The following is a 144,179-nucleotide window of genomic DNA, read 5'->3' on the forward strand; positions in this document are numbered from 1 at the left end:
GGTGTAATATCCATAGATGACATAGGGCGCACATGCAGAAACATACACCATGCACAAAAGATAAAAGCTTTTTACATTTGGATTCTAATTGCACCCTACATCTCAACTGCCTTTGCCAACGTGCATGGGCTGCATTTGTCCTTCAAAGCCTGAGACAGATGAGAGATGCTGGACATATTTTGTGAGAATCTGACAAGCTGGATGCCCATTTCTGAGTTTACAGCACTATGTGCTGCAGCTATCATGATAGATAGTAGACCTACAATTCTTCCTTGCAACATGATTTGAGCTTTCATTCAGAGAAGTCTTTTAAGGAAACAGCTGACAGTATTTATTAGCTGCAGAGTTTATTAACAGAAAGTTCATCACTGCCTATTTTTTTTCTTGGGTTCTGTGTTTGATTTTAATTGGAACATTTATTTCAATTTTTCTATAATTTTTGTGTGTGACAGCTTTAAATGGTGATAGCCTGAATGGGCATGGAATGAGGAAAATGCCTGCGGGTACCAAACTATCACTTTATATTGTGTAACAGTAGAAAAGAATTATATGTTGGAGTGATTGACATATGGGTTGCAGACCTGGACCATCTCTGAGATGAATCTTTTGACCTGTGGAGCTGTGGGAGGGAATGTAAAACAAGACGGTAAAAGTTTAAGAGAGTCATATATACACATTATTAATTTCACTTAGTTTGCTCTTTTTCAGATGGCTTCTGTGAAAAACAGAGTAAATAACAAGCAGTTGAAAAATAAAATAAGTGGTTTGTAACCCAACACCAGTCAAAATTGATCACTTTGGCAATACAGCTCTGTCTGCTGGAAACCTAGGCAAAATAAGTGTGTTCATGTAAATGAAATCTGTTAATGCAGAAAAGCCTTTTCTCCCCAGCTCATCACTGGCTATCAGGGGAGAACTCATTCAGATCTTGTTATAAAGTAATTGAGAAAGATGTCTTAGAAGAACCTAAGTAAAGATTGAGATATGCTTTGAGTTACATGCAACAAACTCTTACCATGGGCCAACTTCTGCCCTTGGGATGTGTGCAAAATTGCACATGAATCCCATGGACTGCAGTGAGAACTTTGTGCCATCTCAGGGCAGGATTGGGTCTACAGAGTAGAATTCTGATGTCCTGCAAGCAGCTATAATAATCACACAACTCTTCTTTATTCTGGCTTCTAGTAGTATGTGCTTTAGCAAATGCCAAAGCTTTCAGTTTGATCTCTCTCTCTCTCTCTCTCTCTCTCTCTCTCTCTCTCTCTCTGTTCTCAAATGCTATTCTTCCTTTTCTACTCTGTTCCATTAGCACTTCAAGCAGATATGCTTCTGGTCTGAGTGGTGATTTGGTTCAGTTGCTGTAGGTATTGATTCATTGTGGCAGGAAAGAGGGGATGGTTTCATGATGTATTCAGGAGAAGTGCAAATAGAAATTATTGACTTCTAATTAATTGGTCGGTGTAAACAAATTATTAACACATTGTCAACTCTGAGTTGTTTGCAGGACTGAACAGACCACCATGGCAAACTGTAAAAAGTGAGAAACTAAGGGTATGTCTCTATGTACAGTGTTGCAGCGGAGCAGTTGTACTGCTACAACTGTGCTGCGGCAGCACATCTGGTGAAGACGCTCCACACCAGTGGGAGAGAGCTCTCCTGCCAACATAGCACTGTGCACACGAACGCTTATGTCTGTGTAACTTATGTCGCTTGAGGGGAGTGGAATATTCACACCCCTGACTGACATAAATTTTCCCTACATATTCTGTAGTGTAGACATAGCCTAAGCAACTCAGCCATTCAGCACCTCATGTACACTTCCCACAAAAGTTCCTCTTCTCTGTCTCAACAACTTCCCTTCCACCAATGCAGCCCATATATCTTCTATCTGAACAACCAATGTACAGACTCACTTTGGATGGAGTTTAAGAATAAAGATTAGGGATACCTCATAGCATCTAGCCCCAAATCACAAATAAGGGGTGCTTCCTGTTATGATATCTGCCCCCACCCCATCCACCAGGCTCTCTCATGTCAGCAGCAGGGGAAAACCCAGCAATGGTCAGTGTGGGTGGAGTGGCAATGCCAGCTGGCAAAGACTAAGAGGAAAGGAAAACAGGGAGAGCTGTAGCCACAGTGAATAGCTGCCATATTTCATGCTGCTCTACATGTGACATTTAATGTAAAAATGTTAATGAGTACATTTGCATACTTGCAACTAATTTGCATACAACTGTAAACTCCAGCTTTAAAATAAAAATTATGTGGAATGGCTGCAATGCTCACAAAGCCCTGGTGAATGAAGCTCTCCTCTTTACCTACAGAGCACACTGCCCTGCCAGCATCTGGGGCAAAACTTCCTCTATTGGTAATGGGGTAGAGCAATCTCCGTGGCCCATGAACTTCTTGGCCTCTTTGCTGAGCCTGTCATTTAGTGCAAAGTAAGTTGGTGAGTATTTAATGATATTGGAGCTGGGACTCACCAAACCTGTTTCATATAGGAGCCAGCAAACATTTGTTAGATTGAAATGACTTTATTCCCTATTAAACTGGACTGTACTCTTAATGAAGACCTAGAACCAAAAGGTTCTAAAGCTTATTGGCAGTGTCCTGAGGCATTCATTCCCTAATAAGTGCTAATAGTAGGGAATGAAGCTGCTTTCTGGAGAGATACATTTATTAAATCAAGTCCTGCTTTTTGGAGTTTTCACAGGCAGGTTTTCCACTCTCTGTACACAGACAAAAATCTCCTATACACTGTTCTCCCTCTTCTTCAAACAAACTATAGTATGGGTTATAAACTGTAATACAAATATAAACACAACATCCAAGTTCACCTCTACATATGTTTTGCTAGATAAAATCATTTCAACAATTATTTCATGTTCCTTCACTAACTTGCAGATGTTTCTCACCGTCCTGGGTCAACAGCAGGTTTCAATCCTCAAATGCACAGACCCATCTTATATCAGTTCTCCTATCAGAACAACTGGTGTAGGAAGGAATGCTGTTATCCTCTATGAGGGAAACTCAACACATACATTAGGAATGGGTTATACATCTCTTTGAGAACTAACATTAGAATGTTGTAAGTCAGGACACAGGATTCCTGCTTCCGGGAGGAGAGTAGGTCTAATGCATAATGTTACGCCTGTTTGGAACTTCTGCAGTGACTGAATCTGGGGACTCTAGAGCTAAAAGCATGAGCTTCTTCCATTTGACCTAAAAGGAGAATAAACTTCTACATGGGGTTGGTCTGTGGTCTGGTCACTAGAGAAGGACAGACACACTCTATTAGTGTGAGTTAAACAAGCACATAATTTATGATCATAGAATCATAGAATCATAGAATATCAGGGTTGGAAGGGACCTCAGGAGGTCATCTAGTCCAACCCCCTGCTCAAAGCAGGACCAATTCCCAACTAAATCATCCCAGCCAGGGCTTTGTCAAGCCGGGCCTTAAAAACCTCCAAAGAAGGAGACTCCACCACCTCCCTAGGTAACGCATTCCAGTGCTTCACCACCCTCCTAGTGAAAAAGTTTTTCCTAATATCCAACCTAGACCTCCCCCACTGCAACTTGAGACCATTGCTCCTTGTTCTGTCATCTGCCACCACTGAGAACAGCCGAGCTCCATCCTCTTTGGAACCCCCCCTCAGGTAGTTGAAAGCAGCTATCAAATCCCCCCTCATTCTTCTCTTCTGGAGACTAAACAATCCCAGTTCCCTCAGCCTCTCCTCATAAGTCATGTGCTCCAGACCCCTAATCATTTTTGTTGCCCTCCGCTGGACTCTTTCCAATATTTCCACATCCTTCTTGTAGTGTGGGGCCCAAAACTGGACACAGTATTCGAGATGAGGCCTCACCAATGTCGAATAAAGGGGAACGATCACGTTCCTCGATCTGCTGGCAATGCCCCTACTTATACAGCCCAAAATGCCGTTAGCCTTCTTGGCAACAAGAGCACACTGTTGACTCATATCCAGCTTCTCGTCCACTGTGACCCCTAGGTCCTTTTCTGCAGAACTGCTACCCAGCCATTCGGTCCATAGTCTGTAGCAGTGCATGGGATTCTTCCGTCCTAAGTGCAGGACTCTGCACTTGTCCTTGTTGAACTTCATCAGGTTTTTTTTGGCCCAATCCTCTAATTTGTTTAGGTCCCTCTGTATCCGATCCCTACCCTCTAGTGTATCTACCATACCTCCCAGTTTCGTGTCATCTGCAAACCTGCTGAGAGTGCAGTCCACACCATCCTCCAGATCATTAATAAAGATATTAAACAAAAGCGGCCCCAGGACCGACCCTTGGGGCACTCCGCTTGAAACCGGCTGCCAACTAGACATGGAGCCATTGATCACTACCCGTTGAGCCCGACGATCTAGCCAGCTTTCTATCCACCTTACAGTCCATTCATCCAGCCCATACTTCTTTAACTTGGCGGCAAGAATACTGTGGGAGACCGTATCAAAAGCTTTGCTAAAGTCAAGGAATAACACATCCACTGCTTTCCCCTCATCCACAGAGCCAGTTATCTCATCATAGAAGGCAATTAGGTTAGTCAGGCACGACTTGCCCTTGGTGAATCCATTCTGACTGTCCCTGATCACTTTCCTCTCCTCTAAGTGTTTCAGAATTGATTCCTTGAGGACCTGCTCCATGATTTTTCCAGGGACTGAGGTGAGGCTGACTGGCCTGTAGTTCCCCGGATCCTCCTTCTTCCCTTTTTTAAAGATGGGCACTACATTAGCCTTTTTCCAGCCATCCAGGACCTCCCCCGATTGCCATGAGTTTTCAAAAATAATGGCTAATGGCTCTGCAATCTCATCCGCCAACTCCTTTAGCACCCTCGGATGCAGCGCATCCAGCCCCATGGACTTGTGCTCGTCCAGTTTTTCTAAATAGTCCCGAACCACTTCTTTCTCCACAGAGGGCTGGTCACCTTCTCCCCATACTGTGCTGCTCAGTGCAGTAGTCTGGGAACTGACCTTGTTCGTGAAGACAGAGGCAAAAAAATCATTGAGTACATTAGCTTTTTCCACATCCTCGGTCACTAGGTTGCCTCCCTCATTCAGTAAGGGGCCCACACTTTCCTTGACTTTCTTCTTGTTGCTGACATACCTGAAGAAACCCTTCTTGTTACTCTTAACATCTCTTGCGAGCTGCAACTCCAAGTGTGATTTGGCCTTCCTGATTTCACTCCTGCATGCCTGAGCAATATTTTTATACTCCTTCCTGGTCATTTGTCCAATCTTCCACTTCTTGTAAGCTTCTTTTTTGCGTTTAAGATCAGCAAGGATTTCACTGTTTAGCCAAGCTGGCCGCCTGCCATATTTACTATTCTTTCTACACATCGGGATGGTTTGTTCCTGCAACCAAAATAAGGATTCTTTAAAATACAGCCAGCTCTCCTGGACACCTTTGCCCTTCATGTTATTCTCCCAGGGGATCCTGTCCATCTGTTCCCTGAGGGAGTCAAAGTCTGCTTTTCTGAAGTCCAGGGTCCGTATTCTACTGCTCTCCTTTCTTCCTTGTGTCAGGATCCTGAACTCGACCATCTCATGGTCACTGCCTCCCAGGTTCCCATCCACTTTTGCTTCCCCTACTAATTCTTCCCTGTTTGTGAGCAGCAGGTCAAGAAAAGCTCTACCCCTAGTTGGTTCCTCCAGCACTTGCACCAGGAAATTGTCCCCTACACTTTCCAAAAACTTCCTGGATTGTCTGTGCATCGCTGTATTGCTCTCCCAGCAGATATCAGGGTGATTAAAGTCTCCCATGAGAACCAGGGCCTGCGATCTAGCAACTTCTGCTAGTTGCCAGAAGAAAGCCTCGTCCACCTCATCCCCCTGGTCTGGTGGTCTATAGCAGACTCCGACCACGACATCACCCTTGTTGCTCACACTTCTCAACTTTATCCAGAGATTCTCAGGTTTTTCTGCAGTTTTATACCTGAGCTCTGAGCAGTCATACTCCTCTCTTACATAAAATGCAACTCCCCCACCTTTTCTGCCCTGCCTGTCCTTCCTGAACAGTTTATATCCATCCATGACAGTACTCCAGTCATGTGAGTTATCCCACCAAGTCTCTGTTATTCCAATCGCATCATAGTTCCCTGATTGTGCCAGGACTTCCAGTTCTCCCTGCTTGTTTCCCAGGCTTCTTGCATTTGTGTATAGGCACTTAAGATAACTCATCGATCGTCCCTCTTTCTCAGTATGAGACAGGAGTCCTCCCCTCTTGCTCTCTCCTGCTTGTGCTTCCTCCCAGGATCCCATTTCCCCACTTACCTCAGGGCTTTGGTCTCCTTCCCCTGGTGAACCTAGTTTAAAGCCCTCCTCACTAGGTTAGCCAGCCTGCTGGTGAAGATGCTCTTCCCTCTCTTCGTTAGGTGGAGCCCGTCTCTGCCTAGCACTCCTCCTCTTTGGAACACCATCCCATGGTCGAAGAATCCAAAGCCTTCTCTCCGACACCACCTGTGTAGCCATTCGTTGACTTCCACGATTCGACGGTCTCTACCCAGGCCTTTTCCTTGCACAGGGAGGATGGACGAGAACACCACTTGCGTCTCAAACTCCTTGATCCTGTAACTGAAAGGCAGTATGGAAAAGGGGCTAAGCATTAGGCCTGTTCTGGTAAGGATCTGTGTTCTGTTCCTAGCTTTGCTTACAGTAACCTTCTTCAACCTCCAGGTTATTTTATCTGTATAATGGGTGAATGGTACAGCTGGGAGTATGAAGCCTTGGTCAATGAGGGTTGTGGAGTACACAGAAATATTAAGGACACAGTCAGCAGAAGACCTGGGTTTAGAATTCATCGGCTCTTGGCTATGGATGTGATCTTTTTCAAGCAGGTTGACCCTGTCATTTCTTTACTGTAGTGGGTTGGCAGTTTGAACTACTGCAGGTGAGTGGGGAGTGAAGAAGTGGATCTGTGGGCTCTGTGTGCTAATTCTGTTTCCTTTCTTGGAGAGGGAGAATAAACACCCTGATGTCTTAACAGCACCCTTCCCATCACCATTGAACCTGTCCCTTGGTCTCTAACCACTAAACTACATTCCCTTAATTCTGTATTTTTTTTCTGAGTAGGCTCCCAATAGAACATCAAGACCTGCCTGGCAAAACTGCAAAGTGCTCGCTGGCAGACATCCCTGATGTATCCACCATCATATTAATATGTCAAAATAGAGGGAAAGAAAATCGGTGCAATCAAAACTTTAAAGCCAGAGCATATTGTACATTGCTATTTGTGAAATAATTCACTCAATTTACAACAATTTATGATGAGTCCAGGTATGAAAAATAATCTTTTTGAGTAAGAAGGCCACTAAATTAAAGCACAGTCACAGAGCTAGGAGGGAGTGGGTGAGTGAAATGCATTCAGATTTCATAATGGCATGAGAACCACTGGAGCCTGGTTCTGAAGTAAAAAGACAGAGAATCACAATGGCCTCATGACTTCCGCAGGACATTTTTCAATGATGTATAAAAAAACTAGGATTCAGGAAATAGGATCCTTGCTATTTTATTGTCTTTAAGAAGGAGTTGGGGTTTTCATGTATCCTACTTTTTGTACCACTTGTGAATTAACATTAAACCTGAACAATCAACTGGAAGAGTTGATGTATTAAGGGAACAATGTAAAGCTCACTCTTCCTTCCAGTTGCTATATTTACTGTGAAGAAGCTGCACTACCTCCCTTAAATCTTACCTGAACTGAGTCACACAGAGAATTTGATTGATAAAGTGTAGGAGAATTGAACTTTATGACTGAACACCAGACCTCTATCAACTGTGGGAGGGGATGTGTATCACAAACAGAGCTGTCACCGGCACAGCCCAACTATTAAATCTTTACAACCAGCAAATTAAGGGCCCCATGGATGGGGCACAGGCTGATCCATATATACAGACTGATTATGGAACGAAAACAATTTGAAACTGGAGTGAGTTGTTGGCCAGAGAGTTAAGCTCTGCTGAACAACTTCCTCTTAACTTCCTTGGGAAATGCTGGTGATCTTGTTGCCCTTCATTGGTTAAATGGCAGGCTGAAAGGCAAGCTAAAACGTCCAGCATGGATGTATTAAACTCAGCCTTTTTTTATATTCAGAGCATGAGGCCATGAGAACAAAGAGAGCAGACTTGAGCGTCCTCTTTTGTGCCACAAACCATACAAAGGAGAAACACACACACACACACACACACAGTATAGGAAAGAAAAGTCCTCAATCTGCATTCCACAGGCTATATACAGAAGCTAGAGTAGAAACCTTCTGCTGCCCAGTCAAAGTGGCAGTGGACCAAGGGGAGTAGCTGGTGGAGGGTAATGCTGCAAAAATTCAGGGTTGATTCTGCATAAAGTAAGACTAATGTGTTGCACAGGACACGGGCTTAGCACATCATAGGTCTGATCTGGCTCAGAATACACTATGATTTTTTTCTGAACATTTCTGTATAGATTTCAGTTAGGCTCATTGCCCCCCGCCCCAAGCCTAGAGTGCATGGGGGCACGGAGAAAGAGAGAGAGATTTGCTTATCCAATTTTTTTCAAGTACATGCCAGGTAAAAATCTAAAACCAAATTAAGTTGTAATATGGTGTGGCAATAGCAACATGGCCCGTTGCAGCTTCCAGAAGTGTCCTTCTTTATATATAGATTTTTTAAAGGAACAATGGAACATATACTGTAATTAACATAGCAGTATAATAACATAAACGTAAACACAACACTATCTAGAAAACCAGGCAAACCAGGCAGAAGATTTAGGCTCTTTGCTAAGCTGCTGGCTGCTCAGAGTCTGCTGGTAGGCTTATTTGTCCAGCTATTGTTTGCCATGTATCACTGTGTGCAGAGGAGCGTGGATTACAGGCATCACTGCGGGTCTGGATCCAATACCATGGGAGAAATATCACAAAGTGTTCTCCAAACTGAGTGTATCATAAAGTGGAGTATTGCTGATTAAAAGCACTCTGAAACATTTTACAATGATATTTTAGATCATTGCTTCAGGCTAAGCTGTTTGAATATAGGTGCCTAAAATAAGATACCTGATTCCATATTTAGGCACTTATATAAATTGCCTGATTTTCAGACAGGCTGAAGTCAGCAGTTATAGCTGCTCAGTACTTCAGAAATCATGCCTAAGTATGAACCATATTTTAGATACCTCAATTTGAAAATATTTACTAAATTGCCAATTGAGGTACCTAAAATATGGTTCGTACTTAGGCACTTAGGCTTGATTTCTGAAGTACTGAGCAGCCATAACTGCTGACTTCAGCCTGTCTGAAAATCAGGCAATGTCATATGCAGGTGACAACTTCTATATCTGACCATAAATATTTTTACTTCAAATTTTCACATTATATATGACTCCAGCTACAAGAAGTTCTTTTCATTTGAGTGCTTCAACAGCAAAACACACAAATACAAACTCTCAGATGATATGTAAGGTGACCTTACACTTAGATTCTCTTAGCTACAATTAGGATCCTGTTGTGTTGTTTTCTCTTTACACTCTTCTTATGTGGCATCTCCATTACTGGAGGTTTGCTTCTGCATAATTGTCTGCTGAATAATCTTTTTGATCCACTCAGGATACAATATTGTCCATCCAAGGTCTTTTTTGTTCTGCCTCATGTTCTTTTGCCATCAACTTGCCCTTCCAGTGCCCGTAAACATACATTACCTGCTGAAGCTCTTAAAATGCACGCTAAAAATCAAATCTTTTTTTTCATAAGATCTCTGACTAGCGTTTGCTAAGTTCCCATAAATCTCCAGCATTTTTTCATTGGTTATTTGGTCTATCCATAATGTTTTGTGCTTTACATAACGAATGCAATATCAAGGACCCACAGGGGCACAGTGAGGTCAAAATAGCCATGTTTACTAATTATACACAACATGCATGGCCTAGCTACATATATACGCTGCTGCTGTGGTAAAGGACAGAGAGAGCACCACTAGAGTTCCCCCAAGCTATTTAATGGGATACTATTTAATTCCTATAAACTACAGATCAATTTAACTATCTGTGAATAATGGGGGGAGAGGGGTGAGGGCTTAGCAAATGTTACTTGCATACTAGGAAGTTGGATAAGGCATAAAGTTACTTTAATTTACACATTCATATATTAGTCATTTTAAAGTTTACTTTAATCTACACATTGATATATTAATGATTTTTCTTGCCATACGCCTCTCTTCTGTCTCTCTTGGTTATGAATTATGCTGCTGTAGACTCCTTAATGGCTTGGCTACCGGGGAGATATTCTGGAAGAGCTATTCCTAATTAACTATTTATGATTAATTCCATGTGTGCATGGTTTTATTCCAGGATAAGAGTGCTTTATTCTGAATTAGTTTAATCCAAAACAGTTTAACATGCAGCTAACCAGGAATAGTTAATTCCCTTTAAATTCACACTCTACCTTACTCTGATTTTACTTTCACAAGCCTTTAAACAGTTACAGGCTCAGATAAGGGCCAAATTGAGAGGTTATATTTATCCCCAAAGGGGGCCTATAAATGATATGTTGGTAAGTAAGTGAGAGTCTAAGTCAGTCAATGTAAGGGAAATTAAGGGTGTCTAAACAGGTGTTTCTTAGCTGTGAGAAGAGAGACTGGAAGTAAATGTAAGATGTAAATACCATTATTTGTAAGAAAGTGTAAGCTACAAATTAGACTGCTTTACACTGAGCCACTGTGACCCACCCTATGCTCACTGATGCTGGTGTTAATCCTGAGTTAATGGGTGATACTTTTATATGTGTATGAGGGAAGAAAATGGCCAAATTAGATTCTCTTAGACTCATTTGGATGCACTTCTGAATTTGAATTTGTCTGAGTGAAAAACTGAAATCAGATTCTGGCAGTGGTGTGCACAAATAAAAATTTGTCTGCTTTTGAAGGGGCACTTTTGTGCCCCTCATGGCCCGAGGAGCTGGCTCCCTTTCCCTTCCTTCCCCCCGTGCATCCCCAGGACCAAAGGAGCTGGCAAGTTAGCTCTCCCCCACGTGGCCATAGGAGCTGGCTCTTCCCCCCGCAGTCCCCGGGCCACAGGAACTGGATCTTCCCCCACAGCTCCCGTGGCCCAGAAGAGTTGGCTCTCCTCTCCTCCCCCCGCAACCCAGTGGAGCTCGCTCTCCCCTGGCAGCCATAGAAGGTGGAACTCCCTCCCCAGCCCAGGGGGCCAGAGAAGCTTGCTCTCCACACCCCGGAGGAGTTCTGGGCCCTGGCCCTGCTGACTGGGAGGGAGGGGGCATGCCCCTGCCCCTGCCCCTGCTTGCCACCCCGTTGTGCACACCATCATCAGATCAGGGATTTGATGTCCCTATTCATCCAATGCATAGGTTGATAAAATAGGAAATTGAGTCTCAGTTGCTTAAATTACCAAAAACTTCAGTAGGGAAAGTGATGAAAAGCATCAAGAACAAAAACAAGAGATTCCTTCTTAAATATGCACAAAGAGGAAGAATAGCAGAAACATAACATTGAATTTATGCTCTCATTTTGGATCTGCGCGTTCCCAACCCATGGAACAAGTAGAGTTTCACTTCATCTCCCAGGTGCAGAGGAAGTACTGGTGCTCTAGGGCTTTTTCTAGAGACAATGAAATTGGTAAAAAAAAAAAAAAAATGTTGTACATGAGTTTTGTTATGGTGGCAGCCTGAATAACTGATACCTAGGAAATATATTCTTACCATACTACAGCAGTCGTTAATTTATGGTGCTAATCTGGCTTCTTTGTTGGCTCATTATTTAAAGTAACATATAGGCTCCTTTTCTTTTGGTGGATATTTATTGTGATGTTACATTTAACTAATGGTGCATTACAAAGGGATTCTTATTGGAGGCAGCAAATGAGAGTTACATGAATACCAAATTAATTCATCATCATCTGCGCTAATAAAAAAACTAGCAAATGAATTCATAATGGGACCACTTCTTGTGCAACCTTTTTTTCGTAATTGTCTTTAAGAGGTAAGGGGGAAGAACAATGATTGAAATCAAAGTAATACAGGAAATTTCCAGGCATTAGCACACAAAACCAGACACTCGATATTGCATAGCACCAGTATATGCATATATAGCTTATGAGCCAGATCCTCACCCGATGTGAATTGACATAACCTCATTAACTTCCAAGGAGCTGCACTAATTTAAACCAGTTGAGGATCTGGCCCTACAGCTGATGAGAAGTGGTAGTCAGAGATGTGTGGTGGATGCATTAAAGGGATGCAGACCTTAGACAGAGGGAAGCACCTTGGTGGGCAATGATCAGTGAGGTTTCCTGACTAATCATTGTCTTTGTACCCTTCTGTCACTCTCAGCTTCTTTGGTTTTCGTGTTGTATTTTGATGATTTTCAGACTGTATTTAAGCTCCTGAAGGTGTTTCTGGCTTTATTGATTTTGTTCCGGATGTTCTGGCTTGTTCCACCATGCTGGCTGATGGTGCTGCTCAAATATTTGAATGTTTCTACATTGGTGAGAACATAATCCTCTATCTGTACTGGTGATGGTGAGGCAATATTAAAGGTCATGATATCTGTCTTATTGTGGTTGATTTTCAGTCCAATTTGCTGGCTGAATGTGTTGAGTCGAGTTCTTTTTTCTTGTATATGGTGTTGGGTATGTGATAGGAGAGCGAAGAGGGATGAGAAGAGTGTCCATTTAATTCCTCTTGGCATGTCTTCTGTTGTATACCGCATTACCCAGTAGATGGCAATGTTGAAGAGGATTGCAGACATGACACACCCCTGACGTACTCCTGTTTTGACTTCAAAACTGAGCTCACTGTAATCAACACTGCATGTAAAGTTGAAATAGAAGCTTTTGATGACATTGATTATACAGAAAGGAATTCCATATGCCCGCACAATGCGCCATAGGCTAGTCCTGCGAATGCTATCAAAAGTCTTCTCAAAGAAGGACCAACCCCAACTAAATCATCCCAGCCAGGGCTTTGTCAAGCCAGGCCTTGAAAACCTCTAAGGATAGAGATTCCACCACCTCCTTAGGTAACCCATTCCAGTGCTTCACCACCCTTCTAGTGAAATAGTTTTTCCTAATATCCAATCTACACCTCCCCCACTGCAACTTGAGACCATTGCTTCTTGTTCTGTCATCTGCCACCACTGAGAACAGCCTAGCTCCATCCTCTTTGGAAGCCCCCTTCAGGTAGTTAAAGGCTGCTATCAAATCTCCCCTAACTCTTCTCTTCTGCAGACTAAATAAGCCCAGTTCCCTCAGCAGCTCCTCGTAAGTCATGTATTCCAGCCCCCTAATCATTTTTGTTGCCCTCTGCTGGACTCTCTCCAATTTGTACACATCCTTTCTTGTACATGTTGGTTCGATCAAAACATCTCTATCTATCACACTGTCATCCTGACCTTATCTTAAAGATAAGGTCAACCTGTTCCCAGGAGCGGTGCCAGGGTTTTTGCCGCCCTAGGCGGCAGCGCTCCTCCTCTGAGCATTCGGTGGTGGGGGTTCTTCCGCTCCGTGTCTTCGGAGCACTTTGGCGGCGGGTCCTGGAGCAAGTGAAGGACTCGCCGCCGAATTTCCACCGAAGACCCTGAGCTGAAGGACCCCCCGCCACCGAATTTCCACCGAGGGCGGCAAAATGCTGCCCCCCAAATCCTGCCGCCCTAGGCGACCGCCTAGGGTCGCCTAGTGGAAGCGCCGGCCCTGCCTGTTCCTGTTATCTTTGGGGTATGTGTTGGTATCGGCATGTTCTGTTACCACCCTTCTGGAATGTGTTTGTGCAAGTGTCCTGTTCCTAGCACTTCTCAGGAATGTGTGTGTTTTTGCAATACCAGCTCTGTTCTTGCCAAGTTCTGTGAGCATGCATGCAGGCAGAGCCTGACTCCTGCTCACAACCTGTCTCTTGCTGACTTTGCTTTATATTAGCAAGGCTTGACCAGTACTTTAATTCAGGTCTCAGGTCTCACACCAGGCCTCTGATACAAGAGTTAATGTTTCAGGCTCCTTTTCTGCTACAATGGGTGGCACAGGCATTCTTCAAACTAGCGTTTTAACAAACATTAGTATTTTGCTGTGACACAATATGAGATTTTACAATCACATAATATCTCTAGAAGTATATACACCTCTACCCCTATATAACGCTGTCCTCAGGAGCCAAAAAATCTTACTGCATTATAGGTGAAAACGCGTTATATCGAACTTGCTTTGATCCGCCGGAGTGTTTAGCCCCGCCACACCGGAGCGCTGCTTTACTGCGTTATATCCGAATTCGTGTTATATCGGGGTAGAGGTGTAGTAGATATATACAGACGGGCTTTATTTGCATCTCAGTGCCTAATACAGTCTCTGTTTATTCTTTTGAGCTGCTCATGTAAATATTTTTTTTTTCAGCTTTATTTCTTGATTCTTGAAAAATCTCTCCGTTCCAGCAGCATCAACCTAAATGCACTTTTTTCCATGAAATGTCATCAAATAGCCATAATCTTTTATAACCAAGAAAGGACATAGAGTCTCTGGCAGTAAAACCACTCAGCTCCAGAAGCCACCTCTAATGACAGGACTCAGGAGTGGCTCATTTAATTATTATCTGTCTCATTCTCTCTGGGCTAGACTGTGGCAAATATACCACTGCTCTATGGAGGGGTCAGGGTGAAGCACAATGTCTCCCAGTGCAGATTGCTTTTGTTCCTGGTGTGAACAGGTGGCAGAGTCAAAGTGTTACTATGCCACTGTAATATAATATCACTTCACCTCACACACCTTCCATCACAAAATACAGCCATCTCTAGAGGGTGGAACATGGTGACACTTGTTTTAGCAGTGAAAATCAACACTACACAAATGTTCAGGGCAGGACATGAAGAATACTGCATTTGAGGGAAACTTCAGGAAGACTTTTGGATAGGTACTATGTAATCTGAAGCTAGTTGAAAATGTTTTTTTTTTCTCCACAGAAAATTTCAATTAAGAAAAAAAAGTTTTTAGCTGGACAAAAGCTTTCAGTTTTTAGCTGAATAGATTTTGATGAAAACTCAAAATTTTCCATAGAAAGTAGACACTTTTTGAAAGAAAAAACCCTTTAATCAAAACACCAGTTTTCCATCAAAATCAGTTTTAAATGATTTTTTTGACAGCTCTAATGTTTTGATAGCCTATACTGAAAGTTGGCCATGATCGTTTATTTAACCCCTCTACTTCTGCAAAAATTGTGTTGAGCGTCTCGTTGACCTGAAGTCACCAAAGAGCTTAGTTGTACATCTCATTTAAAAAACAGTGTGCAAAAGATTGAAAAAAAAGCCTATGTGACTTAGGAGCCTAAGTGCCATTGGGACTTAAGTTCCCTCAGTGCCTAAGTCCCGTTTGGAAATGGGAATAATGCTCCTAAATCACTTTGACATGTTTGAAACATTTATTCTGTATCTTGAGCTGCTAAGTGCACCAGAACAGGGAACTGGCTCAGTGTACTGACCCAAAGGTAAGAATGACACATACTGACTTATTCATAGACCTTCCCACGGCACACATGGATTTCCATGAACCCTCTTCAGTCAAGTATTGACCAGAACCAAGTCTTTTTTGATTGTGTAACCTGACAATCAAAACCTGAGGTGATCAGACTGCAGAGAATCTCTTTTTTGGTTACCCACTGATTTTTATTTGGTGGTGTATTCATGTTGGAAACTGAGTATAAATCAGGTCAAATGTTTGTTTTCTGAGTTTTTTTCGAGAAAACTCTAGTTAAATTTGTGGGGGCCAGAGTACATAGCCTATCCTGATAGATAATTATAGTAAATTTTGAGGCCTACATTAATACAAACAAACCAATACTCATCCCTCTTTCTTGTCCCTGATAATCATTTCTTCTTTTCCAATGGTAATCTGTAATATATTACCCAGCAGACTTTTGACACACATCAAAGTTCTGCTGATGAGTTGTTTTCATGCTGATTGTTGTCAGATAAAAACCATTAGCTGGTATACGGTCGATTATTTGCTTGCTGGTCAGTTCTGAGGAGGAGCAGATACATTATCTAGAATGATTTCCAGTACTGTGTATTGCATTTAGTAATAATTTTAGCATATTTCTTTTCTTCTTAAGGGAAGTAATGCTCTTTCTACATTGCTCTTTCTACCTTCTGTCTCAGTTTTTTAGAGGAAAAATAAATAATTCTTTAATAATAAATAAAGATTGATCTGAACAGTTTGCCCATTATATTGTTTATATGCTCAGTAGTGGACAGTTCTGCATTTCTATATGGATGGAGTAGAGAGTGGGGCAAATTCTGTGCACTTTAGGACCAATTAAACTCTATTCCAGCAGTTCTCAAACTGGAGGTCGTGACCCCTCAGGGGTTTGGAAGATTATTAAGGGGGGTGGGGGATGTGAGCTGTCAGCCTCCACCCAAACCCCACCTTGGCTCCAGCATTTATAATAGTGTTAAATATTTTAAAAAGTGTTTTTAATTTATAAGGAGGGGTGGGTCACACTCATAGGTTTGCTGTGTGAAAGGGGTCACCAGTACAAAAGTTTGAGAACCACTGCTCTATTCTAAGAACTAAGATTAATGAAGGATAGTCAAAGATGAAGGATAGTCTTGTGGTCGAGGCACTGACCTAGGAATCAGAAAATCAGGCTTCAATTTCTAGCTTTTCCACAGACTCTATGTGCAACGCTGGGCAAGTCACTTAATCTCTCTTTGCCCCAATAATACTTACTCTGTCCCACTTCTGTGGGGTGGGGACTGTCTCTTTGTGTGTATATGTACTGTGCCTGGCACAACTGGGTCCTGATCTTATATAGTCATAGAATTTAAGGCCAGAAGGGACCACCAAATCATCCAATCTGACCGCCTTTATATCCCAGACCACCAAAACCCCTAGAACCCAACAACCAAAATTAGACCAAAGTGTTTCAGCCCACAGAAGACTAGACTATTGTGTGCCACAGGCAGAGACTAGGAGGGACTGAGATGCCCCCATGCCCCCTGCAATGGAAGGGAAATTATTAAGTGAGAGATACTCAGATAATCCTGGCAAGTGACCCTGCACCCACACGCTGCAAAGGAGGCAAAAAAACCCCAATGTCACTGCCAATTTGACTTTGGGGAAAATTCCTTCGTAACCCAACATAATGGCCATCAATTAGACACTGATCATGTGAGCAAGAACCAGCCAGGCAAGCACCAGAAAGAGACAATGCTCAGTGCCACCATAGAGCACTGGTCCACCTTGCCCAATGTCCCATCTCCAGCTCTGGCCATCCCTGAAGCTTCAGAAGAGGGACATAAAAAACCCACTCCCAAAATACATTTCAAGGGGAAAATCCCTCCTAACCTCTGCTGGTGGCTGACTGAAACCCTAACACATGAGCTTTTAGGAACATAAGACCTGAACCAGAGGTGAGCCCTAGGGCTGTTGAGCCCTGCTCCATAGCATCTCGTTTGAGGTCTCTATTTACCATTGTAATGGAAATAATAATATTAAGCTTTTGGTAGTAAATTAAGTTCAAGATAGATATTTTCCTATCTGGAATCTGTTGCTTAGGGAATAGTAACCATCCAAACATAGCTTAAAAATATTATATTACTTTTTCATTCATGCTAGAAAAGCAAATGAAGTTTATAAAATGATGGTGGGACTTTTGCAAACTGCTCGTGATGGCTAACTTTGCTCCCATTAAACCAAATAACAAAACTCCCATTGACTTCAATGGTAGCAGAGTTAGGTCAACGCTGGATTTGGAAAATGTTTAGAGAATGTCCAGGCTGCTGAACCTTATTTCAATGAATAAAGATATTACTTAATTTTTAAGGTCAGAATTCACACAAAGAAACAAATGTACAACTTTTTACACCTTATTATTCTTTAGTCTGTTTCCTTGGTACGTAGGTCAAAAACTTTAGGAAAAGTTTCATATAGGATTTCCATATGAAGAGCAATTCTTCATTGTTTTTTCTGGAAGAGTAAAAGAGCCCCCCTCAGCCTGGTATTAGCTGTGAAATATCAGCTTTCCTTTCCAAAAAACGATTTTGAAGGAGGTTTCAAATGCCAGGTAAGTGGGATACATCTTTTCATGAGGTTTTTGCAAAGCTAGGTTAAAATTTGTGAGGATATTTATCTGTTGAAAAGTCTGACCTGCAGTGCTTTAGTCATGCCAGAACTCTCTGGAATGCCTTTCTGATGCTTTAATACTTCTGCCAACACTGGCCAACCAGCTCCTTTCCCTCCCTGGCTGCAGAGCATCCTCCGAGTCAGTAGGTGTTGGTGCCAGGTCAGCGTGGAGGGAGCTGGGGACACTGCAGCCAGGACTGGGCAGGGAAGAGCTGGAGCTGGGTGACGTTGGGAGCTGGGTAGTGGAGCCATCCAGATAGTGGAGCCCCCCATGGGAAGCAGGAGCCGGCTACAGATAGGGAGATGGGGACAGGACAGGCCCTGCAGGGAGTCACCCTCAGCTTCCCTGGGCTTCCCCCAGCTTCCCCACTACTCCTATCTTCCTCCCAGCTACCTCTAGAATACCCTAGTTAGACCACTTGTTCCCTCCTGGGGCCTCTCAATGCCCTGCATTCCAGCACTTGTTTTTTTCAAGACTCCAGCACTGCTGTACTGTATATGCATAGGTTCTGATTTTCAGATGCGCTGGATACCTACTACTTACAATGAAGTCAGTGTGAGCTGTGGGTTATCAGTACCTCTGAAAATCAAGTCCATGGAAAAATGCAAAATGCAGGTACAGTATTCCCAAATATGATGGATTTTCAAAAGTACACAGTGCTGGCCTAATTCTGTTCCCACTAAAATCCAATGGAAACAGAGCTGGGACAATTCTGAGCACTTTCGAAAATCGCGCTCTTAGGGCTGGTCTACACTGCCGCGCTAGTTCGGCGGCTGGGGATCGAAGTTCCGAGTTCGATTTATCGCGTCTGGTCTGGACGCGATAAATCGAACCAGGAAGTGATCCCTGTCGACTGCGGTACTCCAGCTCAACGAGAGGAGTACCGCGGAGTCGACGGGGAGCCTGCCTGCCGCGTGTGGACCGCGTCTGAACCACGGTAAGTTCGAAGTAAGGTATGTCAAATTCAGCTACGTTATTCACGTAGCTGAATTTGCGTACCTTACTTCGACTTGGGGGGTAAGTGTAGACCAAGCCTTAGAGTCATATATTTACCGCTAGATTTTCTAGTTACTTTGCATAGGGCTTGATTTTTAGAATTGCTGAACGCCCGTTGCTGAAGTCAACAGAAGCAGGAAGTGCTCAGCACTTATAAAAAAACAGGCCCATTGTGCCTTAGCCACTGCAGTAGGAAGCAGTTTTGTGCCATTAGTTTGAATTGTCAGACACAAATCTGTACTACAAAAACAGAACATTCCGACTGGCATCGATTAGTAGCCTTTTATCCCTGTAGTGGTACTTTTAGATTTTTAAATCACATACTAACACCAAATGATCATTAGTTCTGAGCAAGCATAATCACCATTTAAATGGATACAAGTAGAGTGAATAAACAAAGGATATGAAGTTCATTATTTCACTTTACAAATCAGTAACTCTGGGGAAATTTCCATTTTAATATGCTGTTTATTTTAACATAATGACTAAAGGTTAAGATTACATATATCCTGTGGATAATGTAAACACACATTTCTTTCATTATCTAAACAGGAGCTCATACACAGCAGGTTATATTTATTTATTTACTTTGCACAGAACTCCATTATTCATTGCTCTACTTCCCATATTTTTACCATCCATATTGTTAACCGTTAGTGAAATACTCTGTAATAATGGTAGAGTGCTTTAACAGGATGGTTTCTAAATCACAGAACAGAGACGGTAGAATCTGACCCTATTCTAGAGCCCAGTATTTTATAGAAGTCTATATTTTCTGTGGTCATGTGTTATTTATTAGGTTATTATGTTTACATCAAAAGTTCAGAGATCATGACCAGGTATTATGAAGTAAATAACCAGGAGTGCTTTATGGGGAGAGAGATAGCTCAGTGGTTTGAGCATAGGCCTGCTAAACTCAGGGTTGTAAGTTCAATGCTTGAGGGGGCCACTTAGGGATCAGGGGCAAAATCAGTACTTAGTCCTGCTAGTGAAGGCAGCTGGCTGGACTCCATGACCTTGGGTCCCTTCCAGTTCTAGGAGATGGGATATCTCCATTGGTTATTTTATTATTATATAGTGCAAGATTCTATTTTAGCTTAATAGTATAATATGTTATCTTGCCAATGGCTATCACAGTGCTATTGAAGTGTGCTCTCTCTCTCTCGCTATAGTTTTACAATTATAAACCATTAGCTGTACGGCTGGTTTTTGTTTTGTGTGTGTGTGCACTGAATGGTAAAGCTAGAGTTACTTAACAGTTACAGGTACTTGGTGGGGGAAAGGTGTTTGTACGGGTTCAAAAGATTGTGCACTGTAGCAAAAAAGAAGCTTCCTAGCAATGGCAAATTGATTTAGCAAGGGAATAGGGATCAAAGATTTCTACTCCTCCTAATGGCCTTCATTAAGGAATTAGAACATCCTGCTGAGAAAGACTGACATGCTCTGGCTCAGTCGGAGTGTCGGTCTGCACTACAAACATGTTAGAGTCTGGATTGTGAATTGCTTGCCACATAGATAAATGTTCGTCACAGTCGCTGGGAGACAGTTGTCACAGCCTAGCGAAAGCCTGCTTATCATTCATGTGGTCACTTCCATTACCTCTGCTCAGACTGTGCTGACCTGCTATTAGTGACTCTAATTTAATTTCCCCCACCAGTGTCATGGGTTATTTCTTCCATTACTTGAGAGATTTAATTTACAGGGTAAACTCCATCACTTGAGAGAAGGAATTTTTCATGACACAAGGAACAAGTGCCTTTTGAAGATTAACATGTTGGTTATTTATATTGGTCATCTCTAAGACTTGCAGTTTCAACATCACTGAATGGTAATATATTCACATATTGGTGTGATTTCTGACAGCCATTCAGTATTATGTGTTTTCCTATTTCAGCTAAAACACAATTTATAAAGAGGATTCCATACCGTGTTATTAGGAGACCAGTTTTATTGATGTTACAGGTATTTTATTGATATATTCAGGTTGAAGCCTGTACTTTGAAAATACTGACACCTAGATACCACAATGATTGTAATATACATAGTCAGAAAAACACCCCTATTCCCTAGCAGATTAACTTCCCATGTTTTATGCAATCAGAATATCTCAAAAGCAGAAGTGAAGCACCCCTTAAATATCAAAGGCAACTAAATATTAAATTAATGCTACTAATGTAAGAGCATGTGTTTTATAGAAAAAATACCTGGTATGCTATATCCATATTTGATTTTTCTATCTGTCCAAATGCAGCTGCACACACATTTACAACCTGCTTGAATGTAGTCATCCATGATTGCATACTGAAAAATGTGTTTTGATTTTTTATATAACAGGAGGTGCAAACATGAGTATTTTTTTGTAAATTTATGCCGGAATGAAATAGTTCCAACAATTTTCCAGTAGAACGGGTATTTCATTTTGCTTGCACTCTCTCCTATATGTATGCATGGTGCATTCTCCAAAAATTTGCCAGCCCTTCACTCTTGCCTCTTTCAATTCCCCATACAAATGAAGCTCAGCAGAATCATCTGGAATTATATGTATATTTAAAGAATGACTAATACGTGTACATGACTAATCCAACATAGCGGTTATTCTTATTTATGCAACCCATTTTACTTTAATCATCCACCCTCGAATGTTTGCAATTTACCCTCAATTGCAACTTAACCTACGGCAGGAATCGCCAACCTTTGGCCTGCAAGCACCCTGGCGGGCCAGGCTGTTTTGTTTACCTGCAGCATCCACAGGTTTGACCGATCGCAGCTCCCACTGGCTGCAGTTCGCTGTTCCAGGCCAATGGGGGCTGCGGGAAGCGGCGCAGGCCGAGGGATGCGCTGGCCACCCCGACGGGACATGTGCCAAAAGTTGCCGATCCCTGACCTAGACTGTAAGCTCTTTGGAGCAGGACTTGTCTTTTATTTGTTTTGTAAGGCACAAAGCAGACTTTTTACACTTAAGAAATATAATAAATAATGAACTTGGGAAGGAATAGTAATGGAGAATAGATCGCATCGGTGTGTTGGAACAGCCCCACCATTGACAACCCTTATGTTCAGCCCTACCCACCACTTTGGTTCTTTTGGAAAGGAGCCCTGTGAAGCTATAAAGAAGGGCTCTGGGTTTGTCCCTTATTGCCACACTCATGATAATGAAAACCTGGGAAATCACTCATAATACATGCATCTTTAAAAATTTCCCTCTTTTTCTTTTTGCAAATTTTTAGTAAGCAGATTTCAATTTTCTCTGATTCATTCATTATGTGAAATTATGCAAATAATTCTTGTTCTGCCTGTCATTTGTGGGGAATTCATTGAAATATTTGTTATTCAGACTGCTTTGACTGGCCATGTAGGACAGGTCACATTGAATATTTCTGTTCACTGACTGTGTGTGTGTGCAAAGCTTTCAATCCGGTTTCCTGTGTCAATGCTTGTGATTATTAATTCAAAATTGACTTTTTTCAACTAGTCTGCAATATTCGCTTAGAATTAGCCTTTTCAGGAAATATTTCTACCCATAAACCTGTTTGCTAGAACATTTTAGTAGGGAGAGTTGCATGAAGACAAGTGGCCTGACTTATTTATGCCCTGCTTCTTATATAATCAGTTACAGCCATGGAAAATTAATGAAAATTAGATGATGTTCCAAAGAAACAAATATCCAGTTTTCATGGAAATCTACTTAGTCATATAAAGCAAGGTAAGGACAAAACAGTAAATTTATGGAGGCAGATTCTCTTCTGCATCATCACTCTGCTAAGAGAGGTAAAAGTGGGGGTCTCAGGGAGATATTTCTGGCATCCAGAATCCAACAGAGAGCCCCAGCACTGATACTATTTATCCCAGAGCTAAGTTCTGCTACTACCACCGGGGCGGCTCTATGTATTTTGCTGCCCCAAGCACGGCAGTCAGGCAGCTTTCGGCGGCGTGCCTGCGGGAGGTCCGCTGCTCACGCAGATTCGGCGGCATGCCTGTGGGAGGTCCACCGGTCCTGCGGCTTCGGCGTACCTGCCGCCGAATTGCCGCCAAAGCCGCAGGACCAGCGGACCTCGCACAGGCATGCCACCGAAGGCTGCCTGACTGCCGCCCTCACAGAGACCGGCAGGCCGCCCCCTGCAGCTTCCTGCCCCAGGCACGCACTTGCTGAGCTGGTGCCTGGAGCCGCCCCTGACTACCACTAAGGACCTTAAGCCTGCAAAGGCCTGGCACAATGGAGTGGGGCTCTCTCTCATCCTGTGACCACCTCCTGACATGCCCCCGGCCTAAAATACAGGGCTGTCAAATGTAGGGCATAGAACTGCCAGTCTTGGGCCATCGAGGAGTTCCCCTATACCATGGGAATTTTCTGGTGATTTGAGGCCAATTTCTGGCAACTGCATGGCAGAGTCTCCACATCTGATTAGAGAATCTGGCCCCTGAAATACAATATAAACAAAACTATCACTTAGCCGGACATTTTTAAAACTTTTCCAGCAGCAGTTCTATCAAGGATTTACGCATTCCCCCTGGGCTGAAAAGGAAGGGCCCAGTCAGAATGTAATGTCAAACTCTTCAGTACAGAGGATGTGCTTGGTTTGATTCGCAGGTAATTTAGCACCGTGAAACTGATGCTACCCTTGATCCTTCCTTCAATAGCTCAGGAAGTGAGACATTACTTCTTGATAATTTTCTCAAAATGCTTCTGAACAACACAAAGCAAATGCCCCCTGTGAAAAGGAGTCACAGAAAAGTGATATATGGGAGGTGATACCACGCCTAGCAAAATTAACACTTCCTTTGTGAATGTGTAGCATGTGAGCATCAAGTTAGTGATTTTGTCAGTGTCCCAGATTTAAAAGGTACCTGAGAGCAGCTTTTCTTCCAGAAAGTGCTGACAGGACAGTTCAAAAGAATGCTGAATGTATCAAGCCTCTGATACTCAGGCATGTAGAAGTTCACTTGATTAGATTAATGTACTAAGCCTGATGTGCACAATGAGTCCTGGTCACAGTAGAGTGCAACCGTAGTGCAGAGGGGCAGAAACAGGAAAGGCAATGGAGACACTTTATTTACAAGTTATCAATCTATTGGTGAGATAATCATTAAAAAACCCCAAACCAATAGAGTTGTGCCAATTTACACCAGCTGAGGATCTGGCACAAATAGGTTGTGGGGTTTTTTGTTTTTGTTTTTTTACTAATTCTCCTGATTTACTAGTCCTAGTTTAAATGGTAATATGAAATGTTCGCGAGAGGGAGGATTAAATGGAAAAAAAGTTCCTGAACTAAATGTGCTACTGGTTCTAAGATTGCCTCAGCGTGATTTAACCACAATATCTAAGCACCTAGTACTGTAGATAGTGCAGTGAGGTTCATAGTGCAGCCTACAGCAACAACAACACTGGACTAGTTTTAGGTTTAAAATAAAATAAAAACTCAGACCACCTTCAAGAAAAGATGTGTTCAAGTTCCTGAAGCTGCTCCGAGTTTCAAATAAATCTGGGACAATTTATGGTTGTCCATTGAATTACAAGCTTGCATGGACAGATGATGAAAAGGTGAAATTGCAATTTTGATAGTGATTAGTATACAAACTTAAAAAAGCCAAGAAAAACACAAAGGGAGCTAATCCCCCATGTTCTGAAAGTAAAGCCAGTGTTCTTATGAATCCCCCCAAAAAGGAAATTTACATATTAATACAACTAATAGTCACACAAAAAGTGGAGAAATTACCAAATCAGCATACAGAGAAAGGGTGTAATCCATGGTGCCAGTCTGTGATATTTATTTGCAGTTTTTGCAGTTTGGGTCACTACGTATTTCTTGGGAGTTTCAGAAAGGCTTTGGTCTCTGGGAACAAAGATGGAAGCCAGGCTGTTTTGTTTGTAGTTTGTTGCTGTCTTCGCTAATAAATGCTTGTTTAAGAAGAACTGTGGCTCTAAATAATTATGACAATCTGAAACTAAAGAAGGAAAGGGTTAGATTAAGGAAGGACATTGGCACTTGGCGCATTCTATCAAAAACAAACTAAAATAGTGAGTATTTGTGACACCACTTGAGTCCTTTCAAAGATATTGATATTCCTTGGTCGATCATTTCAACCTAATACAGCCCAGAATTTCCTTGAAGCAGGAAAAGGAAGCATTGGAAGTACTTATTACACACTACTGCTTCCATTTTTCAGTTCTGAATCAGATAAATACATTTGAATTCTAGAAGGAATTGTGCATGAGGGAGTCAAAATATTTCTTGGAGCTCTTAGTCTGGCAGTAGGAAGAGACCCAGTGCTGCACCTCTTAGGAGTCTGCAGCACGTAATACACTCTGTACACAGAATGTGGTATGGCAGATCCCAGCTCCTTCTGGTTCCTCTTTACCATCTGTAGAGTGCCTAATGCTCTAGTATAGGGGGTTTCGAACTTTTTTTGCTGGGACCACTTTGAAAATATTTCAGACTGTGAAGACCCCCCCCAAAAGTGACCCTCCCCCCCATGCCACCCTTACTTCGATGCTGCCTTCAGAGTTAGGTGGCTGGAGAGCAGAGGCTGCTGGCCAGGCACCCAGCTCTGAAGGTAATACCATGGCCCCCCCTGCAAGATGCTTGCGACCCCTTTTGAGTCAGGATCCCCAGTTTAAAAAATGTTGCTCTAATAGGTGCTGGAGGGAAGGATTACTATTGAACTTGGCCAAGTAAAATCTGACCTTTCGTGTGCGCTATAGCAAATCAGAGACCCAGAACAGTTATGGTGCAATTTGCATCATACAGTAGAATCTCAGTGTTACGAACACCTCGGGAATGGAGGTTCTTCATAACTCTGAAATGTTCGTAACTCTGAACAAAATGTTATGGTTGTTCTTTCAAAAGTTTACAATTGAACATTGACTTAATATAGCTTTGAAACTTTATTGTGCAGAAGACAAATGCTGCTTTTAACCATCTTAATTTAAATGGAACAAGCACAGAAACAGTTTCCTTACCTTGTTAAATCTTTTTAAATTTTTTCCCCTTTTTAGTAGTTTATCTTTCACACAGTATTGTAATATATTTGGTTTTTTTTTTCTTTTTGTCTCTGCTGCTGCTTGATTGTGTACTTCCAGTTCCAAATGAGGTGAGTGGTTCACTGGTCAGTTCATAACTCTGGGGTTCATAACTCTGAGGTTCTGTTGTATGAGCTTGGATGTGAACTTTTAGCATGGAACAAAAACAAAACCATGAAACTCAGTTTCTAAATTGTTATGCCTATCTAGACTTAACAATAAATGCCTCTTTTTGGTTTTGGCAAAAGATTTTCAGGTTCAGAAAGAACTTTCATGAAGCATATCTAGATTTAATTCCTTTTTCAGAACAAGCAGAGTCTCATAAGGCTTCAACTTTGGAAAGAAAGCTTTGGACCCCTTATGACGAGGCCAAACGCATCTGCATTTATGGCCCAGTTTTCTTTTGTAGACGTGATGGTGCTTCCCCCAAAAATGTGTGCATAAGCACACACACACACACATATTATTCCAGTTCTATGCCAATTTTTCCCCTCCTTTGAGGGGCCATAGAAAATGGAAGGAACTGTGGGTGGAGCACTGCTGAAAGGATAACACCTTGGGGGCCACTGCAGGCAGTAACTAGTGAATGCAGCACTGAGACTGCTTTAAAATGCAATGAGAGCTGAACTGGCCCTCAGCCAGCCTCAGGGAGGCTGCTTAGGTAGGATACTTTTGCTTTAGGTGCAAAGGTGTTTACAGAATTGTATGATCACCTCAGGTTTTTCAGTCATGAAAACATTCTGTTCACATGCTATCGATTTATATTTTATGGGGACATGGGAAGATTTTTCTTTCATTCCTGTGCTAGTACTGATAATATGTACAACTTTTATTTTTCCAGAAGTGGCGAGTAAATCAGATGGATAATTTGAATATAGAAAATTTAAAAACAGAAATTGTAATTTTTAGAAAAGATCATTCAAATATAGAAAAACAATTTAATTTGAATGTAAGCTTCAGGGGCAGTTCTTCTTTGGTTTTATTCACGTTTAATCACAAATTTGATACTGCAAGTCAGGATTCAACAATGAACACTATCAGGTGTATAATGATTTTCAATTCAACGTAAACTCAGTTCATCTCTCTAATGTGTTATGCTGTAGTTCCTTATTTTAAAAAATTGCATTTATTTGTATAATAGTGAAATTATAGCATATTTGAACTGGATTTTCAAAGAGCTGCTATATGATTACTTTGTCCTTCTGCTGACCCTTTTCCTTCATGATTGCAATTTTGACAGGTGCTTTTGCTTCAGGGCGCTCAGGCTTTATACTATTAACAACGGTGACATTTTTCTCTTTTGAATTGTTGCAGCAAAAAAGCTGACCAAAAACTGTGAGTTTCCCTTTGTCCCTTATGTATCTCAAGGGGCTATTGTTAGTACAGTAGTCATCAGTGAAGAGTTTTCACAGAGGTGTATTTGAGATACCACCATTATTTCCTATTTTCACAATACATAAGAACAGCCATACTGAGTCAGACCAAAGGTCCATCTAGCCCAGTATCCTGTCTTCCAACAGTAGCCAATGCCAGGTGCCCCAGAGGGAATGAACAGAACAGGTAATCCGCAAGTGATCCATCCCTGTCACCCATTCCCAGCTTTTGGAAAACAGAGGCTCGGGACATCATCCCTGGCAATTGTGGTTAATAGCCTTTGATAGACCTATCCTCCAGGAACTTTTCTAGTTCTATTATAGTTTTGGCCTTCACAACATCTTCTGGCAAAGAGTTCGACAGGTTGACTGTGCATTGTGTGAAGAAATACTTCCTTTTGTTTGTTATTAATTTCATTTGTTGAACCCTAGTTCTTGTGTTGTGAGAAGTAGTAAATAACATTTCCTAATTTACTTTCTCCATACCAGTCATGATTTTATAGACCTCTATCATATCCCCCCTAAATCGTCTCTTTTCCAAGCTGAAAAGTCCCAGTATTATTAATCTCTCCTCATATGGAAGACGTTCCATACCCCTAATCATTATTGTTGCCCTTTTCTGAACCTTTTCCAATTCCAATATATCTTATTTGAGATGGGGCGACCAGATCTGCATGCAGTATTCAAAATAACCCTGCGCGGTAAAAGTGGACAAATGGTGACATTTTAGTGGAAACCATTGTACCCAAAATAATTGTCATTGTTTGGTATACAGGCCTTCTATTATATTAACACCAAATACAGGAGTTAACTTGTCTTCCTTGGTAGACAATTAGTCCAAGAAGTTTCATTTCCTTTCTCTGGCAGTCTGTTCTTGATATTGGACTGGCCCATGCAAACCCTGCATGACAGACGTAGCCAATTCTGTAACTGTGTACTTGGGAAAAAAGAGGACAGGTTCTGCTGTGATACCTGTGGTAAACAGATTAATCCTGGAAGTCATTACTAGATCAGGATTTGGTCAAGGTCAAATCCAAAATCTGTGGATGTCAATGGGGGTCTTTTCATGGGCTTACATGGGCTTTAGATGAGGGCCTTGAACTGGGATTTTCTAAGGTGCCTAAAGGAGTTAGGTGCCCATCTGCCATTGAGTTCCCTAGCCTGAAAATACTAGCGTGAATTAATTGTGTTCATAAAATATCTGGCCTTTTATTAAATCACCATGTCATTTGTCTCAGTGATTTCCTGAGACAATGAATTCCGCAGGTTAATTCTATATTACATAATGAATCATTCCCTTATTTTTAAAAACATGTACTGCCCATCATTTTTATTGAGCATCTCCTTTTATTAGCTGAAACTCTTTACAGTACATGGAATTTCTATCAACTGGAACAACAGTCTGGGCCACATTTTATTTAATCTGCATAGCTTTGTTTGTTTAGCTAATATCCCACAAAACTCCTTATTGGGATAGTAAAGTGAGGCAAGGCCTGGGATTTACCTACTGGAATGAAGACTTACAGCAGGACTCGGAATCCATTTCCATATTATAAGAATTTTATTTGGATCCTAAACTGAGATGGGTGTTGGTTTTACCAGGTGCAATGATTTTGTTTACATGGGAAGCTAGTGCAGGATAGCTAATGAACATTAAATTTACACCTTGCCTTATTTCATAATTGCCTCCCAATGTAGCTAAACCTATACACTTTCCTTTCTTACTCTTCCATCTGAGTTAGACATAGTCCATTCTTATATTTATGTTTGATAGGTTTCATGTGACAAGTAGTTTGTCTATTTTTTTATTTCGCTCTACGCTATTTTCTTTTTAAAATATTTTTTCTCTTTGCAATATTATTAGGGATGCCAACTGGGCTGTTGTTGAATGATCTTGGATTTTATGCTTTATTGATTTTGACACAGTAAATTAGTTAATTATGATTTCCCTGTGGAAATGGGCCATATATAGAGAGGAAATATGGTCCAGCACTTAGTGCATGAACAAGTTACTAAGGAGACCTGGATTTGATTCCCTGCTCTGCCACAGGGTTCTTTCATGATGTTGGACAAGTCACTAAGTCTCTCTGTATCTCAGTTCTCTAACTGTAAAATAACTGAGGATAATAACATTCCCCTACCACATGGGAGTATTGTGAGGTAAATACATTAAAGATTGTGTTATGCTATAATAACGGGGGTATATAAGCACATATTAAAATGGACTTTTTCATATAGTTATGCCTCTCTGTCAAGTTAATATTTCTAGGGTCAGGCTCTCTGTTGCACTGCATCTTGTGCAGTGCCTATTTAAACTGGGTGTACAACATCACCATTCTGATTTGTACACAAGGTCCAGAGTAACAGCTAATCAACCCCTTAGTATCCATGGGTCCGAGAATTAAAAAGCAAATATTTCTCCTTAGCTTCCTTGACATACTATGATTTGCATTACTTTGGGATCAGCCTCATGGAGCATCTTGGTTTTCTTCGTCATCTGTCTATGATACATTTGGTTTCCTTCATGATATTTGATTAGAGTGGTCTATTCTATGGTACTATGAATCATTCATCTATTTTTGTGTTAAACCAGCCTGTCTGGATATATTAAAGTCACCTCCTTTGGAAATTGAAGGGGTTTGATGGCCTTGTGAAGCAGCCCTGAGGATAGAAGAAGTATGCTATGCTATACATAGGGTTTTGACAGCAGATTTATCATCAAATTAAAGTTATTTTCTATACCTTTTATATAGATGGAGTTAGGAGAAAATCATCATCTGTCATAACCTAGTAAGGAAAGAGAGGAGGGGGTAATTGTATTTCATATGAATCTTCTTGTGAGAATAAAGGAAGTTATCTCTGCCTCTTGGGAAAGTAATATAATAGTTCATATTATGGTATATTGTCTAGCTCATATATGTATGTCCCATGAGATCTTTCTAAATATGTTCCAGTTAATGTTTGCTTCTCTCCTGATGAAGTTTTCAATTGTACTGTGAACATTTAAATGGACAGTTTCCACAACCTCTCCGAGAACATTGCAAATTATAGCAGGACTATATGTCACTTAAACCAAAGTGTTTAAAGTTGGATGCCTAAATCCACATGTAGGCACCTAAACACACATGGTCTTATTCTCAAAGATACTGAGCAACTGTAGCTGCCACTGATTTCAATGGGGACTGTTGCTGCTCAGCATCTCTAAAAATTACACCGTTTTTATTTAAGTGCTTAAATATGGATTTAGGAGCCAGACTATAGGCCCTTAACTTTGTCATTGTTCTCTTTAGTGCATTCCTGAAATGATGTCTCCATCTGAACAAATGAGACTTGATCAATATTTTTCTATGCCTGTACTTAGTTTTTACCAGAATGAGTATTTCTTTCTTCCAGAATGTACGATAAATGTTGTTTATCTCCCTCAATGTGTAGCATTGTCCTGTTTAAGAGAAAGAGCTGGCATTGGGATGCAAAAAATCCTCTCTTTTTATAAATTAATGCCTGTCTTCTGAAACTTTCATGTCATGGACAGAGCCTACATCAGCATCTCAATTACAGGGAATGCCACTGACAGCAAGAAAGAGAATATGTTTGAACCTAAGTAGACCTCAAACTAAATTTCAATCTTAAAAAGGAAATTATCTAATTCATCTGGGTTGCCCTCACTTTCACACAGAAGAACTGGCTTTATTTCAATGCAGTCATAAAACCAAGAGGTTAATATCAAGAAAACAGGCAAATTCCTCTGCTGTATCAAAAGCTTACGAATAATTAGATTATCAAGTTTCTGGATGCTAATGAGATAAGAAGTTTTATGAATGCTTATATATGAATGATACCAGGAATCTGGAAGATAACATAGATTCCCTTAATGCAAGGAGAAATTATCTGTATTCTCTCAAATGACTGTACATTTAAAAATAAAAGGGAAGCTCCTTAGAAGCAATTGTATTTGTCACCTCTACTGAAATTGCTAAGTTCATAGAAAGCCTGAGTACAGTTCTGACCAAGACAGATCTGCTAATGATATTCTAAAAAGTCTCATCAATCTTTGAGAGATCATATGATGTTTAAACAAGGTTATTTTAAAACAAATATTCTTTTCTCTGCTTTTGCACATAACACTGAGCATTGGAACCACTGGAATTGCTAATTAAAGGGAAAGACATAGTGAGGTGGGCATCTTATTTGCAATTGCAGAAACACAGAATAATGCTAACATTATAGCATTGAGATAGTCACAAAATATCTGACTATTTGTAACAGAGTCCTTGGCGGTTCCTCCCCGAGGGGGTGGGGCAACTTGACTAGACCCAGTTATCTACACGGGTTGATCACAACACCAGCCCTATTTCCCTAGTACTCTCAGGGAGGGGCTATGCCCTTTGTGGGCCTTCTTAAGTCTCTCTGGCCAGGAGATCAAAATGAAAGTCACAAACTCTCAAGCCTTCAGGGCTACTCCCTCTCTGAGGTCCAAGAAAAAGGGGGGAAGGATTGCGAGTCTACAATACTGCCAACAGTCCAGCACCACTGTCATACGTTTGGGAAAATTGCTCTGGCTGGGTCTCAGAGACAGGCTCAGCCTGTCTGTCCTACCCTGGAAGTCCGCTGTACTCTACTCAGGGTTGGGGTGAAGGTCTTCTGCCTAAGAGTTCCCTTCACAGTGTTAGGAGTCACTCCTGCAGTCAGCTTAGAGCAATCTTGTTCCTTCCCCACCAGTAACTGCAGTTTCCTCCCTTTTAAAGGCCTCTTCCCAATCATGCACAGTTGACATGGCCAGAGGGATGGGGTTAGCCCTACCCATGTGGGACCTATATACCACCAGCACTGGAACCAGGGGGAAGCGGGCAGTGCAGAATTCATGTCCCCTGCAGATTTTTTTTCTCCTGCAGCATAATAAATTCTGCTGGGGAGGTATGGCAATTACACCTTTCACCCACCAGGTGCTGCGGTGGTGCCTGAAGAGAGGGCATCTGGCTCACTGCTGGAGCAGCCAGCCGTACAGAGAGGGCACTTTGGCTCCCCACTCTCCCCACTTTAGGACTGACCAAGAAGCATGGGGATCTCTTGCTTATGTTTGGGGGGGTCTCTTGCTTATTTTTAGGAATCTTTGCCCCTCAGAGTCCACACAGCATAAAGATCCAAGTTTCTCCTTTTCATGAATTTTTATCCCCTTCAGCTCAGATTCCAAGCTTCATGCACAAGTTTCTCCTTCCTGGAGGAAGTGAGGAATGCAATCAATAAAGTCTCTGTCCTTTGATGCTACACAAAGCCTTGTTTGCCTTCAGTGGGCCATCTTGTCTGCAGGACGAGCATTTTACCTTAATGAATGCTTCTTTTCCTGTTTGATGAGTTACAAAGATTTACAATGCAAACACTCAATATAACTTTACATCATGGGATACAGATATTATATGTAGGATTAATACATGCAGCATCTTACAAGCATTCCATAAAGTCTAAACATTAAACACATGCTTATAGGACTAATATCTATTTTAACTATACTAACCCACAGGTAAGCCAGACAGCTATGTATTTGTCAGTGTTCAGTGAGGACTGGGGCCTTGGCATGAGCTGGCACCTGGACTGCCAGCATCACAGGGACATTCCAGCCAGTTCTCTTTTCCACCAGCTGTACCTGCCACACCAGCAGCCAAGGGAGGGTGATGTAGAAGATACTGTGGTGATGCTATGTCACCCATGGATTTCCCTCTACTGGGTAATCTCTCCAAGTCTGGCTAAGCTGTCTTTCCACAGTTGGGCCAGCACCAAGCTGCTTTACGCCTGGATATCAATATTAAATAATAACAAAAGTAAACAAGATGTTGCAACTGCCACTATATTAATAACTTAAAAGTGTGACTTTGAATTAATTTATTTAAGATGGATTTATTAGGGCTTTTTCCTATGAGGTGTTGAACAGCCTTGATTCCTATTGTAGTCAAATCCATAATGGAGGTATTTTGCAGTTCACAAGACTGGGTTCTTATGGTAATACTGCCATAAGAGCTAAGTAGCTATAAAGTTGAATAAGATCAGTTAAAAATCTTTAAACTGTACAACAAGATACTTGTAATTTCAAACCCACCTTTTAAAACATGCTTTGTTTAGAAATATTTTCCACCCCTTTCCTTGATTTCTTTGTGCGTAGAATATCATAGAATATCAGGGTTGGAAGGGACCTCAGGAGGTTATCTAGTCCAACCCCCTGCTCAAAGCAGGACCAATCCCCAACTTAATCATCCCAGCCAGGGCTTTGTCAAGCCGGGCCTTAAAAACCTCTAAGGAAGGAGATTCCACCACCTCCCTAGGTAACCCTGTGTGTGTAATATATGTTCATTGATTTATATTTTTCACTCATTTCCCCTTACTGCTCCTTGTCAGCATCAGAGCATATAGTCTCAAGTGTTCTCCCGTTAATACACAAGCAAAACCCCAACCAATGTTGCATGTATGATTTGAGAGAAGTTGTGCCCCTCTATCAGTTTAGCAAGGTATAGCTGGCATACTCCTTACTGAGGCTCTAATCTGACCATTGACTCAAGAGTGCCGTTGACTTCAATGGGTTTTGGATCAAACTCTACATGAATAAAGATACTCAGATGAACAAGAGTTTGCAGGATCGGGGCCTGTGAGGGGGGTGTCCACCCCACATTCACCTGGAAGAGGTTAATGGAGGCCAGATGGGCCAATTAACCTATTAGACTGAAGGCTGACAGGAAAGCCCCAATAAGGGGAAGCTCATCTCTATGGGAACAAGTGGGGCTTCTAAAAAAACAGCTGATAGCAGGAAAGGGGCTGTTGGGAGGGAGCCTGCATTCATTCCCCAGGAGAAGGGAGGTGTGTTTGGGGGCTATAGAGAGAAGTTGCTCCCTTGGAGGGAGTTGAGAGGCCAGCAAACCCCAGAAAGTGGGGGAGTGCTGGGGTAGCATAGGAAACAGCACAGGGAATAAGCAGCAAGGTTGGGGACTGAGCAGACTTTGGCTGCATGTTGTAGGGTCCCTGGACTGGAACCCGGAGTAGAGGGTGGACCCGGATTCCCTGCCTGCCTTCCACTATTCAAGTCAGACATCTCCAGCACTGCACCTGGAGTAGACCAAACAAACATTTAAGTAAAAAAAAGAAAAATACCCCACTCCAGGCCATAACACTGACCCAATTGCCTTCTGTCTCTCCCCCATTTAGTATCCAAAGATTGGAGGAAGAAATATTAATGGAATTTGAGCACAGTCCACACATGGGTTGAGCTAACAGGCCTTTAAAAAGTACACAAGAACGGTCATACTGGGTCAGACCAATATCCTGTCTTCTGACAATGGCCAATGCCAGGTGCTTCAGAGGGAATGAACAGAAAAGGGCAAGTTTGAGTGATCCATCCCCTGTTATCCAGTCCCAGATTCTGGCAGTTGTAGGTTTAGGGACATCCAGAGCATGGGGTTGCATTCCTGATATCTTGGGTAATAGCCACTGAAGGACCTGTCGTCCATGAACTTAGCTAATTCTGTTTTGAACCCAGTTATATTTTTGGTCTTCACAACACCCCATGGTAACAAGTTCCACAGGCTGACTGTGTTATGAGAAGTACTTCCTTTTGTGCCCATTAATTTCATTGGGTGACCCTGGGTTCTTTTGTTATGTGAATGGGCAAATGACACTTCCCTGTTCACTTTTTCTATACCATTCATGATTTTATAGCTCTCTTTCATATCTCCCTTAATAATGTCTAAGCTGACAGCCCCAGTGTTTTAAATCTATCCTCATATGGAAGCTGTTCCATACCCCTAATCACTTATGTTGCCTTCTCTGTAGTTTTTTGCAATTCTAATATATCTTTTTTGAGCTAGGGCAACCAGAACTGAATTCAATATTCAAGCTCTGGGTGTACCATGGATTTATATAGTGGCATTATGATATTTTCTGTTTTAATATCTATCCCTTTCTTGATGGTTCTTAACATTCTGTTAGTTTGTTTGACTGCCACTGCACATTGAGCAGATGTTTTCAGGGAACTATCCATGATGACTCCATTATCGCTTTCTTGAGTGGTAACATCTAATTTAGACCCCATCATTTTGTATGTATAGTTGTATTGTATATTGATATCAGACCCGACTCATATAAAGGTCATGTAAACTGGATAGCTTTTATGGATCCCCTTATTAAATCTTAATATTAGGAGTGAGCCTAGCATACAAAAACATAATCAGCATTTGTAATTAAGTGAGAACATGATTTATAAACCTGATTATAATTGCAGTGTTTTAAAGCCCTTTTCCAGAAATCAGCCTCTGGCATTGTGAGTGTAATGTAAGGATTTTTGTACTAACCATGATTTGGAAATCAGTTATTATATGTAGTGTAGGAATTTTAAACCCGTAGTGGCATTTATAAATGTGTTTCCTTACAGATAAAACAGATGTATGTTAAGCTGATCCAAACCCAAGCTTTAAAATGATTTAATTTTTTTTAAAGATAAAGGTAAAAATAATGGACTAAATTAAAACAGCAAAATCAAATCAAATCATAGTTCATGCTTAGACTCCATCCTTAACAGCGTGCCCCATTTAGTGGGCTAAAATATTTGAAATGCAGAGCACACAGCCATCCTCCTTCACTCCTATATGGCTATAGACTCCTTTAATACTCCTTTACAAGTTAAACTAGCATGCAGCTAATTAGAATATCATGCCAGTTAAAGTATAATTCACACATTAGCATAGAATTGCCCTGAATTTGATGAATCTGAGTGATGTCTTTAGCAAACTAGATTGTAATAGCTCCCTTGATGCCTTTAAAATCTAACTCTTCCAAGATTATGGTATTTCAAACATATTTAGTTCATGGATTATAGGCCCAGTAGACTGAAACAGTTCCTATTGATTTATTATGGCCATGAGGTGCATTGCATTTTCCAGGATTCCATTTACTAAAATATATTGCCAGGATTATACTGCATCCCAAAGTCTTATTTTAACAGGGAGTAAATTAGAAATGTTTCATTACAAAATCAGAGCAATTTGCTGTCATTAAAATTAGAGTAATGTTGTAAACATTTTCAGATTATTGGGAACTAGATTCTGACTCAGATTACATACTCACACAAGGGAGAAGAGGGAGTAAAAAAGTAACAATCCCTTTCATGCCTCTACATTGGCTACGTGACCTCCAGCCCAGGCCCAAGGAACAGAGCGGGACTGAAAACGTCAATTCCATTTCACCAGTGTTCAAGGTTTCAAAATTTGTTTTCATCCCAGACTGGAAGCAGTACAAAACCTTTTGGATGTTTTCATGCAATGGAATAGCACAGAACCATCTGTTTTTGGATTGAGAAGGTCAGGCTTTCCATTCTGGACTGACTCTCTCTCTGGGAATGACTGGAGAGTTCATGCTCGACCTCAGAAACCTTCCTCCTGAAAACTTCATTAGAATCAATACATCTCTGCAAAAGATTTTGGCCGAGACAAAGTAGCATATTTTGACACAAAATAAAAGAAAAAAATAAAAAACAAACAAACAAACAAACCCTAGCCAACCAACCGAAACAAACAAATCCAACCGCCACACATTTATCTGAAAATGTCTCAATCAGCTGTACTGAACAGAAAGTGAGGCTGTTCACCCCATTGCTCCTCCCGTCCCCCAAAGCAGGTGAATGGAGAGTGAGTGGAACAGAAGGACAGAAAATGGATGAAACCTTAGCTTCTCCACACTTACCACGTTTATGTCCAGAGAAGCTGAGCTGGAGGTGAGTAGTAAACGACTGCTGGTACAGGCCAGCAGCAAACTAGTACCCCGTTGGAGCCAAGAGGAAGCAGGGGAGGCATTGTAACTTGCATCTCAGAGTCACAGTGCTCCAGGGGCTACTCCAACTTGAGCACCTCCTGCCCCCCTTGCTCATGGTTATGCCTAAAGACATAATCTATCCCTTATATTTGCAACCTGTACATTGCTTATTCCCCTTCCCTTACATGATTTTCCTTCCATGTTCTGGCTGTTCAATAGTGGCATCATATGAGACTACAACTCCTCTCAGTAACCTAGGAGATCCCTTTCATAGCTTGTTTGGCATCTTATTCACACATTCCTCTGTGTAACCTGGTGACTTGCCCTTGGGCTGGAGAGCCAGGGACCACACCAACCCTGATTACAGGATGAGCCCCAGGTGAGAGGAATCAGGCAATTTCCTATAAAGAGCAGAAGGTGGCTGCAGTAAGGGGGAAGCCAAGTAGACTGTACTGAGGCTGTAGAGGATGAGAGAGGTCCCTGCAGGGAAGATCTTGGGACCAAGGAAACTGCTCCAGCTAGGAAGGGTTGGGAGTAACCTGTTAAGGCAGGATGGACTCTAACTGGACATGGACAGTTTGGGCTGTACCCAGCTGAAGGTTGGAGGGAAGACTTTAGAGTTTAGTTTTGAAGTTTAAGTTAATAAATCAGAACTTAAGGAGGGCTGGAAAAAAACCTGTGAGGAGTTTATTTGGGGATTCAAGACGGGAAACTGAGACGAGAAGCTGCGTGCAAGGCTACCCTGGGTCACCAGGGGCACTGTAAGATGGCCAGTCATCTACAGTGTGCCTAATCTTTCACTCACACACCCAGGCACAAACATTGCATTGTCCCTGTGACAAATGTACAACTGATTATGTATTTCAGACTCTAAAAACTATAAATCTAACTAATTCGTTACAAGGAAACCTACCCACATGATTTTCAATATATAATATTTGTTCAATCGAAGCCTCATAATATCAAAAAAGCACTGCCCAATATGTTTCTCTCACCAATTCAATTGTCCCTAATGATTTTCACCTAATCAAAAATTGGGATCATCCTTTTAAAGACAAAATGAAGGACATGTAGTTCATTCAGACAATTCTGTCAACACAGGAAATCATAAGAATGCTGCTATGTATCACCAAACAGTCGTTAAGATGAAAACAAAACAAAGCAAAAAAAACACTTAAGCTTTGACCTTAAGTTCTTGTGAGTTAGTAAGGTAACACCAAGACATTTAGGCTGGGAGGGAGGGGGGCGGGTGTGTGCATGCTGTTGATATTGTACTGGATTCCTTCGTGAAACCATAAAACATCCTGATGAGACTTTAGAAGAATGTTTAAAGCATAATCACTACAGTGACTGCCTAGAAATGTGTAAACAGGAAGAAAAATGAGACACTGAAAAGAGATACAACCTCTTAGTCTTGTGGATTTGATGGCAGTTGTAGAGCTTTATTATTATTATTAATGATGCAGGTAGAAATCACAAATATCCTGCAAAGAGTGACAAGCTTTATGGTTCCAGGACGCCATAGTAACTATGTAATCTTTGTAACAGTGTCCCCTAAGTTCAAGGCATTTTTCATGCTTTACTACAGGGGTTCTCAAACTGGCGGTCGGGACCCCTCAGGGGGTCGGAAGGTTATTACATGGGGGATCATGAGCGTCCACCACAAACCCTGCTTTGCCTCCAGCATTTATAATGGTCTTAAATATATAAAAAAAGTGTTTTTAATTTATAAGTGGGGGTCACACTCAGAGGCTTGCTATGTGAAGGGAGTCACCAGTACAAAAGTTTGAGAATCACTGCTTTACTATCTTAATGCACTTGTACCTAATCAGTGAGGCAAGCAGTTACCAAGACAGTATGTTGCACATTTGATATTTTTAAACTTGTTGAATTAATAACACGGCTTGAAGTAAGCTTGACAACTGAGCTGGACCTACAGTGCTAGCAATGCAGCATCTTGGTTAGTAGTATTTCTGTAGTCCCTGGTGGCAGCACTTGTAACTCTGTGTTCCACTGGAGACCGAGCAAATATTGCAATTCACACACACACACACACACACACACACACACAAAGAAGAAGAAGAAGGCAGGAAAGAAAGTTGCTGGCTAAGTCAGATTTTTTTTAAAGTGCTTACAAAGTCAATATTGAAATATGATAAATGGATAAACAGAACTAAGTAAAGATTCGGAAATGACATCTTTCTATTGCAGTGTGTCATATAATATTAATAGAACCATCCAGGAAGGGTGGGGAAATGAAGATTGTTATTTTAAAGAAAAACAGAGCAGCAAAAATTAAACTCCTGCTGAACAACCTGAACCTGGGAATTAGGTTTTTTGTTTTTAAACCTGAAAAATAACAGTTGTGTGCAAACTTAAGAATATATGGTGTCATGTAAAGATATAATTTAAAAAGTCCCACTGGGTTTGCCCCATGCAAGATTTATGATTTGATGGAGTTGAGCCCATTGGAGCTGACGTGATAGCTAAATTAATAAAGGCATGTACACGGAAAGATCAGGTAATCTGTCATACCTATAACTCCTCAGAAGAATTAATTTTGTAAGTGAAACACCAAGGGAAAAAAGTAGTCAAAATGTAGCGGAGAGTGGTCAACTTTATTAGTTATTGCATTTAATGTAGGAATTTATATCAAATGCTTATAGCAAAACCAACCACAATTTGGAGGACTTGAGATTTACACCCAGACTTTGTAGCTAGCTCCTAGATCTAAACCAAGCTGAAACAAAATCCCACATTTGAACACATCGGTTAGCTCGGATCCAGATCTAAATCTGAACTGTGCACATTTATTTTTAAAATACTATGAAATCAAAACCTGTGTTTTACATTCTTATGTACATGTACAAATATTGGCCTGGATCATGTGCTTCCATGGAAAAAATCTCCATGAGAACCCATGGAGTTCCTCTCCTAACATTTCATTTTTTGGGGTGGGGGGAAAGGGTGTTGCTCCTTTTGGAATAGCTCAGAAGAACCACCCCCCTCACCCTGGTGGCCCTATGTTTCTTCAGCCTTGGCAACATGGATGTCTTCAAGTCATGCTTCTAAGGACTCTCCTTGGCCACCTGAGATGCGCAGGGTGTGTGGTTAAGAGAAAAAATAATGCACCCTTCAGCTGTATTGTTTTTTAGGAATTCTCCATGGGGACAGAAGGATGATGCATGTTCCTCAGGCACTATCCCCACTCACCCATCTATCCACTACTCTCCTAACCCATCTCTGACCATACCCCCATGTGGATTCTGGACCTATGAAACATTCTTCACAGAGTCCAAATGAGATAAGGAACAGTGTTGTGCAGTGAGAGAAATGATGAGATGGTCCAGGATGATACTAATAATACCTTACATATATGTATGATCTAAATGGTTTATCAGCTTTAAAAGTTGCATATATAGAATGCTCTTCTTCCATCACCAGAGTGCAGACACCTCTGAGTCAGAAAGTACAAGCAGCTATTGACACAGCAGCACTACACAACAGTTTAAAGCTAGAAGCGTAGAGAGCCATCTATTGGTAATGTTCATAGCTACTGATCTGCTGCTCGTCATGCTGAGATACCAAGTTCCCATGTGTAGAGAGGCTCTGTTGTTCACAGAATCTTGCTTCCTACCCTGTGCAGTGATACCATTATATTTCCATTGTAGTCGGGTCCCTTTACAGCTACAAGGAGAGCAGGCGGTGATGCCTGTATGTACAAGAGAGCCCAGTAAAGGAGATTATCTTGCTTTTTTTCCTGGATACAGAGCAATGGCTCCCAACCTTTCCATAGAACTTATCAGTTTACCTAAGAACTCTCCTATAACAGCCAGTTTTTGAATCTCTAATATCAAGGATTCAGGGGGATAAGAAACTAGACCAGAAAAAATATTATAGTATCTTATTTTTTTTACAACAATAATTTCCCTCCTAACAAATGATCCCCTTTCCTATGCACAGTGACAACTTCTCCTCTTTCAATGATGAATTCAAGAGCTAGCCTCTGAGTTGGCCCCAGTGTGAAAGCTACTTGCCGGATTCCCAGTTGGGGTACGTCTACACTACACTCCATTGCTGGCAGTGTGGTGTAGGCATAGCTACGCACTGAAGTGAAAAGCAGATTGTGTACACACCAGAGTGTGAATGCAGCTACATGTGTCAGTGAAAGGCTCTGGAAGAGGCAAGGCGGCAAGGAAAGGCTTGAGCAGTTCCCCACTGCTGGAGCCTTTCACTGCAGTGAGGAAAAGTTCTGGCAGGGGAAGGCAGTAGGGAAAATGCTGCCAGAGCCTTTTCCCACTGCTGGAGTCTTTCCCTGAGGTGGGGGAAGAGATCCAGCAGTGGGGAGTTGCCAGAGCCTTTTCCCCCCACCAGAGTCTTTTCCTGAGATGGGGAAAAACTCCAGCAAAAGGGAGGCAGCAGGAAACTGCATGGCTAAAACTAGCAGCGTAGACAGGGAGAGATAGCTTGGGTGAGTGGAGAGCCATGTAGGGGGTATGTACTGGTACATACCACTACAAACCCCCTACATGGCTGTCCACTCACCTGTACATACCAGTACATACCAGTACATACCCCCTACATGGTCTCCACTCACCTGTACATACCAGTACATACCCCCTACATGGCTCTCCACTCACCTGTACATACCAGTACATACCCAAACCCTTCATGTGTGTCTCCACTCTGCACATCTAAAGCCATGCCTCACCAGCTACACTGCTGTTTATGCCTGTTCTTCAAGAGCATGTATGCTACATGCTGCCAAGAAAAGCATGCAGTGTAGACATACCCAGTGGTGTATGACAGAACTGGCAACTTGGTTCAAAGAACCCTAAGTTCACACTGTGGGCAGAATACATACTTCAGAGTGGGAGTGGTCTCTGGCAAAGGGCCCACCATAATAAATGGGCCATAGGTCCATCATTAAGCTGGAACTGAGGAATTTAGAGCCTGAAAAACAAGTTCATTTAAAATGTTTAGAGCCTAATATTTCTTGGCAGTGTGTTTCCTATTTCAGATCTGTAATATGGTGATTTACCACAAGAAGTGAGTCAAATAGATATCTTTATTTAATGTATATATAGTTATTTTTAAAAAATAAACATGCTGTGCACATGCTTTTGCTGCGTAATTGCATCATCTTGTTGCTGTATCCATTCTCTCCTACTCATGCCCCTAGCCCCAGTGATTTTATTTTGTCTTTAGTTTTGTCATGTTTCTTTTAGATTATAAGATCTTCAGGGCAGGGACTGTGTCTTCTCAGTATGTCTATATGGTACCTGGCAGACTTTTAAGTGTTCATTAAAAATAATAATCATGTAGTGTGTATTGGGCCTAATTCATGGGTCTATTACAGCAGCTTTCAGTCAGTGTCCCTAGACACAACTGCTCTAAAGCTAGCAGATTTGCCTAATACAGGATTTCCCCCTGCATATAGGAATCCTTCAGTGGTAAAGAGCTCGTTGGGAGCTCTCCTCAGGAAAACAGTGTCGCTGAAGTGTGTCTATTCCCTGCTAATACTCGGCTGCTGGAATGGGCCCTGGATTGGCAGCCAGCACAGCTTAGAACAGCCTAGAGGCTGGAATAGGGTCAGTACAGAACTGATCCCAGGATAGTTGGGGGTGCTGATGGCAAAAGGTTCCCCCTTTATGTCCCTCCATTTGCTTCCAGCTGTGCCCAGTGCTACTTCAGACCAACTGAGAACATTTCCCATTTTTCTTTATGCACAAGTCTTCTTTCAACATTAAAATAAAAATATGTTTATTATTGTTATTACTGGCAAAATTCTTGAAGAAAGAAAGTGAATAAAAAGTCCATAGCTTCAAAAATACAGCTCTATTATAATATTCATGATGTTGACAGCTCCCTTTATCAGGCCAGTAGGAAACCATAGTAACTCTAGGTTTAGCTGTTTGAATCCATTATTTATTCAAAGCCATGTTTAAAGTTCTCTGTGGGACAGTCCTTTCCTACCACCCTATTTTAGGATTAAGATTTACAATTATAAGGATTTTCCCACATGAAAGGAGTTTCACGTGATTAAATAGTTATTTGTTACAGAAGGTTTAGTCACACTTTTCAGATGATAAGGGACCACCAGCCAACTCTCTGTACCACCTGCATTCTCAAATGTCCATGCCTGTGTCTGTACTCAAATGCAAATGAACAACATAGATATGGAAAAGGGTACTGAGGTTTAAAAAGAAAGCATGCTGCATTAATGGGGTTTATTTCTGGACTGTATCTTCCATGAGAGGGTTTTACCACTTAGCATGATAGCTAGATAGATCCTCTTTTAAATGAACTATTTTTGATAATTGCTAGGCCTCTGTTTTTTCTCTGGGACATCTCTCCTCAGATCTGGTTTGGAGATTCCTTAACCTTCCCTTTTCACTCAGACACTAGAATGAAAGTTAGGCAGTGAGTACTGTGTATTAAATGTAAGGCTCTAAGTCTGTAGAAACTACATAAGTGGCTCTCCCATTGATTTCTGTACATGGAATGACTACAAACTCGGACTCTGAGGATGGAGTACTACTTCATTTACTCTAGCCCTTGATTTGTTCTGCCACTTCTTTGCTTCCTTTCCCTACATTTCAGGTCCTCTCTTGGCTCACCAACCCATAATGCAGAAATCTGTCTCTCTCTCTCTCTCTGTGTCTCATATTCTCTCAGTCAGGGGTAGTGTTCTAGGAATGAGATATTGCAGGATGATCTTTGCTCAGGTAGTGCCTTCTGCCTAGAAATTTAACACTTAATATTGTCTGTCCTTGATCTTCTACACAACAGAGGAGTCTGCAGGCCTCACAAAAAAAAGAGGCCTATCCTGTGTTGAATTTGTTTATATCTATATTTGTGGAAAGATTCTATAGCATTAAATAGGATGGAACTAATAAAATCTTATCAAAATTACTCAAAAAGCCTATAAGGGGGGGAGGGATAGCTCAGTGGTTTGAGGATTGGCCTGCTAAACCCAGGGTTGTGAGTTCAATCCTTGAGGGGGCCACTTAGGGATCTGGGGCAAAAATCAGTATTTGGTCCTGCTAGTGAAGGCAGGGGGCTGGACTCGATGACCTTTCAAGGTCCCTTCCAGTTCTAGGAGATAGGAAGGCCAGATCCTTGCCTGAGATTCACTCCTCTCTGTACCACTCCAGCAGGATAAAGGAGAGATGAAGTGACTTAAAAGGACAGTTCAGCATTCACTTGTAGAGGAATCCACTGGTGTTGTAAAAGGAAGAGGGCCAAATTCTGCCCTCAGTTACATACATTAAAACCCCACTGCCTACAATAAGCCTAGGAGGTGCTTGTGGAGTTGGATGCTCTGCGATCCAAATCAGTTATGTAACAGACTAAAGGGATGTAATTGGAATCCCATCAAGGAATCAATATTGTAAAGAATTGTAATTAGCCAGGAGTCAGCAAGAGAAACAGAATAAGTCTGTTCTTAACCTTTATATAACAGGAAAAGGATCAGGTTGCAGCAATATCTTAGTGCAGTAGCTGCTTCCAATATGTTGCTGATATCAGGAACAATACAAGCACAAGTGAATATATTCCAAATAGAGAAAAACACGAAGAGGAACAAAATGATAAGGTACCATAGGAGTGATGGGTGGGGAGATTGGAGTATTAGGCAGACTAATGAACTGTCTGAGAAGGCTTTGAAAAGGTAGGAGGTCACAAAACCACTGTCCACAGGAGACTGTTCTGGCTAAGGGAGTTGCTTACAGGGGTTGACCAGGGGACCAGACTGTTGACGGAAACAGGTTCTATGGGAAGGCATGGTGGGGTTGAAGTCTTTCTTGGGGAGAAGTCCTGTGGAGAAGGGCAAGTGTCTAGGACTGTTCTGTGTGTGGGTCCCTCTTTGCAATAATAAGAAGTCCGGACAGAACTGAGCAGATTAACATTTTCACCACTCACCCCCTTCAGGTGGTAGGTTGACCAAGATTATGTGTTCATCTCTTTATCTCCTTTAGTCAAGAGAGAAGTGGAATTAGATATAGAGGGTGAAGGGAAGTTATTATTGATCATTATTAGTAGTAGAATTAACACAGCATCTAGGAGTTCCAGTTCTGGACCAGGATCCTATTGTGCTAGGTGCTGTACAAACAGAACAAAATGATGTTCCCTGCCCCAAAAGTTAATTCCTTCTTTCATTATGGAGGGTGCATCTAAGTGACTTCTTTCCCCTCACTCCATGGATGAAGCTACTGAGTAGTATCATAACCACCCTTCCTTCCACTAGTGGGAACAGTTTTGGAGGAGATTAAGAGCCAAGAGAGAGGGAAGCTGAAGGCAGACAAGCTGATGACCCTTCCCTAGTTGATCTCACCCAACAAGGAGTCGGATACTGTTTCCTTATAGCACCAGACTCCAATTCAGTGTTGGAGAGACAAATATCCATGAGTTAAATATTGCCCAAGCAAGTTCACACAATTGCACCATTTGTGCTACTCTACAAATGTATTAATTTGATTCATCCATCCCTGACAGTTTACAGTTTATGGTTTTCCCAGGGGACTGGTTAGGTAAATATCTACAGTAGAGAGGCTGCCAATGTTTTTGAATTTGTGAGCAGCTCCCTGGTATACAAAAGCATTTTCATGTGAGCTGGTTTTCAAGCTCATTTCAGTGGAAACATAAAATGGACCCTCATTTAAAAAATACACATATATTGTTATTGCTTTAAATAATTAGTTACTCATAAGCAGTTCTGCCAGCCTGTTGACTGATACTCGGCTTTGACTTCTTCTGTTTGTGTCAGGCACCATGGGACATTCTAGTGATTGCTTTGTTATTTTAAATGAATGGAAGTTTCTATATCTCAGCAATTTTGTCATTTGCCCAGGGAAGGGAAGGGGAATTATTTATAATATGTCCATTCCTCTGAAATGGCAGATAGGTCTATGGCTCGCCTAAGCAGCCTCAGAGTTGAAATGAGCTACTGGGTGGCTCCTGCATGTTTCCATTGTGAAGGATTTTGGAAATATGGTAGGTATCTGATCAGCTGGGAAGACAAGCAGTACTCTACAGGCTAGGCTGAGGCTTTAGCAGTCAATGTAGCAACAGCGGGTGGGGTGTAAAGTATCCTGGCAACATCTGCTGCGGCTGGAGGAATTATTCCTGTGGACACAGGGAGGCAGAATGTTTCTTGGAAGTGTGGGCCTTGCACACAGGAAAAACAACTATTATATCCTTATATCCTTATATCCACAGCTCCCAGGCATCATCCAGTGAAGAAAGCCACCCTTTTGCCCCAACGTAATCATACCCCTTCTGGGTATTTACCATTACTGGTGGCGCTATGAATCCGTTTGGACTTGAATTCTGGTCAATGGAGGTTGGTCAATATGGAGACCATCTTGGCCAAAAGTGCCACACCGTCACCAGCTCACAATAACTGGGTTCCAAGCAAGCCCATCATTCTGAGAAAGCACTGTTGAAGAAGTCAGGGGCAGGGCTTGGCTGTGAATGAAAGGATGATAACTACAAGAAAGGATTTTATATCACAGATGAACAAATAATAAAATATTCTGCTGTGTCCTGCAACTCATGAAAACCTTAACATTAACAGTTTATCCGATGACACTAAATGAAATGTTAAAGCACTGACCTGTTTAACCGTAGAAATTGGTTGATTCCACCCGCCTCCGAAATAGTTTTGGAGACATATAAAAGAATAGGCAGTGCAGGTTAATGTCTTTATTTCTCAGGATAGATAACCAAATCACACTACTGGAAAAACAGGGGGTGGGGGGAACCCCAAGCATAACTAAAAGATTTTTCTGTTGCAAACATGGAAAAAGCCTTGTTACTCCTCATCAACCCTGTCCTTGTTGAAACTTAGAGATTCCCTTTCTTTGCCCCTTTACTGTACATTCCCTGCCTTGCAGATATCACTATCATGATTGGATGAGACTCCTCTAGGAGTCCATCAATGACACCTCATTCATAGCCCATGTACGAGACAGAGATCAAGGGCAGAAATTGATCTCAGCTCTGAGCGACTGGCAGAGCAGTGCATGGCACTATGCAAGACAAGAATGATAACTTCTACATAGAAGTTATATTCTGAAGGGAAAAAATATTCTGAAAACTTCATCAACATTTGATACTTGAGTATCACAGGGGTAGATAGAAGACAAATCCTTCCATATTGATCCCTTCTACAAAAATCCTAAAAGCTAGATTATCACACAATGAGCACTAACTGAGTAATCAGGGAGCTAGGTCCACAACATGGGGTGTACAGATTATTAAGAATTATTTTCAAAAACTGCAATTTAAGTTCCTAGAGCAAGTAAATAAATTCTGGGATTTTGAACAATTGCATCTATAAATCATTCAAATCCATCTCTTGGAAATATTGGCTCTCAGTGCTATGTTTGTATTCCCCCTCCCCTCCCCCCCGATTTTCCATTTGATTCCTGCTGTTTCTCCCATTTCCTGTGCATTACTTTTACAAATTTCATGCTCCTTGATTTTTTTTAGACATTGTTTAAAGAGCTGTGAAATAATCTTATATTATCATGAGGGAAGATGGTATTTCACATTCCTGCATGTAAGTGGTAGATTCTAAATAAACACACAAATGCCTGAATCATCTGAAAATGCAAGAAAATGGAATTCAGAAATGGAAAATGTGTCTTCAGTAAAGACAATTTGTCTTAAAAACAATACCTTATATGTCAACATTGCTACTATATGAGGCAATTTGTGCAAACTGTTCAGCAACAAATATACTATAATAAAATATAAATATAAGGTGATGAGTACTATAGAAAATAAACAAATATAAGCTGATGAGTACTGCAGAAATAGAAATAAATAAATAAATAAATCCAGATCATGTTTAATACTGTATTTGTAGTTACATATCAAAGTCAACATACTGTATGCTATTACTGCCCTCCACGTATTCAATTTATCTCCTTTGTCTGGTGAAGAGATTAGTGCAGGCTGTACAATCATTTTTAGGAGTATTACAATAGTGCCCAAATGCTCCAATCAGCTTCAGGACCATATTATGCTCTGTAAAAATCACTTTGGGAGATTAGCTGCCTACTTCTAATTGTTTATTACAGGCAGAATAGCTAGTGAAACCTATGGTTAAGATTGCCCAGTGCTTTCCATTATAAGACCCTGTGTTCAGTTCTTATAACTTTGTCAAACTTAAACCATTTGGGCTGAAATTTTCTAAGCCAGTTGTTTGTCTGAGGTTGAATATTTCTGGAAAATGTAATATAAAATGATTCAGCCTTTTCCTAGAATAACGTTAGAGAAAATTGCACTCCTTTGCCCATGTTAAAAAAATGTTACAACCATTTCAGTGCCTTTATGGTTTGTAGCAGGGGCATTAAATTTGGTGTGGAAGATGCTCTGGTGCTGGGGTGTATGTTTTGCTGTCCCTGCAAAAATATGCCCAAATTTGACTAAGTTATAAATCTTTGAAAAATGTCCATTCACACATGCTCAGTAGAAACCTACTCGAATTTGGCAGCTTAATTCACTTATGATTTCATCTGCACTGAGCATGCTCCATCCCCTCCCAGCTCCTATCTTGCAATTGGATTGTGCATGTGCCATCCCCACAGAGCAACTGAGCATGCACTATCCCAGGGCTGCAGGTGCTGAGCAGGACTTTCCCTGTAATTGTTCCTCTCAGCAGCTGCAGTCCTAGACACTAGAATTGAGAAGAGAGGATCTGCCTCTCATGTGCTTTCAGTGCACTAAACGAGGCAGCTGCTTACACCTGCTGAGGAACTGACCCATATGTCTACTTGATTCCAACAGATGACTTACAACAGCTGTATTGACGCATGCTGCAGGACATCAATTATTTTGGCATTAACAAATTATTATATTGGAATGCACATAACGTGGATAAGAATCACATGTAGAAATTCAGGGTAAAGAGGACTGACATTACTAAAGCTATGATTTTGGCATGGCTATTTTAATATAAGTCATGGACAGGACACAGGCAATAACCAATAAATCATGGATTTATTGAAGCCAGAGCCCGAGTCCCGCCGCCAGAGGCTGAATTATTGGAATTTTCAAGAAGTCATGGAGGTTTCATAAAATCACGGAATCTGTGACCTCCATGACAGATTCATAGCCTTAGACATTACACCTGCAGATTTGATGGGAAAATATTCTGAGACGCCTTTAAAATTTCTCTGTGTCACCTTTAGAGCAGTATAGAAATGAAACAACCGTTAAAAATACCAAGTAACATTTTTCATCAAAGCAGCTAAAAATAATATACCTAATAAAGCCTGACATAAAGTAATATTTTGGGTCAATTGTATAGGTTTTACCCTGCTACTGATGTTACATTAAATATTTTTTACCACTTGTCATGTGTCTATCTTTGATTTACCGTTATTCTGTCTGCAGCTCTGTGTCAGATCCTAAGCTGGGGTAAATCAGGCTATGCTGAGGATCTGGCCTGTCTCCTTCTATTTTTGTCTTTCCCTAAAATTTTCTCTCTCCATATATATGTCTTTCTACAAGTTTCCCTCAGGCCTCTCTAAATCTCTCTGAGCTTTGTTTGAACTGTTATTCCAATTTGTGCACCAATTCCTGCAGTCCTTAATCATTCCGTGTACTCAGGAGATGCTCTGGCTGACTTCACTAAGAGCTGTATGATTTAGCCCTATGTTTTGTGCACTTTTTCTTTAGTTTCTATTTCATTTCTCTGTCTGCAAATCTGATTCATTTTCTGCGCTTTGGTCTTCCTGCTTCTTTCTTTTTTTTTGTTGCCCTCTCTCGGTGAAGTTTCAATTTTTTCTCTCCCTTCCCTCCTAAAGTGGCTCTGGGTTGAGGAGGAATGTTTCAAGAAGTATTCTCCCTCATTTGTGTGGGATAAAGAACCAGGGGTAATTACAGTCTATGTGTTTGGGGGGACTGAAGAGCCATAGCGTTCAAGTGAAGGTTTCAATGCATTTCACCATGTCCTCTTGTAACATGGCTATTTGGTTAGCCTTACATAGCTGATTTTTTTTATAGTTAGCTATTTCTAACAATTTTGTATTACAAGATATTTATCTTGAAATGCCCACCTTTTCCATGCTAGCTCAAAGATGTGAAAATGTATAGCTGTATGACACAGATGTGGTGAATATTTCATTGGATAAACAGTAGGCCAGATTCTGCCCCAGTTTCACCTGTGAAGCTCCACTGAAATCAATGAGATGGCCTGGGTGTTAAGTGAGGGCAGAGTTTGCTCCACTGAGCTGTTGTATTGGAGTGTGATCACATGCCAAAATTGTACTGTGATCTACATACATTTGTGTCCTTCACATGCATACTATTTTAAGGAGATCATGACATAGATAACAGCTGGGACAGGTCAGGAAGTGGTACTTCTTGCCCCTAAAAGCAGCCACCGGCATCCCTTGAATTGCTTTCTCAGCTACAGGGGCTCTACTATATGGACCATGAGGATGTGCTATGAAGAGTCTTGCTCCTGTGAGCTGCAAGTAGGTTTTAATTTCCTAATTTCTATGCAAAATAGTTTCTAAATGGTAATACTATAGCAAACTGAAAGTACACTTGGTAGTTCAGACATTTTTATGAGCGATTGTAAGTGAAAATCTCATTCTACAGAATTGTTATGAGCCCATATATATTCTATGCTTATATCTAATTAATGATTGACTAGGTAATGGAAAAATCATTAGAAGAGCTAATTTCATAACATGTTCCTATTATGGGGTAGGTCAGGTGAATGGGAGAGAGCTCAGGAAGCCCTCCTTTTTACACAGCTGCAGAGAGGCAGTCATGACCCCAGTCTTTGCACTCCTTTAAATGTCAAGTGACTTCCAAGTCTCCTAGCATCTGGTTGGTACAGGTGTACAAATTAATAATGAAGAGTTAGGAACACTTCTGCCACCCTGATCGTAAAATCCAAATGTCATTAGAGACAGAAAGAACCTTAATAAATGACTCTGAATTACATCCTTAGCAAAGCCATGTAAAATAATAATAACCTTGCCAGAAATTAACTCTTTACATCATTACAATAATGAGGCATAAAGGTCAAAGAAAGGAATACTGGGTTTTAAATTAGTATTTTCTCTGTAGTGATCAAACCACTGCTGAATCCTCTAATCCGCTCATGCTGTCAGACCCATTATCTGCAATTATTCCTTATTCAAGTGTAAACCCACCATTATGCATGGAGATGCTGCTACTGCAATAATTTTTTTTAAAAGCCATATACTGTAAATAACAGCACATTTTACCCAGCAATGCAGATATACTGTATAAATGCATCATTCCATTTGCAATCACAACTTATGTTTTATTGTCTCCTTTCCAAGCAAGGGAAATAAGTCATTTGAAGTCTCTGCTTGAACCACAAAAGTGTACCATGGACTTTTTTTGTTTTTAATTAGAGTAGTTTGCAGTCAGAGTCAAATTAAAAATATAAATAAATACATATAAATTGTGCCTACATCCTGGGAATCCTATTAATGAAAAACATTAGAAGGTCAAGACTCATTTTGTGCATTCATTTTGTGTTTCTGTGGTAGAAGGCTGTTGAGAAGAGCTGCTAGCTCTAGGGAGGAGAGCACCACCTCCATTTTAGTTTTGTCTGCGTCCCTCTTTGAGCGGGGATGCTCAGTGTTAAACTGTTAACTGTTAGCTGTAGAGAGGAGATATGATCCAGTGGGTAGGGTATTACCTAGGACTTAGGAACCCAGGTTCAATTCCTGCTCTGCTCTGCGTGACCTTGGACAAAACACTTAGCCTCTCTGGGCCTCAGTTCCCCATCTGTAAAATGGGGATAATAGTACTTCCTTGTTGTTGTGTTGTGAAGATAAATACATTAAAGACTGTGAAGTGCTTAAACACTACAGTGGTGGGGCCGTATAAGTACCACTGATAGAATGACGTAGCAGTGTTTCTTGACCTCTCCCACCTGATCTGAAGTCAGTGGACCATTCCACTGTTGAATAAAAATGCAGTCATTGCATCAGAAGTACAGAGGAATACCTGCACATGGAAATGTATTGGGACTTTGATACCCTACTTTCTTTCCTGGGGATCTGTAGAGTTGATAAGTGTAGGCGGAGGAAATCTGCTTTGCAAGAGTTCAATGGATTGGCTACCATTTTAATGGATCAAGGGCTCACACTTCTAGTGCTGCTGTCAGGCATTAGGAAATGAGGAGAAGGGTTGATATTCCTGAAAAAAAAAAAAGGAATGCAAATCATGATGAAAGGAGTGTCCCCTGCTAAGATAGAGAGGGGGGGACCAACTATAGGCCAAATGTTGCTTTTGGTTACACTGATACAGAGCTCTAATAATATGCGTAAAAAGGTCCTAAGTCACTTAGGTACTTTTGAAAATAAGTCCCATTGAAAGCCACTTAAGTGCTTTTGAAAATATTACCTTATGAATGTATACAGGTGTAACAGAGCAGAATTTGGCTTCAAGGATCTATTTCCTCTACCTGGCATCAAATGTTAATATGGAGGCAGCCTAATTAAAGCAAATTCCTGTAGCTGGTTTGAATTTCAGACAAGTTCTCTCCCCAGTCTGGCCTCCCACCTTCATTCTCCCGGATAAAGAAATAAGCACAGGCAAGACAAAAATGGGTAGAGATAACAAAATAAAAATTAGAAACAGATATAAAATCCACCCAAAAACAGAAAAGGGGAAAAGATATTAAACAAAATAGGTACAGGCATAAAAATAAAAACAGAAAGAAGCGGAGGTATTAAAATTTAAAAATACACAAAATGTCCAAACCAACACAGTATCCAGACATTTAGTTTATGTAACCTGTGAGCTTTTGCTGTCATGAGCCCTCCTACGTTCACATTTGTTCCAAATGTTTGTCACACTGCCTTTGTTGCATTTTCTCTTAAATCAGGCTCTGATCCTGCATCAGAGTCTGCTGATTTCCATGGGATTCCATCTGGGCAGAGGTGTATGTCCCAATGGAAACCAATGCAGGATCAAGGCTTTAAATTGTATATATATAAAAAGAACAGGTCAAAAGAATGTTAAAGTTGCAAAATCAAACATTAAAAAGTTAGTAAATGCTAGAACTGAGGATACAAAGTTAAATTGCCCCTCTCATCCCATGTATTATCATACTACTGTCTTTAATTATATGATTACAAACATCATATCTGCATTGAAGTCAATGGAGCTACAAGAGTTTATACCAGCTGAGGATCTGACCTAAGGAAGATATGCAGTGGTCGAGGTACGGTTTTTATTAGTCTTCTATTTCCATGTTTCTGTAATTATCTCCCTATAATAACAAAATTAAGTGAGAAAGAGGAACGCAAATTATGTTAAAGAAGTAGATTTCAGTTGCAGGTGGATTGTTAAAAACAATATTTAGGTTATTTTTAAAAAATAGAAACAGGCTAAAATGATTCTAAAAGATATGGTTTATGAATTATTTTGGGGAAGTTCTATGGACTGTGTTATACAGGAGGTCAGACTAGATGATCACAATGGTCCCTTCTGGCCTTGGAATCTATGAAAAAGACTTCAGCATTCAGGACATGATTTCCAAACTTGGGGCCTGATCAATGAAAAAACTGTCACCCCATTCCCATTCTTTGGATACCTAACATAAGCACCTTTATCCAAGTGCTAGTCACTTGCAAATCTCACAAGCAAATGCTCAGTGCCTCTGTAAATTAGATCATTCATGTAGGGGACTAAATTAGGATTAAGGTGTCTAATTTTAGGCACTCAAATTTCACAATGATGGCATCAGTTGCTGTCTCAAAGGTCCACCATGACTCATTGCATGACTCATCTCTGTACCTACCAATAAATATATTTACTCTTACCATGAGTCTTCAGCTGAGTCCAGGGAACTTGATACACCAGCAGCTACCTAAACTATTTTTGTTTTTAAGACCAAGATTTATCAGTTATGCCTCTAAATCATGTTCACTAAGAAATATTCCATGTCTTCAATGTGTGCATGTGTAGTCTTATGTGTAGTCTTTTTATTCACAGAGAGGCTGCTACATGATAAATGCTATCCTAGAGTACTAGTTTGGTTGTTAGGTTGACATGCATGTGACAGTACTGAGGTTTCAATTATCCTCTTGCATCAATCAATCTTTTAGTTCCCAACACTGTTGCCTGCAGTAATGTCACAGCTTTTCTGTCAGACAGGAGAACTTTGAGGGAAATGTTATTCATTACAGCTGCAAATCTGTCACTGCGCCTGGCATGGCTTGTTAATGACAACATTTATTTCAAAGAGCCTTGTTTCGCTTTGTTACTGGAGAGTTGACTTTGTGATCGTAAAATATAATGAAATGCCAAGAAGATGAAGTGAATGAAATTTGCCAAAAATTCAACTAAACTGATTCAGATCTACTTAAAACATACACACATACAAATACATACTCTATGTTTCTTTGAGAACATTTAGTCACAGACTGAGGGCTTGAATGTGGACAGAGCAAACAAGTCAAAGGTTAGAAACTGAACATGTTGCATCACACGAATACTTGAAGATAATGAGAGCTTATTTTGTGTTTCTTAATGAATGGTACTTATCAAAACAACCACTTAACCACCATCCCCCTCCCAACAACCAAATATCCACTTCAAGAATTAGTATTTAGGTGTCATGGTTCAATCCCAGTCAAAGCCCCTTCATGGCTGATGCTGCTTTGTTGGACCCCTCAGAACAGGGGCGGGGGACAGAGAAGCCAAATTTCAGTTAAAGATCCTCACTGTGCAAAGTGCGAAGAGTAGTCTTCATGTACAGCATAAGGAACAGACTCTGTTGGGGTGGATGGAACCTTCAGTTTAAGTTTTAGATTGCAGACACCACAGGCCCGGGACCTGTACTTTTATTTGCCCCCTAAATGCCATTGTCCCAATGCTGCTGTGTAAATAAAATAGCAGTGATTATAATAGTATGATCCCTGTGAGGAGAAGTGGGAGAGACAAGGTCAAACAGATGAAGGGAGGAAGCAGTGTGAGCCAACTGGCATAACTGCCAGTACTTCTGTAGGAACAGATCAATGGGTAAGGACAGTGTCATCCCCTTAGCAGCTCCTGGCCAGGTGAGATACCTACACCCCTCTCTAATGACAACTGCACACTTCACTTGCTTGTTTGCTCCCCTAGGGAATATTCTTTTTGTGTGGAGAATGGGAGCGGGGAGATCCTTTGTGACATATACAGGCAGGACCCTAAACTGGGACTCTGATTCTGTTGAGTTTCTGAGAATGCCTCAGAACAGAAGCTGGGGCAGAGTTTAGAAATAATTCTCCTAAAAATCCTGATTTGAGTTTGCAATCCATGAAATGTTACATTTTGAAAAGTGGTTCATGTGGGCATAATGAGTGAGAGTACCCATGTAATGTCATAGGACACTGAGGTGCACGGTGTCATCAGCTTTTGAGGCACAAATTAGGACCTCGTTTACCCCATTGTCTTCAGGTTTATATCTACAGTGAAACCAGTGCAACTTCATTGTCCTCAGTGTCTTTGCAGAGAAGTAATGGGTAGGAATTTAGTAGGTAATTCTTGTTGGTGATGTACAAAAAAGAATGTAATCCAACCCTTCATTCTTAGCAGTGTCAGTGCTGCAGAGCTTCTGTACCAGGAGTAAAGCAATAACAATGTATTTTTATTACGTAAGTGTGCAGATATGACTCTCAAGAAACACATGATGGGAAGTGTTTTCTTCAGCTGGAAGGTGCCGTCCTTATATAGCTCCTTTTTTGAGAGAGAGAGTACAGCCACACCTTAAGTGTAGGGTTGTCCTGAGGTCCGCATATCAAAATAAATAAATAAATTAACGTGCAAACATTTGTGCATATTCTTACTGTAAGTGTACATACAAATTGGATGAGTGCACATGTAAATGTCTGGATAGGTGTCCAGATGACATTTGCAGTAACTGCATCTGGAAACAAATGCATAAAGTAGCATGCGAAAGTCAAGTATCCATTTTTGAAACTTTATTCCCCTTTGTGGACCTATAAATTGATATTCAGTGGTGGACATTCACTCATCATCAAGGGAAAGGCAGAACCCCCCCAACAAAGAGGAACACTGTGGTTCTATTGTGCAGAGAGGAGAGGATGTGTGTTTTTTATACATATTATATCATATATTTCATATGTTGGCATATATGTGTATATGTCCTGGAATATATGTACCATTTTAATTCACATGAATGAATATGTGATCTCATAAAAAGTGCAATGTGCTATTGAATAACTTTCATATATAAGCAGTGTAGCTCCATAATAGCTTTGCATAAGCTAACACAGAGATGGAGAGGCTTAAGAGTGAGTTGGTGGAGGGCCAGGTGAGGTTATTATCAGTGGATCTGTGATTTCACAGCTCTGGTGTCTACAGACTTGTCCTGAAACGGGTGTGCCAGGGTCACACCTTTAACTCTGGTTCCCATTCTTCATGTTGCCCACACACAATGCTTCTATATTCATATTTGTATGGGAGAAGGGAGTGAATGTCATGGTTTCAGCAAACCAGGAAAGATTTTCAAGGTAATCTCAACTTGCCCTATGCATATGTGCATTCAACCATTTGCTGTTGTTCACTTGAGTTTATTTCCTTGCAGTGTTGTTTGATCAAGATTTTACATATCCCAAAATTAGGAGTTGCAAACCTCAGAGTGTGCAAAAACTTGGGTGCCTCTAACTGTATTAAAAATAACCCTAATGGGCAGAAGTTTGCTTATGTAAATTTAGAAGCTTTTTTAAAAAAATTCTCAGCATATACTATATCTTCTGAAGTTCAACAGGACATAGAGGATTCAAGCTTATAAAGTAAGATGCTGGGTATTTGCAAAATCAAGGAATAGGTCACAAAAGATGAGGAAATACATGTATTTTGTTTTTTACTCGTGCATGGAGATTCCTACCATTTGACTTTTTAACTAACCTATTCTGATTGCTATGCCATCTCCAAATAAATACACGAATGTGAGAGAGAATGGAAGTGGCTGGATAATCACCAGTACACGGAATGGAATTCTTGACCCTCATATCCTTGAATGTTCCATACATATTCAAAGGGAATCAAATACAAAGAAACAAGGAAAGTCCATAGTAATGACCTCATTGGCTAAAGGGTTTTATTTTTCCAAGATACCTTGAAGCTATTTAAAGCATGGGGTTATTGGTCTACTTGTCTTCTTCTAAGATCTCCAGCTCTTGAGAGCCTTCAAGCTTCTGAAGCTTCCCTTGCAAAATAAAATAAAATAAAACAAAATACAAATAAAAAAATGGACAAGCAGCATAATTGTTGCTCACTAATTTTTCTAGGAGAAAAACATGAACTCGCTTTGTCTAGACTTGCTGATTGTAATCCATCAAGTAATGAATAAAGAGTAATACTCTTCTTCATTATACAGAGAGAATGTTGAACAGATCCTTGAATTGCAATTAGAATCCTTGAAACACAAATCATGAGGGACAATAATCCTTCAACATCTTTTCAACTAAACAAAGGCTTTGTAGACAGACTTAGGGGAGAGAGAGGTGAGCAGGATCTGCACAGTAGGCTTCACAGTAACACTTCCCCCATAAATCAGCAAATAAATATCTTAAAATGAACCAGTATCTGGTGAGTACCAGGTGACGTGCTTTAAAATATAAATGTTGCCCCTTCCCATGGTTTAGCATCCCCTTCATTTAAAAGAAAAAATATAAGTAGAATATGAATAAAAACATAATCCTGCATTTTGTTTGAAGGAGGAGGAAGAAATAAGCCTCTCCTCTGTAGGTGCAATATTAACTTTGGGAGTTTTTACATCTACATTTGGGCATGTGATTGTTTTTGTAAAGTCTATCTTGGAACCCTTCCTGCTCCTGATTCCTAATTATTTAAGGGTCAAATATATGTCAGACTATACAGTTCCTAATCTCAGATTAGGAACTGCACAATCAAGATGACTAAATTGTTAAGCAGGCTGGCTGGAGATACAGGATCTGATTTTCAACCCAGTTATCATCATGATTCCCTTGAAAAGTCTCATTTAAAATGCAATTACTTATAGGACTGTAAGTAGATGTAACACAGTTCTTACATTTTAATAACATGCACTGCTCCATACTCCCTTTGTAAAACTTTTTATCATATTGCTTCTCCTTTTTATGGCTTCTGAATGCTGATTCCAGGTCAACTACATCCCAAACTTATTACAAAGTCCCTTTCATTATGTCCACCTTGTGCTCATTTGATGAGGGCATGTCATACATAGCAACCAACCAAGTTTTTGGATGAATTACCTAGTTTCCTTCTCTATAACAAGAACAAATGCTTCTTTACTTGATAATACCAGTTAATGGTTTTCTGACAAAAAGATTATCTGCAAATGTGGTAAAGGAAGCCATGGCATTCACAAGTATTCATGGCTGCTAACAAAGTACATTATATGCAGCAGGAATCTAGGAAGTCTATTAGGTTATCAGAATGCAGGTAGTATTACACAGTAGCCTGTGGGCACTATTTTTCAATGCAACTCCATGGTATTAAGGGACAAACTCAGCCACTAAAAGGGGAAGTCAATTGGTAGCAAATTTCCCAGAGAAACGAGCAACTTATTAAAGGGGCACAGAACACGAGCTTGTTAAGAACTGTGTGTGACATGCCCTTTCATACAGAGTAAAGCCTAAAGGGAGCACCACTCATATTTCTTTCTATGAGAAATGCCACAGAGCGAATGTAGAGAAGCAGGAAGCCCATAGGCTAAAGTAAAATCATCACACTTGAGTGTGAACATAAAAAAGTTAGAGGCAGTCATAGAATGGTCAAGAACATTTATATTTCTTCTTAAAGTTGCTGCGTTTTGGGGTGCAGAGCAATCCTTCTCTTTGTTATATGCTGATTGGCCTATGGCTAGTCAAATAGAATTAGGAGGACTGCAGTGTACTGTGGAGAGGCACATGTTAAGTCATTTCGATACCCTCAGACATCCATCTGCCACGTTCTCTTATGTAGCAGCTTGAGTAAGAGGGAATAGTTTTTCCTTGTAGGAAAATGATCTTGGTGGTCCATGGAACCCTACATGACACCGTTGTCCTTGTGGTTTCTTAGATAAGTGCATATCTAGCTTGGTTGCGTTTCTTGTGTAGTTGTGGTACAAGATGAGTCAGGAATAAATTGCCCCCATGGTCATATTGGCAAGGACCATGGTTCTTTCACCTTGTTCTAGAGCATTGAACTAGGATCATCAAATCAGTCCACTATAATTAGTCTTGTACTAAAGCAGATGGTGATTAATGGCTTACCTATTTCCCGTCTTTTTTTCAGAAGGGGAGAGATCCATATTCAGAAGGTTCCTTCTGTATGTAGATCTAGGGGCATAATATAGCCCACTTCATGCAAATTCAAAGAGAAGATAGCCAAACAACCTGAACTCTGCCCTACAGGGAAGCCATCCTAGCCTCTTTCATTCCTTTACATATAGAGTATTAAAATATACACTATAGAACGTAGGTTTTGTTTTAAAAATACATATCACTGATGCTAAATACAATGGTTTATCACAACACACATTATGGGGTGAGGGAGGATTATGAGGGTAACAGTAAGAGATATATGAGATTTAATTGACAAGCTATGTGCATACTTAGCAAGTTGATTCAGAACTTTTTTTCTTTTCAATATAAATAAGTACAAATAATAATCCCTACCCCTCCTTCCAGTTTTTCTTAATTCCAGCTAACCGTTGTGCTGTTTTATAAAAGGCCAAAGAACAATCACAGCTAAAATGTTGTTGCTAATCTTTTCTGTTGATAAGGTGTGCAATTTTCTTTTTGACAGTCTAGACCAGGGGTAGGTAACTGATGGCACGCGTGCCAAAGGTGGCACATGAGCTGATTTTCAGTGGCACTCACACTGCCTGGGTCCTGGCCATCAGTCCGGGGAGCTCTGATTTTAATTTAATTTTAAATGAAGCTTCTTAAACATTTAAAAAACCTTATTTACTTTACATACAACAATAATTTAGTTATATATTATAGACGTATAGAAAGAGACCTTCTGAAAACGTTACAATGTATTACTGGCACGCAAAACCTTAAATTAGAGTGAAAAAATGAAGACTCGGCACACCACTTCTGAAAGGTTGCCGACCCCTGGTCTAGACCCACTAGTGTGATTTATATGGTGATGTAATTATGAGTTTGTTTTCACTGTACTGCGACTATTAATTTCTATAAGTCTGTTGTCTGCAAAGACAGCTGCCATTTTGTGAAGCATAACTGATACAGTATGAAACAAAAGAGAAACATATTATGCTGTCTTATAGAAACAACAAAATAAGAGATCAAAAACTAGAGTTGTTCAGGTTGAAAGTGTAGTTGCTTCTTGTTTATAGAAAATATATACAGAATTCTGGTGACAAAGGTGAGATCTGAATCAGCCACAGAATTAGCCATTGAAACTAAAAGAGATGCGGTGTGTATTATAATAATGCAATGTGCTGTTTCCAGATGCTTGGATCACATGTCAGAGAAGAGATATCACTTCAATTTCTCTAGAAGAGTGGACTTGTCAGTAGAAAATTATTGTTCACTATGAGCCGCATGGGCAGTAATACCCAAAATCTTGCTTACATGTGAAAATTCTAGTTGAAACATTTGTGTATTAACAAGACATGGTGAAAATGAGAGCTCTGTAAGACTAGAGCCTTGCTCCTGTGTAGTTTCAAAGATTCATAGATAAGGCTAGAAAGGACCACCACGATCATTTAATCTGACCAGTGTAACACAGACCATAGGATTTCCCAGAAGTAATTGCTGTTTAAATTACAGCATAGCTGTTAGAAAAATATTCAGTCTTGATTAAAACATTTCCAATCATGGAGAATTCACCACAGCCCTTGGTAGGTAGTTCCAATGATTAATTTCCTTCACTATTAAAAAATGCACCTTATTTCTAATCTAAAATTTGTCTAGCTTCAACTTCCAGCCATTAGATCTTGTTATACCTTTGTTTGCTAGCTTGAAGAGCTCTCAAATATCAAATTTCTATTCTTTGAATCAGAAGACCTGAGGGAGAACTCTGTGGAAGCTTGAAAGCTTGTCTCTTGCACCAGCATAAGGTGGTCCAATAAAAGATATTATCTAACTCATCTTATTATCTTGTCTATCTTCCCCATTTAAGTGTTTATAGACTGTGACCAAGTCACCCCTCTTAACCTTCTTTTTAATAAGATGAATACATTGAGCTCCTTCAATCTTTCGCTATAAGGTATGTTTTCTAATTTTTTAAACATTCTTATGGATCTTCTCTGAACCCTCTCCAATTTGTCCACATCCTTCTTGGATTATGGATAGCAGAACTCAGTATACCAGTAGTAGTCACACCAATGCCAAATACAAAGATAATGTAATCTCTCTATTACTACTTGATATTCCCGTTTATGCACCCAAGGTTCACATTAGCTATTTTTACTACAGAGTTGCACTCGGAGCTCATATTCAGCTTATTATCCACCATGACCCCCAAGTCTTTTTGAGTAACTGCATCCCAGGAGGCAGTCCTCCATATTGTAAGTATGGCCTAATTTATTTTTTCCTTGATGTATACATTTACATTTGTCAGTATTAAAATACATATCACTTGCTTCCACCCAGCTTTTCGAGCAATGCAGATTGCTCTGTATCAGTGACTTGTGTTCTTCATTATTTACCACTCTCCTGATTTTTGTATCATCTGCAAACTTGATCAGTAATGATTCTATGTTTTCTTTCCGGTGACTGATAAAAATAGCATAGAGTCAAGAACCAGTCCTTGCAGGACCCTATTAGAAACACATCTGCTCAGGGATGATTCCCCATTTACGATTACATTTTGAGACCGTCAGTTAGCCAGATGTTATCCATTTAATGTGTGTCATGTTCATTTTGTATTGTTCTAGTTACTTATAAAAATGTTGTGCAGTACCAAGTCAAATGCCTTACAGAAGTCTAAATATGTCACATCAACACTATTATCTTTACCAACCAAACCTGTAATCTCATCAAAAAAGATACCAAGTTTGTTTGACAGGATCTATTTTCCATCAGCCCATGTTAATTGCCATTAATTGCACTACCTCCTTTAATTCTCTATTACTGGAATTCCCTATTAGCCTTTCCACTATTTTGACTAGGATCGATGTCATGCTGACAGGCTTGTAACTTCCTGGCTCATACCATTTACCCTTTTAAAATATTAGCACATTAGCTTGCTTTCAGTCCTCTGGAACTTTTCCAGTGGCCCAAGACTTATTGAATAGCAAATGTAATGATCCAGAGATCTCCTTGGCCAGCTCTTTTAAAACTGTTAGATGTCTGTTATCTGGACCTGCTGATTTAGATGTCTAACGTTAATAGCTGCTTTTATAGGTGCCTGGGAGAAGCAGCTCCCACAGAGAGTACCTAAACTCTGTAGGAGTGGCTTTCTTATGATGCAAAAATAATGTGCACTGGTTATGCATTTTCATTTGGGGCAATATTTTTAGAAATATTTCTGTAATAATGAAGGTTAGCAAATTATTTCATTATAAATTAACATTGCCTCATAATTTCCAGTTTTTATACTTAATTTTTAATTTCTACTTAATTTAGCATAGCACTTAGACATAAACTAGGGTCTTGGTGAATAATTTAGCTCTAATGTATCACATTGTACACAGGGCCTTGACGGCTAAAAGGAGTGCACCCACTGAGTGAAAACTTATCAACTAAGGCTTATTGAGCACTGAGAGGTCTGTTTGTCAGAGTTTATCAGATGTTGCAAACAGTTTGCTGGATCTCTATATTTTTTAAACAAATAAATGAAAAATAACTTGTATTTTTAAATAGTAAGAATGTAGCACATTCCCCATGCTGAATTATTTGGGTTGTTTAGAAGTCATTGCCAAGTCATACACTCTCACACAACAAACCCACATTTCTGCTGATATTTTTCTTTCTATTTCTATTTTCTATTCTCTTTTTGTAATAGGCAAGTATAACAAGGAATATTCCTAAAACCAATGTTATGGAATTTCAAAGCAAATACTCGAGGGAACACACTGGACACCTGATATTTCTTAAATGTTATGCCCAGTTGGAAGTCAGACTAGTTGATCAAGGTATTCCTTTGTGGCCTTAAAATCTTAGGGTGAAATTCTGGTCCCATTGACTTCAATGAGAGTTTTGGTATTAACTAAGACTCTATAAAGTTAACTAAACAATTCATACATATAAGCACTTCATTAGCAACAGAGGCATAGAAATTAAAAATTGACTACTATACTTCTCCTAACAGAGAGCACTCTGGCAATTGGTTTGTTTCCCTACTATTGCTATTGCTTTTTCATTTCAGTATCATTTCACAAAACATATTCCTTATTGTGGTCTCATATTTATATCCATTTTAGTCCAGAGCAAAACTCCCATTAAAGTCAATGGGACTAGAATTTCACCCTCAGATTTTAAGGCCACAAGGAACTACCTTGCTCAATTAGTCTGACTTTCAACTGGCCATAAAATATAAGAAATATCAAGTATCCAGTGTGGGTGGATGTGTGTGTATAAAACTAAAAAGGAATTAGATTTATTCCTCTTTACTTTAGAAAAAAACCGGAACCTTTCCAAAATAAATGTGTTACTTATAATACATTCTGTTGTCACATGGAATGTTTGCTTCATTTAATCCAATGTGATTTTGATTAATAAGATTAATTACTGTGTGGGTGGCCATTATAGAATAATACTATGGCCTTAATGATCAGTTTCTAAATTCTTCCTCAGCTGTCAGTTAAAGAAACCTTACATTTCCACAGCTGCTGTTTTCATAGCCATTATAAATGTAAAAAAAACCCTGTATAGCTAATTCTTCATTTTCCTGTCTCCTTAGTTTACTTGAACAAATCCTGAAATGTGTACTGTGCATGGCATGTGCCAGTATTGATGGTATTAGTAAAAATGCCTTTTTATCTATTAAAAATAATTGATAACAGTTGGGTCATCAATCCAATAGAGAAATTCTGTAAAAATGTGTGTTTGTCAGCTATGGTTCAGATGATACTTTCTCTGAGGCACAACCAATTGCTGGAGTATTTTATGATCTTTTGGACTCTACTTACGGAATACCTGATGCTGTCACTACAGGGCATATTTTCCTCCTTGCGCATCCTGTCAAGAGTGTTAGTCTTCAGTTTGAAAACATATTCCTGACTTCTGTGTTACTGTCTTCTTTCACCTTTTGGAGTGTGAGTGGGAAATCTGCAGAGCTTAAATTGTCCCCCCTACAATGGATCAACAGGATGTCCATGAATATTGATCATTGGTGTTGGTCTTGCAGGAGCTACTCAAGTTAAATTCTTCAGATATCTTTCCAGATGGTTGTATAGTTTCTCAGACATATTAGAATGCTACTGAATGTTTCTAGCATGGTGTGTTGTACCAACTGTAAGTCCAAGTGTGAGGTGGAGCTAAATTTAAGCCCAGGGTGAGAAGGTTAAGCCACCTTTGTGCTCTTCTGATCCTGGGGTGCTCTGGGGATGGAGACACCCCTGGAATAACTTTGATGGTACTGAGGGCCCATCTAAGTTATAGCAGCCTTCTCTGCAATGCCATGTGCCCATGACCCAACTCAACCCTCCGGCCTCCAGCCCCGCCCCCAGCAGACCTGTATGCCCAAGCTTGTGAAGAGATCCTTGGGAGGCAGTTTTATGGCTGTCCTCCATAGTGTCTGTACCAAAGGAATCCTTTCCCAGCCAGACCTGAAGTTTCTAGCTCCACGGCAGTCCTTTTACTCATCTTAAAGAGGTCAGAATAAGGGTGAAGATTTCACCCCAGCTGTGCTAAGGGATCTGAACATGATTCTAACTTGAAAGGAAACATCCGTTCGGAAGCGAACAAAAACGATAGTTAGAGCTGGGTGAGTCATTCATAATGAATAATTTATTGAACCAATTTAGCTTCTTTTTCTCTTTGTGAATAAGTAGATTGCAATGTCCTCAAATTTACTTGTTATTCAAAAATATTCCCTGAAATAATTTCTGCAAATAGTTCTTGGTTTGTGTCACAGATCCTGAGCTAACTGCACCTCTGACCACATTGTGGCCTCTTTGAGGGCACCCCACTTAGCATCTCAGGCCACTAACCATTGCTCTATGACTCTCTCCTTCTAGGCTGGGGATTTCGGCTGTAATTTCTCCTGCAGTTCACTGGAATCACCTCAGAAAGTCTTACTTTACTTCAGCACCTGCAGTACTGTTGTCTTAGTGGCAATGACAGAGTCACTAGTGACCAGCTTTCTTGAAGCAAAGTACTATTTATTCAGAACAAAAGCATTACAGAGAAAATATCTTAAAAACAATAAACAGCTAACATGCAGAGTTTAGCTTACCAGGCAGCCATTCATCTTCCACATAGAGACCGTGACAGATTTTAAAGTCCTTTAGGACCTTTCAGTAGGGTCTGCCCCTCTTAGTCACAGTGTCACATCAGTTCTTGACTTGCATTAATTACCCCCAGTGACTTTAGTTCCAGCAGGAAAGACCTGCAATGCCCCCTCAGAGGCAGAATACAATCCCTAACTATACAGGTACCTAACATTATAAAGGCAACACAGTAGCTTTTGAATATTGTATGTGTCCGTAATAGCTGCCACAGCCTGTATCCTTGTTCATGAGAAGTTCAAGGTGCATATTTTATGTCTAATATTCAAGCTGTTTTCATTGAACACATTGTGACAGACACCTTACACACTATTGTAATAACTGTACAATTGTAATAATTTTGATACAAAGTATGTTTTGTGAGGAATCATTTGAAAACTCATAATTTGCTGGTCTGTATTATATTGTATTGTATGTGCAGTTATAAACTTTCCTTGTATGATGTTATTAACACATGTTCCAAACCCCACAGCCCTGCCCAAACTGAGGTTGGCAAACAGGTCTGTCCTAAACAAAGGAATGTGTGCTCTGCTTAATTTGCATTTAAGCAGTAAACAGACTCATCAAGCAGGGAGGGAAACAAAGAAAGCTCAAACAAGTGAGGAAAAAGCAGCAGGGAACATCTTTCCATACAGACTCTTTGCCTCCTGGTTCCCAACTGGAAATGTTTTTCAAGAGAGGGACTGAAACTGTAAAAAGGAAGGACAAACACCCACAAGGTTCCCCTAGCTCCCTGCCCATTGCACTCACAGCAGCTCCTTTGGACTCTGGGAGAAGGGGTACTGACCTACAGGGTTTGGTCAGTAAGACTGCTGAAAGCATATGGTGAGAAACTTTGCTTGAATCTGATATAGTTTGTTAAGTTAGGTATTAGTAAATGTCTTATCTTTATTTTATTTGTAACCATTTCTGATCTTTATGCTTTATTACTTGTACTCATTTAAAATTTATCTTTGTGGTTAATAAACTTGTTTTATTGTTTTATCTTATCCAGTGTGTTTAAATTGAAATGTCTGGGAAACTACATGTGGGGTGACTAGTTGTGTGCATATTATTCTTTTTAAAGAAATAATGGATTGAATATAACTTGTATTGACCAGGAGAGGGCTGAGAAGTACAGAACATACATTTCTGGGGGAAAATCTAAGACTGGGGGTGTTTAAGTGTCACCCAGTAGCATAACAAAGGCTACTTACATCCAGAGTGTAACCCAAATGTGCCTGGCAGGCTGCAGTTGCACACTCAGCATGTGGCTTGCATGCTGCAAGGCTGTTTGTGAGCGGCTCAGGTGGGAGCAACTTCAGCAAAGCATTGTAAGGCACCAATGTTGCAGGGCACGGGCAACACAGCTGCTCATTAGCCTGGATTGTAGCCTGATATTTCATACACATATGTCACAGGGCATGTTTCTGTCCCATGAAATGATGAGCATAACTATTAGAGTCAAATTTCCTTTCCTATTGAAAGGAAAAGTGTCTTTGTTTTGGATTAAAGAGTGCTACATTCATATTGTTGCAATTTTCATACTAACCGCTTTTTACAACCTCTATGCACCACACATAACTGCAACTTGATTATGCCTCTAACCCACAGTCAATTCTATCATATACTAAATATATAAAAACACAGTATATTATTTGTATGCCAACAGTATGTCTGGCATTTTAAAACTAGCCCCCTGCCCTGTGGCCATTAGCACTCAACATTATAACAAGGCTATGTAGTTGGCCTGCATGAAATTAGATGATCTCATTCTATTTCCTAGAACATAAATGTCCCTGTGGATAATGTGGGAAGTTTCTGTGTTGTTTTTATGGAAAAGTATGTATGACTCAGTTTGCCCAGAGAAACAAGGTGGAGAGGCAATATCTTTTATTGGGCCATCTTCTGTTGGTGAGAAAGACAAGTTTTCAAGCTTACACAGAACTCTTCTTCAGGTCTGGGAAATGTATTCACAGTGTCACAGCTAAATACAAGATGGAACAGATTGTTTAGTGTAAGTATTTCATACTTATTTTAAGGAATCATTCAAGTGAAGTGGCCCGTTAACACCTCTCCAGACATGGCAGTGGGGGAAGCTGAGGGGTTTAGTGGTTTACAAATTCTTGTAATAAACATAAATCCATGTTCTATTCAGTCCATGTTATGAAATGTAAGCTGCCAAGCTCAGCTTTTGAAGGTGTTGTGCAGGTTTGCTTTGAGGACAGGGACAGAGAGGTCAGATACAGAGTGAGCGCTTTGTGAAAAGTGTTCACCCGCAGGTGATAGGGTGTTTTTGTCTTTTATCATTTTTCTGTGTGAGTTCATTTGAGAGCGTAGTGATTGTCTTATTTCACTCACATAGTTGTTGTTGGAGCAGTTAGTGCTCTGGATGAGGTACATCATGTGTTGTGATAGGCATGTATAGGACCCATGGATCTTGAAAGATGTGTTGGGGGCGGGATGTTGATCATGGTAGCAGTGGAGAAATGTCAGCAGGTTTTGTATCTGTTGTTCTGTCAGGGTCTGGGGCTGCTTTGAGTTGGTGTGTCCTGGTCTGTGGAGAGCTTGTATCTGATGATGAGCTTGGAGAGGTTGGGGGGTTGCTTGAAGGCCAGAAGAAGGGGTTCAAGAAAGATTTATTTCAGTATGTGGTCCCTATAGAGTATGGGTTGTAATTTGTGTTGTTACCCACTGGGTGTGAAAGGGTTAATTTTTGCCTTGGGATAGAGGATAGCTTTGAAGTGACTAGATGGGAGTTACCTAGACAGGTCTGTGTGGGTATGAATAATCTGTCAAGAACTGTCAACATCTGAATAGAAATACAATGGAAGACCAATGAATGGACATTAACTTTAATGATGCTGGCCCAGGGGGACAGGACTTGTGAAAACCACATGATTGGAGCATGAAACAAAGAACTAAGGTATAAGCAGACTGCAATAAAAAGGCTGCTGCTGTATTGTCTTTGGTTAGACTACTCATAGGAATGGAGATGCACACAGGATAGCGTAAACAAAACAGACTTATGTTAACAATTGTTTTTTTTACGCACTCACTGCTCTCAGCAGCACAGGTCTGCACATGCATGTGCACCCGCAAACCAGTCCTTCAAAGTCCCTTACTATGCCTATCTTTAAGGGACAGTGCACCAGTTACCTTACTGCATGGATACAATGCACATACCAGTGCAAAGAGGGTTGAATCTTGGACACTTGGTCAAGAGATGCAGGATGTGCTGGAAGTATGCATGTGTGGGTAGACTTTGCTTTACCATTCTAGCCTAAAGATCCCAAATACTCCATTGCAGTTGACTAATAAGTGTGTCTTGTTTTGAAAAGACTGTCCTCTATCCCTGCAAACATCTGCTAGTTGTATAGCTGCACACCAGGTAAATCTCCAACAGGGATTCAAGCTCTGTTGAATCTGCTGAAGGAGCCACAATGAGAAACAGAGATGCCAGGGACCCAATTTTGGAGTATCAGAGTCTTCTCCTTGTAAAAAGTGGATGTCCAGTGCCTAACACTATGAAGGGGATGCTCCCAGAGAGACTATATAAAGGTCAGAGGCATAGCATACCCTGTGGATCTGAGACAGTCCCCATGAAAAAAAAAAAAAAGCTTTTACCATATCATTTGCCTCCCTCATCAAAGGGGACAAGGATTTGAGGAGTGAATTCAGCTTTCATGCCCTAGAAATGACATCTGTAGAACTAAGCTGTGATACATTGATGGGGCAGGCTGGTGCAGGGAAGTTTAGACTTCCCCTCCAATGCTGAAAACAGAAGACTTAAGGCCCACTCCAAAGCACATGGAAGTCAATGGAAAGACTCCCAACCAGCTTTAGATGAAGTCCACCATCTTCAATAATGATTATACGTTAAGATATTGCATTCTGTTAGTGTCTTGACCGTGAGAACCATAATGGGGCCAAACCCAGATTCTGTTTGGCTTGAATTGGAAATGTATGATTAAAGCAAGCAGGATTTTGCTCAATGTGATTAATTATGTTACAGGACAAATGTTTTTATGAGGTTTTTACCGGTCTTTTCAGGGCTACTTTTTAAAATAATAAAAAAAGGACTATGCTGGCATCTCAATTTGATCACTTAATTTATGAGAAGAAAAAACAGGAATTTGATTGGTCTATTTTATTACTATGTGTGGAACTCAAGAGACATAACTAGGGATGAAACAGCTGGAATCCTGCTATTTCTTTGAATGTGTGACACTCAATTTTCTCTGTAGCCTTTAATTTAAATATTGTAATTTCTTAAATTGTTGGAAGAGAAAAAGAACAGGATATTGTTCATTGTGAAGTTGTCAATGCTCTTGTTTTCACAATTCTTACTTTTATTATTATAGCTATTACATTCCAAATATGTAATATTCCCTCTCTTTATGTGCACTGAAGGAATTATTTTGACAGCATAACAAATTTTGAGAAGGACTAAATTTTTCATGGATTTTTTTTCCCAGTTATGAACTTTTAAATGTTCACTGCATTTGTTTAACATAATAACAAAGCTTCTTGAATATTGTTTTCCTGCTGAGAGTTGATTTCCAAAAGGTAGTCTGTTGCCTTTACATTTATTCTATTTATTTGGTAATTGAAAGGTTGCACTTTTTGTTGTACTTTTCATGTACGAATGTCTAATCCATTTTTCCGTGAAAACGGTCTTATGGTGATTGTGGCAAAAGGTAGGGAAAAAAAGAATGGATAAGTTTAATGCAATCTTTTTTACAGGATGGGAAGCAATTTTTTCAGTAAATAATTAAAAACATTGCAGTACAGCTACAGACAATTGTAACTAAAGGACAGGTTGGCTCAATTAATAGCCAATTAATGAACAATTAAGATAATCAACAGAGATTGAGCCATATGCTCCCATGCTGCCATGACAGCTGAATAATACAAATTGGTGCGACATACAGGGAAAAACTGATGTCATCCAAACACAAGGTAAAATTGCCCAGTCATGAGACATCCCAACCCAGAACTGATCCTATGTAAATTGTTAGTGGAAAAAATCAGCAGAGAGCACAAAAGGAGATACTGTACATGGCAAAGTATAGGGAATCAGAAACAAGATAGGGGATACACAGCAAATACAGTAGAACTGCCACAGGAAACAGTAAGTACTGTATCAGTACTTTGCAAGAACTAATGTTTATCAACCTATGAACTTTTCTTGTGAGGCCTATATGTAATGCTGATATAAATACGTGGGCTGCTTTGCAGGACAGTTTTGTTGTTAAGACACTGAACTGGGACTTAGAAGGTGTGGGTTCAATTCCTAGTTCTACTAAAGACTTCCTGTGTTACCTTGAGCAAGTTCTCTGGTCTCTCTATGCCTCAACCCTCCATCTGTAAAAGGAGATAATAATATTTTCTGCCACCATTTGTCTGTCTTGTCAGTTTAGACTGTAAAATATTTGAACAAGGATTGTCTCTTATTATGTGCTTGTGCCAATGATTAGCACAATGGGGTCACATCCCTGATTGGGCTGGACATTACTAGACCTATACATCCAGGGAGCATAGGCAGAGGGCATCATGCTTTAGCCATGTCACCTCCATACTCTTCCCTGCCTCCTATACCAGGGCTAGATGGTACAGGAGAGAGGGATGGTTGGTAGGGGCGGCACAAGGGATTATGGGGTTGTGTGGGCACCATCTGAGAGTAGGGTGACCAGATGTCCCGATTTTATAGGGACAGTCCTGATTTTGGGGTCTTTTTCTTATATAGGCTCCTATTACCCTCCCCCCCATCCTGATTTTTCACATTTGCTGTCTGGTCACCCTATCTGAGAGCTTCCCTGTATTCAGGGGAATTCTCATCTGGCCAGATTGACCTCAGTAGAAACTGTTGGATGGTCAAATCTTTTGATAATCAGGTAAGGGCTAGAATATGGATATAGGACCCTCATTTTAGGCTCCTGTTTTTGAAAATCCTGGCTAATAATAATAATTGCAGGGGCTTTATTTAGCAATGTTTCACAAATGAAGTACAAGATAAACATGGAACACAGTTGTCTGGTTGTCTGCCTCTAGGTACAGTTTCTAGGTAGAGTTCAAAGTATTGCTTTTGGTTTATAAAGCCCTTTATGGTTTAGTTCCAGAATACCTAAGAGACTTCCATTTTCTCCATGCTTTACCTTGAGAACAGTGAGCAGCTGGGACAGTGAAGTTAACTGTCTCCCCGGTTTATACATCATATGCCTGGAAGAGGCTATTTTCAGAGGAATTCACTTCCACCCCATGGTCAGACATAACCTGAGTTTGATAAATGTCATGGCATGCTCCAAGATTTGTATTTACTAAGGCTTTTTCAAAGGAGTTGAAAATTATTTATTTGAATCTAATTTCTTGCTTGCTTGCTTGGTTCGGTTTATTTGGAGGAATTTACTATTGACACTTTTGTTGACAAGAGCCCCCATCTTGTAAGCCTTATTTCATGTGTTTCCATGACTTCCATGGGACAAATGGTATGAGTAAAGATTGTTCATGTGATGTAATATAATACCAGTTCTGAGCATTAGGTGATACTGCCTTTAGTGGCTAGCCCACAGAAAGGGTAACAAACTTACTATTACTACTACTGCTAGCTGTGGAGATCTCTGTGAGCTCAAATGGCTGAAGCCTGTATTTTTGAAGATGAAAGCCCAGGGTTCTGATCTTGGTTCCTGAATGGTGTGTAAGATTTATTTGCAATGTGAAGCACATGAATTGGTTACAGGGGATACTCTGAAAAGATAAGTGTCCATAGTATAATTTTTATCAGTTCAAATGGTTTTTTTTTTATTTCAGTGTATTATAACATAAAGACATAATAATTCCTTTAATATTTGTAAAAGAAAATGTTAATGTAGCATTTTGTATGGCTACATAGCATCTTGCAAAAAAAATCACCTGAAAAATCATTGGTATGTCTAATTTTTTTAAACGTGCATAATCACTTAATAATGTTATTTTCCTCAGTTTTCATCTATCTGTCGCAACTATGCTCATTTTAGAACACAGTGAGTGACTCATTTTTCCACATGAGTGAGCTCTTGGAGTTACTTATAAATAACCTGGAATCTTGCCCAACTCCTAAAATGAATGCAGCCCTGACAGTCCACTGTAACAGCTTTTAGCATTCTGCTTATAGGAAGGAAAACTATAAACTCGTACAAAGGAAGAGGATGCTGACAGGGTGCCCTCTGTTATAGTTCTGAAAAAATGATGACTTCAAGAAACCCATTTTGGAAAATGATTTCAAAGGAACAGAGTAGCATTGAAAATGGTCACTCACTCTTTGCTTTTTAGTAAAGCTGCATAATTTTTCATTCTGTTCAGTACCATTTATTTTGGTTATTAGACTGAGGCAGTCTTTCCAAATAGGTAGTGACAACCAGGGAACAATGACAAGGGAATTAAAAAAAAAAGATTCAAGTGAATGCGCTGCCCCAAAAGAACACTTTTCTTTAGAGGGGTCCTGACACTGAAGTTCACATTACGTTCAAATAAAATTAAAGGCATTGGCTTCATATTGTGGTGGAAATGAAGGGGAAAATGAGCCATCATTCATGAGAATTTTCACTTCTGGGAAGATGCACATTGGCTCTTTCAAAATTACAGGTTCCTAAATTTTCCCCATCTTTTCATGAACTTCCTTAGAAGATACATATTTATTGTTTTTCCAAAAGGCAGAATAATTAAATAATGTATGTATAGCATACCTTTCATCCAGAAGAATCCCAAAACACTTTGAAGTGATATAGGGGCAAATTCTACTCCCTCAATTATTTGTATTGTGGTAGCATACAGGAACTGAATCATGTACCCGGACCTTATTGTGTTAGGAATTGTATAAGAAGAACAAAAAGTCTTTGTCCAAAACAGCCTGCAATCTAAATTAGATTACAATCTGCCCACGTACATTCAAAACACCATGTTTTGCACCACAGAGTTTAAATCCATGGCAGATACAAGCACAGATTGTGGGTAAACTAACAGCTATTCCAGGATTGGCTGAGAATTCCAAAATGTATTAAAGAACATTTTCCTCCGTGCACTGCTCATTTACTTGAGCTCTATGCTTTTTCTGATGATTGGGTGCTATTAAAAACAATAGTTATATAACAATTCTCAGTGACTTCAATGGGTGTCTTCAATGGGGAAGGCAAGATTTAATCCTAAATGGGTTAATGACAGTTTTCAAGAGTTTAATATTAAATAAGATGAAACTGATAGAACTGTAAGATGGAAAATTGCTGACATATAATAATTCAACTAAGATTGAAAGAAGCATCATCAGATGGAGAAAGACAAGCTATTCATTGATAGTACTGGTGAGAAAACATATTTTGCCTAATAAGCTCATTCACAATATATAACTATATGTCTACCTTGGGCCTGAGTGAACTATGATTTTAAATTGAATATGAATATTAGCATGAGCAATAGGCCCAAAACATATAAGCATACAGAATAAGATCATGAGAAAGAGGGACTTTCTTTCCAGGAAACAAAAACCAAAAAGGTATCTGATTCCTGGAATAAAACTAGCATACACTTTACATTTAGGGAAAAATAAACTAAAACAAGTCCTTTACTTCAAGGAGTAAACATGGCCTCCATTTTCCACTAGGATAAGATAAGTAAATTTGGCCCACAAAATTAGCTAGGTCCAAAATAACACAGAGATAAACAAATAAAAAGCACAGTTCTTTTCTAGCCTAAAGTTTTATAAACTAAGTCCTCTACCAGCAAGGCCAGAAAAAGATTCCCCTAGAAGGGAAACAGCCTGCTACAGCTTCCTATTTAATCCCTGATTCTTAAGAACTCTCAGATGGAAGATGCTCCTTCTCTGATTGGTAACTCAGGCAATTTCTCCAGAATGGAGCTTTTCCTGCTGCAAGTTTTTAACCCCTTTTCCTCCACACACCCTATCACATGCAGAATGGGGTATTTGCCATTGACACTACTAGCTTGTTGCTATTGTTGGAGAGAGCAACCAAATCTTGAAAAGATCATGTGTAAATTTAGGGGGGACCAATCCATAAAAACTGTTGTTTTCCTCTCAGGATACTTTCAATCTAAATATTAGCAATCAAAATGAAGGGGGAAATTTCCCTTAAATTTTCAAGTAATTTAAAATTTAATTTCTTTAAATCATTTCCTGCTCATCATGCACAGACCATTATTGGTAATTAGATAATAGACCATAGCAGTACCTTTAGAAATACCAGAGACAAGAAACAGATAAATAGCTACTGTAGATTTTTCAGACATAAAATAAGGGGATTTAGATACATTTTACTTCCTTATGTTTAACCTTCATAAATGTCTATAAATATTTTTCTTTTCTTAAAAACAATTGAAGTATGAAATACACAGTAGTGGGGACCTTCATGCCGTACCAAAAAGGGTACAATATACATCGCTATAGCAGTCTGCACTCATTTGCCAGTAATTGCTCCACATCCAGATGCAGGTAATTCATGACAGAGGTGTGAATAATCTGGGAATTGATATGCATAAATCTCATTGCTGGATCAGGAAATGTACATGTGCAAAGATGTGAACCACACTATCTAGTCACTAAGGCCTGCCCTCTGCAACTCCTGCTGTGGAGAGCATGCCATGTGGGCTTTCTGCCAATGGTAGGAGAAGCCAGAATCACCCTGCATTCCTTCCTGCTGCAGTTTCACCAGAGTGGGCCTCTGTGTGCATGGCACCCACAATTTAGCTTCATGTCTGGGAAACAAATATGTAGTCATATTGTGAACCCCCTTATTCACCCTGATGGGCAGATACTGAAGTCAATGAGACTATTGGTATGAATAACTGCTCACTAATGTGAATAAAGGGTTTCGCACCTTGCCCTTTGTAATAAAGAGATTTTATCAAGGTCTGTCAGCCACCACAAGGATTGCCATTCTGGCCTCCCTGTCCTGATTTTCTGACAATTGTCCTGCTGCCTGCTCCATCTTATCCTCTCTGTCTCACAGGTTCTGTCTTCAGTCTGTAAGCATTTGCCACTTGCCCAAGAGGAAGCTAAATATTTTCTGTGTGCACGCTCCAGAACTGAGTGGGAAGCAGGGACATACCACCCAGTGAGAAATGAGGGGAAAAGAGTGGGAAATCCCACAGCTTCAAGGTCTTGGCCCCCAAAATCAGGTGGTGATCTGCCCATCAGAGTAGATCATCTTAGATTTGTCCATTCTTTCAGACCACTAGCTTCCCCTAACAGGATCCACCTGTGGATTTTTTTCTTAATGTAGTGTCTTGGTGGGGCTTACATCACAAAGAGGAAAGGTGTGGGGAGAACTGGAGCTGGGGGGAGCAGAGAGCAGGGAGGCATCCAGAAAATGGAGAGGAATATGGAAGACTGGAGTAGTGGCATGTTGAGGTCTAGGGTTTCTGTTATAAGAGGGATGTAGGAACATGTACATGTGATAGGTGCTATGGAAATCTCTAAGAGCTAGATTGTGTCACCCTTACTTTCACTGAATAGCATTTTACTACATTTATTCAATAGGACTGTGCTAAAACTAAGTCATTATTCAACATGTGTATGGCTGGCAGACTTTAGCCTATTCATAGATGTACAGTAGGAAGTGTGTGGGGGGTAGCAATGGTACTGGAGGAGTGGGAGGCAGAATGCAAGGAGTGGTGTGTTGAGGATTGAAGGTCAGATTCTACCATCCTTGGGATTGCTCATGGAGTAAGGTATTATTCAATCAGTGTATGGATGGCAGAATCCGGGCCTAAATTATTAGAACAGTAGCTTAAAGGAATTGTTACCGCCTGAGGGGCTCGAGGCGGACTAAAATGGTCCGTGGCCCGGTGTGCTTGGCACCAATAAAGACACTGAGGGGAGAAAGCAAGCCAAGTTTATTTCAGAGCTCTGAAATGGCACTAGGAGACCAGCATGTCTCAAATCCAGTGCAACAAATACAAATAACTTTTACCCTTTATACCCCAAGCAGTTTCTGTGTAAGCCTTTGTCTGTTACTCCCTCTTACTACTCCCACCCCTCCCTTCTCTAGCCTTTACAATTAGAAAAGTTCCCATACGCCTGCTTATCTTTTTGGCCTTGCAAGGCCTGTTTACAGCAGCTGCCTGCTAGAAAAGCTGACCCTTACATTTCTGCCTTAACATGTAAGCAGTGAACACAGAAGTAGGTGAGAGTTCACAAGATGGGGTTTGGGGGTTCAGATAGGCCCAGAGCAAAAGAGCTTCATCGACACTTTGGCCTTCCACTCTCCCGAGTTACCTGGTAGCTATGCCTAGTGGACCCCAACAGAATGGTATGATAAAGCAGGCCTCTTATGGAGAACCTTTCTACAATTAAAACAGTATATGATATTTAAAATTGAAACAATGCACTGTTTTAAGATTTGACCTTCTGCTGGTCATCCTGAGTATATGTCTAATCCAAGATTTAAGTCCCTCCGTCTTCAACCCCTGTACGCTGCAGCCTGAGGGGTAATATACAGCTCGGGTTTGTGCCAGCTTTGATGTGAGCATGATAAAAATAGCAAGCCTCCTGAATACAATCCCATCTAAGACCCTAGGCATGTACTCAGGCAGTTGGCCAATGCCAACTGGTGTGGCTATACTGCTATTGTTAGCATAGAAGCTCAAGCACAGCTAGTGCATATATGTCTACCCAAGCTAGTCAGTACACCTCCAGCTGCAATGTAGACTTAACCTTAGAGGCAGGGAGCATATCTTCCTCAATATTTTGACAGCCACAAGCACCCTGACAAAACTTAATAATAATATTAGAAAGTTTTGAAGTTTTAACGTAGATCCTTGCTCCTGCAAGCACCAAGACCTGTGCTTATATATTGCCATTATGTTTAAGGCACTACTCATGTGCATAAAGTTAAGCATGTGCACAAGTCTTGCAGGATCAGGGCCATCATCAATAAAAGTTCATTTTTAGAGTTATGTCATTAAAATTTAATATTCTGAGAAGATTTCTCACTCTATCAGAATAGTCACAGAATTCCCACAGCATTCAGTACTGCTCTACACAGACAGTAGGGAGCTTTGCCACAGAATTTAGACCTGGCGTGTTGCAGAGTCTTTGAGGTTCTAGTTATATTGTCACTACAGGCGAAAAGTGCAGGGACCCAAAGCTTTAGGCTTTGTTTTTTGCTTCCTAGAAGTTCCTTAATAAAAAGATAGGCCCTATTCAGTCTTTTAAGTCTGTTCCTCTTATTTTCTATTTTCTGCACATTCAGCAAAGAGGATCCATGTAGCCAGGTAATTTCCTTCCAGTTGTTTCATATAAATATATTTTCCTTAACCAATGTAGCCCAAATTCTTACAAACCAGTAGGTAAATCTTCCTGGGTTATTCAACTACCCTACCCAATAACCCAATAATTTCAGTTGTCAGGCTTTTTAGATTAACAGAATGCATACTCTGGAATCCATTGACTTCAAATAGGACCTTGCGAATTGAGCTAGACATATAATGATATATTCAAAAAGTATATAAATAGTAGGTTAGTCACTCCTCAGTGAATACCCTGAATAATTTAGCTTGTGACTTTACTATTCACTATAGTCAGTTTGACCCAGATATCGTCTCTCTAAATTAAAGGCAGGTACCAATCAGAAAAAAAAAGGTTCCTTAATTTAAGCCTCATTATTGGCACTGTATTACGCTTCTTACTCCATATTAGAGGAGAAATTCAATGTCTCATAATAACAGTATTTTAAAAGCCACCATTGATTCATCAACACTACATTTTCACTGGCTGATAGGTTGCAAACCTATGGTCAGGGGTCGGGGGAAAACCACGGCATGCTGAAAAATCCCAACTGACATAATGGATGCAGAAATTAAGGTTGTCACATTTCCCCTTAATATGTGACATTTTTAACCCACAAGGAAAGTGATATCTTTTCCTTGATGACCATTTCTCTTGTCTCCATTGACATCCAAACTGAAAAGGTAGTTCTGTTTCTTGGTATCCTTTTTATTTCAGACATTAGGAAATAGACCTTTAGGAGTTTCTGTAGAGTGGAGAGCAATGCAGACTGATGCTGCTGGGAACCAATAATGGGGAAAGGGAGGTTTAAACTAAAAAAGCAATGTATGGTGTATAAAGTTACCTCTACCAGCTATAATAAGCTACATGAGGAAGTACATCATGAGGAGAATGGAAGTAAATGAGGAGTGTGACACTCTGTGCCCCCAAGCAACACCCTGGCACCCTTCCTGTCACCATTGCCATATAATTTTGATATGTTTTGTACAAAGTATGCCTTGAGAGGTATCATTCTAAAAGTCTTGATCTGTTGAACATTAATATCCTGTTGGATTGTATGTGCTGTCATTGTAGGTGAAGTTATGAAGTTTTGCCATATTACTGAAAGATGTTGTGAAGTTGGAAACACCCATAACTAGCCTTTCAGGTACAATAATGAAGAAGCTAGACAGTGCTAATGGCCCTCAACAAAGACAATGGACCATAGAAAAGGCTTGTCCTCATCTGGGGATGCTTCAGACAGCCTATGAATAATGGCTGCCATGACTCATCAAGCATGCAGGGCCATGTGATTAGATCACATGATATTGAACTCCATTTTGGTACCTGTATTTTTCCACAAACTGGTTCGGAACTTGGCTTGAAACAAAGGGGTTCCCAGGATATGGAAGAAACTATAAAAGGGGAAGTAACATCACCAAAGGCCCCCTTCCCACACAAGAAAACACTTGGAAACATCTGAGGAACAAAGACTGAACTGGGGGAAGTGCTGGACCTAGGCAGGAAAGAAAGAAGCCTGCCTGTGTATAAAGCCTTGGTGGACTGTTTATACTTCTAACAGGGTGAGACACTGCTTAATTCAAATCCTATCTATTATATTAGGCTTAGATTGCAATTTTGTTTATTTGCTAGGTAATCTACTTTGATCTGTTTGCTATCACTTATAATGACTTAAAATCTATCTTTCTGTAGTTAGTAAATTTGTTTTATATTTTACCTAACGCAGTGTGGTTTGCTTCAAGTGTGTGGGAAACTTCAGCTCAGTTAACAAAGGCTTGTGCATGGTCCTCTTTACATCGAGGGAGGGGCACACTGGGTAATAAATTCATACTGGTCAGGCTTTAGACCAGGGCAGGATGGTACAGCTTCAGGGTCTTAGGCTGGGGAGCTGGGGGTATTTTGGCTGGAGCCTCTCTATTGTTAGTTCATGCAGTGGCTGGCAGAGCATTCATGAACACAGCTGGCTGTGGCCCCTGCCTGTGGATGTTGGTATGAGTGCAAGCTGGGAGGGCTTTGCAGCTTGTGACAACATCACAGTGTGAGAGGGAACCCAGATCGGTGAGTCAGAGGGCTCAGCTGTACCCCAGTTCCAGGTGGCACCCCAGGGAGTGGGGGGACCCATCACAAGGAGAATGGATTTTTTTTAGGCTTGGCATGGAATGCATAGCAAAAACATATACAGGCCATCAGTTGCATTTGTATGTACTACAGTCTTCAGATACATATTCTGGTGAGAAGCAAATGTGGGAAATCTTATCCTGAAGACTCTGGTCTTCTTCTGCTCTGTCTTACATAAATGTAAATCTACACTAAAATCAATGAGTTTCTGAAGAATATCTACATCCATCTAAATAAAAAAGTAATTGAGCCCTTAGTCTGAGCCTAGAATTCAAATTAATTCTGATGTGACATTACCCAGGGTACAATCTGGACTGATGAATAGCTGGGTCCCCTCGATTCTCCAACCTGGGGTGCCTTTCACACTGCTTCACTGTGAGAGCAACCCTTCCTGGTTTGCTCACACACAGCCCCCAGCATGTAAGTTACTCCCAGTTATACTGTATGAGTGCTATGGCCAGCATGAATTACATGCTATGAATTACACTGCAGAATAACACCAGCAAATTCCCAGTCCCAGACTTTTCCCCAGCAATGTGTGTCTTGTACTGTGCAGATCTCTCCTGAATGATACAAGCTCATCTAAAGTCCATCATTTTATTAATAGAAAACAATATGCACCAATCCTGTTATCTCAGATGGAGTTTCCCAAACACTTCAGTCTAAACACAGTGGTTTAGATAAAACAATAAACAAATTTATTAAGTACAGAAATTACTTAATAATTTTAATTATTACAAGTAATGAGGCATAAAAGTCAGAATTGGTTACGAGAAAATAAAACACAACTAATACCTAACTTAACGAGCTAATTGGATTCAAAGCAAAAGTCTCTCTCCCCACATGTTCTAGCAATCTTACTGGCTAAACTTCCCTCCCTAGTTCAGTGCTGTTTCCTTTGTCCTTCAAGTGTTGTTCATGCTGTGAGTAGAGATGAAGGGGGAGAAATAATCTGGGGCATTTGCTCTCCTTTCTTATAGCCTCTCTCTTCTTTGAGAATCATCTCCAGCTGAGGTACAGGAGACATGTGGATAGGAACCTCAAGCTGTTCCATTGTGATTTTGTTGACCTCTGGCTGAGGCATCAGTTTGCTTTTTGTCTCCGAGGAAGTGGTTTGTGGCTGCCCTTGGTAATATCATACAGTATATTCTTATAACTTTACATATAATGTTGTCATACATACTTTACCAGGACAATAATGAACAGCAAATTATGAGTTTTCAAATGATACCTCACAAGGCTGGGGATTGGTCCTGCTTTGAGCAGGGGGTTGGACTAGATGACCTCCTGAGGTCCCTGATATTCTATAATTCTATGAAGGCATATTTTGTACAAGATTTATCATAGTCTTATAAAAGGGTGAACATAGGGGTACAGACTATCACATCCATGGAAAAAAAATCTTTCCAAGATCATCATCATATAACAGCATCTTTTATTATGTCATTTTTAATATTTTGGGAGAATAAATACATTGTGATAATTTTGCAAACGGATAGATCAGTGTATCACATATTAGTATTGTGAAGCTTGGTCCCTTTTCACAAATGACTTGTATGTCATGGGGAGGGGAGGAATTCTGCTTCAAATCATAACCATTTGTCTACTCTTAGTCAGAACAATAAAATAATAGCACTTTTCAAGAGCAGAGCATAGTATACTTATTGGGGGAAAAAAACAAATAGATAAATCTCCCAGCCAATGTTAAAGGGACATTCATTATCCAGGGTCAAGCTGGAGGGCCTAAAAATATTAGAATTTCTTATTATATTTTGGTCTGCAAGTATATGTTTTGCTATCCTTTTGTTCTCCTTGCATGTTGCGTGCTTGTGAGCTATATCTTCTTTTGTTAAAGTGTGGTCAAAACTTAGAGATATTCCCACGATATGACAAAAGTAGAAATTATTGTCAATTGCATTGGCATGCTTCTAAAGTTGCCAACTCTGGATTAAATAAAACCCAGGGTTATTACATTTGCGTCTGGGATTAAAGTAAAGATATCAAAAGGAAGACTAAAAGCATAAAGAAAAAAAACATACTGTGGGGGAAGTGGCCTAATCAAAAAGCAGCTGTGACATTTTTACATTCATTTTCTTGGAAAGAGAGCTGTCATCCATATTGAAATATGAATATCCTATAGAAATGAAGTCCCTTTGGTATGCTGGCATCCCAGTATTAACATGGTGACCTTTTGGTAATGGGATATGAAGCCTTTAACTTCTAAGCCATAAGTTCAAATCCAGCCCAAATCAGTAGTGATTGAAATTGCTATCCTCTGACAGTTGTTCCATTGACAGTGTAAAATGATTCAGTAATCTTAATGCAGTTCTCATATAGTGGCAAGTTATCACAAAAACCACAGTCACATTTCTCACCCATTTTGGCAGTCTCAATAGGATGCAAAATAGTCAATAAACATATACATTAAAATCCCCTTTCAGCCCTAGTGATAGTTCCTACTGCACAGGGATGAGAAACATTGTCAGCAAAGGGATGACAATCAGACACCTTCAGGATTCCTAAATTCAAAAGAAAAGAGAGAAAAAAGTGAGACCATGCACTGATTTGAAAGAGAGATTGGAAACCCTACATCTATTAGGAGGAAATTCACATAGGAAAATGATGAGAACAGCTCTTTTCCTCTTGTATAATGACTTTGTTTTAAATTTCTGTAGCTCCTTTAACTCCAAAGGACCTAAAAGCATTACACATAACATGTACAAACAGTGCCATTGAAATGCAGCCATCTCTGAAGTTTAGTTTAGCAATCTACCAGAGCATAGCACATTGCATAATAGTATATAAAGGGGAAATGCTAGCTAAGGACACTTATGAATTCTTATTCTTACCGAAAGTGTCATGGAGATCTACTGAGTTCACTTTAGAACAGACAGACTCTCACTCTTTGATTTTTTTTTTTAAAGTTGCTAACTAATTATAGATGGCACACATTGTTTTCATACATTAGTAGTAGACAAGGGGATGATAGGTATAAGTATTAACAGATTCAGTAGAATTGAGCAGAGTAGGTTGAGTTACAATAAATATCCCTATTGATATTATAAAAGTGATATCAATTATATTTTCTTCATCAGTTTGTCCTATTTGACCCAGGTTTCTTCAAATCCTTCAGATGTTCATCTAATACAGCCAGTGACTTTCTATCATTCTATCGAAGTGTCTTTGAGCAGACTTTCATTCTGCTCAAAGACACTTCGATAGATGGCAGCTTGTTTTTGCAACCATAGTGATAAATACATTTAATGGGTGAAGTCAAAATAATTCTAAACGGATATCTTTGTTTAATTTCAGAAAATGAGGACATTTTCCTAAAATCATAGTAATGGGTGTTTGAGCGATAAATCCCTATGATGTCTTGAGTCAAATTTCTGATATCAGACCAGCTGCTTTTCAATGTAAGACAATGCCAATGCCTGGAAGATGCCATGCTATTCCCTCCAGTGTTATTTTTTTCTTCATTGCAGAACTGATGGGAATCTCTATGCACTCCCTTCCTAGAACCTCTTTGATCTGCTACTGGGAAAGACAATACAGGGTGTGTATAAGGTCAGCCTTAATCTCGCATACATATTATATTTTAATTTTAATTTCAGACATATAGGAGCTCTCAACTGATGCTCCTTTTTTGCCATTTCTCAGGGAACAGCACTTTTGCCTGCAGACCTGGGTCAGCATCCGATTTAAGGCAACCTGAGATGAGAAGAGAGGAGCATTTGTTCTCCCCTCCCCCTACACCCAGAGCAACTGGGGAAGTATGAAGGATGGATGGAGGAAAAAACCACACTCCTCAAAAATGGGATACACAGCAGAGGGCAAGCCAGGTACATCCATGCCAAACCTCCAAGGAATCTGTAACAAACTGCTGGGCAGGAAGGGATATACCCTTCTCCAAGTAGTAGACACCCTGCTAGGAGGAAGGAGTATAACAATCCCCACCAGGGGTTCTCCAAGTGATTAAATCTTGAACCTTCAGTAACAAACCACAGATCTCTACTACTTGTGCTAAAGGAGGAACTCAATTAGCTGGCAGCTATAGTAAGCTCTTATCCTCTCTGTAGTCCAGGGGACATGGAACGTTTAGCAGTGTATTGTAGAATCATTTGAAACAGCACTCTTTCCCATCTACTTCCTAAAATAGGAACCTAGCAGTACAGGAGAAATCTCCTTCCAAAGAAGCTGGCAGACAGGTGAGGGGGAAGAGTTTCCATGGAGTGTAATGGGCTGCTAACTGTGACCCTGATCCTGAGTATTGAGCAATCCACTCTTCATTGTAGAACTGACAGGAGCCTCTATGCACTCCCTTCCCAGAGACCCTTTGATCTGCCACTGGAAAAGAGGAGTCAGAATACAGGGCCTTTGAGAGCCCTGTTCAAGGCTTATCTCAGAGTGGAGGATTCATCCATTGCAGCCTGGACAGAAAAGCCCTGGGTGTTTGATGTAGGCAGAGGAGACTTGTAGGACCTGTCTCCTCTTCCCATTCTCATTATCGCAGATCAAAGGGCTTCCCATCTGTCAGCTCTGCAAGAAACAGTAGAAGTACTGGTAAATTTACAGCTGGGGTAACCATAACCAGCCTGCTGGCTCTGGTGCAGCAATCTCACCTCTTCTCACAGCCCATTCTTACAACTGGAGACACAAACAGAAGTGGGGCCAGGGACAAAAGCAAAAGATATTTTAGAATCCAGTCATAAAGATAAAACAGAATTCATGCCTCAATGAAAGACAAGTCAGTTACTTTATACTATGTATTAAGAGATTTCAGTTCATGTGAAGAGAAGCAACAATGTGAACACAGCATCCTTTGGGACCACAGATGAGTGCCTTGACCGAGGTGGGTCAGAGTCAGGGTCAGACCAGAGAACAGATATTTGGAAGCAGTCATTTGAGAGATTCAAATATTCCTTCAACTTCACTACACTCCAGAATTTCACTACATTGCTTTTATGACAATTATGGTGTTATCAACCACAGAAAAGAAAGATTAACCCATCATATATATATATATTTTAGAAGACTTTACTATATTTTAAAGCTCATACGGTGGGCAGTAACAGGATGATATGAAGATTCAAAAAGCTGTGACCTAAAATTAAAGTTAATGCTTTTTATTAAGTTGATCACAGCAGGAGCAGGAATTTCAGTGATAAGGCTGAATTGTAGTGGCAGTTTGGTTTCTTGAAATGATCCAACATTACAAGATATTTTCAAAGGGCAGCTAAGAGTGGGTGATTTAATTTACAGATGTAGGTCTAAATGCTCACAAGGAGTAAGGCTCCTATCTTCTATTTAGTCTTATATTCCATTGATTTCAACGGAAATTAGGAATCTAAATAGAAGTTAGGAGCCTAACTTCTCTTGAGCATTCAGCCAGTAGAGACTATAGAATGGATTAAAAGCTCAACTATGAATTTCCTTCCTTTTTCCATGGTAAGACATACCTTTAATAATCACACAAAGGGACATTAGCAAAGCGAGGAGGCCAGAAGTTCACCTTAGAGTACCTTAGAAGCTTGATTAAAGTGTTTTTATATGTTTCATAAATCTGTTCACCATATTCTACAGATCCATTAAACATCTATAGAAAGCACTGAAGGGGCACCATGAGTCTCAGGAGATTGCTAATGGTATATATGGCCTTTCACCTCTAGCTTGCTCTTTCAAATCCAGCCCAGGTTGAGCGTTGTCCCTCGCTGATGTCTGTTGTCATAGTTACCAGTCTAACTGCATCTCTGACTCCTCCTGGTTTCACTGAGTGCACCTGCCTCTCAGGTCTCAAGCCACAAGCCTTCACGTCTCTCATGAAATCATGTCATTTTCCCATTCTCCCACCAGGACTTGGGCTGCAGTCCCCTGTATAGTAACTGTGATTACTTCAGCAGACCCAAGTTATATTCATATCCTGCAGTTCTGCTTTTCAGGACCAGTGTGTAGTGGTATCCAGTGAGCAGATGGCATTCTTAAAGCAAAGTATTGTTTTATTTAGAACCAAAGTATTTCAGAAAAAAATTATTAGGTATCTAGCCATTTGCCTCTTGGGGATCCAAGTAGGCTTAAGCTTCCTATAGACTCCCTAAGACATGTAGGGTTTGATCACCTCCATTCCCAGGTACCAAGTCACTATTTAACTGTTTATAACTCTTTAATCTATTAGCTCCCAGCATTGTCTTATAATTGCCTCCCAAGTGTTGTCTGTGAGGCTTCTTATCTATAACCATCATGTTGTTTCCCTGCTTGTTTCTCCAGCAAGTCCCTATTAACCTAAATCAATACATTCATACAGGAAAGTCTAATAAGCCAATATAGCTTTGGTCACATAAAGCGTTCATAAAATTATCACAGATCATTACATAGCAGCTCCAAAGCTGTGATGTGACATGGTGGTTTTAGTAAAATACTAGAGGTCAGATGTCCACATGACAAAATCCAATGGGCATCCTTGTTGATAATCTTGCTCCAAAGAGTCAAAAATCATGGATTGGACTATTCAGGGCCAGTCTTACCCATGGGTGATGTGGTTGACCGCCTAGCGCACTGTGGTTTGGGGGGGGCACCTTGGTCAAGAGGCTGCAGAAGGGCCATACCCACCCGTTCCACCCGGTGCCGCTCTGCCTGCTGCCCACTGCTTGGGGAGCAGTACTTAAAGAGCACCAAAGAAAGTTCTCCCAGGGCACCATTTTCCCTAAAGCCAGCCCTGGGACTATTCACTCACCTTCTGATGTGATTCCCGCACATCATGCTTGAGGTAAATTGGAAAGTAGTATGGGATAACTCCAATACAGGCAGTGATAGTTATACATCTTCTGAGGATAAATGGAGGACTTCAGGTCCTAGGAGTATGAATCCTAAATGTTTTATGAATGCTATTACATTTAAAATAACTGCATTGAAAGAATGTTATTAAGATTGTAAAGTCAAGCACTTAAAAGTTAGGAAACAACACCAGAATTAAGGTTGCCTGTGCAATTTTAATTTGGCCCCCTTGTGGGTGTGCATTATGAGACAGTCTTTAATTACATGATCACACACTATATTTTTCCACAAGGCCTTCATTATTAAGCAGAGCTCTGTGAGACTGAGGAAACTTGCTTGACAGGTGAACTTTTTCTTTTAAAAATAATCCAAATACAAACAAACAAATCTTAAAAAACTCCCAAGCCTAGAGGTAGCTTAATTAAAGTCCACAGAGGTTTAAAGCTTGAGGAAAAAATGAGGAAGTAATAAATCAATAAAATTACATCTTTATACCAATCCAGAAGAAAAAGTAGCCTGATGCCAATCATCATTAAATAGAAGTAATGGGTTACATCAAGGACAGAGAATGTCATGTGAGAACTACAGTAATAAGGTAACATTGTGTGTGTGTTTGGGGGTGAATGTGAATGAGTAGTATACATCCATTCACAGGACAGCATGGAAAATATAGGGTGTCTTGAGTTATATGCAGCTTGATTTTACTGACATGAAGCCATTTCTCCTTTGTTGTAATTATTTATAGTACCCTACTGAATTCCCTCTAATCCTTAGTTCATCCCCAATTAAAATTATATTTCTCCCTATACAACATGTTTGAAATTATGAGTGGCATTTCTAATCCTATTTAGGGGGATGGATGGCCATTTTGTGGCAAACTGATATTATTTGTGACACCAGCCATGTGAAAGCTCAAAGAGGAGTCTGTAAATCATTTTCCAATGTGTTTTAATAATGTCTAAGGAAAACTATTGCGCTAAATCTTTCTTCTGTGCTGTGTTAGTGCACAAGGTTGGGGACAGGACAAGAAGAGGCAAGGCAAGATAACATTAAAGGACTAGCTAGGCGATGTGGCCAGCTAATTTTCAGTCTTTTACACTGCATTCCCCAAAGGGTGTAGTTAGTGTCTTTGGGAGCTTGTTTAGTTACCATCTTTCTACCATGCATGCTGCACTTAGCAGCTATTTGGTAGTGAATTGTACTCCTGTTGAGAGGAGCAGTAAAATGCTGTCTATTACCAGCTGATATTAAGAGCTGCAAGATGAAGCCATTTGCTGAGCACAACAAGAAGTTTTACTGGCCCTACAAAACTTAGGAACTATACTACACATTCTTGATCACTACCTACTGACAGCTTATCTATTTACTGATATACAGATACACAGCATGTCCCATGGTGTGTTTAGCTGGTTCTCACAAGGAATCTGGGTTATGAGGATATTTTTTTCATAGGGATGCACCAGTCAGTGTCCTTGTTATTCTTATAGCTTTTTGTATGCTTGCTAAGCCATTAATAAAGCAGGTTGGAAACAAACAGCATCACTTTTTTCAGCAAGATGGCCACCTCCAGCCCTATGTTCAGAAACATTAATGGTCATGAAAATATTTAAAAAAAAATCGTACATTTCACAGTTTATTCATAGTAATAAGTGTTTCTCACCTTGTGAGCTTATAGACTGCTTTATGGAAGAAAATGAGTGAGATAGTTCTTTATTCTAATGGGTAAGGAAATAGTACACAATTATTTTTTACTGGCTTGGCAACAAATAAGCTGAGATGGTCCCATGCCAAAAAGTTCAGGTCTGAGCCATCTGAATTCTAGGCAGAGCTGGTCAAGTTATTTTGCATGAAATAACTTCCCTATCAGGGCAATTGAAAAGAAAAATGCCAATTCGAGCATATATTTTAAAACAAAATTATATTTTTCATTTCCAAATATTGATTCAACACGAAAAAGCCATTTAACAGATTGAATCGTTTCATTTCAATTGAAAAAGTTGACATTTGCTGTTTCCATAAATCAGTTCCAAACGTCTCAGAATTTTTCACTTTGTAAGAACATTTGATATTTCAACTTTTCATTCTTTTTTGGCATGGAATGCTATTTTGAAACATCAACATTTGCAGAAAAAGGAAAATTCCTGTTTTTGACCAACTCTTGCTTCTAGATTTAGGGGTGTATAGATTGGAGTTTTTTATTTGGGGTCTACAAATAAGTGCTTTGCATTCAGTCATCTCCCAGTGCATCGTCAGGGTTCTAAATTGATTCTATGATGTGAATGAATTTATGTTGAGAATGCCTTTTCAATGTGCTATAGTTTCTCATCTTCATCTTATGAGATACACCACTCATCACTGTCAGCACCTGTAGCAGCAGCACCAACAGCATCCTCTAGATAAAAAATCTCAATGTTTATTTTTAAAGCATGTCAGTTATTCTAAATGTTTCCACATGTTCATTCTTCTGGCTTCTTTATTGGTTAGAGGCAATATTTTTCCACTGACTTGAGAGAACTGAATGAATGCTGGGAAAAGGAAACATCTCTAAATATTTGGCTGCAGTTATTTTTCATTTCAGAAAGATCTTTCTTATTGGTTGTACATTTTTGTTACTGATGCATGGGCTCCTTTCACCATATAATAAGCTGGCAGAAATACATGAAGGCATCTATTTTCTGACATCAGTTAAAGAATTCTCAGTTTTGAGCTATAGTTTAGGAACAAAAGTTGCTTCAAGTAACAGAGGTGGCATCTATCATCCAGTTTTAGTGACATCACCTGCCAGAACCTCAAATAGAATAAAACTGCTTGTAATTTCCTGGTGTGTCATCTATTATGCTCTATATAATTCTGACAGCTAACTAACAAACACACATTTGAAAAGTGCATATATACTCTGACTAGCACTTGAGTAAAAAAAAAATTGCACAATTTTACTCCACGGATCTGTTCCTTTTGTTTACTCAGTTAACTCTGATGACTTGATTGAAAAAAAAAGTATGTTTTTACTACTTTTGACCACTGTCAGCCCTACACAGACAACAATAGTAATGAGGGAGTGGCTAATTTCACATTGAAAGGACACTTGTGCTACCTTAATGTCCTCAAAATCACTTTAGCAATCCCATGAAAGTAAAAAAAGGGATTTGCAAGTGTAACTAAGATCACAGTTGAGGACAATGAAGTGCAATTGCCTATAGAATTTGCAGCTTACAGAATCTTCATTACTGATGATGATGTGCAAACCACAAATGTCTGAGCTTGACTTTCAGATCCCAAAGTGAGTCTATGGTGGTGGCAGGTGTGACCCTAAGCACCGTTGTATTCAAATCCTATACACTAGTGTAATTTTTATACAACATATGTATAGGATACCTTGTGAGGTATCATTTGAAAACTAATAACTCGCTGATCAATAATATCATGGTAAAATGTATGTAGCTACATTATATGTGAAGTTATGATTTCCCTCAGTATGATGTTACCAGTATATGTTCAAGACCAGACAGCCTTAGAATCATAGAATATAAGGGTTGGAAGAGACCTCAGGAGGTCATCTAGTCCAATCCCCTGCTCAAAGCAGGACCAACACCAACTAAATCATCCCATCCAAGGCTTTGTCAAGCCGGGCCTTAAAAACCTCTAAGGATGGAGATTCCACCGCCTTCCTAGGTAACCCATTCCAGTGCTTCACTACCCTCCTAGTGAAATAGTGTTTCCTAATATTCAACCTAGACCTCCCCACTGCAACTTGAGACCATTGCTTCTTGTACTGTCATCTACCATTACTGAGAACAGCCTAGCTCCATCCTCTTTGGAACCCCCCTTCAGGTAGTTGAAGGCTGCTATCAAATTCCCTCCCCCCCCCCCCGCCACTCTTCTCTTCTGCAGACTAAATAACCCCAATTCCCTCAGCCTCTCCTCGTAAGTCATGTGCCCCAGCCCCCTACTCATTTTCATTGCCCTCCGCTGGACTCTCTCCAATTTGTCCACATCCCTTCTGTAGTGGGGGACCAAAACTGGATGCATTACTCCAGGTGTACTCACCCAATACTCACCAGAGACTAATAGAGGGGAATAATTACTTCCCTCGCTCTGCTGGCAATGCTCCTACTAATACAGCCCAGTATGCCATTGGCCTTATTGGCAATGAGGGCACACTGCTGACTCATATCCAGCTTCTAGTTCACTGTAATCCTCAGGTCCTTTTCTGCAGAACTGCTGCTTAGACAGTCGGTCTCCAGCCTGTAGCGGTGCATGGGATTCTTCCTTCCTAAGTGCAGGACTCTGCACTTGTCCTTATTGAACCTCATCAGATTTCTTTTGGCCCAATCCTCCAATTTGTCTAGGTCACTCTGGACCCTAGCCCTACCCTCCAACGTATCTACCTCTTCCCCTAGCTTAGTGTCATCTGCGAACTTGCTGAGGGTGCAATTAATCCCATTATCCAGATCATTAATAAAAATGTTGAACAAAACAGCCCCCTGGACCGACCCCTGAGGCACTCCGTTTGATACTGGCTGCCAACTAGATATTGAGCCATTGATCATTACCTGTTGAGCCCGACACACTAGCCAGCTTTCTATCCACCATATAGTCCATTCATCCAATCCATACTTTTTTAACTTGCTGGCAAGAATACTGTGGGAGATTGTATCAAAAGCTTTGCTAAAGTCAAGATATATCACACCCACCACTTTCCCCATATCCACAGAGCTAGTTATCTTATCATCAGGGGCGGCTCTATGTTTTTTGCCGCCCCAAGCACGGCAGTCAGGCGGGTTTCAGCAGCATGCCTGTGGGCCGTCTGCGGTCATGCAGATTCGGCGGCGTTTCTGAGGGTGGTCTGCCGGTCCCGCCGCTTCAGCGTACTTGCCGCGGAATTGCCGCCAAAACCGCAGGACTGGTGGACCTCCCGCAGGTACGCCGCCGAAGGCTGCCTGACTGCCGCCCTCACAGTGACCGGCATGCCGCCCCCCATGGCTTGGCGCCCCAGGCACGCGCTTACTGCGCTGGTGCCTGGAGCCGCCCCTGCTCATCATAGAAGTTATTTAACATCTTTATTAATGACCTGGATGTAGGAATAGAGTGTGTACTGATAAAATTTGCAGATGACACAAAGCTAGGCAGGTTGCAAACACCTTGGAGGAAAGAGCTACAATTCTAAGGGATCCTGATAAATTGGAGAACTAGGCTATAAACAACATTTGTCAAAATGAAATTCAACAAAGACAAATATGAGGTGCTACACTTAGGGGAGAGAAACCAAATGCACAAATACAGAATGGGGGATAACTGGCTTGTCAGCAGCACTATTAAGAAGTATCTAGGAGTTGTCGTGGATCACAACCTCAACATGAGTCAGCAATGCGATGCTGTTGCAAAAAAAGCAAATGAAATTGAGTTTGTATTAACAGAAGCATAGCATGCAAGTCATGGGAGGTGATGGTATCACTCTACTCGGTGCTGGTTAAGCCTCAACTGGAGTACTGTGTCCAATTTTGGTCACCACTGTATAGAAAGGATGTAGAGAAACTGGAAAGGATCCAGAGGTGATGAACAAAGATGATCAAAAGGATGGAATGCCAGCCATATGAGCAAAGGCTGAAGGAACTGAGTATGTTTAGTTTCGAAAAGAGGAGATTGAGGGGGGACATGCTAGCAGTCTTCAAATACTTGAAAGGCTGCCATAAAAAGATGAAAACTTGTTCTCTCTTGCCACAGAGGGCAGGAGAAGAGGCAATGGGCTCAAACTACAGCATAACAGATTTATACTAAATCTCTGGAAAAACTTCCTAACTGTAAGAGCAGTAGGATATTACAACACACTGCCTAGGGAAGCTCCTTCACTGGAGATTTTCAAAAAGAGGCTGGATAGCCATCTGTCTTGGATGGTTTAGACACAACAAATCCTGCATCTTGGCAGAGAGTTAGAATAGATGACTCTTGCAGTCCCTTCTGCCCCTACGGTTCTATGATTCTGTGAAGTACATTAAAATAAAATTATTAAGGTTGCAAAGTGAAGTACTCAAAAGTTAGGATATGCCAAATTTAAGCATGCCCATGTAATCATAATTCACCTCTCCCCTTGTGTATATGTACTATAATACAGACTTTAATTACATTATCACATATCTCCACAGGACTCCAGTTTTATTTAGTTAGTGAATATGCAATATTTTTTCCCCTCCTCATTCAGACTGTGGCCCTAGGCCTTATTTATACCACCCAAATCCTGTAATGGACACATAATTAATTTCCTCCAGAATTTTTCGGTGGTGCTCATCACTATAGTATCTTCACAAACATTAATCAACTTATCTTCCCAATATCCCTAAGAAAGCAGATGCTCTTATTGTCCTATTTTACAGCTAAGGAACTGAGGCACGGCGAGAGGCAAAATTTGCAAGAAACCATTAATTTAGAGTGTCCAACTTGAAACACGTAGGCCCTAATTTTCTGGAGTACTTAACATTTTTAAAATACACTATATGTTCAAAGCACAGCTCCAACTGATTTCAGATGCAGCCATGAGTGCTCAGCACTTCTGAAAATCTGGCCCCTGGCATGTCTCATTGGATACCCAGACAATAAGGAACACACAATTCCTACTGAACAAGTGCAAACTGAGATTTTTCTGAGGCTTATAACTTGGGCCAAGCTTTTATGGTGACAGTAATTGATACATCAGTGCGACCATCCTACCAAACTGTAAATCCCTGCTCCAAAGCCTGTGGGCTCAAGAGCTTGGTTTAAAAAAAAAAAAGTCTGAGGCAGATATGAAGCATGGAAAATTTCAGTCAAAATGGTTAGTTTGGCAGATTATGAGGAATTGAAAACAGGGTCTTATAATGGGAAACACTGGGCAACCTTAAATATAGGAGTTGCTACTTGCACTTCCAATAATAATAGCAGTGATCTTTAATACATAAGAGTAATCATTATAAGTAATTCACTCTGGGTGAAATCCACGCTTGTGTCAAACCACTTAAGTCCAATTTAAATCCTAGTATGCCCTTATTTGATGTCTACTAGAGTCTCTCCTCATTCTACTTCCATGTTTTTGGAAGAGTGAATTCATTGCTTTCTTTTCTTTTAGGCAGCACAAATTTCAAAGGCATTGCTGATTTCTCACTCAATTTTGTTTTATTTTCCTTCCTTAAAAAAAAAAAAAAAACAATTCTGCAGACTTCTCTGTATCCAATGGGCCAACGGCCATTTCTAGATTCACTAATTATTGACAACTGAATAGCTGAAAAGCAGCAAGCTGCTGAACCAGCAGAGACGTGTCTGTCAGTTTGAATCTCAGACCAACATCATGCTTTAACTCGTTTCAGTATAATTTTGCAATCTCCATTTGTTATTTCTTCATAGGAAGTTCTCCTGAGCAAGGCTTTTGTTGATGTTATTCTTCAGGAAAGAATGTTTCTACTTGGAATGTCAGTGAATGAGATTTAATGAGGACACTTGTGGCAATAATGATTGAGCATCAAGACTTAGTACAAGCACCACAGCAACTGTAAGCTAGTTATTTTTCATTCTCTTTTAATTTATACATAGATGGCCCTGAAAAGACGAGGCAAACTATTTCAGAGTAAAGAACATCATTGCTCAACTAAGGCTAATACAGTCATTTGAAAGCTGGAGAGTTCTTACAGCACAATGGAATGGAGCCCTGCAGAGGTTTTTTACAGCAAGATGGTACATGTTGCTGTTTAAAGATTTGTGTTCCTTATGGATTTATATAAAGAGCAGCCCATCCCGATTTTATTCTGATCACATTTTATGAGCTTGTGAAGATGAGTTAAACAGTCTGGTTGGGGAGGGGAGGATAGCCATCAAAGTGATTCCATAAGAGGTGGCTAAGACTAGGTTATATAATTTCCAAACAGTGTTACACGTTCATTTTTGTATTTGGCATCACTGCAGACTTTGTGAATGTATTAGTTTTTACTGTGTGCTTAGCTTGTACTATGTCTGCTTGCATAGAATTAACATGGCAGTAAACATACATATATTCTTAATCCAGATAGGCATATGAAAATGTTATCAATTAGTTCTCAATCATTGTTGATTGTTGTCTTTGGTTAAACTTTGGTTTTCATACTGCAGCCAAATGAACATTTTTATTTTGCGCAATATATTTTTTAAAAATACAATCATCCTTAAATCATAAGGGCAAAACTGTCCCTCAGCCTGCACTTTTCTATACATCCCTGACTCTGGATTATGGATCATCATATGCAGAGGTAGGAACTCATACCTGCTACTCTGCCAGTTTGACCATATAAGCAAGGAGTTTGCTCCACCTCCATAATACTCTGACCAGTGGAGCAGAGCCAGCAGTGGTGGAGACAATAGACATATGCCAGGGGTATGGTTTGGTAACTTCGAAAAACATTTCACTTTGACCACGTTTGTACCCTTTTTTTATTCACTTTTTGCCAGTTTCATGCAAGCAGGGATTTTACAAGTCTGATAAGGCCCAAATGTGGGAAAAACCAGCAAATGCAGGACGCCCAAAAATTATTAATGTGGGAAACTGAAAATGTGACAGGGTTTGTTTCTTTAATGTGAACAACTTTTTCTGTAAACTCAACTTCCAAATTCCTTATTTCTAAGGAAAATAATTATCAACAATAAAAATGAGGGGACACCAAATTTGTGTGGAACACTGGTGACACACAGTGATGTCCTTCAGAGGTCTGACTGGCTGATTGTAGATGACAAATTTGGGGCTCATCATACTAGCTAGATGGTAATTTTACCACAAGCACCGTGGATAGGAAAGCCGCGGGTGTGTCTTTTCAAGAGCAGCACAGGAAAGGAACATCAAGGAGCTGTGATTCCTTCCTTGCTCCTCACCTTACTTGCAGAGTAGTACTCTGCGACTGGTTCATATCAGTTTCTAAGGAGAGGACCATGTGTTGCCAAGAGCCAGAGGGCAGTAGGATGATTCATGGAGCATATGTTCACTGGCACCAATAACTGTAATGCAGAATCACTCTGCAGATCTCTAATAACACTCACATATACTTGTGCTATAGATAGTTACAGCTATCACGAAGCTTCCGCTGAGACCAGCACCTAGCACCATTGTTAATCTGACGCCCATCTTCTCTGATTAAACTACATAGAAAGATTTTTTCTAGGATTTGAGAATATTGTTTTTAATATTTATTTTAATATGAAAGAAGGATATGCTCATTCATCACAAAGGATGTTGTTAAACAGCACTTCTTATCAGCCATCCCAATGATAAATGGGGATATCCTTTCTTAGCAGTGTAATAAATATTACAGAAATCAACTTGAATCTCAGAGCAAATTTTTCTTCACATAAACCAGCTTCTAAAGTAGGAGCTTTTCAACTGAGTTGACAAGAACAATTCAACTCACTGGGGTGGGGTCCTATAGATAATCTTACCGAGTGCATTCATGCCCATGCACACACACATAAACACAGAATCATTCATACATATATAATTTTAAATGAATTTTAGTCATTTTTCAGGGATCAGTCTTCTCTTCACAGGACAAGTATTAATCTACATGGTCTCTGTGAAGGATATATCTTTTTATAAAATATCATCTAACTTCTGGGAAGCTGTAGACCATTCAACATTTCTACCTTTCCTTTTTATGCATTTATACTTGAAGAAAAAACATTCATGCCTCTTGCTTATTTTAAAACATAAAAGGACCTTTAGGACCTTTAGGACGGAGACTACTTTTAACCTTAGGCTGGCAGTCAAGAACTGCTCATGGCCTGTGACAACATATTCTCACCAATGTGATGATAAAACACAAAGGGACTCTAAGCTTACCAGGAAAAGCAAGAAATACTTTTAAAAGTAAGTAGATCCTGAATAGGAAGACTTCTGTGCTGCCGTACCTTAGAAGTGCCCTGATTTTAATTTCATTTGCAGAAAGTTGGTTGAGCTAGGCATGAGGTTTATAGTTGGCTACTCTGCTAAGCTGGTGATTTTGTTGCTAGATGACAGAAAAAAAATTTGTCTCACCTGTCGATGACGATTCTTATCTGAAGGGTCTGCAGTGAAGCACTAGTCTTAAATTTGTTTAATTATCTTTCTACTTGTCCCTGGTCTAGTTGTGAGTATTGAAAAGACTCTTCTGCTGCTAGCTGGCTTTCTGTAAGCTGTGACTTGCACTGACATATCAGTTGATCTCTGGGAGTTTTCGAAGGATACTCATTTTTTCTCAATTTATCCTTCCTTTCCTGTGATCTTTGTTTTGCCCATAATTTCCATTATGCCACATTCTCTTTCTGTTTGCCAATTGTGGGTTCATAATTTCTTATACACTGGAATTTTATGGAACTAAAATGAATAGGGGACTTGGGGCTTATCCATAATTCTATGTTGTTCAGAAGTCAGTTCCTTTCTGCTTAATAGTACACAAAGGGTTAACTTTCCTTTTTATGTTTTATTTCCTTGTGCACATGTATGATCTAATATATACTGTAGGACAATAACCTAGTGTTTGTTTTCTCTAGGGAGGTGAATCACAGAGTGAATATTTGTGTGTGTGGCCTCCTGCTTTATTTTAAAATCATCTGCCGTCATCTAATTTTATTCCTTTGGATCTGCATTTAATTATATCTACAATTAATTGTCAGTTTCTGTTATGTTTCACTGATCTCTGTGCATAGGGCTGAATCCTGCACCCACTGAAGCCAATGGCAAAATTCTCATTGGCTTCAGTGGTGCAAGATGAGGAACATATTGCTGGTGTTTGTTATACCTGATGAGATTCAACACTGATGCTGTATCTGTTCATCCAGCCCTTATGGTTTTGAACTTTTCATTTGCAGTTCTATGGCCACATTTCCAAAAGAGCTCAGCTCTCATTTAGACACCAAAATGAAGTGGGCAGATTTATGAATAGTGCTCAGCTTACATTGATTTTCATTAATGGGATCTGCTCGGTGCTGAGGATGTTTCAAAACTTTGCCCACTTCATTTAGGTGCTAAATGGGACCTGAGCTCTTTTGAAAATCTGGCTGTAATTTGAAAATATATGTTTTGCTGCATAACTGCTTTGCCAGTGTAATTCTCTATGATCCTTTGTCATTTCTCTATTTCCTTGGGAGGGCAGCATTCCTTTTCTGCCTGGGTTTTCTGGTGTAAAGTTTTTATTTGGCTATTTTTATTCTCTCTCTCTCTTTCTCTCTCTCTCTCTCGTGCTTTATAATATGAAAAGCCCTACCTGGAGTTCATAAGTTTACTCTAACAACTATCATGCTAATAATCAATTGTGAGGTGTGTTAGAGAGAAAAAAAGGCCCACATGAGTAAATTAATACATATTCCGTTGCACATTTCAGAGAGTTCTATTACTAATGCTGCCACATTGAGCTTAAACTGTTGCTAGCCATTCTGACTCTGCATCATTTTTCTTCATTATTCGCACAATTACTTGGCATCTCTCTCCTATTATTGCAAATTCCCACTGTTATTATCTTCTATTATCCCTATGTATCTAATACCTGATTTCCGGATCCTAACCCGCATTGGCTTCTTTACTTCCCTAAAATCCCACCTGTCCCTTGGGACACTAGCGGCACACTAGTGACTGGGGAAATTAAAGTTACTCTAAATACAATTGCCAGCTCATTGTGAGCTGGACTGGTCCCAATATGAAATTTCAAATAGTCATATCTTTGACCCACTAAAGGTCATTTTCTTTCATAATAAAGCAATGAGACAGATCCTTGATAAAGACAATGTGTAAGATGAATTTCAAGTTTCAGACCTAAGCTATTTTTGATGTAGCCTGATTTAAATGGAATCAGAGGTTGGCGGGGTTTTTTTGTTTTTTTGTTTGTTTGTTTTAATTAAATTTACCTGTGGGGAAATCAAAAATCGTTGCATGGATTTTTGTTCAAACTTTTTGAAATAATTTATCTTTGAATATAGCCTAAGCATGGAAAATTCCAGCCCAAAATTACAATGTTACTGAAAGTTATGGGTGTGGGAAAACAGGGTGTTTATTATATCACCCTGTTAAGCATATGTAACTCCAAGAAGTGGCAAGTTGTTGGAGAATTTATCAAATTAAACATTTATTTTGTTATAATGAAATGAAAACTGATTTAAAGTATTAATGGTTTTTTTTCCATTCCATTGCAGGGGATTGACAGGAATGACTCCCAATAGCATTAGTAGGAATTATGTGCATAAATCTTCTGAATGCTGAATGAGATGTTTCATGACAGCAAAGAAGTGGAATTTCAGTTAGTTTAGGAATATGTGCATGATACCAGTATAAGAATACTGTTAACTGAATGACATAATGTTAGAACTAATGTTAAATATGTGCAGTATTGCTAAGCATAGCTGTCAACTTCTCATGGCCCAAATGTAATGCTAGCTTTTACAATGTGTCAATTTCTCAACAGGAGTAACATATATTTAAAGTTAAAAGAAAGAAACATAGACACGGAAGTGAAATAGGGCCAGTTGCTTTACCCTGAATAAAGCCTTCTCTATGGGTTCTATTTTAAGAATCATGATCATCAAGAATCATCCAATTATTTAAAGTTAAAAAAACCTGTTTTGATAACACAGTTTCTGTTGAAAACAAGTTAATTTTGTTCTAAATGAGAGATATACCTCATAAAATATGAAAGGAAAGCAGACAAGTCACTTAACATTTTAATAATAGATAATAACAACATGAATTGTTGGGGTACTATAAAAGATTGTGTGATACAATAATTACTCTTAAAACGTTAGAATGTGCTAATCAGAGTTACCAAACACTGAGACAACACAGTTATTTCCCTGTGCATAGAATGGGAGATCAATGGTGATATTTCAGACACCAGTTATTGGCAAATGTTGAATTTTAATGGCTACCATTGTAAATCACCAAGAAGAAGACAATTGGTCAACAGCATAGGCAGTGGTCTCAGTACACCAGCAGCTTAATTGTTGTCTAGTTACAGTTGACACTGAATCTATGCTTGTTGATTATACACATCAGATTGTACAGGGCAGTACAGTTAAGATGCAGTAGGCAGATAAACTCTTTATAGAGAAAACTGATTGGAGAATTCGGCAATGCACCACTCAGGTATTTTTGTGTGTGGATCAGTTAAAGAGCATTCAAGACAAAGAAAGCATCAGAATACAAGTCTGTATACTAAATTCCCCATTGTCTTGAACCTCATGCACAAAAGGAGTGCACAGTTGTAAATGACTATACAAAGTGCAATACAGAGGAGATTCAGATCCTATGTATTCTCTCAAGTGGACCATGTAATTCCCATTAGTAGTAACAGGAATTACACCTGTGTGTCATGAGAAGAATTCAGCATTATATTCAGCATATCTTTTTTCTTCCATTCAACTCCATTGCCTTTCAACTTGTACTCTTTTCCAGCATGGGGAGCATCAATGAATTTAGATATAAAGTCCGCAGGAAAATGGAGTTATACAGTGACGTATCCTCACATTTCAGATTGTAAGCTCTCTGAGGCAGAGACAGTCATGTTTATATGGTCCCCAATACAATAGGGGCCTCCGACACAGAGGCCCATTAGTGGTTCACTACTCTCTGTCAGCAACTCTTGTCAGGCCTCATGTATTCACTATACCTAACACACTATTGATATATACCCAAGAGGTGGCATGTAATATATCACTGGAAAACTAGTACCTCACTGATCATTAATATTTTTGAGTGATATATGTATAGATGTGTACAAAGATTTATGGATATGTGCTAGAATTGTGTTCTTAAAATGTGTTTTGCAATCAATGCACAAGTCCAGTCTGCTCTAGATCAGCGGTTCTCAAACTAGGGGCACCGCTTGGGCTAGGGCCGCGGTTCACCATTCCAGGCCAATGGGGGCTGCAGGAAGGGCGGCCCTCGTGGGAGCCGCGATCGGCTGAACCTGCGGATCTGGCAGGTAAACAAACTGGCCCGGCCTGCCAGGGGCTTTCCCTGAACAAGCAGCAGCCCTAGTTTGAGAACCACTGCTCTAGACAAAGGAGTGTGTGTTTGTCTGACCAGCCTGGTCATCAGGCAGAGACAATGAAGGTACATTTACATAAAAGGTGAAGAAAGCTCTCAACCTAGTGAGATGCGGGAGATAGCCTCTTGTAGAGGTCTGAACCTCAGATAAGTAATTGAATCAACAGATGTATACAATATGACTGTATTCTAAAATGCATTAAGTCTTTTATGAAAGCTAATAACACACTGTTGATTAATATAATTGTAAAACTGATACATTAACACTCTCTGAAGAATTATGAATACTCACTGATATTATGTTTTAAAGTCTGCAATTAAATAAAGGGAGAAACAGGTTTTCTCCCAGATAGGAGAGATGGCAGCTATGTACCTGTCTACAATGAAATTAAGTAAGGTATGACCTATTTACATACGAATCGGTAGCAGGATGGGAAGTCCACAAGAAGGGAAGAAGAGCATGAGCTCATCCTGAGCCTGGGTACAAAACAGTATGTTTGGAAAGATATAAAAAGATATAAAAAGAGAGAAGACACCATCTTGGCTTCCATCATGAGACAGACAAAAGGGGCCAGAGCTCTTGCAAGCTGAGAAAGGAACTAGATTAAAGGAAATTAAAGTCTCTGGGAATGGAAGACTGGTAAATAAACTACCTTGAACAAAGACTACAGGTTGTTATGTTAAGTCTTAGCCATTAGAAAATGTATTTTACTTTTGTTTGTAACTCTTTCTAACTTTATTCCTTCTACCTGGTATCACTTAACCTATGTCCTTTTGTTAATAAACTTGTTTTATTTTTACAATAAACCAATTTGGTTCTGTATTTGAAGGGAAGAGAGTTTTACCCCAGTTAAATTAATAAGCTGCAATGTGCTTTTGTCTCTTCAAAGAAGCAAAATTACTTTATTTATTTCTCTGAGTGTTCCAGAAGAGGACTGGACACTTCAGGGCAGATAGATTTGGGAAAAAATTGGGACTGGGGGTGTGTTGGCCTCATTTGGCTAGTGGTAACCAAGGTGGGTGGAGACCAGAGAGTAGCGGTGCTGTAGCAAGCAAGCTTCTACCATCAGAGTTAATGAACCAGGGCTGCTTAACACACAGGTAATTTTTTAAGATAAAGTTTCAGACAGTTGGGATATATTCTGCAATTTGCCATATATGGAGTATAGTATTTCTGAGTCTTAGTCACATTCCTGCTCTATTAAATTTAATGGGGCAAATTTTCTATGGGTATGTATTAGTGCTTCTCCATTGACTTACACAGAGTTGCACTGCTGTACACTAGCACAGCATTTGCCCCTAAAAGTTTTGTAGTTTTCTACAAGACCTTGTGTTTGAATGCTGGGCCAAAGTTTATAGAGGTCAATGAGAAAACTCCTATTGGCATCAAGAAACTTTGAAGCAGGTTCTTAAGGCCTATTAAATTCTGTAGAACTTTTCCAGCCAGAGTCTGATGAGTACTCTCTGATCCCACATTCATGATTGTTGGGATGTCACTTCTTGTGGGGGGAAAGATCTTAGGCTTCTTGGGAATTGACTTAAATGGGAGCACTGTTAGGGTAATACTGAAGTCCTCCTCCTAAAGCCCAACATGGTCATTTGAAAGACTCCTATTGACTTCAGTGGCCTTTGGATCAGGGCCTGAGTGTTCTTATAAATGTCACACCTCATCCTTAAAGCTGCATTTAAAATCAGATTTGAGGGGGGAAACATTTTCTGCTTTCTGTCTGACTCATACAAATAATATATTTGAAATGAACCAAATATTCTTTCCATTATTTTTTTTAATTTGCAAATTTGACTAGTCTTATTCAGAGCCCAACCTGAAACAGCACTCTCTTATAGATATATTATTGGGTTCTGATGTGCTTACTGGCAGATAAAATATGTCCTCAGAAAAAGGCTAGGTTATCTTGATTATGTGATTTCACCTTGGGCCTTATTTTATCTTGGATTGTTTGAGTTTGTAAGAATGAGTTTAAAATGAAGACTTCTGGCTCTTCTCTTTTATCCGTTAAGCATGAATGAAAATGGAAGCTTTGATGAAAACTTTCCAGCATTGCTGCATAAGGGAACTTAACTCTGTCCAGGAAGGTTCATTCTCCACTTTTCCCTTTTGCAGATCAAACAATTCATTTTCTAGACTAGCTCTGACCTGATATCTTCTCAGAGATTGACAAATTCAGTAATGGTGAATTATTTCTGTAATCTGAACCCTTATCCATGTAAAGTGGTACCCAGGTACCATATCTAGTATTGTCCCTTTGATTTGGCATCATTCGAGCAGAATCCCAGCATTTTAAAAAAAATTCCCGTTATATACAGAACCTGCACTTGCATATAGCAGGTAAGAGATGAAGACTGCATACAAGATTGAGATTACTTTCTCAGAATACAGAAATTATTTAGAATCCACTGCTATTAGCCAAAAAAACTTCAATTTTGAATTTACCAGTGACAACTGACCATATGAGAAAAGAGTTGGCTAGCAGTAACTATGCCTGTGTCACTGTCAAACAGGCTGAGGATTGTCTCAGCTTGCACTTAGAATAAGGAAGAGGAAAGATTAATATTTTTTCTATTAATGCCTCAAAAAAGCTCTTTCAAAGGGAATGTCAGTAAAATACCCACTGTATAGCTTTCAGTAAATGCCATTATCCAAAAATTGTCAACGCAGGTTCAGAACTTTAGGAAAGCAATTTCAGCACAGTAACAAAGAACAAGAAAACAATCTCAGGATATGACAGGTAATATTTTTTACTTGACTCACTAAAAGGTATAACCTAAAACTTCAATTGGTTTATTTTAGTCTATGTATTCTGGACCAATACACTTACTATTTGTAAATTCTGATGCGTAAGATGATATACTACATTTCTGACTATACTTAAGAATATATCAACTATGTATGAGCCTTGATTATGGGAAGAAAAATGACTGATGACTTTGTAAGAGATACCTTAGTAGTGCACAGACATATTTGAATGGCTTATACTGATTAGTCTACAAACTCCAAATATTTCCTGATTTAGCTACTAACCATGGCAGCCATATTTGACTAGGTCTTTACACTGGGACCCTAGTTGACAGGGGTCTGTTAACAGGGTGGTGATTCTGCCAGCTAGTTCCCAGATTACCTTAAAAAGATCTCTCTTGTTAGGACACCCCTTGAGAGCTCTATGAAATAGTCCTGCTGATATTCTAGGGGAGGGCTGCACTGAATGTGTATGTGAACACATAGTGGATACCTGTTAAGTTTCAGTGCAAGTCACCTAGAAAAGACAATATATGTTTGAGAAACCACACCATTTGGTTGGGAGCCTAATGTCATTCCAGATATAAAGCAGCCTCATGGCAGGATAGGTGAGAGAGGGTGTCCCCTGGGCGTGGCAGAATGCACAGTATGTAATCATGGCATGTGTATGTAGCTGCCGATTGGTGAAAGACAGCTTGTTTGACATTCAGAGGAATGAAATAGCATCAGAAAGAGATTTCTGGCGCTGTTTTCATCTTTGCCATCTTGCAATGTCATAATGTATTTCTGGCAACCAGAGTTGCCTCGGTTCAGTTGACAGGCCCTCATGAATGTGAATATCTCAGCTTCATATTTATGTTAGTGTTGATGTATGCCTTTCCTTCCTTTCCCTTCCCCTCCCTTGTCTCCTCCCAGGAACTCTGGAATTGCTCAAAAATAACTTTTGTGTATGTGTGTGAGTATGTGCACATGTGTTTGTACAGTGTTACTGTTATATATTCAAAGTATGAGTGTATTTTATCACAAAATTAAAATAAGTTTATGAAATTCATTCCCAACATTGCAAAACTGTAACTCACAATCCCTCAGACAAAAGGAGAATAGTACATAATGTACATTTTTAACTGTCATTCTGCCCCAGAAGTCTTAGTATGCAATTTGTTTAAGTTGAGACTTCTCCAGAAATTGTGTTGGCTCTTATTTCTTTTAGGTCTAGATACTTTTGGAGTGTGTCTGGGTCATCACTTACACATAGCTGACAATTAGAAAATTGGGAAGTTCTCAATACAGAGATGACACTATATCCTTCTGACATTTTTAATATCAGCAGATGATATACATACAAATAAAAAGGCCATTATTTTGATATTTAATTTGTAAGTGACTGGATTTATACTGTCTAAAAGTAATTTTCGTATAATGACAAGTGTCAGAATGTGGTTCTCTCAATTAACTTACGGAACCTTTATGTTTGGCCACCTGGAAGTCGGGATATCCATCCGGATACAAATCTTTGACCAGACTGTCAGCTGGTATAAAATGACAGAGTTCCATCTGGAGCTAGGATGATTTACACCAGCTGAGGATCTGGCCCCTGATCTATACCAGGGACATAGGGATAACAAAAGGGAAAGATTCATATTGAGAGAGAAGATAAACTCACAAATACAAAACTACTGTTCAGCCAATACTGTTCAGCCATTGTGCTGTGTAGAGTACTCATAGGGAAAGAAAGTTGTGTGCCCAGAAGTACAAAACACAACAAAGAGTTCTTATTCTTTCCATATATTGTGGTTAGAGATGTAGACATATGTTAATATAAGGGTAGTCAATAGGCATACCGTGGGCCAAATCTGGACCTCCAGACAATTTGAATGGACTGCGAAATCTTTTTTCATTATTGATATTGTTTTCGTATTATTTTCTCTTGAGTCTGAACCTTGACTATACCTTGATCAAGAAATTTGGACCTTTACAAAAAATAATTGATTACCCCTGTATTAAATAGGAGAGGAATTGCAGCTTTACTCATCTGTTCATGTAGTTTGAACACAGGTGTGCCACTGAGCCTGCCTACCATTAGGCCATTGCTGAAAGGTCTCCTAAAAAATTTGTGAAAGGACACTGCCAGCCTTGTGAACTAAACTCCTCTGTGTACAGAACAAGCATAATATAAGAAGCAGTTGTGAAGTCAGAGGGGATTTGCATGAGTAAGGGATGAGTAATAGCAACTGACAGAACTTAAATTAAAAAAAAAATCTTCATCTAAACAATTACTCCAGAGAAGGAGAGACTGCATATAAAAGAAGATATAAAAGACAAGACTACATACAGATAGAACTACTGGTTCAGAAGATATTAACAAAATAGATGGAAAATAATGGAGAGAATCCTATTGTAAATCAGTCAGGCTGGGGGACAAATGAGTGCCAACAACAGGCCCAGTGTGAGCAACATGTTCTCTGTCGGCTAATGAGGGAACGGGACCCCTTTGAAGGCCTGAACCAGAGCTACTGATATTCCAGGTGCTGCTCCTAATTCCTCTTTCCTGTCTATTCCTCCCTAACCTGCTGGTGGAGCAGTCCTGATTCGTACTGCTTCCACCTAGGTGTTCTCAGGCTGCCACAGAAATAAAGATGAATCTTATGTTATTCAAACAGAAGTATGGGGCAATTTATAAAAAGAGCCATGATGTTTAGCTCTTCTGTGTCAACTCTGAAAGGAGCTGCCTCCATTTTCCAGTACACGAACACCTGACAGTTTGGCTAAATACAAATAAGGGCAGAGATTAAGGACAGCCACCATCTTTGCCTTCTGCTAGAGGAAAATAATGTGGAACCCACTGCTTACTCTTTCTGTTCCTCATTGGAAGGAAAAGGGGAGGGTTTCAATGAGACCATTAATGGAGTAAGGTAATACTCAGTGTAAGGCAGGGCAGTGGAACTAGGCCTGAAATAATTAACATCTGACTTAATGCAAGTTTGCGTTTTGAAAGAGACAAAGGTATTTACATATTTAACAATGTATTTCATGGTAAAAATGTTTTAAAGCCATAGGCATACTTGGTAGGCATGGGCTGATGATGAGAGTTGTCAATAGGAAGGCATAATTCGGTGGCTGTTTCCTCAGTTATGGAATCAGAGGAAACAGACTTTGCCTGTAATTTTGCTCTGCTAAATGTATGAACGTAATAAGGGTAAATTTTTGAAACTGGGGTGCCTAAGTTTAGGCAGCTACATAGATATTTAGGTGTTCAGATAGGAGGCTTAATTTTCAGAGGTGATGAGCACTGATTGATTTCAGGGGAAGGTGAGGGTGTTCATGAGCTTGGAAAATTCAGGACACTTTTATTTAGATATCTAAATATGTATTTGGATGCCTAAGTTTAGGAATCCAAGTTTAGAAACTGTGGCTTGAATAAAAGAAGAATGTAAAAATACAACTTTGAAAAACACAAAGAGTTTCTAAAGATAACACTTATCTTGTGAGTTCTAATATAGTATATATATTGATCCAAGTATTCTGAGATTTAAAAGGTGAAATCTTTGCTCTATTTTGCTTTGTACTTTATGAGGTGTTCCACTTGTCTAAGGCTTCATGAAGTGGATGGAGCATGCCTAGCTATTAAAAAAATAAAATCCCCCTCCCCCCTGAACACTGTATTTTTATGGAATATACAAAGTAAAAATCTTAGTGATAGAATAGCATCTCTTTCTTTCTATTACTCTGTTTACAGAAGACTGCTTTTCTATAATCAAAAGCTTAAAAAGAGATGGCATCTGCGATGAGAGATATCAGAAATGTTACACTTAAGGCTCATTCAAAGGTTGTTAAAGAAAATGAGATTTTCTGTTTTGCTGTCTAAACTCTGTGTTATTCCAAACCAATAATTCAAAATTCTCAGTTTCCCCAAAACAGCATATTCAGAAAGAAAGGATGTTTCTGTCATAAGAATATTATGTAGTTGTAGACTTACATATTTTGCTAGAGCTAAGTTATTAAAGAGCACAATTAGGCACATTTTACTTTAATTCGGATCTACATGCTGTCAAGTTTTCAGTAGTGGGAACGAAATGGAAATAGGCATTAATAAAGTACCTCTGAACCAAAAGCCAAGATCAGAATACCCTCAGACTTTGGATAAGTTTGACACTGCATATAAACTTTGTGTCTCAGACCTAGTATACGGGGTATGTTTTTATAATTCCATAGGTACACATAGTGGGTGAATTCTAGGCTGTATGCAGATACAACCAATAAGAAGTATGAATTGCATGTAACTGTGCTCACTGTTCAAGTAATTTGCCTCAACTTCTTGATTAACAGTTTGTGAAGACGCTGAAGTGTCACAAAGCCTGTACAAAAAATGGAATACTCTCCAAAAAGTGAACATATCACATTCATTTTCATAGCCTTTGCACAATTCATTATGCAGTTCTCACAACCCTCAGAGCAAGGGATGCAAAGAAAGCAGCTTTGGATCTGTTGCAACTCCATTGGAGTAATGGCCTTCTCAACAGGTACTAAGGTGGGAATACAGGAGAGGAGCAAGAATGAGGGATAGGAGGTAGGCTCCACAGTGTAGAGCTACCACCCATTCATTGTCATAATCTTGATTGGCACACATCAGAGGTGCAGATCAGACAATGGGAATGACTTAACACACCATGATGCGGAGTCACTATTTTAACAAACGGCTTCCATATAAACTTCACCTCTTAGCCCAGAATTAGCTTATGGTCCCAGGGGCATGGGCTAGTGAAAGGAAGGATGGTCCAGTGGTTAGACCACTAGATGGGATTTCTCTGCTCTGCTACAGAGCTCCCTGCGGGCAGGTCACTTATCTCTGTCTCAGTTCTCCCTCTGTCAAATGGGGATAATAGCATTTCTCTGCCTCACAGGGCTATTAAGAGAATAAATACGTTAAAGATCGTGAGCTGCTCAGATACTACAGTAATGGGGACCTTTGATAAATAGGAGAGTGATGGACTAGGCAATCTATTAATTTGTTTCCCCATTTAAGCATAAACATTTCTCTCAGAACGAGAGCTAAAGCAGAGAGGACAGCACCTGGGAAACAAATAGAGCTGCACTTTGCTGGAAATATTTATATTCCGTTCCTGAAGATTATACCAATTATGTTGATAGTACAGCTCACTGTTCAGTTTGAAGTGCCCATGTTTGAAGCCCTTGTTTTTCTAGGTGTTTCCTCTTCCAGAATAATTTTAGATGCCTACCATTAGGAGAAATCTGATCCTGAGAATCCCTGCTAGCATACCAGTGCTAAAATGCAATTTCCCACTATCTAGTTATGTGATGTACCAAAATAAAAGCACCCCAAGGACACTGGCTGCAGAAGTAAAACCAATTTTATTCAGTGACAGGGTCCTCATAAGAAAGAGAGGTGTTCCTAAACATAAGAAAGGGCACATTAATAGCTTTCTTAATAGCATGTACAGTATCTGAGCTGCCTTAGCAGTACAACATGTGGCCTCAAGGCCAATGCATGGCCAACACAGCTGTCCATGAGGTCTTTGTGCCATCTTCTTTGTGCTTAGTGCTATGCATGCCATATGACAACTAAGCTGTTGTTGGCCCAGGAACAGTATTGTGCCCCTTTGTCATAAAGTGGTAGGGAAGTAACCATTGCTGCTTCTGCTGCTTCAGTATGGGGGGGCGGGGCGGACTGGGCAGATTCCTCCTCTACCCAACAGACTCCTATTGGATTTGAGGATAGTGACCACACAATGAAAGGGGAATGAATGCCACCTGAAAGGGAGAGCAGCTTGAGGGGATGAAAAGGGAAAACTGCCTTTGGAAGGTGGTACCAAGGTGCACAGCAAACCCTCCTTTATATACATTTACATATTACATTGCATTTATTATACTGCATCACTGGCTTTGGGATTGGCTTGATTGCTTTGTAGGAACCAATCCCTTACAGCATGCTCTGTCCACGCACTGTCCAGGCACTCCTTACTTTTTACCTCCTCTTTATGTTCCTGACTTATCTTATTCATTGTTATCTTGTCCACTGCAAATGGTTCCCTGAGTGTTCCCCTTATCTTAGCTAGTACAAATATTCTGTTTCCAGCCTACTGTTCCACTGACCTCCCTAATTCTGTCTCCCAAGAAATGAGGCCTCCTTCATTGCCAATTACGCATGTCAAGCCAGGCCTACAGTAGGGAGCCCAGTGGACATGGTTAGGAGATGGCAACTCAAATGCTCATGAACTTTTTTGAGTGCTGTTCAGCTAAATTTAGTGCTTGTAAATAAGCAGACATTCAGGAAATATTTCCTTTAAGTAGTCCATCCCTGGTACAGTACCTGGTATCAAGCAGAAAGGTCTATAAATCAGGTAGTTCATCTCATGGATGTGTTTTAAGATGTGGCACAATGGGACCTTTTAAATGTGGATATCTATAAACACAGAATATCTGTTTTAGTCTATCAAGCAAGTAAAGTTTATAGAGCAATTAATTTTCACATCTCAGCTGTCCAAAACACTGATGATGTTAAGTTTATACAGTAGGTCAGGTCCCTATGGTTACCAGATTCATGAAGGGAATAAAATGATGATATAGAGCCTTAGCTCTCCAATAAAAGTCTCCTGGGACAATAATAAGGCCTATACATTTTGCAGAGCCTGGAGAGATAAAGAATTGTCCATGACAGTGTTACTGCTAAAATGCTCATATTTTGTTTCATTTCTTTAGTTGGAGTTTTAAATAATAGACCTATAGGTATTTTTCCAAAATAGTTTATTCCTTCTTTTTGTTCTGGGAAACCAAGATTACCTCTCATCATATATATATATATTTTAATCTAAGTACCAGGAACCAGTAATTACTGAAATTACTGCCAGAGACATTATATCTGCTCCTCCTTCTCTGTGCATTCAAGAAGAACCATAGTTATTAATCCATTTTGTCAGTCTGTTTGGTTTCCTTATGAGCATCATCTAGAGGATGATTATAGTGAATGATAAAACTGATTATATTAGACCTACATGTCCACAATTGGGAGCTCGATGTGAATCGGGATTTAGGCTCTTTTGATTGAAAATATTCTCAAGATACTTAGCATTTTTTACAATTATTAAAACCCTATTTTTGAATCTGTTTTTTAAAGATTTTATGAAAGCATTGCCATAGGTGTCAGTAACCAGAGTTCCGAGGAAATAGATGGAGGTAAAGGGTTCACAGCCTCTTTATAATTACCTATATTTGTTAGTTCCCTTTGAAAGACCTACTGTATGTCACTTGATTCCTCAGGAAGTTTTCAGAGGGCTTTAGTGATAATTCCAAACTGCAAATTTCTTTAAAAGATTCCAATCAAATTAATGTCTGAGGGTGATTTGTCAGATTTTATGGAGAGTAAAGTAGATTATCAAACATACTGAGGAAGAATATGTTTGGCATGTGCACAGTATAAATATGTTTTGGTTGTAGGTTGAGATAAGACAGCCTGAATGCTCAGTTAACAGAGCACCCTCTTTGTTATATGCCCTGGAATGCAACGTGCTTTTTAAATTAACTAAAATAACAAAGACTGCTCCAAAATAAAAATGAGAAAATATAAGTGGATTTGGAACAGTAAGAAGGCAAGCTATACCCAGTCCCCTTCCATGCTTGGGTCAGTCTCCACCCCCAACTCCAGATCCAAAGAGTTTTAACTAATAAGTCTCTTGCAACTCTGCTACATGAAATGTTCCATACCTTAGGCACAGTAACCAACTGGAGTTCTTAAAGTTCCATATACCTCACACTTTCCTAAAAATAAAAAATACGGATCAGATTACCTGATTAAGGGCCTGATCCAACAAAGGACTTAACATAGGATTTTCAAAGGAGCCTAATGGAGTTAGGCCCCTAATTCCCAAGAACAACCTTAAGAACTAATTATCTTTCTATCTGCATTTCTTACCCTAGAATCCAGTCTTAGATCCCATCGCCTCTCTCTCCACACATTTTGCATTGCCTTTATACTTCAGCACAAACATTGAATAATATTGAATAACCTCTCCGTTATTTTACATTTTGTTTATTTCCTGTTTTCCCCCTAGTTACTGTACTCGAGAGACAGACAGAGAAAGAGAATAAGAGGTATCAAAAAATCTTCAGCAAACAAAACAAAAACTTGGCAAGGACAATCAGCAGTGAAATAAGAGTAAAGCTGCTCAGAAAATAGCATAAATTGGTTTACAAATGTTTTCACAAAAATGTGATCCTATTTTTTTTTTAACTTGAAATTTTTCAACAAGCTCTAAATAAATATATATATTTTCTCTCTCTCTCTCTCTATATATATATATATATTTACACATTCTTTTTTGAGTGTTTCTTTACATTTTGGGGTTTTTTTTGCTTTGGGTTTTTTGCTTTGTTCTTTTTCTGATTTAGTTACATGTCCAGCAGTTGACCCTGTTCCTGGGCACAGACTGACTGAAATAGTGGCACTAACTATACAATTTTTCTGGAAGTGATTTCCCAAACTGAAGAGTAGGGCAGAAAGACCTGCCAAATGTAGCTGAGGCCTGGCCTGAGTGATTAAAATATAGAGGGGAGCTTCATTTCTTGAAGACAGAATTATGGAGAAAAACAACTCATTAGGCTAAAAAGACAGGATGTCTGAACCAGCTAAGATAAGAGGGAGAACACCCAGGGAACCATTTACAAACAAGATAACAAGGAACCAGACAAGTTAGGAATGTAGCAATGACGTAAAGAGGAAGTTGAACATGGACAATGCATGGACAAAGCATGTTGCACAGGAATTTGTTCCTGCAAAGTAACCAAGGCGATCCAAAAAGGCGCAATATAATGTATAGTAAATGTAATGAGATGTGTGATATATATAAAGGAGAGAGTTTCTTTGTAACTTTGGATGTGTGGTATACTCTGTACTCACCCACCTACATTTGAGTCTGGTCACCTCAGCGTAGCGTTGCTGTAAGCCAAATAAAGATACTTGAGTGATGAAGTCTAGAGTCGAACTGAGTTCTTGGGAAGCTGAGTGGACGTGGAGGGAATCCCAGCACCATAATGGTTGCCTATCATAATGACAATAGTCTTCTCTTCTCCCAGCCCCTAAGTTCAGTGACACCTGAATGTCAGTATGTTTGCACAACACTATTCTTTTTTTACTAGTGTCTTTCAAAAAATGTGAAAATTGTCTCTTTCAACAGTTCCATCTTCCTGGTTGCCCAGTTTGAGTTGCCAAATCTATTTATCATTATCTATGTAGTTTACCAGTTAATTTATATGCTGCAATTCTAAATGTCAATTGTCATTGAGGGAAGGTTTCTACTCACATCCTTATGAATAAACAGAATTGGGTACTTTATCATCCCTTAATGGGATAAAAGAAAAGCAGTACTAAGGAACGGAGCAGTTATGTGCTCTTGTAGCAAATAAGTGCTCTGCAATGATAAATTCTGTAATAATGCACATCTACTGTAAACACATGTGTTACAGGCCTGAAGTTTATGAATAATGGCTTCATTTTGAAGTAATTAGAATTCAATGCCATTAACAGCAGGATGTCTGGATAATTATATTTTAGAATGAAATGTCTGAGAAAAGGCATTTCTGTTCTTATGACAATTATGTTTATGATTAATGATATAAATGACAATATCCAATATAAATACAGAACGGCAAAAATTAACGGAATCCATCAGGAGCGACAGTATGAAAATTAGGCAGAATCATAGGTAAAGAACAGCTTCCATAATATTGTTTTACTCTATATCAGGATAGTCTGGTCTCTTTTTCCATCTGCCAAAATCTGTCCAAGATGTAAGCCTTTTGGTTAGTATATGTTGATTACATGAGAAATAAAGTTAGATTGCCTAAACCAGTTATCAGTTGTTTCGTGGATTCCTGCCAGAGGACAACCTTGAAGAGGGTAGTGTTGGCACCCTTGCATGCCAACAGAACAACACAGCTGGAGCTGCGACTGTTATTATTACTAAACACTTGTACAGCACTATAAGTTCATGCAGAACTTTAGGTAGGTAAGATACATTCCCTGCCACAAAGATCTTACCACTTGAATAAAAAAAGAGAAAGCACAGGATAGCACTTCAGAAAAGGAATGAAAAGGAACATAATCTATATCAGAAAAAACAAGAAAAAAGAGATGGTGAGATTTCCAAGATCACTGATGAAGTCTGTGACATAGCAGAGACCAGGACGCAGGAATTCCTGTCTTGTCAGCCCACTAGATCGCAAGAACCAAACTCCAACCCGAGCTCGTCCCCCCTTCTTGTGTAACATCATATCCTACAACAAAATACAGGTCCCACCCCATTTACTTCTCTTTCGTTATCTTCAAGGGCTGCTAGCTTTTACTTTGCCCCTGCTCTTCCAAAGACTTTGGAGACAGCTAGGAAGGGGGCCTCTGCTCTTCCCTCGTGTGCGTGCCTACATTTTCATAAGCATGGATATTTGCATAGGAGTGTGTGTGTTGGGCAAGTAGGTGCTAATTTAATCAATATAATTAAAGCAAAACTGACAAAAGCACTTGGGGAATTGTAAAATGGAGGAAACTGACATCCCCATCAATCAGAACATCTTTGAAGTTTTAAAGTATCTGAAGTTATTTTTTCCAACCACACACTACTGCAGACCTTTTCAAAATAAAGGTTCCCAAAAGAATATCTTCACTCAATTGTTTTTCAAAGTGAAGTTTCCTAATAGTATTCATTGTCTTAATTCATAGCAATAGTTTTATTATCCCGCACTTAATTGGTTGATTTGCTCCATTCATGAGTTTATATTAAAATTAGAATGTTGTGAGAAAGAGTAGCTGCCTCTATATCCAGTTTCATCAGATGATTGGAACCTTCACATGCATGGCACAGGATCAGCTCCTTTTGGCACTAATAGGCTGATATCAAAAACCCATTTCAGAATTATTTTTCATTTTCTGAAGTCTGTTTTAGGAGAATATTGTAAACAATTTTGTCTGCCATAGTTCAGAGGTCCTTCTCAGCCTAAAGTGTCAGGAGTACCTCACTGGCCATCTATCAATGAGTTTATCAGTTTGACATTCAAAGGAGAAAGTAAAAATGTGAAACTGACGATATAAGCAATGGGTGTTTGGGGAGCTGAAAACTGGCAGAGGGGGCTTTTACCCCTCCAACCACTATATATATTTTTAGAACGCATGTGAATCTATTACCTAGCATTATACTGGTTTAATATTGGACTATCAGAACCCATAAAAGTCGCAAGTAGTTCCTTCTTCCATTCTAGGATCCTGGGTGCTTCTTACCAAATTTTTCACAGAATTTGTGGACTTCCACTGAACACTTTAAAAATGTTATGCACAATGGATTATGTCCTCTCTACTACTCACACTTGCTGGTGCTACAGTGAACCTATTTTCATTCTCTATAATCTCTGTCAATCTGAGGGTTTCTATAGCACTGAAGTATCTAAGTGCTTCCCAAATACATTATTCCATGAACATTTATTTGCAATTTGGGGTTTTGTTTACACAAATGTTGGGGAATGGCTGTACTTCACATGGATTACCATGCAGACAAGGGTTCTGAAAAACACAGGAATTTGCTATTTGTCCTGAAAGCGTTCTCCTCTTGCTTGTCCAGTTGGGAAGCAGAAACTTGGCGAGCAGTGTTACTCCACTGCGTTTCAATTATACCTATTAGTGATAAAAGAAAGGAAAGTGTCTGTGAAGTGTCCATAGTGGCAAAGGCTGAAGCCTATAAACAAATCATTTATCTAAAGGCTAAAATTTTAAAAAGAAAACATTATTTCCTCTCTTTTAAAAGGAGAAGACAAAAAATACAGAACTCCAGTTAGACACACACCCCTGCCATAAGGTTAATCAGTATAAAAAGGTGATGATGGAGAGGGCAAGCCTCATATCAGGAGATGTAAGAAAATGTCAGAGGTCACTAAACAACAATCTCACTTAACACTCAGATGTCCACAAAAATACTCCAAGGACAATGAGCACTGCCTGGTGGAAGTTCTTAGATGCACTCTTGACATAGTCAAAAGGACTTTCTGTCACTAGATTCTGGGTCCATTTCATAGACACCAAATGATCTTCCCAGTGTACAGTATCCTCTCCAATACAAACAAGTTATTAATATAGTTCAAATTATATAACATTTTAAACATTTGTAGTGATTCTTGAGCGGCTTTTGAATTAGCCACTTTCATAGGTACAGTTTTTGTGCCCACTAAAGTGAGTTTGGACCCTGTTTCCTTAAGAAGTCTCTCCAAAAAGAGATAGGAAAGATGCTACAATATTCAATTAAGATACTGAATCCTTATTTAAATGAGCAATCCAATTCAACTGAAGTGAATAGGACTATGTGTGAGAAAGAGTTGCAGAGTTTATCACCCCCACAGGTAGGTAAATATACAGCAATAGTATAACCTTTTATTCAGAGGTACCCAGATGTTCAGTCATCTCTGATTGTTCTTGCCAAACCATTTTAATAGGTTCCAAGATTTTAAGGCCTTTAGGAACCATTAGACTATCTAGTCTAACCTCATGTATAACACAGGCATTTCTATTTATGCTGTGATATGAAGGTCTTCCCTTTTCCATCCTACCTTTCCTGTAGCTTCCTGGCAGTCCAGGTTTTCTGTTCACTTTGTAAAACCTGCATCATTATGTGTGAGCTTTTGGTTTTATTTTTCTGGTGCTGAACTCAGAGTGATTGACAGGTGTCCTGAAGAGGTATCTCCCAGTACAGAGAAAAGGAGGGGTAAAAAACCAGTGAAAAGACAAGACCAAGCCTGAGCTCTCACCAGATCAACATTGCTAGAGGGCCATTTCATTAACACAGAAATCCTTTTCAATGATTTTTTTAAAGTAAGAACTTTAAAGTAGGCTCTATCTTAATAAATTAATTGCCCCCAAACAAAGTTTGTGTTAACAGGGAGAAAAAGCTTTGAGTCCTGAATCAACAGCATAAAGAGCTGAAAAGAACCTTATAACACTCACAAGAATTTACTTTCCTGGAGCACAGTTTTGACCCTTTGCAATTTTAGATCTGTAGTCTTGATGTCCCATAGAAATTGGGACTCAAATGCTTTGCTATAGTCCTATATGTATATTGAATATTTTAATAAGCACTTTAGAGATATTTGGCCCTCTGAGTACATCAAAGCTAATGTAATTAAATTCAAAATGAATATTTTTAAAAAGATAAAAGCAACAGTGAAAATGACTGAAACTATGGGTTTAACAAAGAGGGTTATTTATTTTAATAAAATGTCTTTATTTTTCATCCCTACTGTCAGAGTTTAGGATTATGCCCTTCTAAATAATTCTGCAAGATTCCTCTCTGACTAAGTGAGGTAAATTGAGCTCCAGCTATCACGTGCAACCTCCCTCCCCCTTTTCCCATGGACAAATAATGAGCAAGAATCAAACTATCAAGGCAAAAATCCCAAGGAGCCCACTTTGATGGAGCTAAAATTGTAATTTTGTAAATACAGTTCTGTTTAGTATTCAGTACAGGCATGAAAGTACATATACTGAATTTAAATAGCCCAATGGTCCAGAAATGCAGTGAGAGAATATATGACTGGGAACTTGTGGCTACTGTCTGTGAAACACTTTCCCAAATAAATGTAAACATTTCAGATGCTGCCCTTTGCAGAAGTTTAACTAGAGGGTTTAAAACATATTTCTAGTGTGTACTCTGATATTTTGAAGAAATGTATTTACTTCAAAATATGGATTTATGAGCTGCTAAGGGTGACATTTACAGCTAAATTCTGCCCTCAGACATAGGTGTGTGGTGTCCCTTAGCGGGCATGACAGCCATGCTCACACAACTTCCATCCTAGTTTTTGATTGTTGTTTGTGTTCCTCATGTGCTTGGATTTGTATGTATACATCAATATAAATATGTGTATGTGTTTTGTATGTATATATATAACAGACAAGGGAGAGAGAGTGCATGATGAGGTAGACAGATTTTGTTGGCATGAGTTTGGATGGCATTCCTCCACTGCATTCCTCCACTGCGCCCCCCCTTCATCATCAAATCAAACACAAGCTTACTTGTCTTCATCTTCAAGGCCCTTCATGGCTACTTATCACATCTCATATACTTTTAAGATGCTGACTCCCACCTCCAATCAGCCAGTGATGCCAGTCTTTATTGCATTCTTATTAAATTATCAAACAAGCATCTTTGTGCTTTCTCCCATGCTGCCCCTCATGCATGGGACAAGCTCCCCATAAACTTTAACAAAGCTACCTCATTGTCCTTCCTCTAAACATAGAAGTATAGGACTGGAAGGGACCTCAGTAGGTCATCTAGTCCAGTCCCCTTCACCTGAGGCAGGACTAAGTAATAACTAGACCATCCCTGACAGGTGTTTGTCTAACCTGTTCCTAAAAACCTCCAATGATGGAGATTCCATAACCTCCCTAGGCAATTTGTTCCAGTGCTTAACCACCCTGACAGTTACAAAGTTTTGCTTATAACTCTCCTTTGCCATGATGCCAACACAGAACCTGACAATGGTAAAGCAGCTGGTGTGATGATACCACAGCTGATTGCTGTTGTCTCATTGTTTCCTTGTACTACCTCATCTGTCTGTATCCATGTATTATCTCCTGTCTTATACTGTATACTCCCATTTGTCTGAAACCCTATTATCCGAACCCCTTCCTTGTCTCCTTGTATCTCATGCTGGGGGACATGGAAGAAATTCAGATAATGCAAAGATTCACATACTAGCGCAGGCATCCTTGGCCAGGATTGTGAGGAAGAGGTGGCCCCAGCTTTGTGGTAGGCCACCCAGCTGCAGAGGGCTCCCTGCAGACCCAACGTGTGGTGGCAGGGTTACCATGTGGCCGGTATTTGACTGGCCTGGCCTTTTTTTTTTAAATGGATTTGCCAGTTGCCAGAAAACTAATTTAATCTGATGGGTTTCTTTTTATGTGGGTCTAAATATTTGCATTATTATCTCAATTCACGGGGACATCTAATTTTAAAAGTTTCCACGTCCAGCTAAAGATGCTGCAGAGCTCCCACTTCTGCAGTTTAGGGGATAACAGATCAAAACACAGCAGCTATCTGCCCACCAACACGCAAGTGCACCGCCTGTGTGTGAGAGAGGGTTTGAGTCACGCGAGAGTGAGATGACATGCGAGGCATATTAAATAGTGGAAGATCAGGGCAATGGTGCAAGTGATCCTACTACACCTCCAGGAAAAAAAAGCTCACATTTGAAACTACACATTCGGTGACAATCGGTTAAACAAAACAGACTATATAAACTGGCTGGCAAAGCAAACATCCGTTTGTTATCAATGATGGTATCAATCTTATGTACATGTGTTATCTCTCTAGATACTATAAGTGGCTGTTGAAGGGGGGTTGTGGAGTTGCTTTGTGGTTGGGGCTGTGGTGGGCTTGTCTTTTCAGGTGGTGGGTCGGGAGTTGCTGTTTTTTTTGGCATTTCAAAGGTAGTAACCCTATGCAATGGGGAGCCTGCGGTCCTGGTGGGATGGCGCACAAGCCCCTGGCCAGGACTCTGCTGTGCCCCCCACCCCCTAGACTGCGGCCTTCCCTACACTTGTGCCTGTAGGGATTGGGTATAACTGGTCCTGTGGCAGCACAGGGAGGCCTCTCTATCCCCGCAGCCATGGGAGTGAGCTGGGCATAGCAGAGCCCCCCATCCGGGACAGTGAGGAGGAGGAGAAGGATGAGCCCTCAGCTGAGGAGGAGGCCACCCCAATGCTGAATGACTCCTGCCCTCTCGATTATCCAAACTCCCAATTATCTGAATAAAATCCATGTCCCCCATGCTATCTGAATATTTGGGAGGTGTCATAAACAGATAGTTAAGGGTTAATGCCTCTTTTACCTGTAAAGGGTTAAGAAGTTCACCTAGCCTAGCTCACACCTGACCAGAGGAACCAATGGGAGGACAAGATGGTTCAAAGGGAAGGAGGGAAGTTCCCTTTGTCTGTTGAGTTTCACTTTGGACCGGAGTGGCAAAGCTCCAGAATTCAGCCTCTTATTAAGTAGTGAGTATTAGTGAAGGAAATAAATAGGTTTATGTTTATTTCTTTGTAACCTGTCTTGTGCAATTAGAGGAATAGTCAAATTGAGTATTTGGGGTTGTTTTTTTTTTTGTGTGTAACTAGGGGCTTGCCCAGGGGAGCATCCTCTGTGTTTGGAATCTGTTGTCTGTGAGAGTAGCTGGTATGCTAATCTCTCCCAGAGGGTTTTCTTTTACCTTTCTTTTCTTTAATTAAAAGCCTTTTTCTTAATAGCTGATTGATTTTTCCTTGTTTTAAAATCCAAGGGGGTTGGATCTGGGTCCACCAGGAGTTGGTGGGAGAAAGGAAGGGGGATGGTTAATTTCTCCTTGTTTTAAGATCCAAGGGGTTGGATCTGTGTTCACCAGGGAATTGGTGAAGAGTCTCTCAAGGCTACCCAGGGAAGGGAATTAGTGCTTGGGAGTGGTGGCAGCCAGACCAGATCTAAGCTGTTAATTGAGCTTAGAGCGTCTCATGCAGGTCCCCCACATCTGTACCCTAAAGTTCAGAGTGGGGAAGGAACCTTGACAGGAGGATACTGTACATAGAATGTAAGCTCTTTTGAGGCATTTTTTTGTTCTGTGTTTATACAGAACCTGGGCCTGGTCCATGACTGGCCAGGGTTCGTAGGGTATGTCTACACAGTGAGTGGCAGCGAGTCTCAGAGCCCAGGCTGACAGATGCTATGGCATGGTATATTACCACAGCCCCAGCTCAAATGTTTACACCGCTATTTGTCACACTGTAGTTTGAGCCAGAGTCTCTTAACCTTGTTGGTGCAGGCCGCTGCTCGCTGTGTAGATGCACCCCTAGAGGCTGTGCCAATAAAATAAATAATAATAATGATGATTCACAACTAATAATTATGGAGCTATACAGGAATTCAGGCTACACGATCATAATGGTCCCATGTGTCCTTATAATCTATGACGCTCTGAAATGGCAAAGTCATGAATGAATTATGCAGCTCATCCCAAATGAGCATCAAAAACCCCCTTCATACCATGCTATTGCAGCATGTATTTGATATATGCTACAGATATTATAGCAAAACTATTTTAGGAATGTGATAGAGTTTTACATGTCTCATAGCTACTATTTTTATATCCTTCTGACTGTATAGTTAAGCTTCTTAGTACCATCTCTAATTGCCCAGGATTTTGAGGGAGAGGAAAACCAATACATATTTAAACCCCCAAGAAGTTCCCAAATACCCTAAATCAGATTTCAATCATATAATATAATATTTTATGCCTGAAATCTCAGTATATACCATGCTAGAAGCAAATTATATTTCCCATTAGGAATCTCCTCTTTTCAAAGCTGTAAGACTCCCATTTGTGTCTCTGCTGAGTCAGCAGTTTTCAGGTCTTAAACCTTTCAGAGGGTTAGGACTAAATCTTGCACCTCAGACCAATGATATGTCGACATATTCCCTCTCAGTTATACTATCATAATTCAGGGTCAAAGCCTGGCTCACATCTAGAAATTACTATTACTAAATAGTTTATATCTTAAAAGTATCATACAAACATAGTATGAGTAGTCTCCTATGGAGTAAATTTGTGCTCCACATTAGTAAAGGTGTAAGAATCTGACTCTAAGTATTTAATTTTCACAAGATTCCTGCACAACTGCCTATCCCAAGAGTAAAACAAATCAAAACAAACAAAACCCCCACAAAAAAACAAAGAAGCCAAAAAACCTGAGCCACCTCAAAAGAATCAATCATGGGATGGTCTTGAAAAATCATGAATTGTTTTTTTTTTAATCCCATTGTTTTTGAACTGTCTTCAGATACTGCACACTGGAAGGTGAATTTCTGAATCCCTAGTTTGTATTTACTTTCCCAGGGCTGCTAACAGGATCCTCTCCTAAAAGCTGAGCTTGACGTAGCTAAATTTCTTTCCCTTCCTCACATCTCCTTTTGCTTCAGTCTTCTGCTCTCATCTCCTTCACCCTCGCTATCCTACACTTCACCTGGGCTTTCATATTCTTCCCCCTTCCTTCCTTCCACAGCCCCTGCCTGCCTCTTACACTCCCCTACACTCCTGCTGGTCACCCCTTTACCAACTGATATCAAACCTACCTTGTTATGCCTCCCCCGCAGCCTACCCACCACACCCTTTTCTCCCCCAAAATCTCAGCCCATTTCCACTTGTTACCCTGCTTTTCCTCCATTCTACCTCCTTCTCCCTACGTTCCCATTTGTATAGTTTCCTTCCCTTTCCCTGAGTTCCCCTGATCTCTCCAGTGTCACTACATTTTCCTGTTGCCTATACCCCATATTATAGGTGGTGAAAAAGAGACACTGAGGTTGTGAATTTCTCAAAGTCACAATATGAGTCATTGGCTGAGCTGATACCGCAGCCTATCATGCTGATTGCTGAACTAATCCATCCTTGTTCCCAATCATTAGCTGTAGAGTAAAGGTAATTATTACAAGTCTCCACACATTGTAGTTAATGAGCTAATGGTCAGGGAAAACAGAGACATAGAGGGGTCTGATCCTGCAGGTGCTCAATGCCCACAACTCGCATCAACTTTAATGGGAGTTGAGGGTCCTCTCTCCATGGCAGCATTTTGAAAGGGCATAATGCAGTGCCATATATTTGCCAACTATTGACACCAACACACATTTCAAAATAAATTATTTCCCAGTTTTGTGAGGTGCTCATTACCATCAATTCTCATGGATGTTTGAAGGGCCTGTATCTACTCAGCCTCTCTCAGGATCAGTCCATAAGTCTGTGCATTTCCTGAAATTCAGGTAATTAAAATACAACAGATGCTTTTCTGGATATTCATGACCGTTCATCTAAATCCAGCTTGATTATTACAAGACAGCCACTTGCTTTGTATTCATGTACAGTAGAAAGTCATCAATTCCTAAAACCTCTCACATGCTCACAGGACATTTGTTGTAAACCAGTTCAGATGAATGGAAAACAAATTGTTTAACTACCTATTACTTGTCAAATCAGGACATTTACACATCTGAAAAAAAGTTGTAATAAAAAGCATGTTTATCAGTGCTTCACTTAGAAACGTTATTAAAATGAGGCATACATGTATATTTATGAAGACAATGAGAAAAACATGATTTTATTTGGGAGGAAAAAAATGTGCCATTTCAAGAGATTCTTTTCCAGAATACCACCATGCAATTGTGTATCTTAGCTGCTCACCTTTTTGTCTCTAAATGAGCACATCTTTCCATTCTTCTCCAGCTACTGAATGGATCCTTCCTTGCCTTTTCATCTTTAATGACACTTTTAAGACACAGAAATTGTCACAGGCAATGCCTTTAATACTGTATTGTTGAAATTACCAAATACTTAACTCTGCCTAAAGGACACTTTGGGATAAATGTATTATGCACCAAAATGTCATTGTGGATATTCATGATCATATTTTTCCTTACCTTCCTGCTCTATGCTATTGTGTTGTGCTGCTAAATAAAAGCTCCATTGTACCCTGAAGATGGCTGCATTTCAGTGATGGATGAACATTCTTTGCTGTATTTACTCAGCCAGTCTTATTACCTGCATGTGAACAAGTGCTTTCCCAGTCTTCTTAACAAACATGCAGTAGCCTTGGATTAGTTTGGGGTGTGAATGCGTTTGTCACTATGAACAGGTTCTTTTACTCAGATGTCTACATCAGACATTTATTGAGTTTGAGACTGGCGAAACACACAGAGACTTTACAAGCTCTAGCTAATACAGACAAGTTTAATTGAAAATATAGGAAAATAAGATAAAGTATCATAAGTGTAGCAAAAATAACAAGGAGTCCGGTGGCACCTTAAAGACTGACAGATTTATTTGGGCATAAGCTTTCTTGGGTAAAAACCCTACTTCTTCAGATGCATGGAGTGAAAATTACCGATACAGGCATAAATATATATTGGCACATGAAGAGAAGGGAGTTACCTTACAAGTGGAGAACCAGTATTGAAGGCCAGTTTAGTCAGGGTGGATGTGGTCCACTCCCAATAATTGATGAGGAGATGTCAATACCAAGAGAGGGAAAATTGCTTTTGTAGTGAGCCAGCCACTCTCAGTCCCTATTCAAGCCCAAATTGATGGTGTTAAGTTTGCAAATGAATTGTAGCTCAGCAGTTTCTCTTTGAAGTCTTTTTTGTTGAAGAATGGCTACTTTTAAATCTGTTATTAAGTGTCCAGGGAGACTGAAGTGTTCTCCTACTGGCTTTTGTATGTTACCATTCCTGATGTCTGATTTGTGTCTATTTATCCTTTTTCTCTACATGTGCCAATATATATTTATGCCTGTATCTGTAATTTTCACTCCATGCATCTGAAGAAGTGGGTTTTTTACCCATGAAAGCTTATGCCCAAATAAATCTGTTAGTCTTTAAGGTGCCACCGGCCTTCTCATTGTTTTTATGGATACAGACTAACATGGCTATCCATCTGACAAGTGTAGCAAAATGGCACCTGGCATTGTGCACACTTTCAGCCTTAGGCTGGTACAAGATAACGCAATCCCCCATTGTTGACATATGTACATAGTTACTACCTTATGGAGGCTATTAGAAACAAAGACAGAAGAAACAGGGAAACACACCACAAGAGGAGATGAAGTTTTGGACCGCCTACTCAATTACATTAGGTGTCCCATTTGTAATTAATGTATCAGGTTTTGTATCATCTTTTTGATACATTTACTTATCTGTGACCATATTCACTTAGGTCTCAGTCCCTTACCCATATATGGTTTCTAAGTATCCATAATTGGGGTTCTGAATCCTGATATAAGCTATTTGAGTCAGTGTTGTGTTAATACATTTCCCAATGTTTGCAATACATGAATGCAGTTAACTTAACACATAATAAAAAATCCCTTAGAAATCTGTTATTTGAAGAATAAATAATTTTGTGGTTATTTTGCTATTAGCCAGGATGGGCAGGGATGCAAAACCATGCTCTGAAGTGTCCCTAGCCTCTGTTTGCCAGAAGCTGGGAATGGGCGACAGGGGATGGATCACTTGATGATTACCTGTTCTGTTCATTCCCTCTGAAGCACCTGGCACTGGCCACTGTTGTAAGACAGGATACTGGGCTAGATGGACCATGGGTCTGACCCAATATGGCTGTTCTTGTGTTAGCTTGTTTTTTTTACAAAGCACTTATTGATAAATCTTATAACCTTAGGTCAAGTTGCTTATGCTAACTCGTATACCTCTTCTGCTAAAACATTCTAACTATTAAACTACTATAGGCTGCACTGGCCCTTAGCTTGCTGCCAAGCTTTTTTTGGGGGGGGGGGGCATTAGAACTCCAATAGCTTCCATTTTATTAGCTTACAGAATTTTAATAAGCCTTAGTATATGATGTATAATTTGATTTTGCACCCTCAGATAAGGTCAGGGGTTACAGCACAGCAACTCTACATATTCCAAATCTCCCCACCTCCAGGGATCTGGTTTTATTAACACAGACATTAACAATAATATAGCATAAGTGCAGCTCAAACCTTTTCCCCAGGCTTGGTTATACACAAGTTTCCCATTTCAGGACAGCTTAACCTACAACATAGGTCCTCTCTTTCTACCTTTATACCTAGGTGGTGCAAAAACTACCTGCAACATGATCAACACCTGTCAACGATGTGGGATATTCTAGCCAAACACCGCTAGCTTGCCACATGAGCATTTCCTTCCTTCCTTCCTTTCTTATCTTTGCATTCAGTGCTAAGTATTTCGTAGTTTGTTGCTTTTGCTCTTTTTGCATAAAATATATATAACAATGCAGACACAGAGAGAGTACATACACATCATCATTACTTAAATTGAACCCATCATATAATTTTGGGAGACATATCTTATTTCACACCTATATATCATAAGGACAGAATGATTCCAGTGATCTACATGTAATTGGGAGAAGTCCTTCCAACTCTGAAGGATAAATTTAATTTCAGCCGTTACAAAGATAGCTATACATTTTCTCATGTTGTTATATTAGTCCAACCAATCTTTTATGTTTATTGATTTGTACGTATATACAGACATATTCAATGTTAATTTTTGTCTTTGTGATTGTTAGGGAATGCAGAAGTCTAATACTTTGCTCCAGAATGTGTGTGTGAAAGGATAGAGGATCAGCTATCTGACATGACCAGCATAAATCTATCAACAACCCAACTTTACTCAATTACAAGTGGTGGTTTCTATTCAAGCTTATGGAGCAAGAAAGAACTAGCTCCTCTAGTTCTAGCTTAGTATATATTTGGAGCTGAAGGTGTAATTCCCAGGTCACGTAGACATACCTGTGCTAACTCAAGAGCACAAGAACTAGGGTGAGTATGTCTATGAGAGCTGGGAATCATATTCAGAGCTCCAAATGTAGACTTAGCTTAGATGTTTTCCCAAATCTTGAATATTTTCTTTCCTCAACCTTCTTCCTTTTTAAGTAGAAGCAATTGCTCCAGTATGATCTTTCCACGTACTCTGGAAGTAGACAAAAGGCTGAATCAGACTAGGTGTCACAATTCTGATCAATATGGATAACACAGGAATTGGTAGTTTAGCCCTAGTCTTGTCCCCAGAATAATCACCATCTCTGTATGACCACCATCATGTCTCATCTTCTCTTGCTCCCTGTTTCTGCTCAACTCTAGTGCTGACTGGATTCTTTTCAAAACAATTATTTTCATTGCAGTATGGGTTTATATAACCTTTACATTTTGAAAACATTTGAAATGAATTTTTTTTTAAAGAGAATCCTGAAATTTTTGGTTTTGAAATTGTGGAGACATGTCATCTTCTCTCGGATTTTTGTCTCATTTTTCCACTAGAAAAGTGGGGAAAGGGGGCAGAAGAGGGGGAAGAAGAAAAGTTTAAAAGTGAAAGAAAGTAATGCTTTTACTTTTAAGAGTTGCTTTTGAGATGATGACACTTAAAAGTGAAAGTAACACCTTCATTTTTAAACTTTCTTTTTAAGTGAGAGAGAACCCCACCCAGCCCCGCCTCCCCAGCACAGTTACTAACACTTCAGGAATATTATACAGAACTTGCCATCCTGGGAAAGGGGTTGGCAAATGCAGTTTTAAGCCTCCTTTATGCTCTTTCCTTGACTATGCTGGAGGCTGGAATGGGACCTGACATAACTTAGGCAGCCCTATTGGCCAGCTTCCCTGGGCTGCCCTGTGGGCTGCTGCACTTTCCAGAATCTTTTCAGTCATGCATGCTGCAGACCCACTCTGGCCACACAGCCCTCCTGTCCCCAGGCTCACCCCTCGACACCCCCACCCCATGCAAAGGAGTGCACGGAGGTGCTCAGGACGCAACCTTCTCATGGCTATCATCTCTGGCTGGATATGATGCTTTTAGAGCCTCTTAATGTCACTCTGGCCTTCTTATCTGGCATGAAGGGGCAGAGTGGGGCTGAGATCTCATCCTTTCATTTTTTTGTCAAGTGGAAAAAAAATTAAAAAGCGAAATGAAGTGGAGCTTCTACTGCCTACCCTACCCCCTATATCCCCAATTGTGGGGAAAGAAAGGAACATTTTAAAAATAAATTGTAAGAGGGATATTTTTTCACAAAAAATGAAACAAACAAAAACTTCAAAATAAAAATTGCCGAGACATTTAATTTACAAATTTTCATCGAAAAACAAAAGATTTCATAATTTTTTTTAACGAAACTAAAACTCCCCCCCCCCACACACACAGTTTTGGGGGGAACAAAAAAGATCAGTATTAACCAACTCTAGTCAATACCTTTTCTTCCTTCCCTCCATTCTCAGAACCCAAGGTGTCTGTTCTACTGCTGAGTTCCAGATAGAGCAGTCCAGGAAATGAAATTCCCATCCCATGAAAAATTCAAAGTTTTAGAAATATTTTGTCCCGACTTGGGGAAAAAGTAAAAAAAGCACAGAGATTTCCAAGGGACTGACAATTCTGACATATTTCATGGCAAAACCAGCAAAACATGCCTGCTCCCAGGAATCCCATGGTTCCTGGGATGCCCAACTCCCCGGCTGCCATAGGAGCCAGCCAGTTGGGTAGTTTGAGGATCTGGCTTGCAGGGGAACCAGCTGCCCAGGGAACCAGGGAACCCAGCTGCTAGCCAGGGAGCTCAAGGATCTGTTCAGCTGTAGAGCCAGGGACCCTGCCAGCTTGCCAGATTTTCCAGACAGGCAGCTGGGGAGCCAGGCTACCCACCTGCCAGCTGGCTGGCAGGAAAACAGGCAGGGAGGCAGGTCAGCCACCTGCTTTCCATCAAAGATTGAGATGGTATCAGTACTGTTACGTTATAAACGTTTTGATCAACTCTATATCCAAGCCTTCAGCCTTTCCTCTTTCCCCACCTGTCCTAATTCCCAAGACATGATGATTCCATCATCTGAATATGTGAAACTCCCATTGACTTTAATGGGAGTTGGCTGAGTGCACTTGAAGAGATCATTAAACCTTGTAATCCCTCACTATTCTCTTATCACATTACTCCCTCTCTCCCTTTCTCACTCTCTCCCCTCACCCACCCCTCCAAAAACATCCTCTCCCAATGTTCCCATGGTAGCTGGTTGGGACTCTCCCCCGGAATTCTTCAGGGAGAGGGTGAACAAGCTCAGTTCACTTATTTTCAATCCACATAAATCATTTTCAGGGGAGTGGGCTGAATGCTTCTACCCAAAACCCCATTAATAATCAGCAGGACACTAAAGAAACCTGCTCCTCCTATAACATTTTGTAGTCCTTCTTCATGATTGTCACCATCATTGGTATATTGATTTCAATGTGAGATTTTTCTCAGTAAAAACTGAAGATAAAATGAATACAGAACTTCAGAGTTTGATCCAAAGTCATTGGCACCATGGAGAAATGAAATGGTCTGATAGCTTGTCTTACACCTTAACAGGAAAAAATTGGCAGACAAGAAACTGTTTAGGAATCATTTTTCCCTTGACACTTTTAAAGCTAACTCTTGAGTTGCTGAATCTTTGTCTGAGTGTGAAACATGGCATTTGTGTTAAAGATAATACAGAAACTTGGAACATTAGTCTCCAGGCTGTAATTAGAAACTAGATGAAGTTTATCATCACAAGAAGGACAGAAACAAAAGACTTCACACAAAACCAGAATATTAATTTTAACCTCAGGAGAACAGCACAAGTTTTGTGTCAATTGTTTTACTACTACATCAAGAGGCAGCAATATACTTTTAGACTATTATTGCTCATTCTTAAGAATTTCTATGGCTGAATAGTTCATAAATATTCTTAGTCTGACAACTGTGCACTTAAATCTCTGTGATATGTCAGAAATACTTACGAATTTCTCCATGTGCAAAAGAAGTACATATTGGTGGAAGACAAAAATAATAAATATGTCAAAAAAAATACACTTGCATTGTTTCATTGAAAGATTGGCGTAAACCTCAGTAGACTCTCTTTTTTCATTACTTTCTGTCTTCATCTCTCTTTCCTCTTTTCTCTTTCCATCACACCCTTGTTTGTTTTTTCACCCATTCCAGGTATGGTACTGATAATTCCACAAGAATTTTCCCCATGCTGCTCTACCATCTGCCAACAACATCAGTTCTGACAGGAATAGCCAATATCTCAAGGGTGTAAAACATTTTAGTCTTAGTTCTGGATCTGTTCCAGTGCATTTCCTCAGCAGAGATGAAAAACTGTGTCAACTGAGCTGTGTTGCATATGTTTTTTATCTGCTCTTGGCTGAGGATTGAGGTAAAAACCGCTAAATTCATTTCACTTACACTCTTATTTAGACAGCCTGTACTGAATCTTATCTAGTATTGCAAGTATAAAATGCAGAGAATAGGAGAGAGACATCAATAGTATTGATGGGCAGTTATGGAATATAGAGATCCAGGGGTGTACAGTAAGAAATGATGGGGTATATAAGTGAATGTGGGTGATGACAGAAGAAAAAATACAATGAAATTAAGAGGAAGTAAATTTAAAGTTAGAAAACCAAGTTTGCCTCCACAGAACACAGCTCCTCTTGCTGTGAGGAATTATCAGTTTATTGCACAAAGCAGGTCTCACACTATGGGCTCTTATTTCATCAACAGCAACAAGCTAAAAGTAGGACCAGACACGCAGTACTTTGCTTTCAAGAATCTGGCCCATTCACACAAGGATTCATGGAAGCTGTGATCAGGGCCGGCTCCAGGGTTTTGGCCGCCCCAAACAGCCAAAACCAAAAAAAAAAAAAGCCGCGATCGCGATCCAAAAAAAGCCGCGATCGCGATCTGTGGCGGCAATTCAGCAGGAGGTCCTTCACTCCCAGGCGGAGTGAGGGACCGTCCGCCGAATTGCCGCCGAATACCTGGAACTGCCGCCCCTGTCCAGAACGGCCGCCCCAAGCACCTGCTTGAGAAGCTGGTGCCTGGAGCCGGCCCTGGCTGTGATGCCAATCAGGTTCAGCATCTATGACGCCGACCCCAGTAAAAGAAAATAGAGAACATAGTAGAGCCCTCCTAACTGAAATTGTCAACTTCTTCTTTGATGAAAATACTCTCTGAATCAGACTAATACAAGCAATGGTGTGATCAGTACTGAAGAACCGCTCACTCATTGTTAGTGACCTTGTAAACTACCCCCCAGTATCTAACCTCCATTTTCTAAGTAATCTGATTACTATCAGGACAAAACAAAACAAAACAAAACAAAATCCAGTGCCCCCGTCAGTTGCCAAAATCCTGGATTCCTCTCAGTCAGGCTTCAAGCCACAGCATAGTACAGAGACAACACTTGTTGCTCTTCCTGGTGACTACTTCCTGTTCATAGACAAGGGAAGTACATCCATACTCATCCTGCTGGCTCTTTCTACAGTATTCAATACCATTGATCACTATATGCTCCTGCCCTGTCTTGTAGAGGTTGTAGGGTGAATGGAAGCACCCTGAAATGGTACAGATCTTTTTTTTTTTCCAGAGTGAGATGGTTATTAGGATGGTTGTTAGGAGCAAGATGGGTGTTAGGAACTAAACTTCCCAAAGCCTCACCTACAGAGTTCTACAAAACTCAGTTCTCTCCCTCATATTATTCAGCATCTATGTGAAACCATTGTGTGAGACAGTACAACACCAGATGAAGGACCTGTAGTACATGGTTAACACCTCAAACTATCTCTCCTTTATGTAAAAGGAGAACAACAGCATCTCCTGGTTTCTTAATGCCAAGCTGAAATCAGCCCTGAGATGCATAGCAGCCAGCTAAAGCTTAACACAAACTACGTTGGATGCCCAAATATTCATGGCAGCAGTAACATCAATTTCCATCTGTGACTGTGCAAAATTGTGACCCTCTGTAGTGGGGTGGCTACCCCGCTCCTGCCCTGAGGGGTTGAAAATAGCCCTGGAGGAGGGCTGCAGCTCTAAAAGCTGGGCTGATTGGGGAAGCAGCCGCAGCTGGGCCACGCCCCATCAGGCCACAGCTGGCCTGTATAAAAAGGCTGGGAGCCAGAGGCCAAACAGTCCCTCTCTGCACTCAGAGAGAGAAGGGCCTGGCTGCAGGGAGTAGAGATGGGGTACCTGAATGGAGCAGGGCTGGGGAAAGGCTGGGGAGCTCCAGCCTGGAAAGCCCCAGGCTGTGGCCTAGGAGAAGGCTAACAGGTACTGGGGGTTGCAGAGGGCAGCCCAGGGCTAGGCCAAGGCAGCAGGTCCAAACCCAACCTTGCTGATGATGAGTGGCCTATACTGCAGTCTGCCCAGGGAGCGGGGGCTAGTTGGTGACTGGCAGTGGCGTTATCCTGAGGTGAGGTAGGGATAGTGGGTGGGGGTTCCCTGGGGAGGGGAAACCCAGTGGAAAGGGGTTATGCCAGAGGGCAGCCCCCTCAGATAAGGGCACTGGGGTCCTGGAAGGGACATGGGGGGGCCAGAAGAGGACAGGTGGACCACTGGCCTGTAGAGGGTGCTCTAGGATTTTGGAAGAGCTAATTCCTGGAGTCACCAGCAGGAGGTGCTGCAGGGGTGAGTCTGCTTCTCTACACCCTCCTTATCATAGAATCATAAAATCATAGAATATTAGGGTTGGAAGAGACCTAGGAGGTTATCTAGTCCAACCCCCTGATCAAAGCAGAACCAACACCAACTAAATCAGATTCAGAGCTGGCTGTAATGACCTATGTATTTGTGATATCCAGGTTGATTATTGCAACTGATATCTAAGAATGATTAATTGAAAAACTTGAGGTGGGACAAAATGCAGCAATCCATCTGCCTAGCAACACAGGTCGCTATGATCACATCACCCTGGTACTCAACTCTTTGCATTAGCTCCTTCTTGGGTCTAGGTCAAGGTCTCTGTAGTGATATTCAAAGCCCTCCGTGGGATTGGCTCTAGGTACATCTGCAGCCATGACTTCCAAGGACAGCTATGAGCGGCCAGAACCATGAAACTACCAACAAATAAACAGAGAACTTTCACAGGAGCTTGGCCTAGGCTCTGGAACTAATTCCTGCAAGAAATAAGAATGACCACTGCACAGGCCTCACCATACGCAAACCTAGAGAAACAATTTGGGGGAGGTAATATATTTTATTGAACCAACCTCTGTTGGTGAGAGAGACAAGCTTTCAAGCTACACAGAGCTCTTCCTGGGACCGACATGTTTACAAGAACACTACATTCAGGATTAACTAGTACTGAATAGTCACATTTCTCAATATAATGGAACCTACTTATATGGATGTGATGGGCTATATACTACCACACAGGGAATGAAAGGGTTAAAATGCCCTGAGATGTCAATTGACCTATCGGGCTCTGCCTGGGGGTGTGTTAGGCATAACTGATGATCTAACCCAGCTAGGGAGGGCTCAGTCTTCAGAAAGGAAGGAGCAAAGGGATGTGGAGGATGGGCCAGGGAGGAGACTCAGGTTAGAGGTAGCTGGGAGTTTTCCTCTTTTGGGCTGAGAGAAGCCCTGGGAGGCTGAGCCCTGAGCTGGAAGCCTGACTGGAGATAGGGGCTGATCAGGGACTGCAGCTTGCCTGAAACCAGGGGCAGAGGGAGACTGTGGCAGCTCCCAGGTAGTGAGAATGAAACCCAGCAACTGGGGCCAGTGCTGGGCCAGTTTGAAGCTGGAGCTAGCCCTGCAAAGAAGGCTACCAGCTGGGATGAAGATTCAGTTGTTCTGCTATTTTCTTTGGACTTTAAGCAAAGGACTTTGTGGCCCTGTGAAGGGATAGACTCTCTACCTGGCTTGGCTAAATAGCCAGGTCATGCCAACAACTGAAATAGACCAAAGAAGACACTGGGAAACTGAGGCATAGTTTTTGAAACACTACATACAGTCACCAGAGGGTGAGGTGGGGATCAACTTTGCCACACATGGGGGGATCTACTGACACACCCTCCAAAAAAGGAGGAATAATGGAAAAGCTGCAGAATGCAGTACGTAATCTGCATGCTGCTGGTGCAGCAGGATGAGACCCAGGCTTTTCTCCTGTAGCTGCTGAAAGGGCAGCAAAAGGAGCAGGAAACCCAGTAGATGTAGAAGGAGGGTTTCCAGCAATGAGTGGAGAAATGTACCTCTGGGACTTGAGCATCTCCTTGGGAAGAAGGCCTCGGCAGGCCAGTCCTGGGATTAGCAAAACTTGGGCCAGAAGATGAGGCTTTTTATATACTTTTGAGTGGGTTGTGAGTGCAGAAGTTTGGGCAGAATCATCATGGGCAGCTGGGGTGGCCCTGTATCTGTAAAGGAAAGCCCAAGCATCATATAGCTCCCTGTCTAATGAGAAAGCAAAATCATATCCGATAGTCAAAGAAGTATTTTAGATCAGTTAGGCTTCAGGTGTCAGCCCCATCGACACTGCTCTAAAATGGAACCATTCCCCTGAGGAGCATTGCCTAGGGTGGTGGCTCAGTGGCTCTGAGACCTGCATTTTGTTGGCTGGGGCCCAAGGAAGGGTCCAACATTTTCAGCTAGTATCCACCATTGCTGCAGGGGAAAGAAGAGAGACCTTGTGATGGGTTCGGTCACAGAGACCCCCTTGGGACTGTCACCTGATGTGCTGGAATTACCTCTGAGCCTGTTTTCCCTGCCAGCTTGGGACTCCAGAACCCTGCCTTGTTGAGCCACACATGCTAGCCTGCTGCAACACACACCCAGGTCTGGTCTACGCCCCCAAAGCTGCAGACTTTAACGAAAAATTGCTCAGCAGGTCACCTATCTCCAACACCCAGACACCCAGTGGGATCCAAACCCCAAATAAATCCATTTTACTCTGCACAAAGCTTATACAGGGTAAACTCATAAATTGTCCACCCTCTATAACACTGATAGAGAGAGATGCACAGCTGTTTGCTCCCCCAGGTATTAATCACTTACTCTGGGTTAATTAATAAACAAAAGTGATTTTATTAAGTATAAAAAGTAGGATTCAAGTGGTTTTAAGTAATATCAGACAGAACAAAGTAAGTCACCAAGCAAAATAAAGCAAAAACATGCAAGTCTAATCCTAATACATTAAGAAACCGATTACAGATAATATCTCACCCTCAGAGATGTTCCAATAAGCTTCTTTCACAGACTAGACTCCTTCCTAGTCTGGGTCCAATTCTTTCCCCGGTAAAGTCCTTGTTAGTTTCAGCAGACATCTTAGGTGGAAACTAGGGGTTTTCTCATGACTGGCCTCCCCCTTTGTTCTGTTCCACACCTTTTATAGCTCTGGCACAAGGCGGGAATCTTTTGTCTCTCTGGGTCCCCACCCCTCCTTCTAAATGGAAAAGCACCAGGTTTAAAATGGATTCAAGTATCAGCTGACATGCTCACATGTCCTGTGAGACCCCAGCCTCCCTTCTTCCTGGGCTGGCTCGTAGGGACACAGAAAGGCTTGCAGGTAAATAAACCATTTACAACCAATTGTCCTAGTCAGTGGGAGCCATCAAGATTCTAAACCACCATTAATGGCCCACACTTTGCATAATTACAATAGGACCTCAGAGTTATACTTCATATTTCTAGCTTCAGATACAAGAATGATACATGCATACAAATAGGATGAACACACTCAGTAGATTATAAGCTTTGTAATGATACCTTACAAGAGACCTTTTGCATAAAGCATACTCCAGTTACATCATATTCACACTCATAAGCATATTTCCATAAAACATATGGAGTGCAATGTCACAGGCCTATTTGGAAGCAGATGACTGAGTGGTGGGCCAGATCAGGAACATCACCCAGAGAAAGGTGGGAAGAACTAAAACCTTGATATCCAGAGGCTAGAGAAGACACGTGAGGAGGAAGAATCCTGGGTAGTCCTACGTTTCGGGGCCCAGATGAGACATCAACCCTCCCCCCCCCAAGTCATTTCACCAGCCCAGTGAGAGCACCCCACAGGAGGTAGAGGGGAAATCTAGTTGTGTGTTTCATGTTTAGCTGACCAATGTGAAGAGAGACTGTCCCCTGATGGAGTGTGTCTACCTTCGATGTTGTTATAGCCAGGTTCGTGGTTTGGGGAGGGGGTCCTCAAACTGGTGTTGAATGTCACCATATGTGGTGTCTGTAAAACTGGGGAAACAGGCAGTGAAGGGCCTGATAATGCAGATTGTGGCTAAACACTTATTAGGGGAAGGAAAGGGACTTCTATCTGGTAAGATAGATTGGCATCGGCCAGTCCACAGATCTTGTGCATGTGGAGGGACTCAAGTATACCCACAGGGCTGTGGTGGAGTTAGAGGTACAAGAAGGCCAGAGTAGCTGAATGAGAGTTAGAGTGCTGAGGAGCCTTTCATGGCCTGTGATCCTGGGCAGAAACTGTCAAGGTTTCTCAGCCATGATGCAGCAGGGAACGTGAGCCAGTAGAGGAGAAATCTACCTAGTTTGTGGAGCTACAGTCAGGAATGCTCAGCATTCTGGGTGCACTGAAGGGGGTTGGAGGGACTTGTTAGATCACATGGAGACTGCTGAGAGAACCAGAGAGGAAATCTGAGATATCTTCACAGCCTGGAGGAACAACTATAGGAAGCCATTGGGGACTTGTACTTGGCACTTGCCTCTGTTGCCACTACCAGTGCAACTGTGGCTACATTGCTATTTATACTGATGCTAGCTTGATGAGAGCTAGTGTGAATATTTGTACACAAGCAGAGGAATCACAGCCCTACCTTAGAGTGCAGATGTAGCCATAGAGAAGTTGTTTTGTGTGACAAAAAATTATTTCACTGGAGGACAAGATGGTTTCACTTTATTACAAATTCTTTTTAGAATAAACCTCAAATATTATCCAGTGCTTCAGAGTTTAGATAAGCACACTTATACTGAATCCAGTCAATTATTGTTCCCACTTAATCACAGTTTTGACAGTATAACAATTCTTTGTCACAAATACTTGAGTATAGTATTTGTAGTACTACAATTCCTCAAAGTCCAGTATTGACTATACCACTCTGCAGCACAGTTCTTGTGAATGTAGGCAGTGTTGATGTTCTTCTTATCACTGCTGTCTAAATGCACAGCTGATAGGAATATGTAGAAGCTGCAGTAATGCAAGTGTAGTAATGTTATTGTTAGGTATATAATCAGAATACATTTTCTTTTAATTTGAAAATAAAAGAAAAAGTTGGAATGTTTCATAGCTCTAAAACAAAGCTCTCCAAAATTCACGATATTGTCATGGACCATAAAGGTGCTTGCTCTCTGTGTACTGTACTATCTGACCTTGCTCATTCAAAGATGCACTTGTTACAGAATGTCAGTCTCTAATGAGGCCTAAAGTAATTGAGCCTGATTGAACTGGCAAGATGCTGCCTAATTAAAATGATAAATGGAATTGACTGATCATCTATGGAGGGCAACTGGCATGGAGGACATTAAACAAGGTCATTCTGTCAAGGAGAACCACTAATGCTATGAGTTTCTATTCTTTGGATGGTGTCCTCCAGATATGGGCTGTCCCTCCTGCTGTGTAATCATGAGCATGGTGTATCACTTAGAAGGCATCCACTACAATATGGCAGAGGCTCACAGCTTTAGGGCTGTTCTGGGCAAAGGTCACTGAGTGTTCATCCAGTCCATCCATGATCTCCTTCCTCCCTTATCCATACTTGAAGATGCAGGTAGAAAATCTATAAGCATTGTGGCTGAGAGGACTGAGGAACTTTTATAGGCTTTTATTATAGATAAGGCAGCACAATATACCTTCCATTGCCACAAGGGAGCAAAATCTGTATTGGCACGTGGTAGGTGACATCAAATTTACCTTTAAACAGGTCAACTGAGCCTTTGGCTTTGGACCTTTTTAAGTCTATGAGTAAAACCTTGATCAGGTTGTGAAATATAACAGCTGCGTGGTATCCGTTAAGTACAGACCCAATTAAGGAAGAGGTGTATATCCACACCACCTTAGGAAGAACTGGGGAAGGGAGGCACAACTTCTTTGTTTCCCAGTGTGCAGGGATATTATTCAAGCTGCAGCATCACTTTGCTACTCCTCACAGTACACCCAACCCATTCTGTGACTGATGTGGAGGAGGAATCACGGCCGTGCCATCTCCCTACTCTAGTTGGGGACATGTATGGCCCCAAGAAGTACATAGAAGGAGCAGTCCCTACAGTTTCCTCAGCACAGGGACTGCTATTATCCATGTGTTTGTGTGGGGCATGCATAGGAGTGGCGAAGGTTCTGAATGCCTTCCTTCCATGCATCTGCATGCAGGCCACAGTATCCATTGAAGCCTTTCTGTTATGCCAGCATCAGGGTTGTGTGCCTGGTCACTCATGCTCTTCTATTCTGCAGCTGTCTGAGACAAGATGTCACATTTAAAAGTCAGCCATGTCACATGGAAAGAATTGCAGCAGCAGGAGCAGTGGCAGTGTGCTCCCATTTTTATTCATGTTCTTTCCAAGGTAAGTCTACAGATCTGGCCTAGAGTCCATATGAATTTCTAGCAATTATTGAAGGAGATTAGGCAGGAGGGCCGGAAGAATTACCTCTCTGGTTACCATAATGCCAAACAGCTTCCATCAAAGAGTTTTGCTTGCTAAGTGAGTCTGAGGAACAGGGCAGGATTAGAAAAATGATGCCAGTGGCTGTAGGGGGCGGCTTAAATGCAGATTATTGAAGTTGTAGTTCAAAAATTCCAAGGTTTAATGAATCTCAATGGGTAGATTTATCTTATAATTGCAGATCATAATTAGAAGAATTGAACTAATTAGAACTGATTTATTATACATATGCATTTAAGCTTAATTGAAAGTAAGATTTTTGTGCATAACTTCAGAATGACTGGGTGTTAATGTGGAAAGTGTTTTTTTTCTTTTTTAGTAGAAGGTGTTGCAAAATCTGCTTATATTTCTCTTCTACGCATTCGACTTTCATACTGTTTTTCTGTTATTAAATATTTAAAATTTTTCTAAACAAAACAGAGATTATTTATTGGTCCTGCAGTCTTTGACTCTAACTAATAACCCCAAAACATGAAATTTGGATATTAATTTTATGTCAGAGGACTCCTCTTATAACAAATACTAATGCAAATAATTAAAACAACAAAAGCCCTACAAACCAAGCAGTCTTTTGAATGGCGATCTTTGTTAGTTGGATAATTGCTGTGTGGATAAAGCTTTAAAATGGGTGTAGATATAAATATGAGTAATATTAGTATGTGGGTTATATTAAGATTTAAATTTCTATTAATATTCATAAGTCTTATGGTTATTATTATTATTTTATTATGGACTTTTAATATACATAGTAATGCTATTAGCTCTCATTACTGGATAGTACATACAATGTTGTTCACCGTTAATGTAGTTAAGAATGGATTTCTCATCTCATAAAGGGTGGATGTCAAGGTGATGAAAAATGTGCCATTGTTAAAATCTCAGCAGCCTACATATAACCATGTGACAGTTTCATGGTTGGAACTGAGCTCTAGTTTCCATATTTAGAAGGGAAGGGAGAGGGAAAGGAGTAGAGTTTAGAACTACTTGCTTTACATAATTCCCTGTATATTGGGAAGCCATATTTCTTCCCTAGAAGCAGCACACAGGGTATCACTGCAGACAATAAAAAAATGGATGGAAGTAAGAAAAAATGAGGTAATGTTCAGGGACTGGATTAGATTCACCCTCATCACTGCACAAAGGTGCAAATTTCATCACTACACCGACAAGGTCCGAAGGGCATCAATAGGGATTCATTCCTGTGAGAAGCCAGGAGATATGGTATTATAACAGGAGCAGCAGCTTTAATCTCCACTAGGGACCAAAAATCCTGCTGCAGGAGGATGCTCGAATCCGCACATCCCCAGCTGGCCTAGATATTAATATTGTGGGTTGTGCTGGCCTCCTATCCACTGGTAGGGGGTCACTGTGGACACCTTATATTGCCACAACTTCCCCCAGTGGACTTTGTCTTCAGGAGTTGTGACCATATTTTATTCCAACTTTCCTAACATAGACTGTATAGTGAATTGGCCTCCTAACTATAGAAAGAATCTTGAAATTAAAATCAGTCTTATATGATTCAATCTTTTTTAAAATATGGAGTCTTTCACCTGTTTGGCACAGCAATTAATATGGTTGTTCTGTAGCCTTTAAGGAATGGGTTGGTTGTTTCAGTTTTAATTTCTAGAGAACATGGGTCCACATCACTAAAAACAACCGCTTTAACTGGCATTCTTGTTTCAGCCATTTCAGTGTAGTAGCCGAATGAACTACCTTCTTGACCAAGAAGTGGTTCCTCATGGAAATAGATGATGTCACTAGATGGGGAAGCTTGCATTACTCATAATACTTTTGTTTTCCATAACATATCTTATCCAAAGATCTCAAAGGACTTTACCACTATTAATTAATTAACCTATCTGATAACATCCCTGTAAAGTAGGCGCTAACCCCCTTTGGCAATGGAAAAACTGAGTCACAGAAAGGTAAGTGAGTTGCCCAAGGAAATAAAGCAAGTCTGTGGGAGGATAATCCAGAGCTCCTGACTGCCAGGCCTACACGTTAACCACTGGATCATACATTCTCCCATGTCCCTGGTATACTTAGCGTAGGGTTAAACAGAGAACTTCAATGTTCAAGTCTATCAAACTGTCATATGTCCCAAATGCTAACTTTGCGGTAAAACCTGTTATCAAAGCCTTTGCTATTTTATTTAACTTGTTGTGGAAAATCTAGCGTTAATTAAGTGTCTGAGAACATTGGTTGTTCCAATGAAAGGATGGATGTTGGTAATTCTTCATGCAAGTTACTGAAGTTTGATTGTGGGGGGCAGGGGGAGGAAGGTTTGGAATGAAGGACAACAGCATGTTTAATGGTTATCATAGAATCATAGAATATCAGGGTTGGAAGGGACCTCAGGAGGTCATCTAGTCCAACCCCCTGCTCAAAGCAGGACCAATTCCCAACTAAATCATCCCAGCCAGGGCTTTGTCAAGCCAGGCCTTAAAAACCTCCAAGGAAGGAGATTCCACCACCTCCCTAGGTAAAGCATTCCAGTGCTTCACCACTCTCCTAGTGAAATAGTGTTTCCTAATATCCAACCTAGACCTCCCCCACTGCAACTTGAGACCATTGCTCCTTGTTCTGTCAACTGCCACCACTGAGAACAGCCGAGCTCCATCCTCTTTGGAACCCCCCTTCAGGTAGTTGAAAGCAGCTATCAAATCCTCCCTCATTCTTCTCTTCTGGAGACTAAACAATCCCAGTTCCCTCAGCCTCTCCTCATAAGTCATGTGCTCCAGACCCCTAATCATTTTTGTTGCCCTCTGCTGGACTCTTTCCAATATTTCCACATCCTTCTTGTTGTGTGGGGCCCAAAACTGGACACAGTACTCCAGATGAGGCCTCACCAGTGTTGCATAAAGGGGAACGATCACATCCCTCGATCTGCTGGCAATGCCCCTATTTATACAGCCCAAAATGCCATTAGCCTTCTTGGCAACAAGAGCACACTGTTGACTCATATCCAGCTTCTCGTCCACTGTGACCCCTAGGTCCTTTTCTGCAGAACTGCTACCTAGCCATTCGGTCCCTAGTCTGTAGCAGTGCATAGGATTCTTCCGTCCTAAGTGCAGGACTCTGCACTTGTCCTTGTTGAACCTCATCAGGTTTCTTTTGGCCCAATCCTCCAATTTGTCTAGGTCCCTCTGTATCTGATCCCTACCCTCCAGCGTATCTACCACGCCTCCCAGTTTAGTGTCACCTGCAAACTTGCTGAAAGTGCAGTCCACACCATCCTCCAGATCATTAATAAAGATATTAAACAAAACCAGCCCCAGGACCGACCCTTGGGGCACTCCGCTTGAAACCGGCTGCCAACTAGACATGGAGCCATTGATCACTACCCGTTGAGCCCGACGATCTAGCCAGCTTTCTGTCCACCTTACAGTCCATTCATCCAGCCCATACTTCTTTAACTTGGCGGCAAGAATACTGTGGGAGACCGTATCAAAAGCTTTGTTAAAGTCAAGGAATAACACATCCACTGCTTTCCCCTCATCCACAGAGCCAGTTATCTCATCATAGAAGGCAATTAGGTTAGTCAGGCACGACTTCCCCTTGGTGAATCCATGCTGACTGTTCCTGATCACTTTCCTCTCCTCTAAGTGTTTCATAATTGATTCCTTGAGGACCTGCTCCATGATTTTTCCAGGGACTGAGGTGAGGCTGACTGGCCTGTAGTTCCCCGGATCCTCCTCCTTCCCTTTTTTAAAGATGGGCACTACATTAGCGTTTTTCCAGTCATCCGGGACCTCCCCCGATCGCCATGAGTTTTCAAAGATGATGGCCAATGGCTCCGCAATCACATCCGCCAACTCCTTTAGCACCCTTGGATGCAGCGCATCTGGCCCCATGGATTTGTGCTCATCCAGTTTTTCTAAATAGTCCCGAACCACTTCTTTCTCCACAGAGGGCTGGTCACCTCCTCCCCATACTGTGCTGCCCAGTCCAGCAGTCTGGGAGCTGACCTTGTTTGTGAAGACAAAGGCAAAAAAAGCATTGAGTACATTAGCTTTTTCCACATCCTCTGTCACTAGGTTGCCTCCCTCATTCAGTAAGGGGCCCACACTTTCCTTGACTTTCTTCTTGTTGCTAACATACCTGAAGAAACCCTTCTTGTTACTCTTAACATCCCTTGCTAGCTGCAACTCCAAGTGCGATTTGGCCTTCCTGATTTCACTCTTGCATGCCTGAGTGATATTTTTATACTCCTCCCTGGTCATTTGTCCAATCTTCCACTTCTTGTAAGCTTCTTTTTTGCGTTTAAGGTCAGCAAGGATTTCACTGTTAAGCCAAGCTGGTCGCCTGCCATATTTACTATTCTTTCTACACGTCGGGATGGTTTGTTCCTGCAACCACAATCTGTTCCCTGAGGGAGTCAAAGTCTGCTTTTCTGAAGTCCAGGGTCCATATTCTGCTGCTCTCCTTTCTTCCTTGTGTCAGGATCCGGAACTCGACCATCTCATGGTCACTGCCTCCCAGGTTCCCATCCACTTTTGCTTCCTCTACTAATTCTTCCCTGTTTGTGAGTAGCAGGTCAAGAAAAGCTCTGCCCCTAGTTGGTTCCTCCAGCACTTGCACCAGGAAATTGTCCCCTACACTTTCCAAAAACTTCCTGGATTGTCTGTGCACCGCTGTATTGCTCTCCCAGCAGATATCAGGGTGATTAAAGTCTCCCATGAGAACCAGGGCCTGTGATCTAGCAACTTCTGTTAGTTGCTGGAAGAACGCCTCGTCCACCTCATCCCCCTGGTCTGGTGGTCTATAGCAGACTCCGACCACGACATCACCCTTGTTGCTCACACTTCTCAACCTTATCCAGAGACTCTCAGGTTTTTCTGCAGTTTCATACCGGAGCTCTGAGCAGTCATACTCCTCTCTTACATACAATGCAACTCCCCCAACTTTTCTGCCCTGCCTGTCCTTCCTGAACAGTTTATATCCATCCATGACAGTACTCCAGTCATGTGAGTTATCCCACCAAGTCTCTGTTATTCCAATCGCATCATAGTTCCCTGACTGTGCCAGGACTTCCAGTTCTCCCTGCTTGTTTCCCAGGCTTCTTGCATTTGTGTATAGGCACTTAAGATAACTCATCGATCGTGCCTCTTTCTCAGTATGAGACAGGAGTCCTCCCCTCTTGCGCTCTCCTGCTCTTGCTTCCTCCCAGGATCCCATTTCCCCACTTACCTCAGGGCTTTGGTCTCCTTCCCCTGGTGAACCTAGTTTAAAGCCCTCCTCACTAGGTTAGCCAGCCTGCTTGCGTTATGGGACCAAAGTTCAAGTTCTCAGTAAGAAGAGTGTTACCAGGACAAAAGACATGGAATAAAGGGAACTTTTCACCCAGAGGGAGAATTTTGTCCTTCAAGTATTCAGCAGAAAGAAGATATGGAATAGCCACTAGCTCAGGGAGGCTTTGACCCTTCAACTGATAGTGTGCCAGTTGTTGCCCCTGTCCAGGGTCCCACTGAAGTTAACAGGACTCCATGCAGTCAAAATGAGATGCCTGTGAATGATCAGTTTCAGGCCTAGGGCCAGAGTAAATATGCTGCTGGAAAGAGACAGAGGGATAGCGTGTGAGTTGAGGGGAAATGTAAAGTTGGGTGCGATGAGCAAATCTGGAAACAAACACAGGACAGAGTAGCATAGAATGCAACAATAGATGTTAATCAACAATAGCCATTGAGATCATGAAGAATGGTGCAATTCGGAAGTTACAGCTGTTGCTTTTAGAAATAACGTACTTCATGTGGAAAAACGGGTGAAGAGGAAAAAATTCTGATTTGTTTAGTAAAATAACTCTTAATTGTTAGTGGTTAGAATGATTAATTGCAAATTTTATGAGTTTCTTTTTATGACTTCAGAAAATATGATGACAGAATGTCACATTCTATCATCTATTATGTATGTCAACTTCATTATAAACTTCCCAACATCCAAGAAAATTCTGCTTGTAATTAAGTTAATAATACAGATATTACATCAGGAAAGGTCACATCAGGCTGGCATTTTAATTTAGCCACCTTTTCTTAATGTGGTGGTAGGAATTATAATAAAAAATCATTAGATCAGATAGAATAACTCATCCAATAAAGCCTGGAGAAATGTCAATATTGACACTTGCAATAATCTTATATGCACATTTAATGTATAACTGATTAATGCTATTATATATATGTGATCATGTCTTCCAAATAAGAAATTTCTATAAGGTTAAATACAATAATCCTTACTAGCTGCAATAATTGCAGGCCCAAATATTTCTGATACATTTTAGATTAATAGATGAGATGACATTTAAGAACAAGATGTGGGTAAAGTTTAAAAGAACATTACGAAAAAGATAGTCCACTACATCTCCCCCGTGTGTCATTATTTAAATAATAAAAACTGTTGTAATGGTAGTCACCTTCACTCCGGGTAGTCCTTTTCTGATAGACAAAAGAACCCAATGTAAAGATCTTATGGCTAATGTAGCAATGGGCCCAATTCTTCACCTCTTTCATTATAAAAATCATTTACAACTGTGCAAAGGTAGGTGTAAATGCTATCTGATGACAGTGGTAGCAATTTATG

This window comes from Terrapene carolina, unplaced genomic scaffold, assembly GCF_002925995.2.
Source record: "Terrapene carolina triunguis isolate 2854851 unplaced genomic scaffold, T_m_triunguis-2.0 Scaffold42, whole genome shotgun sequence".
Lineage (NCBI taxonomy): Eukaryota > Metazoa > Chordata > Testudines > Emydidae > Terrapene > Terrapene triunguis.